General features: G+C 43.3%; 5 protein-coding genes and 1 non-coding gene across 14 annotated transcripts in view; 1 reads left to right on the forward strand and 5 right to left on the reverse strand.

Annotated features, from left to right (window-relative positions):
* Positions 1 to 6,867: 6,867 nt before the first annotated feature.
* RPS15 (ribosomal protein S15) lies at positions 6,868 to 14,019 on the reverse strand (the record flags this gene model as incomplete). The annotated part of the gene is made up of 4 exons (XM_039349452.1): positions 6,868 to 7,035; positions 8,718 to 8,952; positions 9,645 to 9,730; positions 13,774 to 14,019. Coding segments are annotated over 4 exons (681 nt in total), but the record flags the coding sequence as incomplete, so codon positions are not given.
* Positions 14,020 to 20,655: 6,636 nt separating this feature from the next.
* On the reverse strand, positions 20,656 to 91,844 carry DAZAP1 (DAZ associated protein 1). Of its 3 annotated transcripts, XM_039349498.1 has the most exons (13): positions 91,509 to 91,844; positions 56,444 to 56,484; positions 55,525 to 55,691; positions 54,539 to 54,604; positions 51,586 to 51,690; positions 45,806 to 45,854; positions 40,855 to 40,937; positions 36,477 to 36,630; positions 35,428 to 35,457; positions 32,593 to 32,733; positions 31,253 to 31,435; positions 27,001 to 27,090; positions 21,664 to 21,800 (listed from the first exon to the last, which is right to left on the reverse strand). In XM_039349498.1, the coding sequence occupies exons 1-12, from the start codon at positions 91,538 to 91,540 to the stop codon at positions 27,011 to 27,013; spliced, it is 1,131 nt and encodes a 376-aa protein (XP_039205432.1). In that variant the 5' UTR covers positions 91,541 to 91,844; the 3' UTR covers positions 21,664 to 21,800; positions 27,001 to 27,010. The 3 variants fall into 3 exon arrangements, with proteins under 3 accessions (XP_039205431.1, XP_039205433.1, XP_039205432.1); XM_039349497.1 differs by lacking the exon at positions 27,001 to 27,090 and having other exon boundaries at positions 20,656 to 21,800; positions 91,509 to 91,840; XM_039349499.1 differs by lacking the exons at positions 27,001 to 27,090; positions 40,855 to 40,937; positions 55,525 to 55,691; positions 56,444 to 56,484; positions 91,509 to 91,844 and having other exon boundaries at positions 20,656 to 21,800; positions 54,539 to 54,576.
* A 4,016-nt stretch (positions 91,845 to 95,860) lies between these two features.
* GAMT (guanidinoacetate N-methyltransferase) lies at positions 95,861 to 106,628 on the forward strand. Its single transcript, XM_039349502.1, has 6 exons — positions 95,861 to 96,029; positions 100,256 to 100,401; positions 101,663 to 101,726; positions 103,710 to 103,777; positions 105,745 to 105,855; positions 106,212 to 106,628. The coding sequence occupies exons 1-6, from the start codon at positions 95,861 to 95,863 to the stop codon at positions 106,347 to 106,349; spliced, it is 696 nt and encodes a 231-aa protein (XP_039205436.1). The 3' UTR covers positions 106,350 to 106,628.
* Positions 106,629 to 109,618: 2,990 nt separating this feature from the next.
* NDUFS7 (NADH:ubiquinone oxidoreductase core subunit S7) lies at positions 109,619 to 127,116 on the reverse strand. 2 transcript variants are annotated; one of them, XM_039349500.1, is made up of 8 exons: positions 126,995 to 127,116; positions 120,612 to 120,648; positions 119,501 to 119,569; positions 117,004 to 117,121; positions 113,510 to 113,689; positions 112,164 to 112,210; positions 111,066 to 111,154; positions 109,619 to 109,834 (listed from the first exon to the last, which is right to left on the reverse strand). In XM_039349500.1, exons 1-8 carry the CDS (start codon positions 127,083 to 127,085, stop codon positions 109,737 to 109,739), a joined length of 729 nt encoding a protein of 242 aa, XP_039205434.1. In that variant the 5' UTR covers positions 127,086 to 127,116; the 3' UTR covers positions 109,619 to 109,736. The 2 variants fall into 2 exon arrangements, with proteins under 2 accessions (XP_039205434.1, XP_039205435.1); XM_039349501.1 differs by having other exon boundaries at positions 127,052 to 127,100.
* Positions 127,117 to 128,674: 1,558 nt separating this feature from the next.
* Positions 128,675 to 128,748, reverse strand: TRNAN-GUU. The gene has a single exon. It is a non-coding gene; the product is annotated as a tRNA-Asn (tRNA).
* Positions 128,749 to 132,087: 3,339 nt separating this feature from the next.
* The window catches only part of PWWP3A (PWWP domain containing 3A, DNA repair factor), a 41,176-nt gene continuing 29,938 nt past the window's right edge, over positions 132,088 to 143,325 (reverse strand). For 5 of the 6 annotated variants that reach the window (XM_039349504.1, XM_039349505.1, XM_039349506.1 and 2 more), the window contains 4 exons: positions 143,321 to 143,325; positions 140,858 to 140,908; positions 138,963 to 139,390; positions 137,171 to 137,940 (listed from right to left, as the gene is read on the reverse strand). The exon at positions 143,321 to 143,325 is cut by the window's right edge and continues 71 nt beyond it. In XM_039349504.1, coding sequence (XP_039205438.1) covers positions 137,746 to 137,940; positions 138,963 to 139,390; positions 140,858 to 140,908; positions 143,321 to 143,325 — 679 coding nt within the window. In that variant the 3' untranslated portion in view covers positions 137,171 to 137,745. Of the gene's footprint in view, positions 133,652 to 137,170; positions 137,941 to 138,962; positions 139,391 to 140,857; positions 140,909 to 143,320 lie in introns of those variants that run through there. The other variant, XM_039349507.1, reaches the window with a different exon arrangement.

The following is a 143,325-nucleotide window of genomic DNA, read 5'->3' on the forward strand; positions in this document are numbered from 1 at the left end:
TTAAATTATGGGGTGGCGTGGAAAATGACATTGAAAATTCTGAATATCACAGTTACAGTCCACTGTGCATTTCAATATATATCAACCCTCTTGGAAAAATATTTTTAGCAACTGTTATTATAATTTGTCCTTTTAATATGAATGTGACTACCTCAATTCCAACTGTTAATCACCATTAATTAGCTGGAATTCGATCTCTCGGCTTGTCGTTCGCCGCCCACTCTTAAAGAGCTTCCAGAAGTGTTTATAAAATTCAGAAAGTCCCTAAAGCTGTAAGAGTTCTTTTCACTCTAAACCATGATTTAAGTTGTGCAAGCCAACATTGTAAGGCTCATTTATGGTTACTGTTTCACAAAAACTCAGCTGGCTAATTTGATAAGCCTAGAGTAGAGTAGAGTAGAGTAGAGTAGAGTAGAGTAGAGTAGAGTAGAATAGAACACAACAGAACACAACAGAAAAGAACGGAATGGAACAGAGTAGAGTAGAGTAGAATAGAACACAACAGAACAGAACGGAACGGAATGGAACAGAGTGGAGTGGAGTGGAGTGGAGTGGAATGGAATGGAATGGAATGGAATGGAATGGAATAGAATAGAATAGAATAGAATAGAATAGAATAGAATAGAATAGAATAGAATAGAAAATATGGAATGGAACCGAACGGAACGGAACAGAGTAGAGTAGAGTAGAGTGGAATAGAGTAGAGTGGAATAGAGTAGAGTGGAATAGAGTAGAGTGGAATAGAGTAGAGTGGAATAGAATAGAATAGAATAGAATAGAATAGAATAGAATAGAATAGAATAGAATAGAATAGAATAGAATATATGGAATGGAATGGAACGGAACAGAACAGAGTAGAGTAGAGTGGAATAGAATAGAATAGAATAGAATAGAATAGAATAGAATCTGGATGGGACCTTGGAGGTCTTCTAGTCCAGCCCCCTGCTCAAGCAGGAGAAGCTATACCATCTCAGACAGGTGAATGTTTAATCTCTTCTTTAAAATCTCCAGTGATGGAGCACCCACGATTTCTGGGGGCAAAGTCGTTCCACTGGTTGATTGTCCTCACTGTCAAGATAAGCATGTTCAGGGGTGACTAAGTCCGAAAGGCATCTAAACAACTAAAGGTAAGTCTGGCTGTGTATACAGGTAGTTCTCAATTTATGACCACAATTAGGACCAGAACTTCTGTTGCTGAGACAGAGGAGTCACACCCCATTTTATGTCCTTGATTCTATCCCTCTGTTAATGCAGCCTAGGACTGTGTTGGCTTTCTTTGGCAGCTGCAGTAATTCACTTAACAACTCTGGCAAGAAAAATAAAATGGGGCAAAAGTCATTTAGCAGATGTCTCACCTAGGAACAGAAATTTTGGGCTCAATTGTGGTCTTAAGTTGAGCAGTACCTATATACGTGCGCATGCATGCGTGCGCGCGCGCGTGTGCACACACACACATATGTACTTATGTGTGATATATAGCAACCCATCTCACATGAGTGAGTCAGAACAGCTTACAGGATTGAGACACACAAATCCATCAGACATATAAGTCTTAGACTCTTCTTACTTTTTGGCAATGTTGCCTTACTGGTGATGTGTGACTACTGTATTTTCAGAATCAATTCCCACATTGTGCTAAAGCAACAGAACTTTTTCTTTCATTATTTGGGCTGTGTTAACCAAATGCAGCACTGGGTTCATGGCTCAGCACTGGGGTGGCAAATGTTTTGGAAGGGTTTCCATTTCAAATTCAAAATTAAGCTGTTGCAATGTTACAGTCTTATAGGAGATTTAATAATAATAATAATAATAATAATAATAATAATAATAATAGTAATAGGCTCCTTGGGTGCAATCCCAAAACAACTGGAGCACCACTTGAACACCATTGGCATTGACAAATTCGCTATTAGTCAATTGCAAAAGGCGGCCTTATTAGGAACTGCTTCCATCCTGCGACGATACCTGTAATACCATCAAACATCCACATCTGCCTATCCCAGGTCCTGGGTAAGGACTCGATAGGTAGACAAAATGCCAAATCCAGTCAGAACATCTGGCTGACTGTGCGATGATCCATAATAATAATAATAAAGTTGGAAGGGACCTTGGAGGTCATCTAGTCCAACCCCCTGCTCAGGCAGGAAACCCTATACCATTTCAGACAAATGATTGTCCAGTCTCTTCTTAAAAACTTCCAGTGTTGGAGCATTTATAATGTAATGGCTTCCAACAAGTTTGAGCGAACACATCCCGGAAGATCTGATCTAATCTGATCTGATCTCCCTCCAGGAACTCTGAAAATAAAGCAGGAGGAAGTTCACAGACCACCCATCCTCAGCCTTGCATTGTGCGAACCCAGTCAATTGTGGCTTATTCGATGAACAATACCTTAGTGTGATGTCTGAATATAACTTTGTTCCTTGAGCCAAGCTTAACTCCTGTTAACTGCCTGGCTGAGGAATTCTGGGAGTTGAAGTCCACAAGTCATAAAAGGGCCAAGTTTGAAGGCCCCTATACTAGATGGATCTCCTTAGGGGTGGAGACCCATAACATATCATGGGTCGGGTAGATATCACCGGAAAAAGACGGTCCTTCAAATAATCTCGCCCCTGGCCATATAGGGTTTTAAAGGTGACAACCCAGCACCTGGAACTGGACTGGAAGCATGTGTGCAACCAATGCAGCTCCCTCACATGTGCAAATCTAGACTTGTGCAACATCATGCAGGCCACTGCATTTTGAACCAATTGAAGCTACTGGATATTTTTTGAAGGCAGCCCCATATGGCAGTGATGGCGAACCTTTTAGAGACCGAGTGGCCAAAAACTGGCCCCACCCCTGCTCCACCCCATGCCCTGCCCCCGCTCCCTCCCCCCATCCCCCATGCCACCTACCTGCAGGGCCACTCACCGCTTCCAGGGCCTGCCGCAGATCGCCCAGGCAGCTCAGCAGCACTATGGCAGCCACACCCTCTCCCCGCGCCCTGCAATGTCAACTGTGCACACTAGTGTGTGAGGGCAGAGTCTTGACTACGCTGCCTGGCTGCCATGTCCTTGGCTGCGCTGCTCCGCGTGGGCCACGCTCAGGGGCGACTCTCCCTCAGGGGGGCTGCTGGAGAGGAGAGGTCACAGGGGAAGCGAGGCTGGGGCAACGGCACGTGTGCCCACAGAGAGGGCTCCAAGTGCCGCCTCTGGCACCTGTGCCATAGGTTCGCCACCACTGCCATATGGAGTGTATTTGACTGGGGCGTGGGTGACTGTGAGCAGGGTGTAACTGATGCACAAGCCACAGTTGCGTAAAGTCTCTCCTGACCACGACTGCCACCTGCTTCTCAAGCAGCAGTCGCAAGTCCAGGAGAGCCCCCAGATTACGTCCTGGGCCCATCTGGGGACCAACCTCTGCGAATCTTAAAAGGAATGTGAGTAATCACAGTATGCAATATTTTATTGCAGCCAAAAGCCATGGAGAAAGAAGCAATCGCCACTCTGCTTAGTGGCACTGGCGATCAAGCACCAGGGCTGTGCCGAGCCAGCCTGGCCAGTCTCACTGTTTTCCGTCTGGGATTCCTGATCTTAGGAGCCGCGACGGTTTGGCGGGACGAGTCGGCTGACCTGCTGTGCAATTCCACCCGGCCGAGCTGCCTCCTGGCTTGTTGGGATGAAGCCTTTCCCATCTCCCCTCTCAACCTCTTCCTGTTGCAGACAGCCAGCCTCCTCACCCACGGCTTAGCCTGCGTGTTCCTGTTTCCCTCCCGGGACGTCCAGGGCAAGGGCCTCGGTGGGCAGAGTCAGCCCTGGAGCCATGGTCTAAAGCTCAGGTTGCATTTGGTCAACCTCTTGGCCAAGACCCTTCTGGAGGGCCTCTTCGTGATGACCTTCCACAGCCTCTACAGTCACTATCCAGAGACGTTCGATTTCCCCCCTTCTGTGTCTTGTCCTGAAGCCACATGGTGTACCATCCAGGGGGCCAGCCGAAAGGAGGCATTCGGCCTCTTGATAGCGGGGACCTCCTGGGCTTGCATCTCAGTGGCTGTCATTGCTGCGTGTCTTGCAATCCGGGAAATGCTTCAAAACACTTTCTCGTCCTGCAAAATGTCACTAATGGGAAAGCCTCTTCTTCGTTCAATGTGCTCGCCACCCTCCAAATGGGACCTTACCTGGAAGAGATCTTACAACAGGGTTCCAGTTTAAAGGGGATCTCAATATTTGGAAATCTTCATCTTCACCTCTGTGTCTGGTCTGGAGGTCATCTACAAGTAGTCCTTGACTTACAACTAGGACTGGGACCAGGATTTGTTTTTTTGTTTTTTTAGCAATGCAGTTAAGCGAGTCGTGCTCAGTGGTAGGATTCAGCCGGTTTGCACCAGTTTGGCAGAACCGGTAGCTAATTTTTTGTTGCCCAGGCCCAGAACGGACTTCCGGAAGCAGCATCCACACGGAGAACCGGTTGTTCACGTATTTGAATCCCACCATTGATCCTGCCCCATTTTGCAACTTTTTTGCCACGGTTGTTAAGTGAATCCAGCTTCCCGTTGATTTTGCTTGTCGGAAGAGCTCAAATGACCACGTGATCCCGGGATGCTGCATGCTAAATACACGCAGGCGGTCAAAGAGTCCGAAATCTGATGGTGACCATGGGAGATTCTGCAGTGGGCAGAAGTACAGTTCTTAAGTGCCTTTTGTCAGAGCCACTGTAACCTGGAACGGTTGGTAAAAAGAATGTTAAGTTGAGGACTATCTGCACAAGATGCCTTGCAAGGGAAGGTGGAGAATGTGTTGAAAGACCAGGACTTTGTGGTGCTCCGTTCCCATCAAAGTGCCTGTGGGAACGGAGCACTTATCCATGCAGGATTTTAAATGCCCTGTCCAGGTGACTTTTGCTAAATCTATAGAATTGTGGAATTCTAACAGTGTCAATCACAGCCTTTTTGCAATTGATGTTTCTTACTGTTAATATAGCAGTGTTTGTTTTCAAATTTTTACTCAATAATAATAAAGTTGGAAGGGACCTTGGAGGCCATCTAGTCCAACTCCCTGCTCAGGCAGGAAACCTTACACCGTTTCAAACAAATGGTTGTCCAGTCTCTTCTTAAAAACTTCCAGTGTTGGAGAATTCACCGCTTCTGGAGGCAGGTTGTTCCACTGGTTAATTGTTCTGTCAGGTTTCTCCTTAGTTCTAGGCTGCTTCTCTCCTTGATTTTAGTTTCCCTCCATTGCTTCTTGTCCTGCCTTCAGGCACTTTGGAAAATAGCTTGACTCCCTCTTCTTTGGGGCAACCCGATATATTGGAATACTGCTATCCTGTCCCCCCTCATCCTTCTCTTCATTAAACTAGACATACCCAATTCCAGCAGCCTTTCCTTATATGCTTTAGTCTCCAGTCCCCTGATCATCTTTGTTGCTCTTCTCTGCACTTTCTAGAGTCTCAACAACTTTTTTACATTGTGACCAAAACTGGATGCAGTATTCCAAGTGTGGCCTTACCAAGCCATTGTGAAGTGGTATTAATACTTCACCTGATCTTGACTCTATCCTTGTTAATGCAGCCTAGCACTGTGTTGGCTTTTGGGGCAGCTGCAGCACATGTAATAAAACTTATCAGCACACGTAATAAAACTTATCAAAGGCTTTGCCTTAAAATGGACAGCTGGGTTCATGCAGAGAAAATCACATCCTGGCTTAGCCTCTATGAAGATTCTCAAGTCATCCAAGTCACGATTGTCCCAAAGATCCTTTGTCAAAAGACAGACTTTTTCCTTGAAGCTGCTTTGCTTCTAACCCACAAAGCTTCATTTCTGCCCCAACTCTGCCAGAAATTTGCATTACAGGTAATCTTTGAATTGCAACCATTTGCTTAGTGACCATTCAAAATTACAAGGGCGCTGAAAAAATGGTCTCATAAATAGGTCCTCACATTTAAACTATTTCAGCATCCCTTCACATGATCAAAGTTCAGGCATCTATTTCGGTAGTTGCAGCATCCCCAGGATCACACAATCACCGTTTGTGACCTTCCCAGCCAGCTTTCAATAAGAAAAGTCAACGGGACAAACCGGATTTTAATGACTGCATGATCCACTTAACAATTGCAGTGATTTGCTTAACAATGACAAAGAAGTCATACAATGGGGTGCAACTCACATGAACACCCTATTAAGTCTAACAGTCTTACTCAGGAAAAGAAAATTTTTGGGCCACTTTTCAAGAACTCCCTGTGAATCTGTTGTTAATCCAACCAGATCCAGATGAGGGATTCGGCGTTCAGTTCATGCAAATTTTATGGTGGGTTGCAAGGTTCCAGTCATGTGACCATAATTTATGCCAGGAGTCTTCAAACCTGGCCCTTTGATGACTTGTGGACTTCAACTCCCAGAATTCCTCAGCCAGGCACACGTGCCTGGCTGAGGAATTCTGGGAGTTGAAGTCCACAAGTCATCAAAGGGCCAGGTTTGAAGACTCCTGGCTTAATGTTACAAAAAAATTGTAAAATCGGGGCATTGTCATGTGGGCGCTTCAGCCTACAACTGTTGTGACTTATGACGGAAATGCCAAGGTCTAATCACAGTCATAAATCAAGGACTATCTATAGGTCTGAACTTTGGTAGCATAAGCCCACAAGCTCAAATATATGTGTGGCCGAACAGCACTCCTTCTCATGAAACTGTTGCTGAGTAGACAAAATTTGCAGCCTCCTGTTTGCAGAAGGAAAATTAAGTCTTATTTGACTACAATTCCTTCCCCCATGGAGGAAAAAAAGTCATGTTATAGTACGGTTCTCGTCCTCTTACCTACTGCGTTGATGAACTGTAAATCCTACAAACTCAAAAAGCATGTGAGTTCCTATCCAAAGATGAGACCAGCCAGCTGTTTGGGAAATGTTTTTATTTACACATAAAAATACCCTTCCCCAAAAACGCTCTTATTTTAGAGGAATGAACCGAGATGAGTGGGTGGCCCCGATGCCAGGTCGGCCATGTTTCACAGGCTTGTATGTGATGGAAAATTCTCCCAAATAGTGGCCGATCATTTCAGGCTGAAAGAGAAGAGAGAAAAAAAAGCACATTAAGTTTCCAAGAAACATATAATGAAAAGGCGATTCTTTCAAGAAGGTGGAGAAAAGTAGTTTTATAAATTAGGCAGCAAATTTGCATAAGGGATACAAAAGGAATGCCAAAGCACTTTTTTTCTGTTAATGCATAAAAACTCACTAGCTTCAGAATAAAGTACAGGTAATCCTCGACTTACAATCATTTATTTAGTGTCCAAAGTTATAACGGCAATGAAAAAAGTGACTTATGACCAGTTTTCATAACTGTTGCAGCATCCCCATGGTCACCTGATCAAAATCCAGATGCTTGGCAAATGGTTCATATTAATAATAATAATAAAGTTGGAAGGGACCTTGGAGGTCATCAAGTCGAAACCCCTGCTCAGGCAAGAAACCCTATACCATTTCAGACAAATGGCTGTCCAGTCTCTTCTTAAAAATCTCCAGTAATGGAGCACCCACAATGTCTGGAGGCAGGTTGTTCCACTGGTTAATTGTTCTAACTATCTAATATTAATGACGGTTGCACTGTCCCGTGATCAATTTTTGAGACTTTTTGACAAGCAAAGTCAATGGGGAAGCCAGATTCACTTAATAATTGTTAAGTGGCAAAATCTGTTACTTAACAACTGTTGTTATTAATTTACTTAACAACTGTGGCAAGAAAAGTGGCCAAATGGGGCAAAACCCAACAACTGTCTCACTTAGCAATAGAAATTTTGAGATGAATTGTAAATTGAGGATTATCTTTATATAAAAGGAGAAACTCCCTCACAATATTCACAAGATTTATTGTCAAAGGTGGTTTTGCAACACAGGTGATGAATTTGGAGGGTAATTATGGCACTCAAATGTGACAAACTATGAATTTCTTATTTGCTGTTATGATCCAGTGGGTACATTTCAACAGTTGTAATAATGACAGCAAGCTTGTTAAATCTTGCTGATGTACGTCTTATTCTTGTTTATATAGAGTGTGGAGATTGTAAGACACTCAGTTGACAACTGAAGCAATCTCTGTTGAATAAAATAAATTGACTAAATCAGGCATTGTCTTTCCAGGATTTGGTGCAGCTGCCAGATAATTTCAAACAGAATTTTGTCTTAAGGTAACTTCTCCTTTTTCTTGTCAAGGTCTAAACTGGGATGTCCAAATCTGGCAACTTTTAAGAGCTGTGGACTTCAGAATTCCCCAACCAGCCATCCTGGCTGGGGATTTCTGGGAGCTGAAGTCTGCAGAACTTAAAAGTTGCCAGGTTGGCCACCCTGGTCTAATCCCAGCCACAACTGATGTCCCACTTCCGATAGGGGTTAAGGAATTGTGTTCTTTAATCAACCGTTTCTCTTATGAGCCGAGGTGGCGCAGCAGTTAAGAGTGCAGTACTGCAGGCCACTTTAGCTGACTGTGTTCAGCAGGTCAGCAGTTCAAATCTCACCAGCTCAAGGTTGACTCAGCCTTCCATCCTTCCGGGGTAGGTAAAATGAGGACCCAGATTGTTGGGGGCAATGTAAATATATATATACATTGCTTACTGGTGTACACCGCTTAGAGAGTGCTTGCACTTAAAGCGGTATATAAGTCTCATAAATAAATAAATCTGCAGAAACATGGTCATTTGGGGCATCTAAAATGGATCTCTCCCTCCCCTCCCAGCCCGATTGCTCACCTTTATCTCCACCTGGTTGAAGGTCTTCCCGTTGTACACGCCCACCATGCTACCCACCATCTCCGGAAGAATGATCATGTCGCGCAAGTGGGTCTTCACCACTTCTGGCTTTTCCATGGGAGGCGCATCCTTCTTGGCCTTGCGGAGACGTTTGAGCAGCGAGTGCTGCTTGCGGCGCAGACCACGATTCAGTCTCCGGCGCTGACGGGCGCTATATAACTGCATCAGCTGCTCACTGGAAAGGAGGAGAGAGGCCTGATCAGGTCAAAAGTGATGCCTGCAATCCAACGCGAATGAGTCAAGGGTCCCCTGTGGGATGGTGAAAAGGATTTCCAATTGGAAATTGGGTGGATCTTGGAAGGAGATCCAAATCCTAGAAGGGGAGGGATCTGCAGGAACAGAGCAAGCACAGCTGGGGGTCGTGTTAAGTATATCATCAGCTTAAGAGTCCTTACATTGCCACAAGCAATTCAAATCCCCCCTTGAATTCGCTTGACCCTTATATAGTGCCAATGCAGATTTGAACTTTAGCTGACCAGATTCTTGTGTATAGGTTTACATAGCAATACACAACTTAACATATGGTCCAGATCCTTTGCGCCTGACAGGATCAGTGTCAACGCTTCCCAGTCTTACATGGAGAGCAACCACTCATCCTAAATTGTCCGTGAGACTTAAAAAAGTAATGCCATCAATAATGCAATGAGCAACATTCTCTCCAATCAAGCCACTACAATCGACTTCCAATTCAAGATTTTCAGAGACTTCTTATCCAGATTGTGCTCCGCAGTTCTACTTCTGGAACAGTCTACCTTTTAAAGCCCCAATCCCTTCACTAAACAGGTTCAGACTGAACCTTCATTACACTGGCTGCCAAATCTGAAGTAAAGAAACAGAGGTGGTTAAATGAGAGAAAAGAGATCTTACTAGGACATGTCGAGGAGCTGATCCAGGTCAACACCTCGATAGGTGAATTTCCTGAAGGTTCGCTTCTTTTTCTGTTCCACTTCCGCCTGTTGCAGAAAGAGAAACACACAGGATAATCGCGTCTTGAGATACGGCGAAGCAGTAAGGTAAGCTAGACCTCTATGCATACCTTTGTTTTTAACGCCAACCTATTATTTATCTGGTCAAAGATGAGGCTTATGATTTAATAAATTACTTAACTTCAGTCCAGTGCGATTTATTCAAACTAGAAATGTATTCAAAGTAAGAAATTATGGCTAATCACGCTTCGTGGGATTGGAGGCTAAAGCATATAAGGAACGGTTGCTGGAATTGGGTATGTCCAGTTTAATGAAGGACAAGGGGGGACAGGATAGCAGTCTTCCAATATCTCAGGGGCTGCCCCAAAGAAGAGGGAATCAAGCTATTCTCCAAGGCGCCTGAAGGGAAGACAAGAAGCAACGGATGGAAACTAACCAAGGAGAGAAGCAACCTAGAACTAAGGAGAAACTTCCTGACAGTTAAAACAATTAACGAGTGGAATAGCCTGCCTCCAGAAGCTATGAATGCTCCAACACTGGAAGTTTTTAAGAAGAGACTGGACAGCCATTGGTCTGAAATGATATAAGGCTTCCTGCTTGAGTAGGGGGTTGGGCTAGAACACAGGTCCCCAACCTTTTGGGCACCAGGGACCGGTTCCACGGAGAGAGGTTTTTGTGTGGACTGGAGGATGCATGGTTTTCTGTGTTGCCTGCATTCTGCAGATGGGGCTTTGCTTGTTTGGGCAGCCTGGCTGCTGGCATGCTATGGCCCAGTACTGATCCAGGACTGGGGACTGGGGACCCCTGGGTTAGAATACCATCAAGATCCCTTCGAACTGTTATTCTCTTATTCTGTGAGCCAATTAATTACCTGGCCATCAGCCTTCCCTACCTGCACCTCACTACCACATGTGTACAGTCGATTTACAACCATTTGTTCAACTATTTGTTATGACAGTGCTGAAAAAAGTGATTTATGACTGGCCCTCATACCTACATCTGCCACAGCATCCCTCTGGACCAGTGGTTTTCAACCTTTTTAATGCCGCGACCCCCAACCGGTCGTAAGTCAAGGACTACTCAACCGGTCGTAAGTCGAGGACTACTCAACTGGTGCAGCACGGTTTGCAGAATGGGACTTTTGGCGGGCTCAGCAGGGCAGAGACAGCCTGGACAATTCCTATTGGTCTTTGAAAGCCAATAGAATTAGACTCTATTCAAGAGAGTCTATTCTATTGGCTTTCAAAAGCCAATAGAATAAAAGGGAGTAGCACAGCTAAGGAAAAGGGGGGAAAAAATGGCAGACTGCGTTGTTTGGCGACCCCCATGAAATGGTCGTTCGACCCCAAATGGGGTCCCGACCCACAGGTTGAGAAACATGCTCTGGACACATGAACAAAATTTGGACACTTGGTAACTAGCATGTATTTACAATGATTGTAGGCAGCGTTCTGTGTTAACATGATCATCCAGTTCCTGGGGGCTTTTAACAAACAGTCAATGGAGGAAAGTGGCTTTGCTTATGGACTGCATGATCTACTTAACGACTGTGGCAATAAAAATCAGGCACGACTCATTTGATGTCCTATCACAGGGGTCTTCAAACTTGGCCCTTTTATGACTTGTGGACTTCAACTCCCAGAATTCCTCAGCCAGGCACGCTGGTTGAGGAATTCTGGGAGTTGAAGTTCACATGTCATAAAAGGGCCAAGTTTAAAGACCCCTGCACTACTAAGTGGACCCCAAATTAAAATACTATTCCTCACCAGAGGGAGCAGTCATAACATTGTGGCCTCTGGGGCTGATGGAAGAGTTCTTTTAACAGACTTCCTGCAAGCCAGGAAGGGAAGGCCATTCTGATCCCTAGAAGCAAACTATTTTGTATAAAACTACTTGTAAACCACCTAGAGTCACCCTGCACTTAAGGCAGCATACAATTTGACAAATAAAGAATACTGTTAAGAAATGAAGAATATTGTAATATTCTAGAAAGAGTGCAAAGAAGAACAAAATGACCATGGTCTGGAGGTTACAACATATGAAGAACGGTTGAAGGAACTGGGTATGTCTAGTCCAGTTGTGGCGAACCTATGGCACGGGTGCCAGAGGTGGCACTCAGAGCCCTCTCTGTGGGCACGCGTGCCATCGCCCCAGTCCTAGGCCTTCAGCCGGGTTTTATAAAACCTTTTCACTTTAGGCCTCCGCTCGCTGCCATATGCAAAAAAAAAAAAAAAAGGTTCAATCAAACAGTCAATTTCAACTTCTTGTGAGAAAAAAAAGATCTTGCAAAGTTGGAATTGATTGATTGAACTTTTTAGTCCCACCCAGTCTGCCGTTACCACCACAGCCACGCCCACTTAATGAGCCACACCCACCCGGCACCTGATGATGCATAAGTGGGTTATGGGTTGCAGTTTGGGCACTCGGTCTCTAAAAGGTTCGCCATCACAGGTCTAGTCTCATGAAGGGAAGGGCTAGGGATAACATGATAACAGTATTCCAATATTTGAAGGGCTGTCATAGAGAGAAGGTGGGTCAACCTATTTCTCCAAAGCACTTGAGGGCAGGACAAGAAGTAATGGGTGGAAGATTATCCAAGAGAGATCCAATTTACAACTAGGGAGAAATTTCCTGTCAGTGAGAACAATTAATCAATGGAACGGCCTGCCACCAGAAGTTGCAGGTGGTTTTTAAAAAGAGATTGGACAGCCAATTTTCATGGAATGGTATAGGGCAGAGGTCTTCAAACTTGGCCTTTTTATGACTTGTGGACTTCAACTCCCAGAATTCCTCAGCCAGGCATGCCTGGCTGAGGAATTCTGGGAGTTGAAGTCCACAAGTCATAAAAGGGCCAAGTTTGAAGACCCCTGGTATAGGGGTCTCCTACTTGAGCAGGGGCTTGGACTCGAAGACCTCCAAGGTCCCTTCCGGTATTCTGTAAGGGATGTTGAAGGTGCAATTGAGAAGATTCCTGAAATTGGTGGTCCTTGAGAAGGAGCATGAAATGGGCCCACTTAATGTTGTGTGTAGGTATACCCACACATGTAAGGAGATCCTACAGGCATTCAGGTCGAGCCATGAAACCTCCCACCTTTCTCCTTCTGCCCTCCAAAAGCACACAGGCCAGGCTCTCCCATCACCCCAATGGATCCACATTCTTGCTACACTCCCAAACCTTCAACATCCCTTACAGAATACCGGAAGGGACCTTGGAGGTCTTCGAGTCCAACCCCCTGCTCAAGTAGGAGACCCCTATACCAGGCGTCTTCAAACTTGGCCCTTTTATGACTTGTGGACTTCAACTCCCAAAAACAACAACCGTGAATGCAATCCCCCTCCCCACCCATCTCCCCTCTTCGCAAATGCTTGCGCGTTTCAGAACCCGTTTTATTATTTCCAATTGGGAAGGAAACCCACAAAATGCGTGGGAATACCTTCAAAATGCAGAGGGCTACAACGTGGGACGGATACCCCAGAAGGAAGAAATTTAGGAGGCCAGGCAGGCGCGCACACGCACACACAACACACACACACACACAAACCCTTGCTACATCTGCTCCCCTTCTCTATGGGCCGTCGGCAAGAGGCGAGTTCAAGTAATAAAAATGCTATTAAAATGCCCAAGGAATCAAATCCAAACTGCGTGCATTGTGAGCAATTTATTTATTTATGGCAACCTTCACCTTTCTTTCCGGCTTTGGGAAAACTCTGATAACGCTCAGAGGCACTGCTTTTTTTTTTTTTTTTCGTTTTCCAGATCCCCCTAGACAGGGAGCCAGGTTTTGGAAGGACACGCCGTTCTGAGGCTTTTATGACAGCCCCAACCCCAAACGGCGTTTCTCGCAGGATATGCTAGTCCTGGGCCCAATGTAATGCTCGCCAGCCATTCCTTCGGCTAATCTCTCTTCATTTTCTCCCCAATGTTCCCCTCCTTCCCGTCCCTTCTCCTCCCCTTCTCTCGTCCCTTTCTCACGACTTAAAGCGACCCAAAGGCCGCCCTTCCTCTCTCTGCAGTCCGGATGGATGCAGATTGCAAAGCCCGAGCGAAACCCTCTCAAAATTATACGCACCATCTTAGCCGCAGTCTTCTCCGAGAAAAGGCCGAACTCGCGCGCGACCGGCTCTTGATATCGCGAGAACCGCCAGCTCCGGCCGCACGAGAATGACGGTTTTTCCCAATTTCCCCCCCCCCCCTCGGTCCACCGAGCTTCGAAGAGATCACTTCCGCCCACAGTTAGGAAAGGCCGTGATGCGCATGCGGGACTTCGCCGAAGAAGTTTAGGTAGGGTTACTGTTTGGCGGTATTGAGTTTTTTTTTTTTAACCACTTCGATTCTTCCGTGAGAATAATAATAATAATAATAATAATAGTAAAGTTGGAAGGGACCTTGGAGGTCATCTAGTCCAACCCCCTGCTCGGGCAGGAAACCCTACACCATTTCGGACAAATGGCTGTCCAGTCTCTTCTTAAAAACTTCCAGTGTTGGAGCATTTACTGCTTCTGGAGGCAAGCTGTTCCACTGATTAATTGTTCTAACTGTCAGGAAGTTTCTCCTTTGTTCTAGGTTGCTTCTCTCCTTGATTAGTTTCCACCCATTGCTTCTTGTCATGCCTTCAGGCGCTTTGGAAAATAGCTTAATTCCCTCTTCTTTATGGCAGCCCCTGAGATATTGGAATACTGCTATCATGTCCCCCCTTGTCCTTCTCTTCGTTAAACTAGACATACCCAATTCTAGCAACCGTTCCTTATATGTTTTAGCCTCCAGTCCCCTAATCATCTTTGTTGCTCTTCTCTGTACTCTTTATTATCTTAATATTATCTTAATGGAAAAGTAATCATAACGAATGGGATGAGGATGTTTTTTTTTTAATTGACCATTTGTATAATTTCAAGCACCGGAATGCTAATTCTAGAAAAGATTCAGAACTTTACAAAAAAAAAAAAATCTCTTGGAATGAGATTTTTAAGGCGCTATTACCGGGATTTGTAAAAACAATTTGAAAGCTGGATTCAGCTGTGGTCTTTCTGAGCTCCAAATGACAGAAACCAATTAGACTCTAATTAGAGTTTTTGCATTCATGCAAGGGTGGCAGATTTATTTATATATTTATGTATTGCAGGGGTCTTCAAACTTGGCCCTTTTATGACTTGTGGACTTCAACTCCCAGAATTCCTCAGCCAGGCACGCTGGCTGAGGAATTCTGGGAGTTGAAGTCCACAAGTCATAAAAGGGCCAAGTTTGAAGACCCCTGATGTATTTATTGTATCTTTTTATACAGCTGCCTATCAGATAGAAGATTAAAACAATCGCCTAGTATAATGCCACCCCAGAATTCATCTCTACCCCGTGATCAAAACGCCTGGGGAAAATAGCCAGATCTTCAAAGCTTTGCAAAAGCTTCACAGGTTGGAGTTTATAGGAAGACCTTCTAGCTCAGTATTTTCTCAAACTTGGCAGCCTTTAAGATGTGTGGACTTCAACTCCCAGAATTCCCCAGCCAGCATGTTGAGAAAACATTGGATGGGAACACTATAGTTTAAATTACACCATTGCCTGGTCCACTACATTCTTCTTTCTGCCTACTTCAAAAGTATGGTTTAAATCAGGGGTCTTCAAACTTGGCCCTTTTATGACTTGTGGACTTCAACTCCCAGAATTCCACAGCCAGGCATGCTGGCTGAGGAATTCTGGGAGTTGAAGTCCACAAGTCAAAAAGGCCAAGTTTGAAGACCCCTGGTTTAACTAATGTAAGAGCTCACCTTTAATAAATATAATCTATTCCCTCCCCCTAACAAATGTGTGAGGTGGGATGAGCTGAGAAGAGTGACTGGCCCAAAGTCACCCAGCCCTCTTTTGTGTCTTGTCTTTTATGGTGCAAAATCACTTCTGTTATCTTCTAATAAGATTTATGTAGATGTATATGGCTGATTACAAGCTTAAAGCATAGAAGAATCAGAGAGGCATCCTCCTTCGATATCCTCCCTATATGTGCAGCCCATGCCGATAGTTATATAGACCTATTTATTTTTAATAGCTTCCTTGGTGCACCTCTTATGCCTTTGGCTCATAAATTATCACAATGGCTCCTTGCAAATTAAGGAAGCCTTAGATACCTGTTGCTGTCTGTAAATTTCCACTTGGATCAGATCAAAATAACTTGCTCTATATCAGTGATTCCGAACCTTTTAGAGACCGAGTGCCCAAACTGCAACCCAAAACCCACTTATGCATCCTTGGGTGCCGGGTGGGTGTGGCCCAATGGGTGGGCGTGGGTGCGGTGGTAAAGGCAGACTGGGTGGGACTAAAAAGTTCAATCAATTAATTCCAACTTTGCAAGATCTTTTTTTTTCCCGCAAGAAATTGAAATTGATTGATTGAACCTTTTTTTTTTTTTTTGCACATGGCGGTGGAGGCCTAAAGCAAAAAGGTTTTATAAAAGCCAGCTGAAGGCCTAGGACTGGGGTGACGGTGAGTGTGCCCACAGAGAGGGCTCTGAGTGCCACCTCTGGCACCCGTGCCATAGGTTCGCCACCACTGCTCTGTATCATTTGCAATAATCCCTGTGGGCATTTCATCCACTAGAAACTGATCTCTCTATCTATATGCCATGAACACGGAGTTAAAAAAAAAGGCAGAAAAAGAAATACAGATCATCTGTGCGTTTTCATGCAGGTTAGATTGGACTAATTATGGCAATCTTGCAAAACATTTATGGTACCTCCAGATTCAAAGACAGAGTAACGTTGAAAATTATTTTCTAGGCAGAGAATAGAAGGGCAACTAATGAGGTTTCTTCTTGTTTTCCTGTATAAGTCTTAAAGCATAGAATAATGGTCATACAGAGAACGAACATAGAATGATATTCCTGCTGATCCTTTTCCAAAAGAGAACAGGTAGCTCTAAACAAGGTTTCTGGGGCATAATCTCCCAAAGCAATCAAGATGGAGAAATCTTGGTTCCTGCTACTCTTACAGTCTTGGTATAGGTCAGGGGTAGGCTCTTTTATGACTCGTGGACTTCAGCTCCCAGAATTCCTGAGCCAGCATGGCTCAGCTTGGAAACCTCTCCCTTTCTCCTCAGCATGGCTGGCTCAGGAATTCTGGGAGTTGAAGTCCACAAGTCATAAAAGCCATAGGTTCAGTCATGAGCTTCTATCCCAGCGGTTCTCAACCTTTGTGTGACGGCGACCCCGTCACACGGATGCGCTGCGCATGCGCGCGCCCCCCATGCGCAGCGCGCATGCGCGCCACCGCCCCGAGGGGGGAAAATGGTGGATTGCGTTGTTTGGCGACCCCCGTAAAATGGTCGTTTGACCCCAAATGGGGTCGCGACCCATAGGTTGAGAACCGCTGTTCTATCCACATTTGGTCAAGTTCATTTCTAATTTCTCTCAACTAGTACTCCATCCGTTGCTGTATTTTCTGGAGCTCCTTGGTAAACCAAGGCTTGGTGAACAGAGAAGTCACTAATAAAGGAGAATATTTGTAGCTCAAGAGTTGAAATAAGTCCTTGATGCTCTCTGAGCTTGGTTCTCTTGCAGATGTTGCATTACCCAAACTAGGTAAAATTGTCAGTGCTAGTCCAAGTCTTATGTGGACTAGAAAGTGATCTAAATATGGCAATGGATGAACGACAGTGTCCTCCATCATCGGATCAAATGCCATTCACTCAGATTAAAAGTTGGTTTTGGTCTGCTCATCTAGTTGCTGCCACTTAAAGCAACTAGCCATCCTGTTGAATTGTAAACAAGATGTTTCTTTTTCACACCAAAGGTCTGTCTAACTCTAATCCCACATCCTAGAGCAGTGGTGATGAACCTATGACACGCATGCCAGAGCAGCACTCAGAGCCCTCTCTGTTGGCACGCGCGCCACCGCCACCAGCAACAGGTCCATCAGGCCGCCACCGCTGCCCGGAGCAGGAGCCCCGCCCAGCACAAAGGAGGCGAAGTGGCCGACTAGCAAGCTCGAGTAGAGATGGTAAAGCAGAGGTCACCAACCATTGTTGATTGGTGGACTGGAAGAAAAGGGAGGGGGAATCATTTTACATGCGTGCATGCGCACATGGGGCCACAAGCCCGCATGCACTGCAAATGGGGAGGGGCTAGTGCCTGCATGATACTAGCCCTGCCCCATTCTTATGTGGTGCAACACCTTGTATCTGTACCCTGCGGTGCCACGGTGGCCATTTTTGCACCTTGTAACACGGTGGTCCATTTTTGCGCCTCCAGTTTTTGCATGCCAGAGGCGGCACTCAGAGGCGCTTCCCTGCTCCCCCGAGAGTACCACAATGCTGATGCAGCCCTGGCACTTTGCGATAAATATGTGGGTTTTGGGTTGCGGTTTGGGCACTCGGTCTCTAAAAGGTTCGCCATCACTGTCCTAGAGGTTTTCAAATATAGATTGGACAACCGTTTGACTGGGATGATATAAGGTCTGCCTTGAGCAGGGGGTTGGACTAGAAGACCTCTGAGATCTTGTTATTCTGTGGACTTCTTTGAGCTGATGGTGTCATTCAAATTTGCCCAAGGCAGGATCTGAAGAGATGACTCACCCAGCATCTTACAACAGGGTCCATTTCAGAAGTACAGTAGAGCCTGAGCATTACCACTTTTGGGCTCTTAGCTTTTAATTCCATCGTTCCAATGTATTCTTCTGGGCTGCTTGTAAAGGTTGAGAATAAAGACCTTATGCTACAGCATTTCCACTTCCTGAAACGGAAGTTGCCCTTGATGGGTAAATCAACCAGATAATTGCAGTTTATTTTCCCTAGTATTTCAAAATCTGCATGAAACCAGTCCAACTGTTGATTTAGGATATGATCTTGGTGTATTGCTGACATTAGTGTTTCTCAATCTTGACAATTTTAAAGCATGTGGACTTCAACTCCCAGAATTCCACAGCCAGCATTGCTAGCTGTGGAATTCTGGGAGTTGAAGTCCACATGCCTTAAAATTGTCAAGGTTGAGAAACACTGATATAGCTCCACCCTATGTTGAGTTACTGATGCAATGGAAGTTCTGTCAATGCATTGGATTGGGAAGAAGTAGCTGAATTCACACTTTCGGCTCCGGCTGTGACTCTGAATGGGGTGGCACGCTGCCTGGAGAAATACGAGTAGTCCTCAACTTATGACCATAACCGAATCCAAAATTTCAGTTGCTAAGCAAGAGTTGTTAAGTATGAGTTTTGCCCAATTTTATGACTTTTCTTGCCAGTTATTAAATGAATCACTGCAGTTGTTAAAGTTGGTAACACAGTTGCTAAGTGAATCTGGCTTCACCATTGACTTTGAATGTCAGAAGGTAGCAAAAGGGGATCACATGACCCCAGGACAGTGCAGCCATCATAAATATGAATCAGTTGCCAACCATCTGAATTTTGATCACGTGACCATGGGGATGCTGCAATGATTGTGCACTTTTTTCAGTGCTTGTATCTTTGAACAGTCACTAAACTAAGTGTTTTAAGTCGAGGACTATCTGAACATTGTGACTTGGAAGTTCTACTTTCACAGGTGTGGTACGTGGGCAGGTGGACTCTTCCTGGAATGAGACACCTGGGCAAAAAGAGCTGACACTTTCAGTGCTCTTCTGGGGTAGAGCGACTATCCAGAAACTGCAAACGGAACAAAATGCAACTGCTTACATGCTGGAGGGTAAATAAATAACACTAGTTGTGTGAGGACTGCACTGACTGCCAATAGGTGATAACTATACAAGGGGGCCCTTTATAGCTTAACTTCCAGGCTTAGGGGAATAGCTAGAGACAATCCTTTTGGAGTAGCTGAGGTTCAGTTGATGCTCCCCTTCCTAGTGGTTAGTAGATGGTTAAGATAAGGCTGTTTCACAGATTTTTAAATCTGTAATAACATACTTTGGATTAGGGACATTAGATAAAGTTGGTGGCTTTGTCCCTTTGGAGTAATTGATATTTTGACAATGTAAATTTGCCAGTTCTTGGAATTGGACAATATACAAATAATAACCCATTAAGTTTGCACAGACAGACACCAGCGCATCTACCTGCAGGTCCTATTGATAAATTTGGAATTTTCTCCCCTACAGCAAATCATTTTAACATTGCAACACAAGCCAATTATGTCCTGCTTATTGACATGCTATGACTGCATGAAAAGGGGAATCCGAGCACTCTCTTTGTGTTTTATCAGAAACAAGATGGAGTCAGCAATGAGGGCCATTTCACACTTATGGGAGAAGTGGCTGTATTTTGAAAAAGTTAAGAATTGGTGGATTTAAAAGTTGTTATGTGGCCTCAAGCCTGAAGAACTTTTGGGATATCGGAAATACTCTTTTCTGATCCCAAGTTTCTCTGGTTGTGTTTTGTTCTTTTGTGTGCAGCACTAAGCAGGAATCATTTTGGGTAAGTAGCTGAGAGGCAGCATGTGAGCTTCAAAGAATCATACAGCACAATCTATCAAGTGGCAGAACAGAGGAAATATGAAAATGGCTCTTGGCCACCAATACCAGGTAGTCCTCGACTTACGACCACAATTGAGCCCAAAATTTCTGTTGCTAACTGAGACATTTAAGTGAGTCTTGCCCCATTTTACAAGCTTCCTTGCCACAGTTGTAAAAAGAATCACTGCAGCTGTTAAGTTAGTAAGACAGTTGTTAAATGAATCTTGACTTTGTTTGTCAAGAGGTCACAAAAAGGGGACCACATGACCTTGGGGCACAGCAACGGTCGTAAATATGAAACCAGTTGCCAAGCCACTGAATTTTGATCACATCATCATGGGTCATAACTGTGAAAAATGGTCGTAAGCCACATTTTTCAGTGCCGTTGTAACTTTGAACGGTCACTAAATGAACTATTGTAAGTTAAGGACTACCTGGGTCAACCCCAAAAGTAACTTGCGGCTTAGAAGGTCCTACGAGAAATTCAAGCATTTTTTTTTTTTAAAAAGAAAAAAGTGGAGACAAGTTTGCATTTCTAATCCAAATGTACTTTTCTTTATTCAAACCAGGGGTAATCGCTGGTTAGTGCAAAATGCACCCCCATTTTTTTTTTTTTTTTTTTGCCTGAGGGAAATCTACATCTTCGCAAGGCTTCCATTAACCCCCTTAAAGAAATTCATATCCCCAAAGAATTTTTTTTTTTTAAGAACATGAAGCCTCAATTGAAATGCTGTGCTTCAAGAAGTGACACGGTGCCCCCTTTTCAAACAACTCTTGTTCCTGGACTGTTATGTCAGATCCAAAACCAGTAACAAAATGACAAACGGACATACTTAAATCCCTTTCCTATTTCCGCCTCCCACTTTTTTTTTCTTTTTTCTTTTTAAAATAACTCCCAGTTTCTGGACCAACCACTTTAAACAAAAGGAGGTTCAAAACTCCACCCTCTAAGCAGTGCTAATGGAAACCCTGTTTTTTTTTTTCTCTTTTAAATTAAAAAATAAGCCTGCATACATAGTAGAAAATTTCTCTTTAAAAATCTCACAATCTGTAAATGTATATATTTTTCTTCTTCTTTGAACATAAAGTTTACAATATATGGTAAAACAAAAGGCTCAGGAAAAAAAAATAATAATAAATTTTCAACAAAAATAAAGAAACCTGAAGATTTTTTTTTTTAATTAAAGCTGAAGACATTTTTTAAAACCCTGTAGTTTGAACCAGTGACACTCTTTATTTGTGCTGATGGGTTAAAGAAAAGACTTTTTTTTTTCTTAAAAAAAAATGCAGTCCAAACACCACTGACAACTTTGCTTTCAAAAGCTGCCTCCTCTTCCTCCCCCAACACCCCTCCAAAAGATGTTACATTTGTGGTTTCCCCCCCTCCCCCCCCTCTGGTAAAGTAGGTGATTGTCACAAGTTCATAAGTCTGGCCTTCCTGGGTTTCAGCTGATACCAGATATCCTGCTCTGGACAGAACTCCCTGATTTCTAGGTGGGCACGCTAGCGTCGGTAGGGGTGAAAACCTTGAACGTTATGGTTCTGTCCACGGCCAAAACCACTGCCCCCCGCGGGCGGCCCACTGGAGGGTGGTACTGAAGGGCCTCCATAGGAGGGGGGCTGTTGGCTGGGGTCGGCAAAGCCTTGTCCAAAGCCACTCAAGTCTTGTCCATATCCTGGAAGGAAGGAAGGAAGAAAATAAAAGGAGAGGGTTGATGAAAACACAAGAGATGGAATCCTGCTAACAGACAGCAATTGACGCCTAGAGTAAACCAGAATAATACAACTCTAGGCCAGTGATGGCGAACCTTTTAGAGACCGAGGGCCCAAACTTCAACCCAAAACCCACTTATGTATTGCCGGGTCCCGGGTGGGCGTGGCTACAGTGGTCATGGCAGATGGGTGGGCGTGGCCAGCTCGATGTTGCTCCTGGGGAGGGACGCCTGTGGGAGCCGGGCGTGATTGGGGGAGATCCAGGGGTCTCTGGCGGGTGGGAGGCTGGTTCTGCAGGGTGAGGGTGCCATGTCAAAGGGCAAGGCGAGGCAGGGGCCGGAGCGGCTGCTGCCTGACACCATCGGCCCCCGCACATAAAGGCCAGCAAGCACAGGGGTGCTGGGATGCATCCGCCCACGTGGGACCTCGGCAAGTTAACGGGCAGTTGCCATCTCCGGGGCATGATGCGCGTGCCCACAGAGAGGGCTCCGAGTGCCACCTCTGGCACGCATGCCATAGGTTCGCCACCACTGCTCTAGGCCAAAGGAAGGCAACACCTGGTGAGCTCCAGATCACAGTTCCCACCAACTCTTCTAACTGCCAGTCGTACTAACAGGGTTGGGCGTTGCTGGCGTTGCAGAGCGACTTCCTCTTAAGTTTTGTTTTACAGGTGCTCCTCGACTTACGATCACAATTGAAGCCAACATTTCTGTTGCTAAGTGAGACAGTTGTCAAGTGAGTTTTGCCCCCATTTGACCACCTTTCTTGCCACAACTGCTAAGTGAATCGCTGCAGCTGTTTAGTTAGTAACACGGTTGTTAAGTGAATCTGGATTTGCTTGTCAGACGGTCGCAAAAGGGAATCGCGTGAGCCCCCAGGATATTGCAAACGTCACAAATACAAGCCAGTTGCCAAGTGTCTGAACTTTGACCATGTGACCATGGAGGTCCTGCAACAGTCATAAGTGTGAACAACGGCCATAAGCCACTCTTGTCAGTGCCGTTGTAACCTCAAACAGTCACTAAAATGATTGTAAGTCGAGGACTACCTATATGCAATTTATATGGCCTCTCATTTTTCTAGATAGATTCTGGGTGACTTAGCCGCATATAACATACGTGACATTTTTAAAAACCCAGCATATATTTAAAGATCACCAAAGGAAGACACCAATCTATAATAATTCAAAATGACTAGCTCATAGCCCCAATCCTTCCACTCCTATATCCAGGAACAAATGTGAGTTTTCAAGGCTTTCTAAAAAGTCGGAAGGGTTAGGGCCAATCTAATCTTGAGATGGGTATACTCTTCCTAACAATAGCACTGTGTTAATTAATTAATAGTACTTTGCAGTTTTGGATCTGTGAATAGATCGGTTCTTTAGTATGGAAGAGTAGGGAAAATGGGATGGAAAAGGAACACTTTCCCACCAATTTTGCGCTTTCCACAGCCATGTTACTTCTCGGTCACATCTGGGTAACTGCCTAGTCGTATTCCAAGGTTCTTTGTAAGTGGAAAAAAAAAACAGCAAATCACCCCAAGATGTTAGCGCGGGTGCAGCTGGATTTACTTTGCAAATAAGACTTCTAGACAAAACTGTTCTGACCTAACCTGCCAACAGAAATAGAAATTGGGCTGCTTGTTATTTGACTGTAGGCAGATCTTTTTCCTGAAAATCCCACCCAACTTTAAAAAAAAGAAAAATTATAAAAGAGAAGACATTGAGGAGCAAGCAGGGATGCAAATTCCAATAGAGGGAGTTGCATTATACAAGTACTCCTCGACTTACAACCACAGTTGAGCCAAAATGTATGTTGCTACGTGAGAAATTTGTTAAGTGAGCTTTGCTCCATTTTATGACCCTTTTTTGCCACATTTGTCAAGCGGATCCTTGCAGTTGTTAAATTAGTAACAAGGTTGTTAAGTGAATCGGGTTTCCCCACTGACTTTGCTTGTCAGAAGGTCACAAAAGGGGATCACACAACTTCGGGATAAAAGTGAGTCACGTTCTCCAGCATCCGAATGTAAATCACATGACCACGGGGAATGCTACAACGGTCATAAGTGTGAAAAATGGTCGTAAGTCACTTTTTTCAGTACTTTTGTAACTTCAAGCAACAAACTGTTGTAAGTCGAGGATTACCTGTACCAAATCTGAACATTGGTCCATCCAGCCCCCTCCAGCCTATCCCTGCTAGCCCCGGGATTTGGCTTTTGGAATTTCAGGAACGTCTTTCTCCTCATTTCCTTTCTGATGCTGCTCAACAGGAGGTGCCGGGGGCTGATCCTGCGACCTTCTGGATGTAGGTATCATACTAACTTTATGGTCCTACTCCAGCTATTAGCATCCTGCTTCCACAATTGCTCAGGTTGCACAGATTTTGCAAAGATTGTCAATTGAACAGATTTTTTTTTCCAGTGCCTTCCTTTCCACTTTAATCCATGAATAGGAATATCAATTTTCTTGTTTGATGTAAGGGGAGGAGTGTGTTTTTGTGCACCTTTCTAAAGTTAAAGCATACAGACGGTTTATGTGGAAGCTTGCACAACTGACACAACTGGAATAACCTTTTCAGATTTTGCTTTTTTTTCTTCTTTCTTTCAAATATTTCTACCCGAAGAGCACTCCTTGCAAACTGAAATTTGTAATTTGCCTCCATGACTAAGAAAGTTCAGAGAAAAGAGGCATTTCAATATCTTGAAATAAACAAGAGCGTCACTGTAGCTCCTTCTCTAAACTATCAAATCCTCTTTGATCATCAAAGAGGTAGAAATATTAGGCTATAGGAGCCAAGATATTTTCTTGTAGTTTTATATTTGCACAATGTTCCTTCTTGAATGCAACTAGCCTTCAAACCTACCGAATATCTCTCAAAAACTTTCATCTGATCATTTCTGAATGTATTCAGAGGTGCTGCACTACAGTGCTAGCCTTTTGCATCATTTTAACAAAATGAATAATAAAAAAAACACCTTTAGATCTCTCTCCATCACTCCAAGAACTGGGCATTTTCATTAATTGATTTTATATGCAGTTCACTTCTCCAGTTACACATTACACGTAGTCCTTGACTTACAACCTTAATGCAGCCTGCTTATCATGGTCATATGTCGTGACAGTCGTAAATTGGGTCACTCAGGTGACTGATTTGATTGTACTAAGCTTGTTTCTCAGGTGGGAGAAACCTGTTTAACCAAGGCTACCAAAAATAAAAATTGGGAGGGGGGAAGAGAAAGAAGAGGATCTAAAACAGGAGTCTTCAAACTTGGCCCTTTTATTTAAGACTTGTGGACTTCGACTCCCAGAAGTCCTCAGCCAGCGTGCTTGGCTGAGGAATTCTGAGAATTGAAGTCCACAAGTCATAAAAGGGCCAAGTTGGAAGACCCCTGATCTAAAATCTACCCTCTTGTTTAAGGCATTGGCAATTTACTAATGGTAAACTAATAGATTGTGGTATCCCTGATATTTAATGTAAGGTCGAAGACGTATCCATTTCTAGAAAAATCTCATTTTTTCAGTGCATGATTGCCAATGAAAAAGGTATCTAGAATTTTTTTCTGCTAGTTATTGTGAGACTTCCCCCTCCCCCCCACACTTGTGGGTGTCTTCAAATCAGTTTTTGGTTCCTGGTGACTGCCTGAACAAATTCCTGAAGGTTTTTTTTTCCTGGCAAGGTTTTGGGGAAGTGATTTTTTCCTTGCATCTTCCTGCTAGGGCTGAAAGGATCAACCAAAGTCAACCAGCTGTCCTTGTACCTAAGGTAGGATTTAGAACTCTCTTGATTTGTAACTTGATCGCTTTACTGCACCAAACAGGCCCTGTAATGTGAGTCTTGAGTAACTGACTTTGCCAGAGGGTAAGAAAAGATTAAAGTTTAATCTTTTAAAATGAAAGTTTAATTTGTCAGAGTCTTAAGAGTACCTGATTAGGTTTTTGCAAAACGATTTCTGATGATTACAGGTAGTCCTTGACTTACAACCACAATGGAGCCCAAAGCTTCTGTTGCTAAGTGAGATATTTGTTAAGTAAATTTTGCCCCATTTCACCTTTCTTGCCACAGTTGTGAAGTGAATCACTGCAGTTCTTAAATTAGTAACACAGTTGTTAAGTGAATCTGGCTTCCCCCATTGACTTTCCTTCTCAGGTCGCAAAAGGGGATCACGTGACCCGGGGGACACTGCAACTGTCATAAATGTCACTTGACAAGCATCCAAATGCAAATCACATGACCATGGGATGCTGCAATGGTCATAAATGTGCAAAATGGTCATAAGTCACTTTTTTCAGGGCTGTTGTAACTTCTAACTATCACTAAGTGAACTGTTGTAAGTCAAAAACTACCCGTATTACTTCTCCCTCTTCTGCTATTTTTTTTTCCATCTTCAGCATGTTTTTGGCTCAATCGGGTTTGCAAATTTCGTACTAAACCCATGAGCCTAATTTACTGAGACGCATAACTCTACATCAAATGCAGGTTCTCCACTGCACTTTTATCATTAATTTCTTGCACATTAAACTGGACTTGTTTATTCTAAGAAAAAAAAAATCTGGACTGTGCCCCAAAATGAAGATGAGATTATTACAGGTCATGTAAAAGCACATAATTATTTTAAATGAACTTTTTTTTCCCCCTTGCAACCAAACTTAAATGTAGGAAGAGTGAGTGTCTATCTACGGTTGTTCCTTCCACACACACACATCCAAATTGGTAAATCTGTGATCCCAACTCATTATCATCAATAACATTTTTCTAAAAATTGAGGTGTTCTCTTCCATCCACAAACCTCGATATTTCACCCACCCCCACAAGAGAAAATCCTCTTTAGCCAATTTTCAAAAGGGTACATAACAAGAGCGGGAGGTTGTTACCACACCTAAACCCCTAGAGCAGATGTGCACACAACACTGTGTGAAACACAGTAGATTTTTTGATATCAGGTTAAGTAATCCAAACTATTTATGGTAGCAAAACAAGCTTGGGTGAGATCAGTGACTCCTTGAAAGAATTCTTCAGGGGAAAGAATGCCTTACCCTCTCCATACATGGAAAGAGATTACACCCCTGCAATGAAAAAAAAAGGTTAATCTGTCCTCCCACCCACCCACCCCTTCCCCACAAGAGATTACAAGTAAGAGGATTTGGTGTAAATAGGCTCCACCTACCTACGGTAACTCACTTCTCAGCCTGACCATAAGTGTGAAAACAAAGTATTGGCCCGAAGCCTGAAGGTTCTTGAGAATAGGTACCCAGCCCTGGTAAAAAATGGAAACCAGGGTGACTAAACCCCCAAGAGAGCCCTGCACAAAAGCTACAATTCTCTTGGAAAGGTGGCAAGGAAGACTTACCCATAATGCAAGCTTAGCATCACTCTTGCATTTGAGATTTGTGCTGAAAGGTCTAGTGCCAGAGTCTTTTTTTTAGCCATTAACTACAGACCCCCCCCCCACTACTGCAAGTATCTTAGAACAGCTGTGTATTTTAAATGATAACATGCAAAACAGGAAGAAAAAAAACCCCTTGGTTATATTGCTTAAGTATCTGTGAGACATATACATGAAAAAGAACTTTGTAAAAACAGTATTATTTAGTCTTAAATGCGTAACTTTTACTGAGCTGTTAAGTTCGGTAGTGGTCTTATCGAGTTCTGGATATATATATTTCATAGAATACTTTGCTATACTGAGATCTATAATTTTTTTTTGGGTTGGAGGAAGTATACCAGAGTTATATTAAAGAATATAATGAGACTCATAATCTCTCTATGTTTCTCCCTGTCTTTCATTCTCTCAGGTTCCTCTCTTGAAAAATTAAGTGACTTAATCGGAGGATAAGATTTTATGCAAAACTCAGGTCAAAATATTAAGAAAGTATTCCACATAAGTTATAAAAGGGGTGGCTGTGTGTTAATATGAACTTGTTAGAATATGACAAATATCAGCTCCCTTAGTCTTGACTTTTTTAAATTCTGTCCTCTTAAATTTAATTCTGGCAAGGATGACCTAAGGATTATGCAACGTAACTTGAGATATTAAGTGTGGTTATCAAAACTATTCAGTTAGCATCTGCCCCTCAACGATATTCCTTGAGTGTCACTCAATGGTTCCCAACCTTACTGGCTCCATGGACTGGTGGGGGGAGGGGGTGATTTCATGCGTGCCACCTAGATCCTGTGAATGTGCACTTAGGTCCTATGCAGGCACAAATGAAGCTTTGTGCACTCGCCCTCTGCTTGGGTAGACCGGTTACCAACAGCCTGTGGACCACTGCTGGTCCACAGACCGAGGGTTAGGGACCCCTGATGTAACTGAAAAACACTAGATAATTTCCCTAATATAAGAATCTGCCCAGTAGAATATTTAAGGAGTGTATATTTTTACTGCTTTGATCTGACATAAAAGTAGATGTCAAAATAGGAATTCCACATGCACCATCTGTTATGTGCAGACAATTTCAAATTTCAATAAGGCACTTCCAGACAATGCTCAAATGAAGAATGCTTCCTTCCTTCATCTTTTCTTTTTTTTCATTCCAAACATTCATTCATCTTTGCCTCCCTCTACTCAAAGTCAAAAGATTTTTAAGCCATCTGATAAAAGAAAAATCTCTTCAAACAGCACAATAACACTCTTTTAACTTTAATAGCTATCATTAAAATTAGAACAAAAGATGAAGATATTAATGAATATAAGCATCCAAAAGCAAATGGAAATGATGGGGAAAATGATGGTTTTAAGATTGAGAAAAAATTGAAAAACTTGGCTATCGTTATGACTAATCTGAAATTTATGTTATATCAGAATTATGTTACGAGATGGAGTAAAATTAAGAAGGACATATTAAGGTGGAAGAAATTGTCACTGGAGTGAATATTTTGCTAAGGATGATTTTTTCCCCCAAAGTATATCTATTTAAACAAAGGCAGAAAGATATTTTTAAATTTGTATGGCAAGAGGAGAAAAATGGATTAAATATGAAATACTACTTCAGGATGCAAAGGACTGGGATTGCCTGATTCGAAATTTTATTTCGCACCCTACAACTTAGTTTAGGTGAAAGAGTAGGTTTTGCTGAGAAATAAAAGAATTTTAGAATTGGAAGAGCATTACCGGAGGTTTGGATGACATGGTTTTCTATGTTATGGTAAAGTTAAAGGAGATTTTAAGACTCCTTATACTAGAAATGCCATATTGAGGAATATGGAAATAACATTCAGGAAGAATGCTTAAGGAAGAAAAAAAAAAGAAGAAAATGACAATTATTGCAGGAGTTTTCTTGATTTCCCCCAGAAACCTAAAAATGGGGAGCACCGTGTCTTTCAATTGTGTCATCAAGGCAAAGAAAGAAAAACTGGTTCATCAAGAAAATGAGCTCTGGAGGATCTGCGTGTGTAAAACTGCAAGACTATATAGCGGGGGGGGGGGGGGGGAATGGAATTACATTCAGGGCTGGATTAGTTCAACTGTAACTAGCTGACCTATGGAGATACAGTGATGAATATTTCACAGCCAGCTAATAAAAGCTTTACAGATAGTCCTCAAGTTACGACTATTTGTTCAGCGACCGTTTGAAATTATAACGGCACTAAAGGAATGGTTGTTATGACAGGACCTCTGCGTTTCAATCGTCCAAGCACTCCTGCACTTACATGATTGCAATCTAGACACCTGGCAACCAGATTGTATTTACAAACAGCTGTAGCACCCCATGATCACAGGATCACTGTTTGCGACCCTTTCTGGTCTCCCCAGAAAGTCAATGGGGACACTGGCAGAGAAGTTCACCAAGACAATGGGGTAAGTCTTCCCCACACATGCACCCTTCCTCAGCCCTTCTGCGGTTGCCCCTGGTACTTTTGCACTCCTGAACACTTGAGGGGTCTATGACAATTTGCCATGGCCAACTTGTCAAGGGACAACACGCCGAAGGACAAGAGTTACACTAATATCAAAGAAATGATGGAATTGAATCATTCAAGGAAGGATACAAAAGAAGGAACAAAATGAAATGTGAATGACAAAAATTGAAATATTTTTTAAAATCATTTTAAATAATTAAATTGAATTATGGAATTGTTCTGCGGTGAGTTGTCCCAAAGTGAGTTGGCCGAAGCAAGTTGGCCATGAAGAGTTGACTGTGGAGAGTTGTCCCATTCTGCTCCCCAAGCTTTGCTGTACCTACCTTGTAACCCACTGCCCCTCCTTCCCTCTTCCATGCACCCTCACCATACCTCACACATCCCTGTGCACCCTCACTTTATGTACCCCCTGACAACTCTTCCCAACTCAGCATCTATTTACCTGCCTACAAGCCACCTGGGACTTGCAAATTCCTGCTGGCTTCTCCACTGACTTGGTTGTGAGAAACCATCAGGAAATTGCCTCACCTGACAACTGTGGGATTCAGTTAATGATGGCAACTGGGACTGCAGGGATTGCTGTTGCTAAGTGACTGCACTTTATGACTGCATTGCTTAGCAACAGAAATTCTGGTCCCAAATGCTGTCGTAAATCGAGGACTATGTGTATCTTGCTTCTAACATAGCCTTAGCCTTTATTATAAAATAATCTCTGCTAGATGGGTGGATTTTTTTTTTCGTAAGTAGATGGAATCCCTGCAATCCCAGAAGGAAGTCGGCCTGGTTCTAAGAAGGCAAGAGAAGAATCTTTATGGAATATCTGTTAAAATATTAGGACTTGTTAGAATTAATCAACTAAAAAACAGTGCTCAGGTTACTAAACAAGAATATTAATTCAAAATATAACATCTATAGCTTCATCCAGTTTTGACTGTTGAACATTGCAAGTATCTTCCTGAAAAGATTGTGTATTCGTGTATACAAAATACAATTTTGCAGCTAAACATTTCCATAAACAATTATATACTTATGCACTGTACAACTTATTTTTTCCAAACTCAATTTCTTGCTGATGATTTTTAAAGTACCCCTTAGGCCAGCCAGGAAAGATGGAACTTGTTACTTAAGAGACAAATTCACATTGGCCTAGATTCAAAACCACTGCCGCTGGACCTGCGCAGGAGGTTGGACTAGAAGACCTCCAAGGTCCCTTCCAACTCTGTTATTCTGCCACCGTACTAGACCACTATTCCTCAAGGCAGCAACAATAGCTACAACTTTAAATCGCAAATATTATTCTCTACTAGTCCCAGAGATCATTTACCTTGACAAACGATGATGCTAAAGTTTCTAAAGCTGGCCAACTTTCAAAATTGGCATATCACAGTGACAAAAGGTATATGGAGATCCTTTGCCAACGTGACGCACATACAGCCCCCTAATTCTATTTTCCAGCAATATTACTACAAACAAAATGAAAGGTAGCAGAAAGAAAGACAAGCAGCAGCGAAAAGCTGGGGCCTGGAGGAAGAGCCCCAGCTCTTGTAACAGTCACTTACCAAACTGGGTATAGGGGAAATCTGGTTGGGCAGCTGGAGGCTTGTTCATGTCCTGAGTTGGCTGAGATGGTGGGGGAGGCGGAGGGAAAGCGAGTGGTGTTGCCCCAGGGGTGGCAGGCGGTGGAGGAACACCGGCAGGAGCAAACTGCTCAGGTGGAGGAGGTGGGGCACCATACCCAAAGCCTAAAGAGAGGAACAGAAACCAGGTACGTTTTTACCGTAAAGCTCACGTTAAAAGTTCTCCACTTTTACTGACTTGAAGTAAATGCCAGGGAAACAAAGGGAAATGCCATCTGGCAATATATATATATATATATATAGAAAGACACCAACCCTCATATTAAAATCACGGATTTTTTTTTTCTGTAATTCCTTGCATCAAGGTGGAATCAGGGCGACTGAATGGAGCTGAGAGTTTACTGGCAGGATGCCCTTCCTGACGCCTACACAGAGTTCACAGCAAATATTTTATTTTTGGGCTCAGAGATATATATATATATATCTGTTGCTACCTAGAATTGAACTCACAGCTTCCTGATTGTGAGGTGACAGCTCCACCTCTAGGCTATGACACTGCTCATCAAATTAAAATCAAGAAATAAAGCTAGGAAAAGAATGTTTGATAGAATTTGCAGTGAGTGGACATAGAATCAGTCTAAAACCAGTGATGGTGAACCTTTTAGAGACCGAGTGCCCCAAAACCGCCCCCCACTCGTCCACGTTCCACCGTGCCCACTGGGTCACCCACCATTTTCATGGCCCACCACAGATCACTTGACGCGACGCGGTGCAAGGGCGGAGTCCCCACTGCCCGGCTATCATGTCCTTGGCTGTGCTGCTTTGCGTGAGCCATGCCCCAGGGCAACTCTCCTCCGGGAGGCTGCTGGTGAGGAGGGGGCCGTGGGAGGAGGCAGGGCTGGGGCGACAGTGTGTGTGCCCACAGAGAAGACTCCGAGTGCCACCTCTAGCACACGTGCCATAGGTTCGCCACCACTGGTCTAAAACATGAAGCCTTAGGCTCAAGTCCAAGCCTGGTTCAATTCAATTCAATCAATCAATCAATCAATCAATCAATCAATCAATCAGAATAGAGCTGGAAGGGACCTTGGAGGTCTTCTAATCCAGCCCCCTGCTCAAGCAGGAGCCCCTATATTATTTCAGACAAGTGACTGCCCAGTCTCTTCTTAAAAACCTCGAGTGATGAAATACCCACAACGTCTGCATACTCTCAGCCTATCCTACCTCACAATTAGGGGTGTGCCAAATATGTGCCATGAGCTCTTTTTTAAAAGCTGGGATTAAAAATGTCACACACAAGTATAGCTGGAAGCAGTACTTACTGAAAGGTGGAGGGGTGCCATAGCTCTGTGCGAAACCCTGTGGGGGTGGGAATCCTCCTGGAGGTGTCGAAACAATGTACGAGGTAAAAGGCGGCGGTGGAGGTGGCGCTCCTCTACCTGGTGGAGGGGGACCATACCCACCTGGAGCCAGTAAGAAGTGTGTTGAGAAAATCAAAGGCATTTAACAGATGAGCCAACCCCAACAAAAAGGGTGTTCCCAATCTATTGCACTAGGCATCATATTTCTCCAAAACCTGGAGGCGCTAAAGTCAAGAGGAACTGTGGAATTAGGCATTTGAACTACTGAGACTGTGGAAAGAATCCATTTTAAATCATTTTCTGACATGAATAACTAGCTTCTGCATGAAGATTTCTTTCTTAGGAATTGGTTCTGCAGCACTTGCATTCTAGTACAAGGGTCCCCAACCCCAGGTCCGTGGATTGGTACCGGGCTGCGGCATGCCAGCAACCGGTCTGCACAAACAAGCAAAGCCTCATCTGTGGGATGCAGGCAGCACACAAAACCACACACTCTCTGGTCTGTGGAAAAACCTTTCTCCACAGAACAGGTCCCTGGTGCCCAAAAGATTGGGGACCTCTGTTCTAGTACATTTTAGTATTTAAAATGGTCTCTCTCCAACTGCCATTTCTTACATTCAAACTGAAGAAACCAGACACTCAAATGTTTGGTGTTTTTCAATACCGAAGAAGCCAGAATGATCTACTGTGGGGAGAAATCTCTTCTGGCTTTTTGGTATCCAGGAGTTCAATGGGCACCAGGTATTCTCACAAAATATTTCATGAGGACCCCAATTCTCTTCTGTAGCTTTAATCACAGTTGATTACATGCAGTTCAGCTCTTTGAAAACAGGTAACAGGTCACTCTGATACCTCAAAGGTAACTGCAGTCAAAAATTTGTAGTCTGGTAAAAGATCATTCCAATGATTTCCAGAACATTCCAAATGCCAGATCACCAAATGGTCCGCCACACTCCTTTTTAAACTATTTTTTTAAAAAGCAACCTTAGATAAAGAATGCCTCCATTTTTAAAAACTGCCACAGATACAATTCTATTTGCTTTGAAAATGGAGAAAAAAAATGTGTGAAGGTCATATCCAACTTCAGGTTGGAAACAGGGCTCGCCAGAACAAAAGGCAATTCTTAATTATTCAATTCTTAATTATTTTACCCCGCTAATCTACCATCAAGCTCATATGAACTGGTCTGTTATACTAAGATTAAAAATACAGAAATTAGTTAAGCCTAAAATCAGCAATAAACATAAATAACAATAACACAGCAGTCTATCCATTATGTGTCAAGACAAATCATACACCAAATGGCCAGTTAAGCAATATTTATTTATCTTGCCTTTATTATTATTTTTTATAAATACCTCAAGGTGGCAAACATACCTAGTGCTCTTTCTTCCTCCTGTTATCCCCACAGCAACCACCCTGTGAGGTGTGTTGGGCTGAGAGAGTGCCTGGCCCAAAGTCACCCAGCCAACTTTCATGCCTAAAGCGGGACTAGAACTCACAGTCTCTTGGCTTCTAGCCTAGAGCCTTAACCACTAGACCAAACTGGCTCTCATGGTCTTGATGCCTTGTGAAATAGCTACAGGAAGGGTGCAAGGTGTAGCTCCGAAAGCAGCTTGATCCAAAGCAGCTTGATCTAAAGCTTGGGAATTGCTACAGAGGAGGAGTATCAATATCATATCTTGGTATTATATCCCCCTGATTTAATGCAGGGACGGGGCCCTAAACTTTCCCATCCCACATGCACACCTGGGCTAGGGCAGATTCCGCTTCCTCCGGCAGGCATCTAGCGGCCACGCCATGCGGGGCTTTGCAGCCATGCAGCAATTTGTATCAGAGATGTAGTGGTAACCAAAGGGAGCAACTGGAGCAGAGGAATTCTATTGCAGTAGGGACTCGCACCTGCTAGCATCCTGGCCACTGAATTTTGTACCAATGGTAGTTTCCAGGTCATTTTCAAAGGCAGCCCCATGTAGAGCGCATTCCAGTAATCTAATTATGTGGAGATGAATTACAGCCTACACATGGAGAATCTGCAACTGGAGATTTTATTTCTAAGTACAAAATATATCAGTGCACCAACCCCGTGCATAAGGAAACCGGGGTAAGATTAGTCTCTATTATCCCGTTTCTTTCTCCATACATGGAACAACTTCTATGCAGGGCTACTGTGATGTTTAAGCTGTTTTTCACAGGGCCATACTCAATTCTATCTTCTTTTTTTGATATTTGAAGAACAGCCTCTTTGTGCACAAACAGACCGTGTGGGGAAAAAAAGGACTAGTCCAGGGGTAGGCAACCTTGGCTCTTTTATGACTCGTGGACTTCAACTCCCAGAATTCCTGAGCCAGCTATGCTGAGGGGAAAGGGAGAGGTTTCCAAGCTGGCTATGCTGGCTCAGGAATTCTGGGAGTTGAAGTCCATGAGTCATAAAAGAGCCAAAGTTGCCTACCCCTGGACTAGGCCACCTAGGAAAGGGTGATTGATTACCTGTCTCCTCCAGATCTTCCCAGTATCTGACAAATGATTAAATGTACACACATACAAACACACTCACGCAAGCTTTGATTATCTATGAGAAGTTCTAAGGTACAATGATTGTCTCCCAGCTCAAGAAACTTATGAATTCTTGTTCAAAGGGCCCAAATGCTTCAAAACAACAGATTCAAAAAGATCATTGGAGAACAAAGGCAAAAAATGCACACAGAGTTAAGATTTTGCTAAAACTCCGAACCTGAATAATTACAATTTCAATACTGACTATGCACATTTTTAAAACTCTCAGAACATACTTACCAAGTGCTTGTCCAGCTGGTACCCACATACCTGAGGCAGACGGAGGAGAAGTAGGAAAAGACATGACACACACACACACACACACACAACAAGAACAAGTTACCACAACTGTTTCATCAATTCATTAAACTTTATCATTCTGCAAAGTTTAACACTCTCTATTAGGAAAGTTACTAATATTACACACAATTACACTGAAGATGTTTGGACATCAAAGTGGTGAAAATGTTACAGGAATCCAAGATGCAGCCTTAATGGAGATGCCCAAAACTAAGAAGTCCACAATGGAGTAATGAAACTGGATTTGGATAAAAATGGGATTTAAGCTTCCCACCTCGTGCAAAATTTAAAGAGAGAGACTCTATTTTATAGGCTGATGTCCATTTTCAGAAAGTAAGATTTAATTTCCTTGGAACAAATGAAAAGGCAGAGCTTGGTAGGGTCTCACACCAGCGGCATAAGTTTTCCAATACACATAGTTCTCAACATGGGAGTTTGCCCACTACAGTTGTATGCTGTGATGGTCATAATGTGGGTCAGTCACATGACCAATCTAATTTTATAACATTTTATGCAACAGTCATTAAGCAAACCAATGATTAAGCAAAATGATTTTCAGCAAAACTCTCACAAATGTGACCTTAGAATGCTGCAAACTGTAAATGTGGCTGTGTTGTTGGGCACCTGAAGTTCAGTCATGTGACCCTGGAGTGGGCCCCACTGTACGAATTTCAGATCCGGGCCACAAGTCTCCATTTTCTGATCTGTTGTGAATTCAAATGCTTGCTAAGTGATTAGACATAAATCAAGGACTTTCTATACTCCGTAAGGAATCTGTGCTGCCCACCAGTATCACAGAAGTCTTGCATTATAGCATAATCAAGTGGTACAAGAAACCATATATATAATCCTGACAGGAACGTCAAGATTGTTATTCAGGGCCTGGCCTCAAGTAAGCCTGATCCTGATTTGAGTGAACCCACAAATGGGCCTAGGTCAAGGCAGACTGAAGTCATTAAGCATCCCCAAACCAAATGGAAAACTGGTACCTTGAGGTCCGTATCCTTGTTGCCAGGTAGGTGGGGGCTGTCCTGCCCAGCCATTGGCAGCACTTGGCATGATCCGGCTTCCCCATTGGCTGGTGCCTGTTGGCCCTGGAGTCTGGCTCTTACTATCACGAGGTTCGGCCCGCTTCACCTCCACCTAAACAAAGGGGACAAATGTTCAGACCTAGGAGGCAGAAAGACAGCTTGCCCCCCTTTACCCATCACACACACCCTTATCTTTTACACTTTAAAACTTTATCTTAGCATGTTATGACTTATTGCTAAGTACTTAAAAGTATTGCAAGCTTATATTTTAAGGCTGCTAATTTAAATCAATGTTTCTCAGGTACAATGGATAACAAGAGTAAGCCATTCTTAACTTCATACAGTGCTAGGATAAATTATGCCTATTCGTGATTTCTCTTCTGTTTACTTTCATTTTAAAGCAGCAGTACCATCTCCTCAGTGGGCTTTCACTCTCCATATGTAAATCTTGATAGTAAGATAGGCCAAAAACGGTTGTTATAAACAAGGGTGAAGAGAACATTATGGAGGAGGTACTAAGGCTTTAGCCAGGCCTTGGGGAGGGATTGTTCTGGACAATGTTGAAAAAAAGAAGTTAAATTGATAGCTAAGATCTATCGCAATTAAATTGCTGTTCAGTTTTGGTCATACCTGAGAAACACACATGGTATTCATTTTGTCTGTTGGTTTCAAATCCTTTTTATCTTAAGATTTTTTTTTATTATTATTATTATTTAAAAGTCTAATGGAAGATAGAGACTTACCTTCCCCAGGCTAACGCTTAAAGAACCTCAATTAACTCAAACAATGTCAGAAGGAATGGATGTGATAAGAGAACCTTACATTACATCTAACAAAAAAAGTAAACAAACATGCAGGTAATAAAAAATGGACAGTTGAGTCAATAAGAAGCAAAACCTTCATACTGTGTTCAGTCATGGGAAAAACATTCTTTGCAAAGAAGGGGAGGAAAGACCAAAAGGAAGGTACCCCGTGTGCGGTGGGGCCTTAAAAATGGGCTTGGCCTATGTAAAATAAAATGACTTCCTTGCTGAATGCAAAGGTCCTGAAGAATTGTCTGGGGTTAATCCAAACACACTCAACAAAGCTAATTGCAAGATTTAATGGGAGGAATTTAGCTCTGCATCAATGAGTGAACCTGAAAACAGAGCAGGCTTAAGAGTCCTGGTTCTCTCTAGCTACATTTCAAGCATTTTTACTTTCAAAGAGTTTAGGTAAATGGGCACAGGGCCTTCCTTAAAGCTAAGTGGGCCTTATTGTGGGGAGACAGTCAAGAATCCATCACATTCTCTTGTGAATTAACCTGGCCCATGAACGGCAGAATTAAAATAAAACCATGTCTAGTGTTCTAGACTGTGCTTCTTCTATGCTGAGCAGATCAATCCTGCCTTCAAATGCCCTGAATCTTCCCATGGTTTAATATTCCAAAAACAGATTGGTTACCATCTGTATAAGAAGGTGGGGCAGGGTACTGGCTTTCACGAGTTTTCAACTTAGAACAGTTCACTTAGTGACTGTTCAAAATTACAACAGCAGTGAAAAAAAGTGACTTAGGACCATTTTTCACATTTACAACTGTTGTAGCATCCCCATGGTCACGTGATCAAAATTCAGACACTTGGTAACTGACTCATATGATGGTTGTGATCAACATTTGCGACCCTCTCACAAACAGAGGGAAAACCAGATTCACTTAACAAGCATATTACTAATTTAGCAGTTGCAGTGATTCACTTAACAACTGTGGCAAGAAAGATTGTAAAATAGAGCAAAATTCACTTAACTGTCTTGCTTAGCAACAGGAGTTTTGGGCTCAATTGTGGTCGTAAGTCGACGACTACCTGTAGATGGCTTATTATTCTAAAAAAATTTCCCAGTAAGATTTTAGGACATTTGAAGTCCTGCAGTTTCCCCAATAATGTTTCAAGGCTGAGGAAAATAGGGTGGGATTTCTCAAGAAGTCAGCAATTTGCATTTCGCTAGCCAACAAAAACCTTGACATCTGAACTTTATTTTGCTTTGTTTAGCATGCACTCTTAAATCTCTGTCCCTGCGCTTTGGTCTGGTCCACTTGAGATTTTGTCTCCAGTTTGTAAGGATGCTTCTCCAGGAGGGACCACGAAGGATGCCACTTTTGAAACTGGTCCAGGAGGCCCTGGAGGTTTGCCTGAGCTGCTCTGACATTTTGAAGAGTTGTCCTACTGAAGAGGTCCCAAACCTTTTGGGCAGCAGGGACCAGTGCCATGAAGAAAGGTTTTTCCCACTGACCAGAGGCTGGTGGTGGTTTTGAATACTGTCTGCATCCCGAGGATGGAGCTTTGCTTGTTTGTGCGGCCCGCTTGCTGACATGCTGCGGACCGGTGCCGGTCCACGGACCGGGGGGGGGGTTGGGGACCCCTGCTCTACTGGCTTCACCGGACCAGTGTTAGCAACTCCTGGATTTAATTAGCACCAAACCAAAGAAGTAGTAGTTCCAGGTCTTGCTTAGGAATAAACTTCACTAATTGTTTAAATGGCATCGATTGCTCGTGCATTAGCGAGCATATCCTAGAATACGCTTCCAGGGTCCAGAAAAATTTCATGGGTTTTGACAAGAAATAATTTAAACTTGAAAAAAAAAATCATCCAATAGCTGTAAAACACAAACCAGAATGCATCAAGAGGATAGGATACCCTGCTTTTCAATAAGGAAATATTTTCCGAAAAGCTATTCCAGTTGAAGGCTTTGTCGTTTGGGTGACACAATCCAGCAAAACGGCAAGCGCTTCATATATTTATCACTGCAACCTATGTGCTGCTGCTTCATTTCTGGAGACTTTGAGCAGCTTATAATTTATGTTTGGTATAAGGGCCTTCGATGTTCCCTTTTCAGCAGACTTTTCCTACAAAGCTCAAAGCTGCACTCTTGTACTTCTTAGTTACTCTTCCTTTGGCTTGGTTCCTAAAGCGAAGCCATGCTCAAAGGCGAGTTCCTTCAATCAGAGTGAGAAGGCAGAAACCTTTTCACCCTTCAAACCTCTTAGAAGTGCTGACAACACAGTATGAAGATAACAACAATCAAAAGGTCACTTAACTGCATTGTGGTTAAAAAGTACTATTAAAAGAATATGTGGATTCATTTCAAAGCCCCACAGTAAGTGACCCATTTTTTTTTTTTAAATTTCAACCATTCCTTCACGATGCTCTGTCAGTTGGTTGCTTAAGTTTAGTCCCCCTTCCTCTTCCCCACCCCTGAATCCCTCCACCCCAAGTTTGAATGTGAAGCAAAGAACACACATCTGAAGGAATAGTAATGGGAAGCTGAGCCTTTGGCAACATAGAGATTTCACTGCCGTTTCAAACAGAAAATAAAGGTTGACTTCCATTCCCTTTTTTGTACTCTGTAGTTTTCAAGGTACAAAATATGTGTGAACAGTAATGACGGTACAACTTAGAATTTAGACAAGCAAGCGCAATGGCCTCCAACATATTAGGACTCCAAAACTAGTGCATTCTGTAACTCAATAGAATGCTCTTACCTATTAAAATAAAAGTTTACAGACACATAGCTTTTCTCACGTCAATTTATTCAAAGTGTTTACCTCAAACAGACAAAGCATGTCTGTTTTTCAGTATTTCCTTCCTATTCTGTACTTGGGAATGAAGAATATGTAACCCTAAGCCCTGCGTGATATGAGGGGTCTTTGATGCTCTCCGAGCTTGGTTGTTTTCTTGCAGACGTTTCATTGCTCAAACTAGGTAACCTGCCAGCACTGATGAGGTTACCTAGTTTGAGCAATGAAACGTCTGCAAGAAAACAACCAAGCTCAGAGAGCACCAAAGACCCCCCCCCCAATTTCAATACTGAGCTACAAATATTCTCCTTTATTGGCATTGCATGGTATGATGGGCAAGCTGGGTCAGATCAAATGAGGTAATTTCAATTCAATAAGCCATTTAGCTGCATATTTGGCTTGTTCTCTCTCACACACAGCTTGATATGAACCCTGGAAATCCCGTGTGAAGATGCAAGAGAAAAGCGAATCAGTAGATAGAACTTTTTTTCTGACCCATAAACCCTGGTTTATTGGACGCTTGAACTCAAATATTAGCTTTTATGGAAGTTGGTCTGCCATGATTCTTCTTAAACAAAACATTCCAAAAGAATCTATAGGCAGCTGAAGCACACAAAATGAAGTAGCTTATAAAATGAGTTTCTGAATGTGGTTTTACCCAAATTATTATTATTTTTTTAATCCCCTCTACTCTGCCACCCAGTTTCCATTCGCCAGCCAAATTGCTAGTTGCCTCAAGACTCAGCTTTGTCTTAAGGTAAAATAAAACTACAACTACACACTTTTTTGCCCATGATGTCGTGAAAATGCATGTTGACAGCCTGGTCCACTGATTGTTCGTCCTCGAAAGTAATAAATCCAAAACCTAGCCAACGACGAAGAGTGAATCAAGGTAGCAGGGTGTTGTGACACAAAACAGGATGATGAACAGTATTAGGGGCGGACCAAGGGTTCAAACCAGGGCTTCAGGTGGGCTTGGGCTGCGGGGAGCTCAGTGCTAGCTTGCAATTACCAGACCATCTTGGATCAGGGGAATAAAGTGGTTAGCTCAGCATTCCATGCAAAATTTACTGAGGCAGAAAACATGGCTTAGTGCCCACAAACACCCCCCCTTTTTTTTTTTGCCCTACTAACAAATGCTGAAAAAAAAAATCCAACTTAGTTCTGTGCAGAACACCTGCATCAAGTTACTAAGGCCAAGTCAATTCATAAAACCTCCATTACACGATATTCATAATTTTGTTTAAATGCCATCTGGCAAATCTGGAAAGCCACTGAGCAATAGCATAAAAGTGAAAACGAGAGGATGGTACTGGGCAAAAACATTTTGGGACAGGTTGTCTTATTGGTTCCCTCCCTCCTCCCCGAAACCTGAGATTTCCCCCTTGGTTTCATTTTGCTTTGCAGCTAGTGCTGACAGCAGCCATTTATTGCTCTAAAGCGTTCAACAGAAAAACAGATACAGTCTCTGTAACAGTTAGTGTCTCTCTAAGCTTATCCAACGTGGTTGGGTAAGCTCGCAGAGCCTTATTGTAGAGATTTATACTTAATAAGACACAAAGATACAGGCCAAGATCGGTCGCAGCAGGTCAAAATTCTGCTGCCAGCAACAAGAGCAAGACACAAATTAAGAAATAAATGGGATTTGGGGAGGTGGAGGAGGCAACTTTTAAAGCATCTCCTGCAGGCAAGTGTTTGCATTGTGGCCAAATGGGAGCTGAGCCAGTGACGTACGTGCGAGCCTTTAAAGAGCAAGGAATTGTTTTAAAAGCCAAAATAGGAGTCTGGGAGGTATTTTTTAAAAAAAAAACTGCAAAAAGGGGCTTTTCTGCATCCCAATGACACACAATATAAAAGATTTAAATATATTGATTTTAAACATAGAATAGTGTGTTGTTTTCCTGGCTTGGGGTTAGGTGAAAAGAAAAAGGCCTTGGAACCAAACTAAGAAAAAACAGGACTGCAGCAGCAGGAGAGAAAGACACAGCAACGCCTGAAGAACTGGAGCCAGACTTGATGACTGTGTTTATGGGATGGTCAAAAGTAGAGATGGCACTTGGGTGCTTTGGGCAGAGATGTCATCATAGACAAGTTTGCGAAGTGAAGGGGAACAACCTCCAGAACCAAATAGAGTAAACAGAGGCTGGATGAACAAATGGTGCACTGCACTGCACTTCATATTCAGAGCGAGGTAAAGAGAGATGCGCTCCTTGAAAATACCTTTAGAAATTGGAAAGAAGAATATTGATGAAATGATCTGAAGATGATAGGATTCTGAACCTGATTGTGAAGATTTAAATACATTAAGAGAGGTGGAGTTGGACTCTGACCAAGAGCAAAATGGATAAAAAAAAAAAAGGAACACTGAGAATATATGCCTTAATTTCTTTCCTGGAAGTTTTTATTGATTCTTCATAGCAAAGTCTAGGGCAGGGGTAGGCAACCTTGGCTCTTTTATGACTCGTGGACTTCAACTCCCAGAATTCCTGAGCCAGCCATACTGAGGGGAAATTGAGAGGTTTCCAAGCTGAGCCATGCCAGCTTAGGAATTCTGGGAGTTGAAGTCCACGAGTCATAAAAGAGCCAAGGTTGCCTACCCCTGGTCTAGGGGGAAAGAGAAAAAGGAACAAAGGCATTTTTTTTCTCACATCCTAAAAACAATCTGTTCCCAAGATTAGAGTCCAAGAAGAATATAGCATCCTTCAAATTGTTGCGAGACCCATATAGGCAAAGTCATGCCAACCAGATGTTTTGGTCGTTAAGAACCTAAATATTTGATCGCAACTTGTTATCTTGGTAACAGCATAGGGGAATTCTAACTGGAGGGCACCAGGTTGCCTGTCCATGCTATAATCAGCCAGGTACTTCAATGGAGAGATATTCTCTGCCTCTTTTCAATTTGGTCCAACTGTCCAATGATGACACTTGAGGCAAGGAAAGTCCATCTGGTTCCTCAACAGCTCAGATGAGATGGAGATGATGGGTCCAGTCAATGTATGCATGCTCTTTGAATACCCAGAACCAAATTGCACATTTCTCTGAGAGAGGAGATTAAAAAAGAGAGAGCGGAATTCTGCAAGATACAAGGTCTGTAAAGCCAACTCCAAGTTGATGTAATTCAAAGGAGATTAGGCTTTTTAGCTTGATTGACAACTGTGTTTAGGCATAATTAAATTTCTTTTAACTACGGTATATGCAATTCTCACACTGATTAAAAAAAACTTCAATATGCTGGGTAAATTATCTATATTCTCTCTAATAACACAATTAACCTGGCTATTTTTTCAGCTTGATTATTCAGATTTTGGAAACAAAATCTCATGTAAAGACATATTAAATGTCAGGTTCATAAAACTGATTTATGAGGGTGACAATGCTGTATTCCAGGACTAGAGAGCCATTCTTATTTTGAGATGACTTTATTGCTTCAAGCAACTTAGCTGTTCACCCACAGGTCTTGCAACCAGACTTAGTGCAACCCAATTGGGAAGGTTATTAGTCTTGGAGAAGAATTGTGTTTTAAGCATTACAGCTCGGACTTGAACCCACTGGCTGATTTCGCTAATGAACAAACGCATAATTAAAAGCAAGAGGGCATGTAAGATTCAGACAACTGTTGAAAAAAAAAAACAAGAAACATAGGATCTTTTTAAAATAGGCTTAAGAGTTTTACTTGGAAATAAAGAAGTTCTCCTAGCAATCTTATAGGCAGCCTTTGTGGGTTATCATAGTGCCAAATATATTCGTTTTACTGGCCTGCTGTCTGATTTTGCTGATCACACTTATTTAAAGGAGAAGAGGCATAAGACCATAATGGGAACAGTAAGTACAGGTAGAAGCAGGTACTGTAAGCTACATGCTCAAAGGAGTTTGCTTGTACCTGGAATGTAAGATTGAACTATTGAACTGTAGATGAACATTGAAGAACTAGCTGAACACTGAACAAAGTAAGCCAAGTTGCAAAGGCAGCATTTTAGTGGCCCTACCCCTCTTTGGCAATCCTCAAGAGGTTACAATATTGTGCCCACACGGAGAGCTGCTGTCAAGTGGACCAATTTCCTCCAGCTCAAAGTCTTTTGGAGGAGCAGCACATTTGGCAATGTAGGTTTGCAGCTTAGAAAAGGGAAAGAACGGACGATTAGACAGCAGGTGTTTTATAAAGGGCTTTATAGGTCAATTAAAAGTATTTCTGTGATAGTATGTGGGCAGGTCAAGACTTTCAGGGCCATCCATCAGAAATACGTTAGGTTTACATTTTATTTACTGAATATGGGGTGGACTGATGCAAAAGATAACAAGATCCTTTGCTCATGTGCCTTGCTTCCAAGATTCCTATGTCGGGGTTTTGTTTTGTTTTTGCAATGGGGGAACAAAATGACGGACTGGATAGGCAGAATTCCTATAGTTGATTTCTTCTACTAGCTTAAGTATGTAAGTACACACAGAGGTATGTACATAAAGATGCTGCTCTTTGCTGTGTCGGTGAATTTTTCTGTTGAAATAGTGCAAAGCTGTCACAAAACAAATTAGAGCAACTGCCCCTCGTAGCTCCTCCCACACCATATAGTAAAAACTTTTATTTACACTCCATTAAAGACAAAGCCCGGTCCCTCCTCCGTTTGTGGAAATGGCCTGTACCTCTGTGATAATCTATCACCTAGAGAGAAGAAATCTAAAGAGATATTAATCAAAAATCAGTTTACAGAGAGAGAGAAAAGAGAGGGAAAGAAAGAACTTAATGTTTACTGTACTTTTACTATGAAACACTTATATATGTCACTAAAGATGTGTCTAAATTAAAGATAAAACTAATACTTAACACTTAATAAATATGAAGTGAAGAATTTATATATTATATATATATATATATATGTATTTCTTTAAATAACAGAAACAAGAAGGAGAAGTGGAAAGTCCAGATGGCAAACTATTTTCCAGCATGTTTCACATGCTATTGTGTGGTTGAAATGCAACTCACACTGATGATGTTTTAAAAGTATTGCTTCTTAAAAAAAAAAAATTACTGAAAGTTGACTAGTGGGATGAACAGCTGGGGAACACAACGGCCACTTTCTGCTGGGACCAAAAACGAATTAGGTTAAGTGGCTCAGGTCTGCCAAACTAAGGAAGTTGCTTTTTCCAACATACAAGCGGCATCATAAAATTAAAAGTTGCCACATTTATTCCCATCCACAGAATGTTTCAAGCAACAAATGGCTTTTGGCTCCAAATTTCAGCTGTAGCCACTTAAAGAAAAGAAAATGTGAGAAATGTAGCAAGCATAACATCTGTTCCAGTCTGGCACCTCACAATAATTCCTGTCCTAAAACCAAAAATAGGCCCTTGGTTCTAATGGTGCCTACTTTTAAAGGTGGAAAAATCAAAGGTATCCAGTTACTCCGTCTCATGGCTTTGTGCTCAGTTATTTGAAAGGAGCCGATCAACACAGGTGCCATGCCTTTGTTAAGGAAAACACCTTTTCAGACTGGTATAAGTGAACAACATGGCAATGTGGTATCTGACTTCAAAAAACATAATACAGGATGAAATAGCATGAAAAGCCTCTGTGAAAGTCTGCTCAGTGAAATAAATTCCCGAGGCAGCTTGCAAAAGACATATATACATATATGAGCACACATGTCCATACATATATATGTGGATGTTGTGTAAGTTTGCCATCTGACACAGGAAGAGGATAAAGAAATTTCAAAGGTTAACTAGATTCTTCTTTACCTCGGGGTCGCTGTTTCTCTGCGTCATAGATCATTACCACTTCGGTAACCTGAAAAAGATAAAAAAAAGGAAAATTCTACTAATGATTTTATTAGAGGAATGTAATTTTTATCAGACGAACCTTTATCAGCAGGATGAAGTGAAATAAAAAAAATATATAACTGAACCTTTCCTGTGGGATCCTTGGTGCTCTCCGAGTTTGCTTCCTTGCAGACGTTTCATGACCAAACTAGGTGATATCATCAGCGCTGATGCAGGGCAGTGTCGCACTGATGATGTCACCTAGTTTGGTCACAAAATGTCGGCAGGAAAATAACCAAGCTCTGAGGGCACCAAGGGCCCCACGGTTCAACTTTAAGCTACAAATATTATCTTCTATCCTGAACTTTTGCTATGTGGCTAACTGTGGATAAACCTCCACAAATCAGGCTCCTTTCTTCAAATGGGGCTTTGATATGGAGGAACTTTTCAGGGCTTGCTTCCTTGTGCATTAACAAAACACAATACAGATTGCCCAGCCTGGCTACTTTGGTCAGTACCTTGGCTTCAGAGGAACTCCTGCCAATATAGGTCAAAGACACAAATACATAGTAGTATCGTGGGTATATTAAGAAGACTTTGATTGGCGAAATCCACAATCTTCCCACTGCTGCCTCCAAACATAGTATACTAGCACTGGAGCTGCCATTATAACTTCTTCCCAACAGGAAGAAAATCGAAAGGAAACAAACTTCCTCCGGCATTATGTCTTATAGACTTGAGGCCAGTCTCTTTGCATTTGAATCTTCTCACTTTAACAGTAGGAGTATGCAGCCATTACTATTATTACTGGCACTGAATAATTACGAATAATCAGTCATTTAAATACCAACAGGACAAGGCAAGGCCCGTCTTGAGAATCCGGGACATGATCTACAACTCTGAGCCCTCTGAAAGCATTCAACAGATGTGGCCATGGTTAATTGTGCTGAAGCATCAGAAAAACATCTTATTAAAAAAGGAAGAAAAGCAGGTAGCTCTGGGGAATGAGGACTGATGCCTTAATCAGACGAACAAACAAGGAACACTGGGTAAAGTATACTTTGCAATATGTCTTTGTAATTATTTTAAACAGGTAATTCAACTCCCTAAGGTGACAGAGCCTGTGAGCCTAAGTAGCTGTCACGCAATAACTATCTTTACTCACCTTTGATTTGCTCATGTATTCAAGAGGCAATTTAGAGACTGCTACAGTGTGATGGAAGGCAGGAAAAAATACAGAGCTCCTGATTAGACTTTCTTCTACCTGGAGACAGCGTGCTTCCCTCAACTTTCAACCCCATTTCCCAAGCAACCCCTCTTTCTTTCACACCCTATAAAAGAAGCTGAACAATGTGTGGAAGAGCCATCACTGTGTCCCAACTTTATACTTGAGGTTTTTCTGTGATTCTTTAAATCAGAAAAAAAGAGGTAGGGTTAATCTGTAAACACTAGAGGGATATTTTTCCCCTAATTAGAAAGAAAACAAAGAGCTTCTCATATATAGAGGCTCTTTTGTTGAGCACCAAGAAGCTACTTTACACCAGAGGAGGTTGAGCCTATGCTGCTGGAAGAACAGCAGAGCAAAAGATCATTGGAAAGAAGGGAACATATTGACCATTCAAGGGCTTTTAAGGAACATTTGTCCTAAAAGCTGCAAATTTCTCCCTAGGGAGGCCTTTTCGACCCAAAGGACAACTACATAATGAAAAGGAATATGCGGGGTGAGGTTTTAGTGTTAATTTGAAGACTGTTTAGTTGCCTAGGTTCAAATTACCAAATGGAAATCCTATTGTGAATTAATTCCCTTTTGGGGCCTATCCAATTATGCCTTGACAACTGTCCTCTCCCAAAAGGAATGTCAAGTTTCTGATCCAGCTGGTCAGTTATAAACACCTCTTGATCCCCTTTATTTGTACTTTGCCTTTTCTGTGAGTTCAAGACAAATTTACCTAAGGTCTACCCTAATTTTACATCTACTGTGTTTCCCTGAAAATAAGTCCGGGGCTTATAGTAATTTTTGCTCCAAAAGACGCATTAGGGCTTATTTTACGGTTAGGTCTTATTTTCGGGGAAATACGGTACTAAATGCATCTGTCTGGCTGACAATCTTAACTGGGGCTTCTTTTTGGGGTGGGGCTTATATGACGAGCATCCTGAAAAAATCATACCAGGGCTTATTTTCCGGTTGGGTCTTAATTTTCGGGGAAACGCGGTAGTATCAATTTACTGTACTTGGTGTGAAGCGGGTTAGGCAGAGAAAGAAAATAAATGGATTGAAGTTATTCAAGAAGTTCCACAATCAAGTGCATATCTGAATCTAGGTCTCTCCAAGCTCAGCACCCTAACCACTATACTACACTGGCTGTTTGCCTATGGAGATTCTCAGTCATTCAGGTCATGGTTGTCCCAAAGGTGCATTTTCAAAAGGCAACTGGACTTTCTTCGTTTTCCTTGAAGACGTTTCACTTCTCATCCAAGAAGCTTCTTCAGTTCTTCAGAACTGAAGAAGCTTCTTGGATGAGAAGTGAAATGTCTTCAAAGAAAACAAAGAAAGTCCAGTTGTCTTTTGAAAAAGCACTTTTGGCACACTGGCTGCTTTATTTTGCAAACTGTTGAAAGCTCTTAGACATATCACATAAAGCTTAGTGAAATAACTCAATCCATATCTGCCAGGGTTCTCTAGAACAGAGGTCCCCAACCTTTTGGGCACCAGGGACCAGTTTCATGGAGAAAGGTTTTTCCACAGACCACCATCCCACAGATGGGGCTTTGCTTGTTCGTGCGGCCAGATTGCCGGCCTGCTACCGGTCCGCGGACCGCGGGTTGTGGACCCCTGCTCTAGAAAGCGTTCAAAAGCTTAACCCCTCTTAAAAGTAGTTAAGCTTACTACAAATAAAAATAAGTATAGTTCCAGGTTGGCAAGATGTAAATGGTCCTCTTGCCATATAAACTATTTTAAAGTACAGCTACATGAGACAGCTGTATTTACCCACTGTATTCCACTAGCCCTTTTCCATATTGCACTGGCTCCCTGTTTATTTTCAAGAAAGTTATCCAATAAACCTACACTGCTAATTTCTTTCACATTATCTTTTTAAAAATGTACCAGTAATATTGTATAGCAAGAGTTTAGGAATAGTTCTGCATTTTAGGCTCCATATGTAATTCCGAAGAGGGGAAAATTTTAGTGCTTCTCTAATGTATCACTATTCACCTTCCATCCCTCAGGGTGAAGCTGCGTGTATTTTGGGGAGAGAATTAATTTGGAGATTTTATCACCTCAAATTATGAAAATAAAAGTATCTCTTAAAGAGGAAATAGAAAACATGATGATAGCCCTAGTTTCATCAAACATTTTTCTCTGTCAGTCATATAAAAATTTAGTTCTCTAAAATGCTGGAGTACTTGCTATTCTGGACTTCATTGCTGACATGCCCTAACAGTAGCTTCACATTGTGGAATAAGCCATGCTTGAACTACAGTTTAACATGATGTCATGAATAGGATGCGATTACCATGGTTCAGACATGTTAAGCAAAATATAATAAGCCACCTAATGGCTGACAATGGCATAGTGTGCAAACCAGGCCTCTCATTAAGTGAAGCTTTTTGATAAGAAGTCAAGCTATAGAAAATTTTACAGTGCATGTACTGGTAATCTTTTTATCTTTACTTGCCATCATGGTTTTGATAGGCTTTGTTGATTTAATAGAATCCTATAACGAAAGCTAATAGGCATAATTTAGCAGAAATAGTAGATAGTAGAGCCAAGGTGGCGCAGCAGTTAGAGTGCAGTACTGCAGGCCACTTTAGCTGACTGTGTTCAGCAGGTCAGCGGTTCAAATCTCACCGGCTCAAGGTTGACTCAGCCTTCCATCCTTCTGGGGTAGGTAAAATGAGGACCCAGATGGTTGGGGGCTATGTAAATATATATATACATTGCTTATTGGTGTACACCGCTTAGGGAGTGTTTGCACTTAAAGCGGTATATAAGTCTCATAAATAAATAAATAAATAAATTAGCACTGGGGGACTGGAGTGGAGACGTAAGACAGCATTTAGAGATTGTGACTCCTCTCATACTATTTTATATTAACATATAAAACCTGGTTTCCTTCAGAGTTTTGGACTGTATCCCACACCATTCCCAAATGTTATTGCCAATTATGATGGATTATGGGAACTAGGGCCCATAATATTTAAAGGTATTTAGACTAGAAAAGGCTGCTGCATAACAAGGATCTTACAAATAAAATGATAAATTGCATTTGTTTATGTAATGAAGTATGTTTACTTACCTATTATGGGAAGAGGAGAAAGAAAATTAAAGGGTAGTGGTGAGCTCAGGAGGAAAGTAATATAACCCAGTGCAAAGTGTGTGAATATTTAATGAAAACTGAACTATCTTGTCAAAGAGGCAATGAAAAAGTTGTCTGGGGTGGGAGATCTGAGTTGGTATTTTGTTAGTCCGTCCTGCTTATGCAAAAAGGCCTGAAACCCTGAGTATTAACACCCAGGATCAAGAATAGACTATCATATTACAATACAATACGATACAATTCAATAGGCAACATCGCCTTATATTCCTATTATAAATTCCTAATCTACTATCTTTCAAATAGGTTGACATTAAAACATCCGCCATCCCTAAACACTAGGGCATGGGTGTCAAACTCAATTTCATTGAGGGCTGCATCAGCATTGCGGTTGCCCTTGGGGGGCTGGGTGGGTGCAGCCTACTGGGTGGGCGTGGATGGAGTAGGTGTGGCCTACTGGGTGGGCATGGCCAGCTCTACATCGTTCGCGTCAAGGGTGACTGTGGGGGTCTGGCAGGAGTGGGACAGATCTGAGGGTCTCTGGCAGAAGGGAGTGGGACTGGGGCAAGTGCCAAGACATGGTCCATTTCTTCATTCCTCACAAAGGGTGACACCTCCCCGGCATGCACCCAGGGGGTGGGGCCAATGCTGCAGGGGCTGATTCCTCGCTGCTTCCAGACAGCCTTGTGGAGCTAAGACTGAATGCGTTTCAGCATAGATGGCCACCACAAAATTGTACATTGGCTCCCAGCCAGTCTGGGCCAAGGCAGCAGGGGCCGTTCTCTCACTGTTTCCAGGATGGCTTCACGGGCCACATGAAACCACTTCACGGGCCGCATCTGGCCCCCGGGCCTTGTGTTTGACAAGTCTGCACTAAGGTATTGGGACTCAAACTTGGCTAAAATGCCAAAATCAAATCATATGAAAACAAAACAAATGATCTGCAAAAGATCCAAGGCAACAATTGCAAATTTTATCAATTTTATTATTATGTAAACAAAAGGTTGCCAAGTCCCTTACTAAAGGCTTCAGACTGTTACTTAAGTTATGGTTTACCCACCAATTCTCCCCTCAACAAAATATTATTTCTGCAGCAAAATTACTGTTGAAATGATATGAGAGGAAAACATGTAACAAAGCTTTCCTAATGTTGCAAAATCAAAAAAAATATATATATACTGCCAAATTACATGGTGTCCAGTTAATAAAAATGCCAGAAAAAGAGATTAAAAACATAAGCTCAGAAACATTCAAACAGAATAAGTTAGAATGAAGGGCTTTTGTAACGTAACTATCATTTTTTTAAAAAAATGAACATCAACCAGCCACAGTCTTATTTAACTTATTTATCCCACCAAATGAAAAAAAAGTAATATTTTAAAGAATTAGAAGGTGAAGGACAACACCCTTCATGAAATAATGTATTCCATCACAATAACTCACCACTCCAAACTTCTTGAAGTATTCCCTGAGCTCCGTTTCACCACAGTTGTGAGGGATCCCACCAACAAAAATTTTATGAGACTTGCTATCACTCCTGGATCCTTTCTACCAACAGAAAAGGGAGAGTTGTATTGAAACAAGGATTTCTCCATAGATAGATAGATAGATAGATAGATATAGATATACTGTAGATAGGTTTAGATAGATCAGTGGTTCTCAACCTTTTTAATGCCACGACCCCCAACCGATCGTAAGTCGAGGACTACTCAACTGGTCGTAAGTCGAGGACTACTCAACTGGTGCAGCACCGTTTGCAGAATGGGACTTTTGGCGGGCTCAGCAGGGCAGAGACAGCCTGGACAATTCCTACTGGCTTTTGAAAGCCAATAGAATTAGACTCTATTCAAGAGAGTCTATTCTATTGGCTTTCAAAAGCCAATAGAATAAAAGGGAGTAGCACAGCTAAGGAAAAGGGGGAAAAATGGCGGACTGCGTTGTTTGGCGACCCCTGTGAAATGGTCGTTCGACCCCCAAATGGGGTACCAACCCACAGGTTGAGAACCACTGAGATAGATATAGATAGATATAGATATATATGTTTTCGTAGATTTTCACGGGTATAGGTATGCAGGTCTTGGTGTATTCGGGTCTTTTCCCGTGTAAGATTGAGAGCATCCTGGCGACGTTTTGACGAGGTTCCAGTTGTCATCTTCAGGCTGGGGTCTTCGGCTTCGTGCTTGCACCTGCACAAGCACAAAGCCAAAGACCCCAGCCTGAAGATGACGAATGGGACCTTGTCGAAATGTTGCCAGGATGCTCTCAACATATGAAAATTGGCAAGAATATTTCATCTCATGCTGGTAAAGCTGACGGCTCTAAAAAATTTTAAAGTAAACAGATTGATCGATTGACTGCATAAACAAACTGAAGTGTAAAAGTGTTAAGTGTTACTTGCTTACCCCTCAAGGTTTCTGAACTGAAAATAACAACATGTAATACATGCAACAAACAAAAGCAGGGAAGGAAAGAACTCCGCTATACTCGCTTATGCACAGGAAAGCAGAGTCACAGAAAAGACTAGGAAAAGGCTGATGAAAAGAAAGGGCAAAGCAGGGATTCGTAGGGCAAGAGGACTTCAGTGCTGTAAAAACAACGGCAACACAACTGGGAGAAGAAAAGAAGATTAAAAGCAATGAGCTGAAGGAGAACAAAGGAGAATTAAGGGAGGCAAGAAGTATGATTCAGAATTGCTTTGAACTTTGAGGTGGGTGGCAAATAAATTAAATAAATAAGTAAAAATGATTTAAGTGAGAACATTTAGATCGGTGGTTCTCAACCTTTTTAATGCCGCGACCCCCAACCGGTTGTAAGTCGAGGACAACTCAACCGGTCGTAAGTCGAGGACTACTTAACTGGTGCAGCACCTTTTGCAGAATGGGACTTTTGGCGGGCTCAGCAGGGCAGAGACAGCCTGGACAATTCCTATTGGCTTTTGAAAGCCAATAGAATTAGACTCTATTCAAGAGAGTCTATTCTATTGGCTTTCAAAATCCAATAGAATAAAAGGGAGTAGCACAGCTAAGGAAAAGGGGGAAAAAATGGTGGACTGCGTTGTTTGGCAACCCCTGTGAAATGGTTGTTCGACCCCAAATGGGGTCCCGACCCACAGGTTGAGAACCACTGATTTAGATAAACACCTACGGTTGACTTACCCTGCCTTACTTAACTGAGTTACACAACTCTTCATGATATGGACCCAGCCTAGCTGAAAAGTGAATTCTCCTGCAGAATCTCTTGCTTTTCTGAGAATATCTTCTACTTTATAAAACAAATTTTTGCAACTTCTATTATGGATTGGTAGATCAAAGGGAAGCCCAACAGGTTATATAAAACCTAAAAGCAGTCGGCAGGAAGTTAAGAAATTTTTATTCTAGAATTTATTTATTATTTGGGTCAATGCCTTTCCTGGTCTGTAATATTCATTCATTTTTGCTGAAATCAACTACTGTTAACAGTTGTAAAAAAATAGTAACTGCTGATCCAACTGTAGTTTCCTGTGTGTTTTCTACTTTTGTTTCGAGCAAGTTTAGAGTAATTTCTAAATGGGAGATTTCACGCCTACCTGATATTAAATCTCACACAGTGGAATGATAGCATGTATCCACCAAACACAGTTGAAAGTTCACATGTCATTTTTTTTATAATCTGCTGGAAGCACTGGGCTTACTCCTGAAAACTCTCATTTATTTTTGGTTGGCACATCTGCATTTGATACGCCTGCTTACAACAAAGCTTTGTGGTCATGGAGACAAAAAAAGAGCGTTGTCTTACCTGAACGCTTTTTCTCATCAGGATGGTGTAGAATCCACTGATTGGGTAATTTAATCCCTCCTGCTCAGACTAAGAAACAAAAAAACTTTGCCACGCCTCCTTCTGGGTGTGACTTTCCCCAGTTTTTTTGAGGCGAAGCATCCAGACGCAAGGCTCCAAACAAAAACAAGAAAAAAAAATGCATGCCTAGACTAACACTAACAGGGTGGGTGTGGATTCTACACCATCCTGATGAGAAAAAGCGTTCAGGTAAGACAAGGCTCTTTTCTCCATCAGAATGGATGGAGAATCCACTGATTGGGACATACTAAAGCCGCTCATGTCCCCACAGAGAGGGAAGTCTAGGCTTGTGTCCCCTGAGAACCAACCACTCGCTGTAGGACTCTCCTTCCGAAAGCAGCCTCTCCAAAACGCGTCTAGCTGAGCTCGAGACTAAGAAAAAACTGGGGAAAGTCACACCCAGAAGGAGGCGTGGCAAAGTTTTTTTGTTTCTTAGTCTGAGCAGGAGGGATTAAATTATCCAATCAGTGGATTCTACATCCATTCTGATGGAGAACACCACATTTCAATGAAGACACCAAGAAGAGGAATAATATGAAGCGACGTGAAGACACTTCCTTACCCATCCTTCCTTTGGTCGTGTTCTCTCAGGCTGCATTCCTCGAGGTGTACAGGGTTTGGGATCAATCTGTCAAGTGAAGAGGGCTTACTGGTACCAGCATTTGAGAAAATAAGCTAGCATATGATAATAATTCCTGCCACCTCATTTTCAAGATGGTGGAATAAAATTACATATTAAGACGCTCATATGATGGAATAATGGAAAGAACATGGCTCAACAGAGGTAGAGGCATGTACAACCCAGCAAAGCTATATTCTCCTAGAGAAAACTAGAGAACTATGACACAAAAAAAGAACCTGAATTAAAGGAAGGCTTTACTAAAAAAAATAATTTGTTAAAATGTCACCTCGGAAAGGTCACATGCCAGAGAAAATTAGGAAAAACTGGAGATGACCAAGTAGAGAAGAAATTATAAACCAAAAGAAAAACTTTCTCTTTTTACAAGTTATTGTGCCTTAAATGGTATATGTCAATGCAGTACACAATCACTGTTAAAGTTTAGTAACATTGGTGGATCCAAACTCTACAATCATATTTACTTTGATGATGGCTAACTCAGGAATTTAGAATGTTGCAGTAACTCCCCAAATAAGGGGGAAAAGGACAATAATTGTGGTAATAAAGAAGTGACTTCTTATATACACATTAAATCAATTTATATGAACGCCCAACTGGTGAAAGCAACTCTGGACACCAATAGCATATTAAGACAATAAAAATAATGTTAGCAAAGAATAAAAACCTACAATGGTCGCTAAAGATAAACTCAAATAAAACTATCAACAAAAAGCTCTCCATCTAATGTCCAGGACCTGGGAGCAAATTATATTCAAATAATAGGGGCAGCATGTAAAATAAAGCTGAGTCTCCAGTACTGTCAGGATTCAGCAAAGACATTATCACTTCAAAGGCATGATTTAATCATATTCATTTTAACAGTCAATTGACACTCAGTTGTATTCCTGCACGTGAGTGGAAAAACTTACATTTCGGCCATCTAACGTATGGGGTCTGCTGGCCAGGACAGTTCCCACACAGTTGGGATCTTTGAACTTGACAAATCCAAATCCGCGTGACTGATTTGTAGTCTTATCTTTCATTATTACACAGTCAACAACTTCCCCATACTGGGAAAAATAGCTACGAAGAGTTTCTGTTAAAGGAAAACATACTTTGTTGAGATTAGTTTGTCAAAAATAGAATAGGGGCCAATATGGAAATAAATGCATTCCAGGAATAGTTTGCAATTTTATAGGAGGATATTCTCAGGTACAAGTGAAGACATACTTCTGGGGATGCAAAATACAGTATGTGACCCTCCAGTGCTTCTTTCGTAGTTCCAGAGCCCTCCAAGTGTTGGAACAAATATTCGGCTCTTTCTTCTCCCACTCCCCATTTTGTAAGCTAAAAACGCTTTTGCAAATTTCAACCTTCCTGTCCTGCATCATTCAGAGTATGGTGTTCGACACACTGCAATAAGCCCAGAATGACTCGAGTCAACCACAGTTATAAGCCCTTTCTTTAGGACAAGGAGAGCAATGTATAAAATAGTATTACCTTGAAATGGGTTTCCAACCATTCGGGGCTGAGAGATAGCGGAGCTCTGTTCAGAACAAACTAACAAGGTCAACTGAAGGGGGATGTGATGGTGATGGTGGTGGTTAATGGGCCAATATACACAAACACAATTTTAATGATCTAGGCCAGGGAGAATTCTGAAGATTCCTATTTGAGCCTTAGGATGACCAGACTACCTATCGCTTCTTTCTTTCTCTTACAGGAGAACAGAGTATGCAGAACCATTAGGGAATGGCTTCTTGGGGTTGTGCCATTCAAAAAGAAACCACAAAAAACTTAAAACATGTCCTTCTTGGGATGTTCAATCTAGGAGGCAGATTAATTTACCTTGCGTGGTGCTCCAATCTAGGCCTCCTACAAATAGTTTCCTGAAATTCAAAGAATAAGTTAGTTAATTATTTCCCATTCCAAACATAAAAGATTCTCAACAGCAAAGCACTTTCAGTACTCATTATCCCCAAAGGCTGCCTGAGTAGTTTGTAACAATCAGCAGGATGATAACTGTTGCTCTTAGATTAAATGGCTTTTCTGTTGTGATGCTTGCCCTCTGGAATAAATAATATCTCCCCAGAGATTCATTCGGCTTTCACCTTAATGATGTTTCAAAAGTCTTTGAGAACCTGAGTGTTTTCCCAGGCAGTCACCAAATCTTTATAGGTTTTTTGGGGGGGTTGTTTGTTTTGCTGTTTATTTTTTATTGTTCTTGCTTTTAAAATGTAAATCACCCAGAGCCATTTGAAGTTAGGCAGCCCCTAAATTACAAACAAACAAGCAAGCAAAATTTCTAAAGAAAAAGAAAAAAAAGGCAGTAGGGAAACAAAACAATTTGGGCGCCTGTTCTAAAAGTTACTACGGTTTGATTAAAGAAAAGCAGTATTCATTTATATACTTGACAGATCCTGAAGTCATTGGCAAGAGAAACTTTCTTCTCTACTTTTATTTATATCATGAAGCATTTTTTAAAAATATGGCAAGCCAGTAAACAAGCATGGAATTACTGTAGCCAACATCTGCTGTAAGATTTCATTGAGAAAATATAACATACATGAAATAATGCATTTTGAGTTAACAGACATTAAAAATAATTCACTTTGAGTTAAGACAGTTTTATTCCCATTTTACAGTTTCCCTCCCCCCCCCAAAGAAAGGTAGTAATATTTCATTTCAATCAAAAAGCTCTCAGCAAGGCTGAAGTTTGATCTCTTACTAATACTGTCAATGAATGTTTTGGAAAACCATTTCGGCAAATTAAATTGTTTTCCTGTGTTTCATAAAGCATCTTGAGCCTTGGGATTTGAACCATATCCAGAAAATTGTCCAGTAACATGTCATTTACCAGCAAACTACTTGCATGTTTATCTTTGGATTTCTTAAATACTGAGGGAAGATTCCACAATTTTTGTGGTATATTTTCAAAAGCTCAACCTGCTGCTCTCTCTCCATGTTTCTTTTGTAATTTCTTCTACCCTCATGGGGTGGAATGAGGAGAACTGTAGTTCTGGAGGGGCCCAGATGGTGGGAGTCAGTTCTTTACATATTCTATTGCATTACAACCTCTGTTGCACAGTAACACAATAGTGTAACTTGAACACTGCTGACATATGATCACGGTAACACAAAAGCTGTGACTCAGTATGGTTGCTATATCAATGGAACAATTACAACCAATTAAAACAGCAGCTGTTCACTAGATCAACAACACGCCATAGGGGGCAATTATCCTCTTATGTGATTTCCTTCTCTGCCACCCTGTTAGAAATGCATTCTTCATCTTCCTACCTAGCGTTTTCGTAAATGTACAAAATTTTATTTACTATGCTGTGAAGCAACGCATCTTCAGTAAGAACATTACACTTTGCTTCAAATCTGAAAGTTCTGCCAAACTATTTCAAATGAGCCCTGGCTTAAGTTGAAGTAAAAACCAAAACTTGTTGGTTGTTCAGAACACGTAAAATCTAGAGCAGTGGTTCTCAACCTGTGGGTCGGGACCCCATTTGGGGTCGAACGACCATTTCACGGAGGTCGCCAAACAATGCAGCCCGCCATTTCCCCCCCCCCCCTTTTCCTTAGCTGTGCTACTCCCTTTTATTCTATTGGCTTTTGAAAGCCAATAGAATAGACTCTCTTGAATAGAGTCTAATTCTATTGGCTTTCAAAAGCCAATAGGAATTGTCCAGGCTGTCTCTGCCCTGCTGAGCCCGCCAAAAGACCCATTCTGCAAACGGTGCTGCACCAGTTGAGTAGTGCTCGACTTACGACCGGTTGAGTAGTCCTCGACTTACGACCGGTTGGGGGGGGGGTCATGGCATTAAAAAGGTTGAGAACCACTGATCTAGAGAGCTCCCAGAGTGATTTTAAGGTTCAAGCACGGCAAAATTGATATACATTGTCCTCTCCTCCTGCCTCCAGTTTGTCCACCCACCCCATCCTCCCAGAATCTTCCCTCTTCTGATAACCCAGCACAGCATCTTGGCCCACAATTTTGCCTCAGGTCCCCATTCCGCCCCCCCCTCCCCGCTGATCCCTTACCTGCCCCTGCTGCCTGTTCCCTTCCCTCTCTTTTAGTAACTCCTCCTTATGGAAGGAGAAATTACTTGCATGGATAGTCCTCAACTTCTGACCACAACTGAGCCCAACATTTCTGTTGTTAAGCGAGAGAGTGGTTAAATTCGTCTTGCCCCATTTTATGACCTTTCTCGCCTCAGTTGTTAAGTGAATTACTGCAGTTGTTAAGTTAATATCATGGTTGTTAGGTGAATCTGGCTTCTCCGTTGACCTTGCCTATCAGGAGGTCACAAAAGGTGACCAAAGAATCCCGGGACACTGTAACCATTACAAATATGAGCCAGTTGCCAAGCATCTGTCTTTTGATCACGTGGCCAGGGGAATACTGCAACGGTTGTGTGAAAATCGGTGCTGTTGTAACTGCAAACAGTCACTAAACAAACTGTTGTAAGTTGAGGATTTACCTGTACTGATTTTAAATTAGACTCCAAGAAAACTCTGGAAACTAAAGGGATGCAACATGTCATATTTAATCAAATGGGATCCAACTTATTCACTCTCTGAAAATATTGACAGGTTTCCAGAGGAATCAGGCGAGCTTCTTACTTAACTAATTTTGCCTGATAGCAGCTGATTAAAGCTTCTAAATCAGTGGTTCTCAACCTTTCTAATGCCGTGACCCCATAATACAGTTCCCCATGTTGTGGTGACCCCCAAATGGGTGTGGCCACCAATAAGAGGGAGTAGGACAGCTAGGGAAAAGGGGAAAAATGGCGGACAGCGTGGTTTGGCGACCCCCATGAAATGGTCGTTCGACCCCAAATGGGGTCCCGACCCACAGGTTGAGAACCACTGTGCTAAAAGGAAGACACGAGCCCTACTGACCAGGTTCACAAAACCTTTACAATGGGAATGGCTATGGAGATTCCCAAGTCATCCAGGTCATGGTTGTCCCAGAGGTGCTTTTTCTTTTCTTTTTTTTTATTTAGACCAACAAAACAAAACAAAACACCACAAACATACACAAGTAATATATCCTTTTTTGTTAACAACAGTTTGTAACAGTACTCTTCTATTCTTTACATTTCCCCCCTCTTTCTTCTTTGAAATATTTGTCCTTATCGCCCCATTGTTTCTTATTTACATTTTCCTTCTTTCATATTCTACTACTTACTAGGAATCCAACATTATTCATTGTAGTAACACTCATATTGTTTATAAGACTCGACTGGAATTCCATCTAAGCATGGTGATCATACAAATAGTCTCATATTATTTAGCCCATATACTGTTTTTACTCTAATACTATTTCCAACATTAAAATTCACCCCTTTTCATCCAAGTATATAATGTTTCTAAATTTTACTTTTTCTAGTAATTTTCTATAATCCTATTTTATGTAAACTTCCTAAAGATACATCACATCTAGATCCAATTTCCTTAAATTGTTAAATGTCTAAACTTTTTCTTGATATATTTAATCCATTAATATTTATAGAAAAAAGCTTAATTACGTCTCCCATTTTTAACTTGATCTATTTTTTTGTTTTTATTTTGTTTTATACTTCTTGTCTCTATAAGTCTTCCTTTTGCTTCTGTCCCAGAGGTGCTTTTTCACAAGGCAACTGAACTTTCTTTGTTTTTCCCTGAAGACATTTTGCTTCTCATCCAAGAAGCTTTTTCAGTTCTGAACTGAAACTGAAGAAGCTTCTTGGATGAGAAGCAGGCTTCTTCCAGGATAAACAAAGAAAGTCCAGTTGCCTTTTGAAAAAGCACCTCTGGGATTTACAATGGGAAGTTCAGGACAGCAAGCCCAATCCTGTTCACTGCAGAAATCCAAAGTATCAAATGGCAGGCAGATGGATTCTAGCCTCTGCTTCAACATGTCCTGTAAAGTAAGCTCACCAACACAATTAATAATCTTGGGGTTGGTTCCACTCTCAGAACATAACACACTGAATGTTAGAAAAAAATATCTTTCCACCTATTTTCTTGTAATTTATGACTATTACAGGTAGTCTTTGAGTTACAAAAGTTCACTCAGCAATCGGACAAAGCTACAACAGCACTGAAAAAACTTATGGCTTATGTCTCTTTTTCAAACCTACAGCTGTTGCAGCGTCCCCAGGGTCATGTGATCAAAATTCAGACACTTGGCAACCGGCATGTATTGATGACGGTTGCTGTCTCATGGGGGGGGGGGGGACGTGATCAGCCTTTGTGACCTTCTGACAAGCAAAGTCAATGGGGAAGCCAGATTCACTTAACAACCATATTGCTAACTCAACAACTGCAGTGATTCACTTTACAACTCTGGCAAGAAATGGGGCAAAACTCACTTAACAATTGTTTCACTTAGCAATTGAAATTTTGGGCTCAATTATGGTTGTAGGTCAAGGACTACCTGTAATGTAAGCACACAGATAAACCATATTTACACAGAATTCAAAAGAGGCAATAAAAAACCTAGAAAGAAAATAAAATGACCAGAACACATCCCCTCCAGCAACTACCTACCACTCAGATAAGACCAACACCGGACAAAAATCAGGCAGTATGAAGGAGACCACACCTCCAACAAAACTGATACAACAAGCAACTACCCTATTTCCTCGAAAGTAAGACCCTTCTTATAGTTTTTTTGCCTCCAAAACAGGCACCAGGTCTTATTTTCAGGGGATGTCTTACTCACCTTCCTCTGATAGCAAAGTGGAAGCCAGGGGGCGACGTGTGCATCGATCCTGAGCTCATTTCTCAGCTGCAGAGGCTTTTCTGGAAGGCCTCTGACAGCGAAATGGAGGCTGGGGGCGAGAGGCAGCAAGTGGCGGAAGAAGTGGAGCCAGCAAGGCAGGTGTCAAGGGCATAGGAGGCCTGGCTGCAACTATCCTAAGGTAAGGTAGATAAAGTAGATCACAACCTACTACTTGACAAGATAGAAAAATGTGGGGTAGACAGAACCACCACCAGATGGATCCGTAGCTGGCTGACCGGCCGTACTCAGCGAGTGGTCCTCAATGGAACTGCATCTATATGGAGGGAAGTGTGTAGTGGGGTGCCCCAGGGCTCTGTTCTGGGCCCATTACTCTTCAACATCTTCATCAACGATTTGGATGAAGGGATAGATGGGGAACTCATCAAATTTGCAGATGACACCAAGCTGGCAGGAATAGCCAACACTCCAGAAGACAGGCTTAAGATACAGAAGGATCTGACAGACTTGAACACTGGGCACTAACTAACAAAATGAAATTCAATGGTGAAAAAAGCAAGGTTCTACATTTAGGCAAGAAAAACCAAATGCACAAGTACAGCATAGGTGGCACCATGCTCAATAGTAGTAACTGTGAGAGGGACCTCGGAGTCCTAGTAGACAATCACCTAAATATGAGCCAGCAGTGTGCTGCAGCTGCAAAAAGGCCAACACAGTGCTAGGCTGCATTAACAGAGGGATAGAATCAAGATCACGTGAAGTATTAATACCACTCTTCAATGCCTTGGTAAGGCCACACTTGGAATACTGCATCCAGTTTTGGTCACCACGATGTTAAAAAGATGTTGAGACTCTAGAAAGAGTACAGAGAAGAGCAACAAAGATGATTAGGGGACTGGAGGCTAAAACATATAAGGAACGGTTGCTAGAATTGGATATGTCTAGTTTAACGAAGAGAAGGAAAAGGGGGGACATGATAGCAGTATTCCAATATCTCAGGGGCTGCCATAAAGAAGAGGGAATTAAGCTATTTTCCAAAGCACCTGAAGGCAGGACAAGAAGCAACGGGTGGAAACTAATCAAGGAGAGAAGCAACCTAGAACTACGGAGAAACTTCCTGACAGTGAGAACAATTAATCAGTGGAACAGCCTGCCTCCAGAAGCAGTAAATGCTCCAACACTGGAAGTTTTTAAGAAGAGACTGGACAGCCACTTGTCCGAAATGGTGTAGGGTTTCCTGCCCGAGCAGGGGGTTGGACTAGATGACCTCCAAGGTCCCTTCCAACTTTACTACTATTACTAATGTAAGTGGGTGCAGGGTGTGTGGGGCAGCTCCACCCCAAGCTTAATTTTTACCCATGTGTCTCGCCCCACATTGTGTAATCAGGTGCAATGGAGTGAGCGGGGTCTTAAATAGGCCTTATTTTGGGAGTAGGGCTTATATTGGGTGCACGCATAAAAATCAAGCCAGGGCTTATTTTCAGGGAAACATGGTATATATAAGCAGGTAGCAAACCCCACACTCAATCCCACTGATGTTATCTATTTGAATAATGAAGAGACCACAAGCAAACAACCACGCTTAAAGAGCACTAAGAACTTCTCCAGCATGATGAGTGTAGAATCCACCGGATGGGTAATTTCAGCCTTCCTGCTCAGGTTAGAACTTTGGCCACGCCTCCCTCTGGGTGTGTCTTCCCAGTTTTGACTTAGTCTCAGGCTCAGTAGGGCGCAGATTTTTTGGCTCCTTAGCTAGGCTAGGTTAATTGCTTTCTAACTGAATCTAACTGAATCTAATTGACTTTAATCTTATTTGGCAGAATTTAAATTGTGTTGTTTTTCTTTTGGGACTCAATTGACAAAATTGAACGTTGAAATTTGACTTAGGCCTTCTGTGCAGAAGGCTGCAGGCCGTTTTCAGGTGAGGGCTTTAAGCTCCGAATCAGCAGATCAGCGGGGGAGTGGGCCAGCCGACTAGCTGGCTTTCGGCGATCGGAGTCTTCAGAGACTCAGGCAATTCAGAGGCTTCCCTTTCGGCTTCGACAATACGAGGCTTCTCTCAGCTTCAGAATTTGCATCACAGCGGAGGTGGCGCACCTAACAGCAAGTGCCTTTCAGGGGGAAAGTGCTTTGATTATATTGACTGTGGCTTTAAAGTTGTTTCTGGCAGGGGGTTTCGATTCCCTCCTACTCCCCTCTTTGGCGTGATCGTTCTTCTTGGGAGGCACTAAACGGGCACGGTCGCCATTTTAACCACGTGCTTTGGGGGCGGCCGCCATATTGAATGGTTTATCAACAGCGGCCGCCATTTTGAGAGTGTCTTTAGGCGGTCGCCATTTTGAGTGTGTCATTGAGCACGGAAGCCATTTTGAGGGACCTCGTGTTCCTCACTAACGTACTGAGGCCTGCTTTTATCACCACTGGTCTGCCTTGTTAGTCCTTTCACCGGGGGCAAGTTTCAGTGTGTCATCAGGAAAATCACAGGGCTGATTCCTGATCTGTATTGCGTGTTATTATTCTAACTACTCATTGTGTTCTATCACATATCCTCGTTTCTGAGGTGAGTTGAGCAAAGGGGAATTTATTTTAACTCCACCTGTTACTATTAGTGTGTGGCATTTGTCACAGGCCTAGACAGGAAGTTCTAGGGAGCTGTCTGGCTGTCCTTTGCCATTGCTGTTGTGCAGAGCGAGGATCGTTTTCCACCTCTGTCAACTAGATCTGTGTGTTTGGGTTCCCCCCACTTCTGGATATCTCCTACCCGGATTATCTAGACTGCAATGGCAGACAGTTCCTCGCCCCAGGCATCACAGGGCTCTGGTATTCCCCCCGCACAAACAAAGCACAGATCTACTGATTTGGACGCGGGGGGGAAGAAAAAGGACAAGACAAAACACATTTCTACCAAAGTCAGCCGAGCGAGAGGCCTCGAGGAGACATCTGGCGCTGGAAAGGGAATTCTCCAAAGCCCAAAGGCTCATGTCCAGTGAAGCTGAAGTGGTTCCCCCCATTCCACTGGACACTTCTCCATTTTAGCCTCCATTTGCACCTTCTCATGATGTCCCAAGGGCTTGGTCTCCTCAGGGGGAAACTGAGCAGGTTGGTCCCCCTCGCTCCTCTTCATCATCTACTCATCAAGGCCCTGAGGCTGGTGATAGTTCTATGGAACAAAGGGATATGTGGTCAGATCAGTTTCAGACCTTCATGCACAATGCGTTTATGCAATTCATGTCTTCTAGGGGACAACGACCCTTTCAACCGCCACCACCTCCTTCTATACCTCCTTCTCAAGCGGGACGTACCACAGTCCCTGGTTCGGGCGTTTCTGAGACTTCTTCCCAGCTAGGGGAAGAGGGATCTGTTGACCTGGAGATAGCTGACACGCCCATGTCAGAGGATGAGGAGGCAGCGCCCAAACAGGCGCCAACTTCAGGGCTTTTTTACCCTTCTCTTTTCAGGTCTCTACTGATAAAGGCCGTTACCACCATCAACCTCACTTCGGTACAGGAGGAGAAACCTTCTACCTCCACCAGTCAGGAGTCTAACCCTTTGTTCGCTGAACAGGTTGTGGAGGACAAGCAGATTCCTTGTCCACAGGTTTTCCGTACTACAGTGGAGAAACAGTGGTCATCCCTGGCCACTCTGCCTTCTCCTAATAGTACAGAGAAGAAACTGTTCAATGTTTCTTCTTCATTTGCTTCCCTCTTGGAGGTGCCTTCTGTAGATACTCCCTTGACTTCTTTGTTTTCCACATCTGCTATTCCAGGGGATATGGCTGAGGCCCTGAAAGCGGAGGACAAGAAGTTTGAACTTTCTCTCCGCCGAGCGCACCAGGCTTCGGCATGGGCGATCAAGGCCACGACTTCATCCTCTTTCTTCGCCAGGGCATCAATCATGTGGCTTCGCGAACTGCAGGCAATTGTTCCACCGGATCAGGTTCGGACACATCAGACACTAGGGAAGCTAGTGGCTGCTTCAGAGTACGTGGCAGACACTTTTCTTTGTTTGACCAGATGAGATCCATTGTAGCCACGGTTGCCTCTTGTAGGTTACTATGGCTGAAACAGTGGAGAACGGATTTGAAGTCAAAGTAGCGTCTGTCCATGTCCAAATATAGCAGTACACAGTTGTTCGGGCCAATCCTCAAACTGCACATTATTGAGGGCAAGGATAAACGCAAGATTCTGGCTCACCCCTCCAAAAGGTCGGATAGGCGGCCCCAGCAGGAGTTCCGTAGGCAGGCCTTCCGTCCCAGTGGTTCCTGGGAGTGGAGGCAGCCCTTTCAGGCAGGGCAGTCCTGGGATTGGTCAAGAGGCTCACGATCCTTTCCCCCCAGGCAGGATCGTCCACCGGACCACCAGAGCATGGGAGCCAAGGGCCAATTCCAATCCAAATGCCCCTTCCGGGGATCGGGTGGCTGCCTGTACAGGCGGTCCAAGTGACGCCAAGGAGGACTCTCCCATCGGGGGTCACTTGGCGCTGTTCAGCGACATTTGGGAGGTCACCACCGATTCTTGGGTCAGGGAAACCGTCAAGTACGGTCTCATCCTAGAGTTCTACTCTCTTCCCCCAGACCGTTTCACACAGTGTCCGGTGTCATGAAACACAACCAAAGCAAAATTGGTAGCCACGGCCATCTCCCATCTGACAGAAATCAAAGCCATAGAACCAGTACCACGGGATCAAGAAGGAAAGGGGTTTTACTCCATTCTGTTTGTGGTCCCCAAAGCCTCAGGAGGATGGAGGGCGATACTGGACTTAAAGGGTCTGAACTACTTCTTGACCTACAGGAGGTTAAGATGCAGACCCTAAAGTCCATTCTTGCCAGTATCAGAAAAGGGGATTTCCTCTCCTCCATAGATCTGACAGAGGCGTACTTACACATCCCAATACTTCCAGAACACCGCAGGTTCCTCTGGTTTTGTTATGCACACCGGCATTGCCAATACAGAGTCCTTCCCTTTGGTCTATCTTCAGCTCCAAGGGTTTTCACAAAAATTTTGGCAGTCTTGGTGGCTCACCTCAGGATGATGCTGGTGCGCGTGCAATGCTATCTAGACAACATTCTAGTTCAGTCCAGTTCCTTCCAGTCAGCCCAGTCAGACCTAAAAGTCAGGATACATACCCTTCAGGTTCACGGGTTCTCAGTGAACTTCAAAAAGAGCCACACGATCCCCACAAAGCACCTCCTACATCTTGGGGCAATCATAGATTCAGACCTTTGCAAGGTCTATTTTTCACAGGAACGTCGGGTCAGCATCCGAAAGCTGGTACATCAGGTTCAGAGGGACAAAGCAGTGCCCCTGGTACAGCTGTCTCAACTCTTGGGAAAGATGGTTTCTTGCATTGGGGATCGTTCCGTGGGCCAGGCTTCACTCAAGAAGCCTTCAATGGTTCCTCCTTCCCTTTCAGAAACAGAACCTCAGTTCCTCCAACAGAAGGGTCTCGATGATTCAAGCCTCAAGATGCCCCTCGACTAATAGGATTTATGATGCCATGTGGAGGAACTTCTGCACGTGGTGCACTAAGCAAAATCTCAGGCCGCTCTCGGTCACAATTCCCAATATTTTGGACTATCTGCTGGAAGGTATGAACAAGGGTTTATCACCTAGTACCATCCGCAGGCAGGTCGCGGCTCTGGCAACGGTCCTTACTTGTGACAACTTGGTTCCTTTGTCGCAACATCTGGCAGTTAGTGCTTTCCTAAAGGGGGTGGTTAACGCTAGACCGCCTGCGGTACATCGCTACCCGTCTTGGGACCTACCTAGGGTGTTACAGGCTCTGACCTCTCTTCCATTTGAACCTCTCAGTTCTTGTTCTCTTCTCTTCATTTTCTGTCTTTGAAAGTGGCATTCCTAGTAGCCATAACATCGGCTAGAAGGATTTCAGAAATGGCCGCACTTTCAGTTAGGAGTGATTTGTGCACTTTTTTCGAGGATAAGGTGGTCCTCAGATTGGACCCTTCCTTCATTCCAAAGGTCAATACCTTGTTTCACAGGTCCCAAGACTTAGTTCTTCCAGATTTCTGTCCGAATCCATCACATAGTCTAGAACAGTGATGGGCAACTTTTTCGGCGTGGTGTGTCAAAATTCGGCAAAAAATCGAGCATAACTCGCGTGGTGTCACTTCGACAAAAAAACACAATTTTGCGCAATTTATAGTTTAAACTACAAAAATGTATAATTACAATATATAATTGTATTTAATAAACCAAAAACAAATTATTTAACATACCTGCTTATTAACTTCTTTGTTCATCAATCTGTCGATTTCGTATGTTGCCCTTGATATTATTGAACTTGTTTGGGGTGCCGTGAACTGAGATAAGTGAGGGGGAGGGCGAATTCTTTAACTAACCTGCATATTAGTGACTTTTTTGTTGGTGAATTTCATTGGCTAAATCTTCAATTGAAGGTTGGTATTTTGCACACTTCAGGCCCAAGCAAGCGCTACTAACCTCATCTGTCAATCTGTTTCTTTTGTTGGTTTTGATATTATTTAATGCTGAGAATAAGGTCTCACAAAAGTACGTAGAAGGAAAAATTGTAAGTAAAGCTGTTGCTATATTTTTCAGGGTGCTAAAAGTGTCTGGTAGTCTGTTCCAGGCACTCCAAATTTCCTGTTCGTAGTGGCACTCATCTTGATTCTCCAAGCGGCCCCTTTCCAGATTCTCAAGCTTTGACCTCAAGTCGACAAACACCTGAGCCCAGATGCTGTCTTGAAATTCTGCACGCTGCATCTCCAAATCATCTATTTGCGTCCATTGGAAACCATTTAATTCCAAACTATTGTAGACTACTACATCAGGATACTTAATTATTCTCATGGTCTGTTCTAGGCTTCTAAATTGACTAAATCTATCAGTAAACTGGTCAATTAACGAGTCTAAAACATGCTGGCACTTCATATGCAAGAGTTCCACTTCATTTCGTACAGCTGCACTGGCCTTCTCAAAATGCTTTTGTACTCGAGGAAAATACTTATACGTTTTAGTTTCTACATCGCTTGAAAATTTTTACTTTACTTTCAAAAGCTTTTATGTATCCAAACATAACATCAATACTTTTGCCAAAACCTTGTAACTTTAAGTTCAGTTCATTAACATGAACAGAGAGATCTGTAAAAAACATCAGGGTGTTGAACCACTTATCATCATTGAGCTGAGGAAAGTTTCCCAGATCCTTATCTTCAAGAAATACCTTAATTTCTTCAAAGCACTCCACAAAGCGCTCAAGAACCTTGCCTCGGCTCAGCCATCTTACATTATTGTACATCAGCAGTCCACTGTAGGTGGAATCAACCTCCAGTAAAAGTGCTGAAAATTCTCGCTTGTGAAGGTGGCGAGCAGCTATTAAATTAACTATTTTTGTAACAACTGACATTAAGTCATTTAAGTCAGTGAATCCTGCCTTGGCACATAAAGCCTCCTGATGGATAATACAATGAAAAGGCACAATCGGATGTCCAATAGCTTCTGTAAACAATTTCACAAATCCAACTTTTTTCCCCACCCTGTTTGGGGCACCATCTGTCATTACTGACACAACTTTAGAGATATCAATGCTTAGGTCGCAGAATGTTTGCATAACAACCTTACATATTTCGCTTCCTGATGTACTTGTTGGAACTGATATTAACTTTATCAACTCTTCTCTCATTGTGTGACTATCAGAATATCGACCAATAATGGCCAACTGAGCATGTGACATGACATCAGTAGTTTCATCAAGACAGATGGAAAAATATTTACAATACCTTATGTCTCTCTTTAATTGATGTACGTTTGTGTTCAGTCTCATTATTCGGTCTTTTATGATATTTCTACTGAGTGGTAACTCAGATATTCTCTTAATACTTGCATCTTTATTCTGCATATCGTGAAATAGAAGTGGCGCACATCTTAGGAGAGTTTCTTTAATAAATTCTCCCTCATTAAGTGCTTTTGCATGCTGAGCTAGGGAGTGAGCAATGCTCAAACTTGCAGATGTTAAATTTGTACAGCCTTTTATAAATTTAAGGATGGAGTTAGATTGGCTCTTATAAAGGTGTAGCTTCCTGGAAATGTATTCCTTCCTTTCATCCTCACTTTTTTCCAAGAGCTGGGAATGATTAGTTTCAAAATGTCTATTTATATTCCACGTTCTGCTTACTACCGTTTCAGTACATAGAACGCAAAATGATCTGCCATTTTTTTCTATAATACCATACATTTCGCTCCATGTCTCTTGAAAGGGTCGGCCACTGCTACTACCACTCCCTTTACTTAACCTTTGTTTTTTATTTTTTGGGTGCTCCATCAGTGGGCCAGTGACAGCAGATAGAATTATAGATAGCTTGTTAGCCAATTAGGGGTTAACTAGCCTAACACAGCCTCCCCCTCACTTATCTCAGTTATTGTGGGCAATTACAAGTCCCTGGCACCCCAATAGTTGCTGCTAATGGCGCTCACAGGTCCCCCTTACTGTGTGGCACTCACTAATTGCGGCCTGACTGGAGAAAGGCACGCACTGTTCCTGCGCTCCTCTCCTGGGGGTCCTCCCTAACGTACTCTCAGCCATGCTGATGAAGTGTGTGCGCACGGCACGCACGCCTTACCAGCAGGCCCTGCGCTGATAAAGGGGCTGTGCCTGTGCTTGCCTGTCAGTTGGTGGCGGCGCAGGCTGAAGTTTGCGGCGGGGACACAGTGAATGAGTGAGTGTGCGTGGGGGAGATCACACGTCCCGCCCCCCGTTCCTCCAGCACAGAGCGTATTTCTTTCATCCTTCCTGGATCCAAGGCCGTAGTGGTACGGTTGCTCTAGGGGGGCGGTAGTCATAATGGGAGAGTTTTAGTGGGTTCGAGTCCCACATAACCTGGTGACCCGCCAGGTATCCGTGGGGATTTCTCTTCCGTGGCGAAAACAAAAAAAAAATTTCTTTCATCCTCGGCGTGCAGGAGCCGAGGATGAATTGCATAAAATCGCATGAAATCCTGTGCGTGTCACCCCAAATGGCTACGCGTGTCAGCACTGACACGCGTGTCATAGGTTCGCCATCACTGGTCTAGAACAACAGTGGCATGAATTTGATATGCGCAGGGCTCTGCGTCATTACGTCAAGCTAACCTCGGCATTTCGCAAGTCGGAGGCCTTGTTCGTGTCCTTTCAAACCTCCGCCATGGGTCAGAAGCTTTCATCTTCGACCATTGGTAGGTGGATAAGGGCATGCATTGCTCAGGCCTATCTTTCTCAGTTACTTCCAGTTCCTGCACACATCACGGCTCACTCAATGCGCAGCGCAGCTACGTCAGCGGCTTGGTCCACACAAGCTTCGGTGAGGAGATTTGTAGGGCAGTGACGTGGTCCTCTCCTTCCTCATTTGTCAGGTATTATAGGATAGACCGGTTTGCAGCGGCGGACGCTGCGTTTGGCAGACGGGTCCTACAACAGGTTGTTTCTTCTCAGGGGACACAAGCCTAGACTTTCCTCCCCGTAGGGACATGAGTGGCTTTGGTATGTCCCATTCCGTGGATTCTACACTCATCATGCTGGTGAAGGGGCGTTGTCTTACCTGAACGCCTTTTCTCAGCATGATGATGTAGAATCCACACCCTCCCGTTAGGGTAGTCTAGGCAAGTGTCACAATGATTGGAGCCATTGCGCCGGACTTCGTCAGGAATGCTTCGCCTCGTCAAAACTGGGAAGACACACCCAGAGGGAGGCATGGCCAATGTTCTGACCTAGTCTCTTCTGAGCAGGAAGGCTAAAATTACCCATCCAGTGGATTCTACATCATCATGTTGAGAAAAGGCATTCAGGTAAAACAACGCCCCTTCACAGTTCATCTCTGAGTTACATATATTCTCTTCTATTGGAACTTCAGTCTAGTTTTATAAGGAACCATAAATCATTCTTCTCTCGTTCTATTTTTTAGCACTGGATCACCTCATAGACAAGTATCAATATTTAACTAATCTATTAATTTGTGATGGAATGTTTTGTCGAATCCTTTCACAACAGCTGAAACATTATAATAAATCCCTAGTTTGTAGTATGATGCAACACGGTTTCCTAAAGTTCTTGATCCCATTCTGAGATATATGAGTAAATGAAACTCGGCTTTTGTTTTCCCAAAAAAGCCTCTCCATGTAGTCCAGGGGTGTCAAACTCAATTTCATTGAGGGCCGCATCAGCATTGTGGTTGCCCTCAGGGGGCTGGGTGGGTGTGGCCAGAGTGAGTGTGGCCTACTGGGTGGGCATGGACGAAGTGGGTGTGGCCAGCTCTACATCGTTCACGTCAAGGGTGCCTGTGGGGGCCTGGGCAGGAGTGAGACAGATCTGAGGGTCTCTGGCAGAAGGGGGTGGGACCAGGGCAAGTGCCAAGGCATGGTCCACTGGAGGAACCTCACTGTTCCTCTCAGGCCATGTGAGGGGGGTGGGCTGGATGGTGGCGTGGGCTGCCCGGAGCCCTGGGCAGCAGAGGTCAAATGCCCAGCCTGGCCCTCGAGCAACTGCGGGACCAAGTTATTTCCAGACGGCCTTGTGGAGCTAAGACTGAATGCATTTCAGCATAGATGGCCACCACAAAATTGTACATTGGCTTCCGGCTGGCCTGGGCCAGGGCCAAGGCAGCGGGGGCCGTTCCTTCACTGTTTCCAGGATGGCTTCGTGGGCCACATGAAACCACTTTGCGGGCCACATCCAGCCCACAGGCCTTGTGTCTGACATGTCTGATGTAGTCCCATTAATATAATGGCACAACTGGCTACACCCTTTTAAAAAAATATTTTTATCCCTTTATTATTTTTATAAATAACTCAAGGTGGTGAACCTATCTAATATCCTTCCTTTTATTTTCCACAAAACAACCACCCTGTCAGATGAACTCGGCTGAGAGTGAGTGACTGGCCTTATGTCACCTAGCTGGCTTTCATGCCTAAGGCAGGACTAAAACTCATAGTCCTCATTTCTAGACTGATGCCTCAATTACCAGAACAAATTGGCTCTCATTTTATAATTCAACCAAGTTAAGAGAGTTTACTGACTATATAATTTAGGATTTGCCAGCTAGGCTTTGGACATCAGAGATACATTTTTTTTTCTTGAATGGACAAAGAGGCAATCTATCTCCCTAAATGAAATTGCCTTTCAATTATCTTCTGCACCAAAGGATAGAGCATTAAAAATAAAATCCAAGCAGGAGCCCTATACCAATGTTTCTGTAATGACCTCTGAAAATACGCTGAAATCCAAGAGTTTAAAGATGCATTAAGAAACTAATTTAGCTAGGCTGACTGTATTGATTTTAATCAGAAAGCTGGGTGTTGCCTTCCCTTCTGGTTCTTACACTTACCTTTTCCCAATAAACTCCTTTATATAACTGGAGATTTAGCTTCAATATGTAATAAGCCATTCTTAATTGAAACCTTCCCTCTGTGCAAGTCAGCAGGGTTACACAGCCTTCTTTTATGCGTCAGAACTGGCAATTGGTTTCTTAAATTCTGAATTTCTCAGTACTGGGGATAAAGATCTTAGACACGTATTTTTACTTAGGACTCAAGGGACAAATCCTTGATAGGTGAAGTAAAACCTTTCTATCTGCACAGATTAGGGAGTGGCAGGAGATACAGTTCAATTTGTGGTTGCTTATTATAAGCATTTTATGCTATCAGCTTATAGGTAGCTATCACATACAAACCCCTTCATGCCTAGGAACTGGCTGAGAAGCTGCCTTTCTCTGTTTCTGCCCATCCCATAAGATCCAACAAACCCCAGGGGGGTTGAAAAACCACAATCTTGCTATTCTTCAACTGAGTCTTAAAGACCTGACTTTTCCCACAGGTTTTGGGTTAGATTAGCATCTATGTCCACCTGATCTGAATTATATTTAATATGTTTGTAGTATGAATGTACTCCCTAGCTATGATTACCTTAAAAAAACTGGTTTAACCTTTCAGGTTTTGTTATATTAATGTATATATGGCTCAGAACTGCAGTGAACTGTGTAGCTGTGTCCATTTAAAATATAAATAAGCAACGCTTTTACTGAGGAAGCTTCAGAAGAAGGAATGTGCCAGTGAAGTTTTAATATAAACTGCTCTCACTTTATATCAATCAATTATCCACTTCATAAAGGGAACTGAGCCAGAAGAGAAGCTAAGTAGTTCTGCTTCTCTTGTCATTTGTTTTCATAGAGTACTGCCACAGATCACAGATTATATTGATCTAAACCAGGGGTGTCAAAGTAAATTTCATTGAGGGCCGCGTCAGCATTGTGGTTGCCCTCAGGGGGCCAGGTGGATGTGGCCAGGGTGAGTGTGGCCTACTGGGTGGGCATGGATGGAATGGGTGTGGCCTACTGGGTGGGCGTGGCCAGATCTACATCGTTCGTGTCAAGAGTGCCTGTGGGGGTCTGGGCAGGAGTGGGACAGATCTGAGGGTCTCTGGCAGAAGGGGGTGGGACCAGGGCAAGTGCCAAGGCATGGTCCACTGGAGGAGCCTCACTGTTCCTCTCAGGCCATGTGGGGGGGGGTCTGGATAGTGGTGAGGGCTGCCCAGAGCCCTGGGCAGCAGAGGTCAAATGCCCTGCCTAGCCCTCGAACACCTGCGGCACCAAGCCATTTCCAGACGGCCTTGTGGAGCTAAGACTGAATGCATTTCAGCATAGATGGCCGCCACAAAATTGTACATTGGCTCCCGACTGGCCTGGGCCAGGGCCAAGGCAGCGGGGGCCGTTCCCTCACTGTTTCCAGGATGACTTCGCGGGCCACATCCATCCCGCGGGCCTTGCGTTTGACATGTCTGATCTAAACTATGGTTTGCATACATAGTGGCTGGGTAAAACCATCCTAAGCAAAACAACAGCAACAACAACGATGGCTTTGATATAGTAGCCTTATGGTAACAAAGAAAGAAGTAGTAGATAAGTTTATTTTAAAATTACCATTCCCTCTGAAAGATAAGTTGGATTCTTAAATGCAGTATCTGCCCATCAGTGTTACTATGTGTTCTCTCAACACGGGAACCGCAACTAACAGTAACACGGGAGGGGGGGGAGAGATAACAGCATCCCAGTTATCGATCTGCACAAAACAGCATTTTTCGTTTTAGCTGGGCAGCTTTATTTATGAGACTTCATTCACAATAATTGTACAAGAAATCACTCTCATGGATATTACTTACCCATGGATGGGCAAGCTAAGTCCTAGAGATTTGATCCAGCTTTATCCACTTGTTTCTAAATGGAGCCCTGGTCCAAGCAACTGAATTTGGGGACAGAGGGGCAGGAATACTACCCGACCCACTAGAAAATGTTTCCAAGATTCGAATTGGGATCGGTAAGATGCGTTGTCAGTGCTACCCTTCTCCATTACCATTTCTGACCAAACTGGCTGTGGTCTCCAGTGTGATACAGAAATTCAGTTCAGTAGCCCTTGGGGATCACAACGTTTACATAAGGTTGCACAAATAAGGCCAAATGGAGATTCCATAGAGTCTATGAATGCCACAATCAGGTCAATGTATAGGTAATTGCACACACTCGATCTAATTTTTGAGTAAGAACAACAGGTGAACCACTTGGGCAATGAAGAAGCCAGCTTCTGGAGACTTGGGGCTTTGTCGCCTCATTGTCTACCTGGAAGAAATATATTAAGGATGGTCAATCCCAGACACTTATAGAATCTGTTGATTTCTTGAAACTTCTGGATGATTTTACAGAAGTCATAGTAGAGATATTGTTAGTATCCTTGTTAGCCTATACCAGTGATGGTGAACCTTTTAAAGACTGAGTACCCAAACTGCAATCCAAAACCCACTTATTTATTGCCGGGTGCCTGGTGGGCGTGACCCACTAGGTGGGCGTGGCTGTGGTGGTCATGGCAGACTGGGTGGGTGTGGCCAAGGTGGGTGTGGCCACCTCAATGTTGCTCATGGGGAGGGACACCTGTGGGGGCTGGGCAGGATTGGAGGAGATCCAGGGGGTCTCTGGCAGATGGGGCGGTGGGCACAAGGCTCATCCTGCGGGGTGAGGCGAGGCAAGGGCCAGGGCCGCTGCTGCCTGACACCACTGGCCCCCGCACACAGAGGCCAGCGAGCGCATGGGGGCTGACAGTGTCCGTCAGCAGCCACAGCCTGCCACCAGCAGTTCAGAGAAGCCACCTCTGAGCTGGACGGCCGCCCGACAACTAAGGAAGCGATGCAGTGGGTCGTGCCTGGGAAAAGGAGAGCATACAAGGCCAGGAGGGACGGGACGGGGGGAGGGAAACCAGCCGTGCTGGGATGCATCTGGCCATGTGGGACCTCATAGAGTTAGTGGGCGGCTGGTTGAAGAGGGACGGTCGCCATCTCCGGGGCATGGCATGTGTGCCGACAGAGAGGGTTCTGAGTGCCGCCTCTGGCATGCATGCCATAGGTTCGCCCTCACTGGCCTATACAGAATAGAAGGCTAGGCTAGTTACCAGGAGATTGTGAGTTCTCTCTCTCTCTCTCTCTCTCTCTCTCTCTCTCTCTCTCTCTCTCTCTCACTCTCCCCCCCCCTCAACCCATCTCACAGGGTTGTTGTGGAAAAAGAGGAAGGTATATTAGGTATGTTTGCTGTTTCATAATAAAGATGGGATATAAATACATAAATGAGTACAAATAGCATAAGGGCTTGAATATGACCATTCAATGTACACAGTAACAATATACTGTGGTACAAGTGCCACAAGAATATGTGGCAGAGAAGATCAATGCTTTTCAACCTTGGCAACTACCTGAAGTGTGGACTTTTGCAGCCAGTATGGTCATTCTTGAGAATTCTGGGAGTTGGAAGTCCATACATCTGAAAGTTTCTAAGGTTGTAAAAGAGTATACTAGAAGATCTCCAAGATTCTTTCCATGCTAGGATTTGTTGAACTCTCAGAAATGATGGCAAGCTTATTGTCATCCCCTCCAAAAATCTCAATGCCAGTACTACAAAGACAGATTTGGGAGGCATTTTGAGAATGAAATCCCTTATCTTCATGCTAACCTGACTTCAGTTCTTTCAGTCTGCTATAAAATGTCCTGTGCACTATCTAGCCTAAGTCTGCGGGGTCACTTTTAGTTCAAGAAGTCCAAAGACAAGGACATTTGTAACTCTCTGGCCCATCATCTGAACTCACTTGTACTTGCCAAAAGGAATGACTGGGTAAATCAAGAAAATAGATACAGGGGTACATGATGGAATGGTACCATTGATCTTAAAGAAGGCAATGTTCTATCTGCTCCTGAAGGCTTCCCCAGTTGCAGGGAATTTTGCCAACTGTTCCTCTATTAACAATGCCCCTTAAACTAAGTTTTTAAGAGAGTGATGTCTATGCAGCTGCAGATGTACTTAGATATGCTGAACTTTTCAGTCTAGGCTCTAGTTTCAGACTGCCCTGATCGTCACAATAGATGACCCCCTTAAGAAAGTGCAATTCTTTTGAAACTACTTTATCTTTCTTCAACCTTTGACACTGCCAATGAGGGATCCTTCTGGCCATTTATGTAAATTAGAGGCACTCTACGTAATAAGGTTCTGATCTTACTTGCAGGGATGGTATCAGAAAGTAGTACAGGTAGTCCTCAACTTATGACCACAATTAAGCCCAAAATTTCTGTTGCTGAAACGTTTGTTAAGTTAATTTTGTCCCATTTTACGACTTTTCTTTCCACAGTTGTTAAGTGAATCACTGCAATTGTTAAGTTAGTAACACGGTTGGTAAGTGAGTCTGGCTTCTCCATTGACTTTGCTTGTTAAAAGGTCGCAAAAAAATGATCACATGATCCAGGGATAATGCAAACGTAATAAATATGAATTAGTTGCCAAGCGTCTGAATCGTGATCATTTGACTATGAGGATGCTGCAGTGGTTCTAAGTGTGAAAAATAATCAGAAGTCATGTTTTTTCAGTGCCGTTGTAACTTTGAACAGTCACTAAATGAAGTGTTGTAAGTTGAGGACCACCTGTATCAAGTGACTGTGCTACCGTGTAGACCGGTAGCTGCAACAGAAGGCAGTAAAAGGCATTATTTTACCTTCAGTATTATTGAAATATACATGAAGATACTGGGAATAGTGGGTAGGCATTTTGGAGCTGGATGTCATTCATATGCTAAAGGCATTGAGTTCTTTTTTCCCCACAATATCTGAATCTGCTTCTCCATAAAACTGGAAACCTCACAATCTTTCATGATATAATACAACCCACTCTGCAAGACCACCCAACATACACAGCCCCCAAATCTTAATGTGACAGCAGACTGTCTGTTCTTATGGTAAAGATGCATCTTTTCAACCTTAATGTATTAACCCTGGTTTGGGATTTGAACCCTCAGGCCTGAAATCCTGAGCAAATAGAAAATGCACTCCTTTAATGCTAAACATTTGTCCCATTGCACATGGTACTTGTCAGACTTAAGACTTTTTATTCACAACTATTGGCCCAATACAGAAAAGTCAGAATAGTTATAGTTTAAATATACAAGGCCTGGGGAATATCAGGTTCAAACCCACATTCATCTATGAAGCTGAGGTGTTTCTAGGACATCAACTTGGCCTAGTCCCATGGTGGCAAACCTATGGCACGCGTGCCACAGGTGGCACGCAGAACCCTCTCTGTGGGCACATGTACCATCACCCCAGTCCTAGGCCTTCACCTGGGTTTTATAAAACCTTTTCGCTTTAGGCCTCCACCACCATGTGCAAAAAAAAAAAAAAAATCAATTTCAATTTCTCGTGGGAAAAAAAAAATCTCGCAAAGTTGGAATTGATTGATTGAACCTTTTAGTCCCACAGTCTGCCATTACCATTGCAGCCACACCCACCTGGCACCCGACAATACGTAAGTGAGTTTTAGGTTCCAGTTTGAGCACTCGGTCTCTAAAAGGTTCGCCATCACTGGCCTAGTCTAAGATAAAAGATTGTTGGTGTACATAACAGGAGACCTGGGGGGGAGGGAGAACAACAACAATTCGCTATATTCCTTGGAGGAAAAGCAGGAGAAGCTTGTGATAAGTAACTATTGGGAAGAGCATACATAAACCATGTAATCAATGTGGTTTTCCTCTCTTCATTATGATTCTTTTGGGAGTTGGGTAAAGAAATAAGAAAAGTGCCATATATTTAGATCTGTAAGAATAAGCAGAGGTAGTGGTAGTGCATGCATGCATGTCAACTAAGAGCAAGGATTGCTAGTATGACTGGAATGGTAAAAAGCCTTCACAGGAAGTTTTTTAAAAAGTACTGAGCAGTTTTACTACTATTGCCATTATAAATTACTTATACTCTCCTAACAAAAATGTGTGCGACTCTTTTATTGACTTCCTTCAGAATTTCTATTTTACTTAATAAAGTAAGTCATTGTTATTTATATTTGGCCTCAAATGCTGACAGTGTATTATCTAATAAGGTGGGGACTATTTCTTTCTCTCTTTTTGTAGGAAATTCCTATAAAGAACGAACTGCAGGCCTAGTGACATCAAACTGCCATGGGCTTTCCAGCAGGGAGGGAAATACATTATGGATTTATTTTCTACGTACATTATGTTAAAGGAAAAAGTTGCACATCTGTTCCTTGCTTTCTTTGCACAACAGCAATAAATCAGTTTCTCAATGGCCTGCCACTTAAATTAAGCAACCCAATTTTACACAGGGGGCAGGCTGAAGTCATCGTAGTGTTACGATTGTTATCTCTATTCTAAAGGGTGGAGCACAACCAAATGTCCTTTTGTACCATACCCGTGTTCAGTATTTTAGCTTCAAAGAAAGAGAAAATAGTGTTTTAGGACTGGATCAACTGGTAAAAGGTGAATAGGATTCGATAATGTGATTTTTACTCTGAATGCATCCTTTTTTTCCCTGCCCTGCCCACATGTGACCAACATCTTCCAAACTTGTATTTTTTGATCACCACCCCTGAAAAAGTTAAAGAATACACTATCATGTTTCAAAACTAACAGGATACAAGAGCTTTGGGTTTGTACTGTATATAGTGAACTCAAGCGGGTTTGTATATAGTGAACTCAAGTGTAATAAAGAGTTTTCAGTTCCTCTTTCTCCCTTGCAGCTTCCCCAGATCTGATCCAGAAAATCATCCTCTTAGGATCATTTGATCACCTTTTGCAACCTTCTGACAAGCAAAGTCAATGGCAAAGCCAAATTCACTTAACAACTGTGTTACTAACTTAACGACTGCAGTGATTCACTTAACAACTGTCTCAAGAAAGGTTATAAAATGGGGCAAAACTCACTTAACAAATGTGTCATTTAGCAACAGAAATTTTGGACTCAATTGTAATCGTAAGTCAAGGACTACCTGTACCAGGAATGAACAACATGTCATATTCCAAAGTTAAATTCAATTCCCATCAGTGTCAGTAAGCATAACTAATGTGGGAGGCTGACGGAAGATTCAGCCAAATACGTCTGAGGATCACACAACAGGCTATCCCTGTTCTTAAGCAAACATTTATAAAGTTTTGGCAAGCGATAATGTAGTGGTTGGAGATGAATGTATCAATAAAGAGTAACAGAGAACTAAATCAATTTGACTAATTCACAAGATGAAATGGGAAACCATACAGGACATTTTAAAGCTGCCCAACTGAAAAAGATGAGTATTTTATTAGTACTAGGTATTTTCGTATGCTTGCCGTGAATTTTGTTTTCAGCCACCAGACAAAAGAAATACAACTGCTCTAATTATTAATGCCTTTGTCTCAACCCATCCCGATGCACCGGATCTATAGAACAAATGAGCCATATCCTGGCAATGGCTGCCATTAGATAACTGGATAAAAAAAAGGTAAGAGAGTCCCCAGGGATTTTACTCTGCTAGTCGTTGGCAATTATATGGGGCGGTGCTCATCTCCGTTTCAAGGCCATTGAGGCAGTGCTTTCTGAAGACATTTCTGTGGCCACATGGCCAGCATGACATTACAGAGCACTGTTACCTTCCCACCAAAGTGGCAGGTACCTATTTGTCTACTCACATTTGCATCCTTTCGAATTGCTGGGTTGGCGGGAGTTGAGGAGAGAATTGGAGCTCGCCCTGTCGCGTGACACAGCTAGGACGCAAGCATAAATAACTACAGAAGTAATAGGAGCAAGAATGACATTGTCATAAATGGATATCATCAGAAAAGAAAAAGGACAAAGGGACAGCTTTTATGTCATTATATCAAGTTAAAATAAGATAGCTCTCTGTTGAAAGAAAGCTATTTGAACCGGAAGTGCCAGGAAATTGAGTTCAATGGACAGTCTGACTTGGGGTAAAGTGAATCCTATATAGTTGGAATAAAGTGATAAAAGTGACAGATAAACTAACGAAAGCACAGATGTCAGGACAAAAGGCAGCACAATACATTACAGTCAATACTGTCCAGCAACTAATGAAAATAAGAGATGGGAGCTTTTGTACATGGCACCTTGAGTTGTACAAAATAAAGGTGAGATATAAATACACAAGCTACTTCTCCATAATGATAAAACTCAAGATCTGCAAAATAATTATCTTAAAAAGAAAGAAATATTTATAAAGATAGAAAGTATCTGGATGGCTTGTTTAAAAAAAAGCATGAATCTAGGAGACAAATGCTTCTTTTTCAACCTCTGAAATGCAATAAATCCGATGACACAGATCATTATATCAAGAGAATATGAGATGTCTTTCCTGATAGCGTCTAGGTGTTTCTAAACTAACTAATTCTGTCATGGGCAAAACTGAAATGTGATTTAAAAAAAAACCTATTTCCTTTTCTATACTCTCAAATTTCAGAGCACAGATTTTAGTGCAAGAATATGAATAATAGCCGTAGTAATTTGGATCTCTTCATCAATGCAATCTTCCATCAATAAAGCAAATCTTTATTGCTTGCAATCTTCCATCAATAAAGCAAAGAAAAGGAACTTAGTACTGTATTATCATTCCCAAGAACACAAAACTAACACATAAATCATCACAAATTTGACTCCAGGTAGACCTTAATGTTCCATTAAAGAGAACACAATCTCCATTAAAGAGAGCTCCAAATAGAGAACACAATTTCTGCAACAAACTGAGAGGCAGTCACAATTACTTACTAATTTCAAATATCTAAGTTCATGTCAAGAAGTCTGTTGATGCAGTATAGTTATACTTCCAACATTTCTGGCTAATGGACATGCTGGCTAGGGCTTTTGAGTTGCCTACTAATCCTTGCTAATAAGAATGACAGAAATTAAATATTTTCATTTTATATAAAACTGAACTATGAGATTATAAACTGCGCAAGGTTATCCAAATGGCAAACTAACTGATGAGTGGAAATTACAAAGTGAAAAGAATTCTAAAATTGAACTGAATTTTCTTTCCTGATTTTCCGCAAGCATCTTTTCTATTGTTTTATTTTTATTTTGATAGCTTATTTATTCTTCCTGCTTTAAAGGGACTAAAAGCAACCCTCCCCCCTTGATTACAGAAAAGAAATGCACATTGTAAAAAGGAGGCACCAGAAATACAGTATAGTCTTAAGCCACCTTGCATATTTACTAGAAACTGATTTTATGTAATTTTATATTATCTTGGACTAAAAGCTACATAAAATAAATGACGTTGAGGTACTGAAATGTCACACATTCATATTGGTACACTAGCTATTGTGTATTTGACTGCTTACGTGCCACCATTTCTGACACATCAAATAGCAGGCTGAATGCAGGTTTTCCTTTCTCAGTGGCCACTGCAGTCTCTCAGCTCTACTTGAAATTATTTATGGACACCTTGATGAATATTCAAAAAAAAAAAAAAGGCAAGGTTTTCTGAGGTCAAACAGGGAAGCTGTATATAAACTCAGTGCTTCTATTTATACATGACTCAATAGATTACCACAAGCTAAGAGAGTTTTGGTATTTGACTTTGTGATGGATGAATTCTGGTATACTGAATAAATGTAGATTAACCAATGCCAAAGAGCCTGAAGAAAGTGGATAAAAAAATAAAAAATCTGGATGGGCAAAGAAAAAACTTCCAAAGTATTCAAAGGACACAACTGACTTGATAATTATATCAAGACATTATACAGATAGGATTGCTGAATTTTCCTGAGCTTTTTTTGGGGGGGGGTGTTCCTTTGCTTATTATATATGCCAAGTTGTTCCATTTAATAACTCACACAATGATTGCATATTCTGCCAAAAATGAACAACTTTTTTTCAAGATTTTTCAGGTTAAGATAAATAGGTAGACAGACAGACAGACAGACAGACAGACAGACAGACAGACAGACAGATAGATAGATAGATAGATAACCTTTATTGTCATTTTTTTACTGTGGGCAGAACGGCATAATCAAAAATGAAATTTAGTTGCCCGTTCTCAAAGTGAAAACACATACATGACACACCTAAAACATACTATATAGAACATATGTATAGACCCACAACCCTACATATACATAACAAAGAAATATTAAATACTGTCAGATCCCTCTGACATGGGCTGTTCAATATATCTTTATAGCTCCTGCTCATTTGTACTAAAAAAAACTTTGTAGTTTTTAATCTGTATCTGACTGGTGGTCTTACAGCTATAATAAAATTTTATGTTGATGGTGTTTTTGTCTTATTTGTTTTAAGTAATATATTTTTAACAAAACTAGCTTAAAGCTACCAAACTGAAACCACAAAAAGAAGCCAAGCAGATGTGATCAATTACAAACTCCATAACATTATCATTAAGCTTTAATAAATTTGAATAAATAATTTAAATACAGGTAGTCCATGCATTAAGAACAATGGACTTAACATAGTTTCAAACAAGCTGCCCGTTATAGCACTGTACTTAAAATGGAGGACAGTTGACCAGCAACATGATCTGACTAAAAATGGCAGATAGTGTCCTCCAATAAACCACTAACACCATGCAATGCTTTCATGAGCATCACGAAGTAGTGTGTGTTTTTAATACACTGTTTCAATGATTCGTGAAAGCATTGCAGTTTCAGCATTTGTTGACTTGAGGAAGGAGAGTGTCCACCATTTTGAGTTTGATTATGGGTACCTAGCCAGAACATTTCGCTACCTTCAGGATAGTGAGAGGTGAATTGCTCCATGTGAACTGAGTTCTAGTGGGTTCTCCTGAATTGGGTTTTCCCTGCTGGAAGTTGGTTTCCTCCATATTATTCAGCTGAAACAAATCTTACAATCCTAATCTATAATTCCTAAAACAATCTATCTGTAGGATCCAAAGTAAACCTCACCTGATATTTTTCATACTTGTTGCTTCTCATGTAAGGGATTTACGTTAAATGAATTTAAATGCTTTAAATAATTGTCAATGCTTTAAAAGGCTTTTCAGTGTAGAAAGGGCAGCCCAATCTAAGAACTCTTTATGCATTTATAATAATAATAATAATAATAATAATAATAATAATAATAATAATAATAATAACAACAACAACAACAACAACAACAACAACAATAAAGTTGGAAGGAACCTTGGAGGTCATCAAGTCCAACCCCCTGCTCTGGCAGGTAACCCTATACCATTTTGGACAAATAGCTGTCCAGTTTCTTCTTAAAAACTTCCAGTGTTGGAGCATTCACTGCTTCTGGAGGCAGGTTGTTCCACTGATTAATTGTTCTAACTGTCTGGAAGTTTCTCCTTAGTTCTAGGCTGCTTCTCTCTTTGGTTAGTTTCCATCCATTGCTTCTTGTCCTGCCTTCAGGCGCTTTGGAAAATAGCTTGACTCCCTCTTCTTTGTGGCAGCCCCTGAGATATTGGAAGACTGCTATCCTGTCCCCCCTTGTCCTTCTCTTCATTAAACTAGACATACCCAATTCCAGCAACTGTTCCTTATATGTTTTAGCCTCCAGTCCCCTAATCATCTTTGTTGCTCTTCTCTGTACTCTTTCATTGTGCTGGAAAAACATCTTTTTTACATCGTGGTGACCAAAACTAGATGCAGGCAGTGTGAGATGAATTATGGAAACTGAATTCCAGTGATTAAACACGTTACTGAATTTTAGCTGAACTTTACCAGAAGGACTTATAGGCCTTCAGCCTTGCTTAAAATACAGACAGGTTATTTCTTCTGAAATTACAGGTAGTCCTTGATTTACAATCACAACTGGGACCAAAACATTCATTGCTAAGTGATGTGGTTGTTGTGAGTTGTGCATGATTTTTATGATCTTTTTCGCTGTGATCATTCAGTAAATACAGCTTTCCCCATTAACTTTGCTCGACAGAACTCCCTCTGAAGATCACAAATGGCGATGTTTTTCCAGCACATTGAAACCTTTGGAAACACATGTCAGTTCCAAGCATCCAAATATTGATGTGACAGCAGAGATGCTGTAACGGCCATAAACCATTTTTTTCAGCACTGTCATAACTTTGCTCATTAAACAAATGGTTGTAAGTCAAGGACTATCTGTATTCAAATAGAGAGCTCTATACTTGATCCATGTTCTCTCTTTCTAGGGTCTGCAATTCGAGTTTGATACCGACAGCTAGATTATAGCCAGAAATAGCCCAGAAAAAAGTAATGACTACATTTTGGTTTGAAGAAAAGTCTATATTTAAAACGCATAGAGATAAGTTTGAACTAGCAGAGTGACCATATAATTTTTTTAAAAAAAAGAAACATCCATAGGATCATGGTAAAAGAAAGTTGCCTGCCATTTTGAGTCAAGTCACGTTCCAGTTTTTTCTCTATTTACCATGCTTCTAAAGCAAAACTGCAACAAAGAAAAGGAAAATGATCATTACTGAAAATAAAGAGGAAATGACGAAGCGTCCTAAAAAAGGTGAAATGCCATCCGATTTCAAAAAGCATTAGGCTACAGCCAGTCAATAATCAGAACAATTTTAACAGATAAAAAACAATGGAGCATGTCAGTACCTGCCCTGGTGAAAGCTACAATTATTACTAAGCCATGCAGTGGTTTAATCAGTGAAACAGAAAAGCTATCGATAATGTGGCCAGAGAACCAAAATCAGCATCAAATGCCCATTAGCCTTACTTTACTGCAAGAAAAGGCTCAAAGCCCTTTCAATGGCTTAAAAGTTGCAGGACAGCAAATAAAGGTGATTTTTGATGAAGAGTATTTTGGGAGAAGGTTCAATCATTTCAAAATGAGGGCAAATTTACATAATATTAAAGTGCAAGGAGAAACAGTAAATACTGATGTAAGCAATACACATGATTTTCCTAACATGTTTAAGATTATTATTGAGGAAGTTATTTGCTAGACCAAATATTTAACATAGATGAGAGTGGCTTTTTTGGACGGGGGGGGGGGGAGACACCTGAAAGGATCTACATCAGTGATGGCGAACCTTTTAGAGACCGAAAGCCCAAACTGCAACCCAAAACCCACTTATGTATCATCGGATGCCGGGTGGGCGTGGCCCATTGAGTGGGCGTGGCTGCAGTGGTAATGGCAGACTGGGTGGGACTAAAAAGTTCAATCAATCAATTCCAACTTTGCAAGATCTTTTTCTTTCCCGCAAGAAGTTGAAATTGATTGATTGATTGAATTAACCTTTTTTTTTTTTTTTTTTGCACACTGCAGCAGAGGCCTAAAGCAAAAAGGTTTTATAAAACTCAGCTGAAGGCCTAGGACTGGGGCGATGGCGTGCGTGCCCACAGAGAGAACTCTGCGTGCCACCATGGCACGTGTACCATAGGTCCGCCACCATGGACCTACATTATAAAGGAGGAAAAAAGTGCACCAGGGTGCATGGCATCAAAGGATAGGCTATTGTTAATGCTTGGGGTGACACATCGAGGAATTTCAAGTTCAAGCCTTTGCTTGTTTATGACTGCCTAAATCCAAGAACACTTTATCATATCATTAAAAAGCATCTTTTCTTATTATTATTTGGAAGGCAAATGCAAAGTCCTGGGCTATAACTGCCATTTTTCAAGAACGGTTCTTAAACCATTTGGTCCCTGCTGTTGAATGCTATTGCTTGGCGCAGCAAATTCCTTTTAAGTTTCTCCTTGTGCCTGACAATGCATTGGTGATGGACATCCAGACACTTTAGATAACCTTCACCCCAATGTAAAGGATGGTATTTTTATCCTTTAACAGCACACTGCTACTTCAACCAATGGAGTAGGGAGTCAGGCTACTATTTATGGCAGACCTTCTCACAAACAGTCAAGGCTACTCAACATGATGTGATGAGCTTAAGGGAGTTCTGGAGGAATTACAACATCTGTGATGCAATCAAAAATACTGCTGAGTCTTGGGATGAAATGAAGCAGTCAGATATGAAAGGAGCGTGGAACAAAATTGTGCCCTCAATTTGTTCATGCTTCTCAGGAGTTTACAGCTCACTACACTGCAGAAGCCAGGCAAGCTGTGGTTGACATTGGTAATCAGCTGCAGTTAGATATCAGTGCAAAAGATGTCATACAGTTACTCGACTCCCCTGCTGAAGAACTGACCAATGAAGATCTTATGGACTTAAAGCAGCAGCTGATAGCATTTGAGGAAGAAGGCTGGGGCATACAAATCCAGAATTGGAAAAAGGTTTTGACAAAAGGCTTAGCTGAAGACTTTGTCTCATTGAAGCAGGGATGGCAAACTTAAAGGAGCAAGTTCCTAATATAGAGAGATTCACAAAGTTTAACAAACAATTACGTAGGGCTAGAACTGCTACAAGGCCATTTATGATGAGACACCCCCCCCCAAAGAAAAGCTGTGTCCAACTACCCTTGATGCCTACTTCAAGAAACTGACACCACTAGTTAACCTGCCCCTCCAGGAATAGATTCAGATTTTGACTTTCTAGCATCAGGCTCAACACCTTCAACAATAGCCATCTACTGTTAAGCTTTAATCATGATTTCTTTGTCTAAACTATTTTTAAAGGTGTTTCTTTTATTATTATTACGGTTGGTCACATAGTCAGCCAGAGTTTAGACTGGATTACACTATATTATTATTACAGTATTATTATATACTATATACCAGTGATGGCGAACCTTTTAGAGACCAAGTGCCCAAAAACTGCCCTGCCCCCCGCCTGCAGGGCCACCCACTGCCTCCAGGACCTGCCGATCGCCCAGACAGTCCAGCAGCGCTATGTGACCACGCCCTCCACCTGCAACCCGCAGCATCATCTGCATGTGATGGGGCTTGAGGGCGGAGTCTGTGCTGCTCCACACGGGCCACACCTGGGGGCGACTCTCCTCTGGGGGGCTGCTGGTGAGGAGAGGGCTGCGGAAGGAGGCGGGTCTGGGGCAACAGCGCATGTGCCCACAGAGAGGGCTCTGAGTGCTCCCTCTGGCACGCATGCCATAGGTTCGCCACCACTGCTATTTACTATATATACTATTATATAGTATAATAACTAGATTTACCCAACGCTAAGTTCATCATGGCTTTGGACAATTAGTGAACCTAGCAAAGCTGTCCAAAACCACTGTGGACATTGTAGCCTTCTTATAAAACCCAACGGTTCTGACTCAAAGACACAGAGGAAATCCTTTGAATCATAGGCAACTGACAAATCTAGGTCATTTGATACTATCTTTTCCCTATAATCTTCTTTCTCCTATGTACAAAACTTAAATACACTTCAAATCAGACACTTTCAAAAAGATAAGTTATTCTTGTAATATGAGATTCAATTTTTAAAACAGAAAGGCAAAATAATTTTCCAAAAGGAATATATCTATATCAATGCACTTGAACTTTAAAATGTAAATCTAAGCACTTAAGAGAGACAAACAGTAATAGTCAAAATGACAAATGTCACTTGCTCTCATCAGTTGAGAGCCAAAAGCTAAGCTACAAAAAAAAACTAAGCCCTGACTGTTTGATTTAATAAAGGAGCTTTAGTTCATGTGGGACCACTTCCAAAGTACCTCTTCCCAACACTGGGCCATTTCTTCTTCCAAGTTTCGTTGTTTGCTCTGGAAGCTGTTCTCTGCCATCTTTGTTTGCAACTGCTTTCCTTTACATTCTTCACACAGAAACATGACTATGCATGCACACAACACACGTGAAAGCAGCAGAAAGCAGCTTTCCAAAACAACTGTGATAAACTAGGGATAAATGTGGCTGCTTTAATGAGCCATACAGAGGTATTTTGTATATGATCTCTTTTAAAAGAGTTGTATAGTTCTTTTTTAAAAAGAAGTATATGATTCCAAGTACAAAGCCTCATAACTACTTGCAGCATCTCTATTTCCTGCCCTGGGATAACGTGCTTAATTTTGTGTTTATTTAGTTTGATACAATATCTATAGTGTTTGAATGCTCAAAATTAAATATATTTTGATAATATAACTGTTATGATCAAGCCATGTCATTAAGTTATGGTAATATCAGAATGAATGCTAATTTAAAGTATTCCCTTAGCTCTCTTCCTATACACTGCAGACATCCTGCACAATATTTGGAGAAGGGTGACTAAGGAGAATACACAAAGAGACACAACTGATGAGCTATACTTAGGATTATAAAATAAAAATATAAAATTTGTTGCAAGATTTTTATGAAACAGAAATCATGGCTCCTTACCTTTTGTAAATTCAGACATTCTCAGAGTAGAAACTATTATGTGGATATCTGTCCAAGATCAAAAATCATGGACGTCCAGAAAAGCAAGCAGAAAAATCAAAAAAAGATCCAAAAGAAAAGTTTATATTAATTTCCAAGCTTCTTATACAGATTTCCAAAGCCACTCATGCTTTTAGCAGTCAAGAGAAATACACTCTGACTTCATTAGAAGTACTGAGTCACCAATGTTCTGTCCTATACAGGTTGTTAACAGGATACATAATAGTGTATCAGCAGCAAAAGTCTCAATATTATGAAGGACGTGTTTAAAAAGAGGTGAAAGTCATTGCTTATTTGGCCAATATCTCCCTTAAAAATGCAAAGAAACCAGAGAATTAGATGAATTCTGCATTTCTATAGAATGCAAGGAAGACAAAAGAACAGTTGCAGATTCTCTCCTGTGAGGCATCACCTTATGACCTTGAGACTCAGCCATGGCAGGCCGAAACAAAGCAACTTTCTAGTCTTAACACTGAGTCGCCAAGTTAGAAACCTAGCATCCAGAAGCAGATTGGGTTTCTAACAGAAAACTGCATTATGTACATGGTCACAAACAGACTACATAACTAAACACGTAATTAGTCTATGCTGATTACACAATAGTAAATAGAGAGCACTGAAAAATGTTTCAAACAACCTTTTAGTACTACACAAAGACATAAACATATACAAAGATCCTGGGTGGTTTAATTTAACTTTTCATATGTGGCAGAAGAGATGGATCCTAGAATCAGACTCAAACAAGTCAAAGCATATGATCTCATGTCACCACACAACTCAGATACCACCGTTCCTCTGGCATCCTTTGTCTCTTCATGTCAAATGTGGAAAAGAAAATTTATTTCAGTAGGACCACAAAACTCTTCCAAACTCTTCCAACTAATGAGAGCTTAAACTAAAATGCAAACATCAACTCCATTATTTCTTTCAATGACCCAATATTAATTGTTTCTGCCCCGAAGATAGTGATTTTCCTCAAAAACAGCCGTTTTTCAAAATCTGTCACATTTAGTCAAGGATGTTGCTTCATGACCTTAAGAAACAAACACCCCCACTATTCTTGCTGCCAAACACCCCATATGGCTTCCTCATATTGCCAGTTTTATCTTACTATCACTAAATGCTTTGTTGTATAGCCATCCCTGATATAATTGTCTTAATCTTTCATGAATCCCACACATTTCCTTTTAGATGACCTGAATCTCCAACCCCCTAATCTTACAGGATAATAGCTCTATTATGAACAAGATCATTTCTCAAAGTTTATGGTGATTCTCAATCAACCAGGTCATGGTTTTCCCAAAAGGGAACTGGACCTTATAAGTTTCAAGAAAGTCCAGCTGCCTTTTGGAAAAAGCACCTTTGGGAAAATCATTTCTCCCCACTCTCACTTTATACAGCATGTATAATTTTACAGAGCATTTCTATTATACCCTCCCTTTTTACATCTGCCCCTGCTTATCTTGAAAAAGTGAAAGAAAGAAGCAGGTCCTAATATGCCAGGTCCCCACACAATTCTTCCATCTTCTTCTCAAGCCCTTTGGGCCTCAATTATCAGAAAGGAGACTAGAGGTAGTCCTCAATTTACAACAGTTCATTTAGTGACCATTCAAAGTTACAATGGCACTGAAAAAGTGATTTATGACCATTTTTCACACTTACAGCCATTGCAGCATCCCTATAGTCATGTGATCAAAATTCAGATGTTTGGCAACTGGCATGTATTTATGATGATTGCAGTGCCCCAGGGTCATGTGATCACGTTTTGCGATCCTCTTACAAGCAAAGTCAATGGGGAAGCCAGATTCACTTAACAACCGTATTACTAACACCTGCAGTGATTCACTTTACAACTGTGGCAAGAAGGTAAAATGGGGCAACACTTACTTAACAAGTGTTTCACTTAGCAACAGAAATGTTGGGCTCAATTGTGGACGTAAGTCGAGGACTATCTGCAAAAGGACTTTTTAAAAATGCAGTAGCCATCTTTCTCAACTTCTTTCTCTCTCCACAGCATGCGGTCCTCTGGTACACAGGGAGAGGCTGAAGAGGTCAGGGTTACCCCAGGAAAGAGAAAAAGAGCCAAGGCACTTGGCGATCCGATCGGATCCCATCCCATCCCATCCCATCCCATCTCTCTCTCTCTCTCTCTTTGAACAGAGGTAGGTATTTTATACCAGGCTCTCCCAACTAATCGGGAGGCTGCAGAATTCCCAGCAAGGCCTCACCAATTCACCTGGCTGGGCGGTGCGGAGGCGTTTGAAAAGAGCGAAGGGTGGCTTTTCTTGGGGACACCCTCTAGCGATGCCCCCAAAAGAGTGGGCGGTTAGCTTCTCTGAGGTGATCGGTCTTCGTGTCTTCCGCTTTCCCGGCTTTCCTCTTTTGAGTCAAAAGACACCGAGCAGGGAGGGCCTTCCTCCCACTCCTCGGGTGCTCCATGCCCCGAGAAAGGGAGTCTCTCCCCCCCCCGCCCCTTCGACGGAGACACTCTGTGGGGGGCTCCACATGAGACGGGGAAACCTTCGCTAACCACGTGACCCTACCCCCCCCCCGCGGTCGCCTGTCGCTTTCCCTCACGTGCCATCTCTCCCTCTCCCCCCCCCGCAGAGCTCGTTCGCCTTCAGGGCCTCACCCGATCTCGTCGGCGCCCCCGACGCTATTCATGGCGGCGACGGGGGCAGAATGGCCTGGGGGTAGGCCCGGCTAGCTGCCCCTCCGCTCTTCTTCCTTCTCCTCCTCCGGCGGCGCTGCGGTGAGAGGCGGTGGCGGGTCCTAACGCCGCTTTTCTCCCGTCCGCTTCTTCTCCTGGGGTTCACCGCCTGCCACAGGCGCCCTCGGAGCTCCAGGCGCCGCCGCCGCCGCCGTCCTCGCTGCCGCCTTCGGCTTTACCTCACACTAGAGGGGCCCGGCGACAGTCAGCCAGCTAGCCGCCGCCGTCGCGCGCCTGCGCAAGCGCACGCGCGCGCGCCGCCTTGCGTCCTCTTTCCCCCCTCCCCCCGCCCAATCTCCCTCCCAGTCTCTTGCCGCCACCAACCGCCGCTACAAGTAGAAGCCGGGTAATACGCCTGCGCAGTAGGGCCGCGAGACCCTTCCCCCCCCCTTTCCTTTCTCCCTCCCAGCAGCCGCTAAGAATATCATTGGCTGCTACGGGGTTTCCGGTAGTGCAAGCGCGCGGGAGGATAGGAGGAGGCGGGGAAGGAGGGAAGCAAACGCACAGATCGTCTGGAGGACTATATGCTTTGTTAGGAGCGGGTAGAGTGGTGCACGCGGTCTAACTTCCGTTTTAAAGAACAAGGAGCATGATGGGGAATGTAGTTACTGTACTTTTATTTCTGGTTTTATTTTTGTTCTTTAAGGAAGTGGACCGCTTGAGTGCGTTCATCTCCGGAAGTTTGTCTTGGGCCATTTGGGAAGCGTAGTCCGTTGAAGAAGGAAATTATGGTTTTGATTCCGCGTCTCTGTATTTGGTTTAAGACAGGGGTTCCCAAACGGAGGTGCGAGGCAATATTCCAGGGGGTGCGAAAATTTGGGTTTTCGAAATTATAGTGTATATGCTTAACTCATTGTCGTTACTTCGAACTTTTGTAAGGGGTGCGAGAATATATCACAAAGGTGTTGAAACTTGGCTCTTTTATGACTTGTGGACTTCCAGAACTCCTCATCCAGGCACGCTGGCTGAGGAATTCTGGGAGTTGAAGTCCACAAGTCATAAATGGGCCAAGTTTCAAGACCCCTGATATATCAGAAGCATTCTATGGGGTGCAGGGTATAGAAAAAGTTGGGAGTCACTGGTTTAAGAGGATGAAGGAGAAGGAGGAATGGAATGGAAGTGCCTGTACGTGGGTTGGAATCTGTACAACTGAGAAGAAATGATTTAACATAGACATAGAATATAGAATTCTTTATTGCTGGACTAGAAGACCTACAAGGTCCCTTCCAGCTCTATTCTGATAGATTGATTGATGGATGGATGGATTGACTGGCGAAGTGTGATTGAACACACAAATGTATTTATTAGAGAAAAAAGTAATATTGATCAATGAGTATGTTGTCCTAGCTGTGAAACCCGTCAACCTGAAAAAACATAATAGCAAAGTATTGTTTACATACAAAGTTACAGAAAGAACAACAAAATATTGTCATGCTAATAACACAGCAGCAGTTTTCAAGCTAACGTGCTAATTCTTTACAACAATCTTAACGGTGGCTTATGAATAGTGTTGATGGTGGGAATTGTACTTCCCACCTCAAGAGATTCATGTAGAACAGACATGTCAAACACAAAGCCCGGGAGCCAGATGCAGCCTGCAAAGTAGTTTCATGCGGCCTGCGAAGCCATCCTGGAAACAGTGAGGGAACGGCCCCCGCTGCCTTGGCCCTGGCCCAGGCCAGCCGGGAGCCAATGTAGAATTTTGTGGTGGCCATCTTGGCACTTGCCCTGGTGGACCATGCCTTGGCACTTGCCCTGGTCCCACCCCCTTCTGCCAGAGACCCTCAGATCTGTCCCATTCCTGCCAATGCCCCCACATGCACCCTTGACGCAAATGATGTAGAACTGACCACACCCACCCAGTAGACCACACCCACTCCATCCACACCCACCCAGTAGGCTGCACCCACTCTGGCCACACCCACCTGGCCCCCCAAGGGCAACCACAATGCTGATGCGGCCCTCAGTGAAATTGAGTTTGACACCCCTGATGTAGAATAATGAAATTAAATTCAGCTAACATTTTTTAGGTATGAGATGAGTGGCATTATACAGGTCCTCGGTGGAAGGCAGGCTGGTTGCAATTGTTTTTTCTGCCGTTCTAACTATCTGTTGAAATCTGTGTCTGTCTGGTGTGGTTGCAGTTCCAAATCAGATAGTTACAGAACTGTATCAGCAGCTCCTTGGGCAGTCTGAGCTTTCTGAGTTGGCGCAGGAAAAACCTTCTTTGTTGTGCTTTTTTGACGATGTTTTTGATGCTAGGTGTCCATTTTAAATCAGTCTTGACTCCTAAAGCACCTGGATGAATCCTTGCAGATTTCTTGGCAGGATTTTCAGAAATGGTTTTTCCTTGTCATCTTCTTTCAGGGGCAAAGAGAAAGGGACTGGCGCAAAGTCACCCAGCCAGCTTTCATGCCTAAGGCAGAGCAAGAAGTTTCCTGTTTCTAGTCTAGAGCCTTAACCACTACATTAAGTTGTCTTTATGGGTGTGTGTGTGTACGTGCCTTCAAGTCAGTCTTCACACATGGCAACTGCCTGCAATGTTCTTGCCAACGTTTTTTGGAAGTAGTTTGCCATTTCCTCCTTTTTCCCAGAGCTGAGCAAAAGGGACTGACCCCAAATGCCCCAGCTGGCTTCATGCTTAAGACAGAACTAGAATTCACGGTCTCCCAGTTTCTAACCTGGTGCCCTTAACAACATTACTTTAAGTAATTTAGGATGGTGAACATACATAATGCTCTTTCCTACAGGTAGTCCTTGAGCTATGGCCATAATCGAGCACAAAAATCTCTGTTGTAAAGCAAGACAGTTGCTAAGTGAGTCTTGCCCCATAGTATGACCTTTCCTGCCAGCGTCATTAAGTGAATCACTGCAGTTGTTAAGTTGGTAACATGGTTCTTAAGTGAATCTGGCTTCCCCGTTGACTTTGCTTGTCAGAAAGTCACAAAAACATGATCACCTGATCCCAGAAAACTGCAATAAGTCATAAATATACAATAAGTCGGTTGCCAAGTGTCTGAATTTTGATCACATGATCACATGGGGGATGCTGCAACGGTCGCAGGTATGAAAAACGGTCATCAATCACTTGTTTCACTGTCTTTGAATGGTCACTAAAGGAATGGTTGTAAGTTAAGGACTATCTACCCCTAGAACAAAAACTGAGGCTTTTTTTTTCTTAAAATCTGGACAACCATACAGAATAGAATTAGATTAGATTAGATTAGATTAGATTAGATTAGATTAGATTAGACTAGACTAGACTAGACTAGACTAGACTAGAATAGAATAGAATAGAATAGAATAGAATAGAATAGAATAGAGAATAACAAGAGTTGGAAAGGACCTTGGAAGTCATCTAATCCAACCCCCTGCTCAGGCAGGAAACCCTATACCATTTCAGACAAATGGCTGTCTAGTCTCTCCTTAAAAACTCCCAATGTTGGAGCATTCACCGCTTCTGGAGGCAGCTTGTTCCACTGATTAATTGTTCTCATTGTCAGGAAGTTTCTCCTTAGTTCTAGGTTGCTTCTCTCTTTGATTATTTTCCATCCATTGCTTCTTGTCCTGCCTTCAGGCGCTTTGGAGAATAGCTTGACTCCCTCTTCTTTGGGGCAGCCCCTGAGATATTGGAAGACTGCTATCCTGTCCCCCCTCGTCCTTCTCTTCATTAAACTAGACATACCCAATTCCAGCAGCCTTTCCTTATATGTTTTAGCCTCCAGTCCCCTAATCATCTTTGTTTCTCTTCTCTGTACTCTTTCTAGAGTCTCAACATCTTTTTTACATTATGGCGACCAAAACTGGATGCAGTATTCCAAGTGTGGCCTTCCCAAGGCGTTGTAGAGTGGTATTAACACTTCACGTGATCTTGCAGCCAATTTCATTTGTCTGAAGTGGTATAATAGGGTCTCCTGCTTGAACAGGGGGTTGGACTAGAAGACCTCCAAGGTCCCTTCCATCTCTTGTTATTCTGTTCTTCTGATTTATCCTGGCCAATAGCAATAGCCATTCAAGCCTGACGGTCTGCAATTGTTCCGTTTCTCCAGAAGATGTCCCCTTTCTCCTGCCCCACTTCCAAGTGGGAATTGCAAACTCCCCCCTTCCCCCCCTTAACTCCCCTTTGCTCTCTCAGCTCCCTCCTCCCCTGCTCCACCCCTTGAACTATTTCAAGCTAAACAGAAGCTCAGCAGCTCCTGTTCCAGGTTCCTGGAACTCCTGTCAGCCTCTTCTACCCTTCTCTCCGCTTCCAGCTCTAGCTTAGACCTTCCGGCATGGCTTGTCCCATCTTCCTGGAAGGGGAAAACTGTAAGCCTTCTTGGAAGGAAGCCGCTGCCGGCTACAATCCAGCAGACACTCACTTGGAAATCATGGGGAAGCCGGTAATGGAGCGCTGGGAATCCCCCTACATGCATGCTTTAGCCAGCGTGGCTGCTTCACAAGGTAAGCTCAACCCCGGAAGGTGTTCTGCAGCCTCCATACAGGTAGGCCTCGACTTACGACCAAAACGGAGAGCAAAATTTCCTTTGCTAAGCGAAACATTTGCAAAGGGAGTTTTGATCATTTTATGATCTTCCTTGCCGCTGTTGTTAGGTAGCCACAGAAGGAATTAGATATCAGAACCTTTGCATGGCTAATAAAATTCTAATATTGTAGTCAAAAATGTAACACGGAATTTTGAAAAGCGCGGTAACCTTTTTTCCACCATTGACAAAAATGTCCACTGTTGGGCCGAGGTCTATATATATCAACTAATCACTCAAGTGAGATGGCTGGTGTGAAAATCTGATAGATAAACAAATAAACTTTTGCTGAAAATGTCACAGGCAGCCAGCACTTCATTTTTTTTTACACACTCCACTTTGACACACATTGTCACCCTTGCTCAGTTTGTCTGTCTGTGTGTTTGCTGAAAGCAGATTTATTACAGATGGTCCTCAACTTAGGGCCACAATGGAGCCCAAAATTTCTGTGGCTAAGTGAAACATTTGTGGAGTGAGTTTTGCCCCATTTTACGACCTTTCGTGCCACGGTTATTAAGTGAATCACTGCAGTTGTTAAGTTGCCAACAGGGTTGTTAAAATGACCGGCTTTGCCGGTCAGGTCGCAAAACGCGATCACATGACCCTGGGGCCCTGCAACCGTCATAAATACGAGTCAATTGCCAAGCATCTGAATTTTGATCACATTGGCCATGGGGATGCTGCAGCAGTCATAAGTGTGAAAAACGGCCATAAGTCACATTTTTCCAGTGCCATTGTAACTTGTAATCACTAAATGAACTGTGGTAAGTTGAGGACTTATCTAGATCACCTCTGTTTTGTCTTAGCTCCTGACGCTTAATTTCCTGGACTTGCTACATCCTATTCCTTTTCTGCACTTTGCATAACATTCCTTAACCCGATAGGGAATAGGATGATTGGTAGGGACATAGATATATTCTTGGGGTCTTTTGCTCTTAGAATAGAAAAGAGCTAGAGGTCTTCTAGTCCAGCCCCCTGCTCAAGCAGGAGAACCTATACCAGGAGTAGGCAACCTTGGCTGTTTTATGACTGGTGGACTTCAACTCCCAGAATTCCTGAGCCAGCCATGCTGAGGGGACAGGGAGAGGTTTCCAAGCTGAGCCATGCTGGCTCAGGAATTCTGGGAGTTGAAGTCCACCAGTCATAAAAGAGCCAAGGTTGCCTACCCCTGACCTATACCATCTCAGACAAGTGACTGACTAGCCCAGGGATAGGCAACCTCTGCTCTTTTGTGACTCGTGGACTTCAACTCCCAGAATTCCTGAGCCAGCATGGCTCAGCTTGGAAACCTTTCCCTGTCCCCTCAGGAATTCTGGGAGTTGAAATCCACGAGTCATAAAAGAGCCAAGGTGGCCTACCTCTGGTCTAGCCTCTTCTTAAAAACACCCAGTGATGGAGCGCCCACGATTTCTGGGGGTAAACTGTTTCACTGGTTAATTGCCCTCACTGTCAGGAAGTTTCTCCTTAATTCCAGGTTGCTTCTCTCTTTGATCAGTTTCCAACCATTGCTTCTTGTCCTGCCCTCTGGTGCTTTGGAGAATAATTTGACCCCCTCTTCTTTGGGGCAGCCCCTCAGATACTAGAATACTGCTATCATGTCACCCCTATTTGGTCAAACATTCCCCTCCACCACCCCCATAAACAACCTCCACCCATGGATACTGACACCCATCAGAGTCAAGTTCCTGGCCTGAGCAGCGTTCAGTTGCCTGCACGGCAACCGAGATAAGAATAGCTTTGTGGTGAAAGGTCTCTCCGGAAAGGCTGGGGAGTGGGTGGGTGTTTCAGGGGTCTCGCCCTTTGCTGACAGCTGCAGGCTGAGGCTCAAGATAAGGGCTGCTGCCTTGCCGAGGCAAAGGTCTCTTCCAGCCTCTCAAGACACCATGGTGACCTGGGTTAAGCATGCACAGCAGCCTGAGAAGGGGGAGAAGAGGGAGTGAAGCTATTCTCCAAGGTGCCTGAAGGCAGGACAAGAAGCAACGGATGAAAACTAATCAAGGAGAGAAGCAACCTAGAACTAAGGAGAAATTTCCTGACAGTGAGAACAATTAATCAGTGGAACAACCTGCCTCCAGAAGTTGTGGGTGCTCCAACACTGGAAGTTTTTAAGAAGAGATTGGACAACCATTTGTCTGAAATGGTGTAGGCTTTTCTGCCTAAACGGGGTTGGACTAGATGACCTCCAAGGTCCCTTCTATCATCATCATCATCATCATCATTATTATTATTATTATTATTATTATTATTATTATTGAGACAGTTTCACAGGAATTCCAGAAAATTCTCTCTGTCTCTGTCTCTCTCTCTCTCTCTCTCTCTGTGTGTGTGTGTGTGTGTGTGTAGTACAGGTAGTCCTCAAATTACAGCAGCTCATTTAGGGACCGTTCAAAGTTATATCACTGGAAAAAGTGACTTACGACCAGTTTTCACACGGGGCAGGGGGTGGGGCCAGTTTTTGGGCACTCGGTCTCTAAAAGGTTCACCATCACTGCCCTATACCATTTCAGACAAATGGCTGTCCAGTCTCTTCTTAAAAACTTCCAGTGTTGGAGCATTCACCGCTTCTGGAGGCAGGTTGTTCCACTGGTTAATTGTTCTAACTGTCAGGAAGTTTCTCCTTAGTTCTTGGTTGCTTCTCTCCTTGATTGGTTTCCATCCGTTGCTTCTTGTCCTGCCTTCAGGTGCTTTGGAGGCATGGCCACCGGTTCATATTTATGACGGTTACAGTGTCCCAGGGTCATGTGAGACAACAGCACAACACCCAAGCTCTGCTGTGATGTTCCCAATGCTTTTCTTACCAGAATTTCATGTTGTTTATCTGTGCAGTAACAAAGACCAACAAGCATTTGATTCTCATCCCGAACATCATCCTTGGAGGCCAGATTTTTAGCAATACAGACTTACAACTTTTCATTTAATGACGGTTCGAAGTCACAACAGCACTGAAAAAAGGGACTGATGACCACTTTTCACACAACCCTCGCAGCATCCTCAGGGTCACGTGATCAAAATTCAGATGCTTGGCAACTGACTCATATTTATGACGGTTGCCGGGTCCCGGGGTGGGGGGGGTCATGCGATCCCCTTTTGTGGCCTTCTGGTGAGCCAAGTCAGTGGGGAAGTCAGATTCACTTAACAAATATGGTATAAGCGGCTGCAGTGATTCACATAACAACTGTGGCAAGAAAGGTCATAAAATGTGGCGAAACCCACTTAACAACTTTCTTGCTTAGCAACAGAAATGTTGGGCTCAGTTGTGGTCATAAGTCGAGGACCACCCGTACTGGGTGTCAGGCTCAACTCCTGGTGACTTGGTGGATACATCTGTGTAGTTCTCTTGGTGCAAAAGTGGTTTGCACATCCAGCCACTTACTGGATGGACTTCCCACTCCGTGTGCAAGCCATGTTTAGCCCTGTTTTTGTTTTTAAATAACCCAGCATGGCTAGCGAGGTGCTGCTAACTAAGCTTTGTAAAGTCTCCCCCAAGCTGAACTAAAAGTCAGATAAGTCACTTCATGGTCCTGTTCATGTCCACCTATGTCAGGGGTGGGGAACGATAGCCCTTTTATGACTTGAGGATTTCAACTCCCAGAATTCCTGAGCCAGCCATGGCTGGCTCAGGAATTCTGGGAGTTGAAGTTGACAAGTCATATAAGGACCATAGTTCCCCACCTCTGACCTAGGTGTTCTGGGCAAAACAAGCCAATCATTTGTCTCTTTCTGCCAAACTAGGCTTCAGTTCTCTGGTTCCTCTTCAAGAATTAACCTGATCTGACTTTTCTTAAGTTTTTGGTTTTTTTAGGATAGGAAACAGATTCCTCAAGAAAGATAAAAATTCTGCTTTATGAACAGGGGCTCTAGTAATCAAATTCTGAAATTGACTGAATTTTCTTGTTTTCTTCCTTTTATTCCAAAGAGAGTCAAGGCGGGACCATCTTGAGTTTCTTTCTAACCTTTTCTTGAGAGAAATCACGTTTTTGTAATTTTCTGGGACATGGTTTCTCCAAGATCATCTCTGTGGCTTGGCTAACCAGACCTAAGCTGCTCGGGGCCTCTTTAGATAGCGAGATGGGCAGCATATAAATTCAATCAGTCATTCAACCAACCAATCAATCAATCAATCAATCAATCATATCTTCCTTTTAGGAGGCCGGGTGCTGGAGGTCGGCTTTGGCCTGGCCATTGCTGCCAGCAAAATTGAAGAGTTTGACATCAAGGAGCACTGGATCATCGAATGCAACGAAGGAGTCTTCCAGAGGCTGCAGGAGTGGGCGAAAACACAGCCTCACAAGGTTGGGGCAAAGGGGCCTGGCGAGAGAGAGGGCACGAATGCCCAGCAGGAAAGGAAGCACAGCCCACCTGCTATGACGTCATCATGCAAATCATGTAGATGACATCATGCAGGTCATTTTCGGGGTTCTATCCGAATGCATGATGGGAAAGGGGAGCAGTGAATGGGGAAGGGAAGTGATGTAACCAAGTCCATAAGATGGTCCTAAACTGGGCAGTGTGAACCCAGACGGAGGGGATAAGGGTACGTGAGAAAGTCCTTGGGAGACAGGAGGGAGAGCAGCAGACTGGACAATGGTGTATAGCAGGTCTCCCTGGCCCACAGAATGAGGGAGGGCATGGGAAGCATTTTAGAAGGGATTCTCCTTAGTTTTCCAGAGAGTAAAAGAAAAGGAGGGGAGAGCCAGTTTGGTGTACTTAAAGTGTCAGCCTAGAAACCAGGAGGCGGTGAGTTCTAGTCCTGCCTTAGGCATGAAAGACAGCTGGATAACTTTGGGCCAATCAGCAGGAGAGTGTGAATTCTAATCCCGCCTTAGGCATGAAAGGCAGCTGGATAACTTTGGGCCAATCAGCAGGAGAGTGTGAATTCTAATCCCGCCTTAGGCATGAAAGGCAGCTGGATAACTTTGGACCAATCAGCAGTAGACTGTAAGTTCTAGTCCCGCCTTAGGCATGAAAAACAGTTGGGTGACTTTGGGTCAATCTTTCTCTCTTTCTCTCAGCTCAACCCACCTCACAGGGTTGTTGTTGTGAGGAAATTGGAGGAGGAAGGAATACCAGGTATGCTGTTCGCTGCCTCGAGTTGCTTAGAAAGTAATAGACAGGATAAAAACCTAATGAATAAAAATACTTTCAGTCTTGCCAAATTCTTTTAATGCAACCTTAAAATAAATAAAAAGTTAGAACTCCTGGTGGCGTTTCTTGTCTGGACTACCTCACAGGTCTAACAGTGGGCAACTTCGAGCCCTGCTCCAAAATAGGGAAAATATGAGGGGAATCTCCTCCCAACTTTTAAACAGATTTCTACTCTCTTTGGAAGGAGTTGTGCTTCTGCCAGGGAGGACCCGGGTCTGAGTCTGGATAGTTGAGGGCCATGATCTAAGAAGGCTATATTTTCTGTTTTCTTTTTTTTTTCCCAAACATTTTTTTTCTTTTTACAAAGACACTGTTGCCTTTACAATATGAGCATGTTTTTCCGGCATCACGGCTTACCTCTTCATTGATTGCACTCCGTCTCCTCCTTGATTCCCCCTCCCTCCCCAGGTTGTCCCATTGAAAGGATTGTGGGAAGACGTCGCACCAACCTTGCCGGATGAACATTTTAACGGTAAGCAACAGGGTTGTCTCCATTTCTCTGGGGTGATTGTGTCCCAACTTTAGCCATTTTACGACCTGTGGACTTCAACTCCCAGGATCCCTGGGGTTACAGAAGGGGTGGGCAAACATGGCAATTTTACGACCTGTGGACTTCAACTCCCAGAATTCCTGAGCCAGCCATGCTCAGGAATTCTGGGAGTTGAAATCCACAGGTTGTAAAGTTGCCATAGTCACGCACGCCTAGATTACAAGTGCTTTTGAGCTCTTGATATAGCAGATAAAGAATAGAATAGAATAGAATAGAATAGAATAGAATAGAATAGAATAGAATAGAATAGAATAGAATAGAATAGAATAGAATAGAAGAATGGAATGGAGTAGAGCAGAATAAGGAATATAACAGAACAGAACAGAACAACAGAATTAGAAGAATGGAATGGAATGGAGTAGAGTAGAGTAGAATAAGGAATAGAATAGAATAGAATAGAACAGAATAAGGAACAGAATATAATAGAATATAGAATATAGAATATAGAATATAGAATATAGAATAGAATAGAATAGAATAGTATTAGAAGAATGGAATGGAGTAGAATAAGGAATATAATAGAACAGCACAGAACAACAGAATTAGAAGAATGGAATGGAATGGAATGGAGTAGAGTAGAATAAGGAATAGATTAGAATATAATAGAACAGAACAGAACAACAGAATTAGAAGAATGGAATGGAATGGAGCAGAGTAGAATAAGGAATAGAATAGAATAGAATAGAATAGAATAGAATAGAATAGAATAGAATAGAATAGAATAGAATAGAATAGAACAGAATAAGGAACAGAACAGAATATAATAGAATATAGAATATAGGAATAGAATAGAATAGAATAGAATAGAATAGAATAGAATAGAATAGAATAGAATAGAATAGAATAGAATAGAATTAGAAGAATGGAATGGAATAGAGCGGAGTAGAATAAGGAATAGAATAGAACAGAACAGAACAACAGAATTAGAAGAATGGAATGGAATGGAGTAGAGTAGAATAAGGAATAGAATAGAATAGAATAGAATAGAATAGAATAGAATAGAATAGAATAAGGAACAGAACAGAATATAATAGAATATAGAATATAGGAATAGAATATAATAGAATAGAAAAGAATAGAATAGAATAGAATAGAATAGAGAGGAACAGAACAGAATAGAATAGAATAGAATAGAATAGAATAGAATAGAATAGAATAGAATAGAATAGAATAGAATAGAATAGAATAGAATTAGAAGAATGGAGTAGAGTAGAATAAGGAATAGATTAGAATATATTATATAGAACAGAACAGAACAACAGATTAGAAGAATGGAATGGAGTAGAGTAGAATAAGGAATAGACTAGAACAGAACAGAACAATAGAATTAGAAGAATGGAATGGAATGGAGTAGAGTAGAGTAGAATAAGGAATAGAATAGAGTAGAATAGAATAGAATAGAATAGAATAGAATAGAATAGAATAGAATAGAATAGAATAGAACAGAACAAAATAAGGAACAGAACAGAACAAAATAAGGAACAGAACAGAATATAATAGAATATAGAATAGAATAGAATAGAATAGAATAGAATAGAATAGAATAGAATAGAATAGCATAACAGAGTTGGAAGGGACCTTGTAGGTCATCTAGTCCAACCCCCTGCCCAAGCAGGAGTCCCTACACCATTTCTGACAGATGGCAGTCCAGTCTCTTGAAAGCCTCCAGTGATGAAGCACCAACAACATCTAAGGCAGTCTGTGACAGCACATTGACTGGACTGACGGCAAGGAAGAGTCCTCCCATGTTCCTGATGGTTGGCCACTGTGGCTGGGGCTCATGGGTGGGAGGAAAATCTCCAGAAGTTCATTTAAGGAGCATCCCATTCCCAGACAGTGAAAAATGACCATTATACCACAACGCATTTCTTTCTTGAGAGCCAAAGATCTGTTTCTCACATGCAGGAATTCTCTACGATACGTACCCCTTGTCAGAAGATACCTGGCACACCCATCAGTTTGACTTCATCAAGGTGATATTTGGCACCCCTGACGGTTTACCCCTGTTCATCTGACTGAGAACTCTGGGGATTGTCGTCGCAACATGCCTGGGGCGATGTCTGACTGGGGAAAGCTACTTTAAGGGTTGAAAGCTCCATTAAAGGTAGAAAAAAAAGCAATTTAGCAAGTTGGGCCAGCTAGAGTGGACACGCTCTGGATCCCATCTATTAAGCAGTGTCATTTTCCAGGATACCTGGGGTTACCTAGCTTGGTAATGAAACATTTGCAAGAAAACCACTAAGCTTAGCGAGCACCAAAGACCCAAAGGCGAGCTCACCTTGATCCAGTTTTTATCTGTTTTTTTAGCTCGGGAGGTTTCCCCCACTCCTAGATAAGGAAATAGCAACAGGGCTGTTTCAGGTTTATGATAGTGGTTGTGTACTAAGGAGCAAATGGTCAAACCTGTTTGCCTCTCCTAAATAGAAGACGTGGCCTGTCCTTTGTCTAAAGCAGTGTTTCTCAACCTTGACAATTTTAAGGCATGTGGATTTCAACTCCCAGAATTCAAGCAGTTTGTTTTAGTTTGGCAAGATTTCTGTGCGTAGATAGGAACCATAAAGGGAGTTGCTAAAAAGAATCTCAACATGTCTTTCTTGGTTTGGGGAGCTGCCTGACCCTTGGAAAGTGGGGTTCTGCTCCCAAAGCAGATTGGCCTTTCAATCATATTCTCAGGATTGCCATTTGACTTTGCTGACCCCATCTTTTTTTTACCCAAAGGTCAAAAAAGTCAAGAGGGCAACTACAATCATGTCATCATGACACAGGTAAAAAAAAAGATAAGGCACCAATGGCATAGCCGCTGTTGCCATTGTGACTTTTTGGATCACACCTTTTTTTCTAGCCAAGCGTTCAAAGGCATCAAAAAAGTCAAAATGGTGCCCAAACTCTGCAATTACAATGTACATTAAAAAGTAGTGTTGGTCACACGTTTGTGATTGCCATCTTGACTTTTCTCAGTGCAGACAAAAAAGAACAGCTTTTATCCAACAGTTGCGGCCTCCATCCTGGCTTCTCCCATGCAGGCACCCCTGGTCACATCTGGAGATACAGAACAGTTTGAAGGAGAAGTTGGCATATGGGTGCCCCCAGAGGGCAAAATACAGAAACCAGAGATATGTAGGGAGGTGTGAACTTCAGTCAATGGCAAACTGACTGCCCTGAATGAGGCTGAAAAAAATTACATCATGGCAAGCAGGAGAGAATCAGCTGGGTCTCCTATGAAGCTGATGGACTACAGTGCCCATGATGCTTTCCCTTTGGCCAAGCTAACTGGGATCTATGGGAGGGCAGAGTGCCAAGCATCATGCCTCTGGATCAGTTGATCATACCCAGCCTTCCTCAATCTTTTGGAAGACCAGTGGGAGAACCCTTGAAATAATTTACAAATTTTAGGAAACCCTCAAATAAAAACCAGCAATGTGCTGCAGCTGCCAAGAAAGCCAACACAGTGCTGGGCTGCAGAATTCAAACTGCTTGAATTCCATTGACTCTTATCTAGTTCCAGTTTATGCTGGGGAACCGTTAGGGAGGCGGCATCTTCACCCTCTTTCTCCCACATAAACTATCTGAACTGTCTCTCGCTCCTCCGGAATGCAGTCCCTCCCTCTGGGAATCCAGATTACATTCCACCACACCAAGCAGCAGATTCTGGGGCATTCCCTACCTATAGGAGAAGGACAGGCAGAGCCTGGGGGGTGGAATCAAGAGGGGAATCAGCCTGGAGTCATTACATTCTCACAAATAGTCTAAGTCCAACCCCTCTTGAATTCCGTTGACTCTTATCTAGCGCCCATTTAGTGCTGGCCGTTAGTTGACCAGATTCTTGCGTACAGGCATGAACAATAAATCTACTTAACTGGAGTTTAATGTGTGGTCCTTATTCTTCACGCCTAACATTGCCCCCCCCCCCAAAATGCCACTCCTCCTTTTCTCCCTGTAGGCTCACGCCCATCGCCTCCTGAAGCCAGGCGGGGTCTTCACCTACTGCAACTTGACTTCCTGGGGGGACCTGTTGAAGAGCAAGTATTCGGACATTGAAAGGATGTTTCAGGTGAGAGCAGGGAAAGGCTGCGGTGCAGGAGACTTCACTGAATGGAGAATCTATCCCTAGTCCAGCACCTTCACCACCACAATGCACAATTACCCTGTGTTGCCATGTGGCTTGCAAGAAAACCTGCCGAATGTATGGTGGCTTGCTTGAAGGAGAAATGAGACACTCTGTCCACTTCTGGGGCCCTCTCCCTTCTCTTTTGGACTGCACTTATGAGAATGCCACTGGCTTGAGAAAAAGTAGACTCTCCTTGCCTTCACAGGTCCTGCAGACCCAGCCAGTTATGGTTTATTTAAACTGTGACTTAGCGTGTTGCATGAACACAGGGTAAATCTCCCTTTGGTATTTTTCCTTAGGAAACACAAATTACCCACTTGGTCGAGGCTGGCTTTGAGCCGAAGAACATCCACACTACCGTTATGGACCTGATTCCTCCAGCTGATTGTAGATACTACGCCTTCCCTAAGATGATCGTGCCTGGCATCCTCAAATAGATCTCCCAGGGAGGAAGATCTCTCAGGATCAAACAAGGGATCGGTGTGTTGGCAAGAGACACCACCAGTCACATGAAATGTTGTTCTCTCGTGGCAGACGGGGGAGGTGAAAACTAACGTGTGAAAGAACCACTTTAGATAGAGTTTTCCCTTGCTAAGAATTTATTTTAACCAGCATTTTCAAAACTTTGTGTCAGAGCATGCAGTCTTATTGCACTGAGGTAACCCAGGAGTAAATACAGTAAACAGTGGTTTGTAATTAAATGGTGGTTTATATTACAGTATATCTACAAATAGATGTATCTACAAATATACACTGGAAATAAAATACATACACTTGGTGAAACAGCAAATTCCAATACACAGCAATTACAGCAATCAAACTGACGAGAAAGACTCCAGGAAAAAACCTTCCCTTTTATACTCAGACTCTTAAAGGGATATACACATCTGCTAAGTCATTCCTATTATTGCATCATCCACATTACATTACACCAGCTGGTTAGCCTTTAAATTATTACTGTGACACTTTGTGTCTTTCTCTCTTGGCCCTGTCCCTCCAAATAGATCTGCAATCAACATCTGAACATCTGAGCTTTCATACGTGCCTCATCTAGAGATGAGATGGGGTGAGCCTAACATCTGTACGTGTATCATAGAATCAAACTTTTCCTTAAAAACCAGAAAGATTTTAGTCCTTGTGATTCTGAATATAATGGAAACTGGCTGGTAATGAGACAAACCATGTGGATAATAGGCAATCCTTGATTTGCAGGATCCAATCTGGGTCAGTCAGTGGGACCCAACATTTTATCTTCCAAGCATGCGGACTCGTACTGGAGTCTATCTTCAGGGAACTTCTCTCTAGCAGAGAGTGTGTGAATAGAATAGAAATAGAATAGAATAGAATAGAATAGAATAGGAATTAGAAGAATGGAATGGAGTAGAGTAGAATAAGGGATAGAATAGAATAGAATAGAATAGAATAGAATAGAATAGAATAGAATAGAATAGAATAGACCTTGGAAGTCTTCTAGTAGTCCAACCCCTGCTCAGGCAGGAAACCCTATACCATTTCAGACAAATGGTTGTTTAATCTCTTCTTAAAAACTTTGACTGTTGGAGCATTTACAACTTCTGGAGACAAGTTGTTCTACTGATTAATTTGTTCTCACTGTCAGGAAATTTCTCCTTAGTTCCAGGTTGCTTCTCTCCTTGATTAATTTCCATCTGTTGCTTCTTGTCCTGCCTTCAGGCGCTTTGGAGAATAGCTTGACTCCCTCTTCTTTGGGGAAACTCCTGAGATATTGGAAGACTGCTATCATGTCCCCCCTCGTCCTTCTCTTCATTAAACTAGACTTTTCATTAAACTAGACTTCATTACACTAGACTTCATTAGAGTAGACTTTGGGCTATTCTGTGTGTGGTATTTATATGGTGCCTCTTGGATGTGGCTTTTTAGATGTTGATTGGGGTGTTGATGTTTAACAGCACACACTCTGCTAGAGAGACGTTCCCACAGGATGGGCTCCAGCACTAGTCCAAAAGCTTGGAAGACGAAACCTCTGGTCTTGATGACCGACCCAGATTGGATCCTGAAACATTATCCCGGGAAAGGTCTATTCGCCAGTCCTTGATTTATGACCCTAATGGAGCCCTCCATATCATTTGGGAAAAAGCAGGTGCTGTCTTTAATTGTGAGTTCTCAGAAAAAGAAATCACATTAAAGGTAGTCCTTGGCTTACAACGGTAATAATGAAGCTTGCCCATTGTGCTTGTACGTCACGACGGTCGCAAAGTGGGTTCAGCCATGCAGCTTTTATGATCTTTATTTTTTGCAGCAGTCCGTTGCTTGCTGTGGGGCGCTTTTGTCGAAAAAGGGAAGCAAAACGGCAGCAAATGGCCATAAAATGTGTCTACTAGCTGAGTGGCCGAAAGGAAGTCACGTGACCGTGGGATGGGAGAACCCTTGGAACCAGATTGTACCTGTCTTTGGGGGAGGCTCATTGTAACTTTGAATGGTTGCTGAGCGACCAGTCGTTAAGTCGAGGAGCACCTGTGCAATAACACAAAACTTGGCTTCTTGCTTTGAATTACTATTATAGAGAAAAGTAGCTGAACCAGGCTGATCTTTTCAACAAAGGCTAGGCTTTCTTAAGTTTGTAAAAGGGAGACCATTAGGAAATCCCAGAAGGTAGAGTAGACCGGGAAGTAAATAAAAATCCATCTCCGAAGAAGGCAATAGGTAACCCCTGCTGCTGTATGTTGTTAACTAAAATGTAGTCGAGTATGTCTGTGTGTCCCCAGGACTCAACCTTGACTTGAGGAAGACTGTCTTACATGTGAACCCAGCCTGGTGGGTTAGTAATCATTTCATTAATTAATTAATTAATTAATTCACCAGCCAGACAGTCAGTCAGTCAGTCCGTCCATCATTTCTATTCCACCTTTATTATTATTACAAATAACTCCAGGCAGCGAATATATCAAATTTATCTGCTTCTCCTAGTTCCTTAACAACAACCCTGTGAGGTGGGTTGGGCTGAGAGAGTGACTGGTCCAAAGTTTCTCAGGTGGCTTTCATGGCTAAGGCAGGACTAGAACTCAAGATCTCTTGGTGATTGGCCCAAAGTCACCCAACTGGCTTTCATGGCTACCGCCCCTGGCTTTCTAGCCTGGTGCCTTAACCACTACCAAACTGGCTTTTTAATCATGTTTTATTCTTTTGGATTATATCTACTGCAAGCTAGTCCCTTGTTAAATTGCTCCAAAAAAATCATGATTTGGCATGACAAATGAACTAGTCCAGGGGTAGGCAACCTTGGCTCTTTTATGACTGGTGGACTTCAACTCCCAGAATTCCTGAGCCAGCCATGCTGAGGGGAAAGGGAGAGGTTTCCAAACTGAGCCATGCTGGCTCAGGAATTCTGGGAGTTGAAGTCCAAGAGTCATAAAAGAGCCAAGATTGCCTACCCCTGAACTGGTCAAATTAAGATTCAGTTGGCATTTAGCTTTCCAACTGTCTTAGGTTTAGCACTTGGGGGAAAAAAAACAACCTCCTAACAACTGAGCCCAGAAAGTCACAAGTGCTACTTGTGCATCATCGGTTCTGGACTTCCTGCTCTCCTGTTTTTCCCCCTCCTCTTCTGTTTTTTAAAGCGTATCCTTCTCTTCCTCCTCCTCCTTCCCACCCACTTCCACATTGTACTCAATTTTTCCCAAGAAAAAAAATGGAAACGGGAGACCACTCAAAGCACCAAACCCATTTCTCCAGATATAATAATTATAAGTTTATTGACAAGGTTTATACATAGTAGTTTTCAATGTGTGCGCTACAGCTACAGTTAGGGCAGCCATTTTTATTCTGGCAGCTTGCAAAGAAGCCCATCACTTCCTATACCAGATCTGGAGAGCTTTGGCTCGTTTAATCTTCCTCTGGAGCTGCAGGATCCCGTACAGGAGGGCCTCAGCAGTAGGAGGGCAGCCTGGAAGAGGCAAAACTTTTAGAGCAGTGATGGCGAACCTTTTAGAGACCGAGTACCCAAACTGCAACCCAAAACCCACTTATGTATCGCCGGGTGCCGGGTGGGTGTGGCTCACTCGGCGGGCGCAGCTACAGTGGGTGTGGCAGACTGAGTGGGCGTGGCCACTGGATGGGTGCAGCTGCAGTAGTCATGGCAGACTGGGTGGGCATGGCCGGGGTGGGCGTGGCCACCTCGATGTTGGCCACGCTTATGGGGAGGGACACCTGTGGGAGCCGGTCAGGGTTGGGGGAGATCCAGGGAGTCTCTGGCGGGTGGGATGGTGGGCTTCCCAATGGCGGCTCCAGGCTGGCTGGCCTTAGGCCAGTGATGGCAAACTTTTAGAAACCACATGTGCTGAGGTGATGACACGTGCCCACAGAGAGGGCTCCATGTGCCACCTCTGGTACGCGTGCCATAAGTTCACCACCATTGCTTTAGAGCAGTGGTTCTCAGCCTGTGGGTCGGGACCCCATTTGGGGTCGAACGACCATTTCACAGGGGTCGCCAAACAAGGCTGTCCGCCATTTTTCCCCCTTTTCTTTGGCCACACCCCTGGCACCCGGTGATGTATAAGTGGTTCGGGGTCACCACAACATGGGGAACTGTATTATGGGGTCGCGGCATTAGAAAGGTTGAGAACCACTGCTTTAGAGGATCTCTTGGGCTCAATTGTGGCTGCAAGTTGAGGGCTGCCGTATTATTGCTTCCATCATGCTTTCTGGAATGCCTTGCCAAGTAGTGAAGTGAGGTCTGGATTCAGTGGTAGAATTCTACCAGTTCCGCAGAAGCGGTAACTAAATTTTTCTGAGTTCGGAGAACTGGCTGAATGCACACTTTCCAAAAGTCTGTTCTTGGCCTCAGAGGCTGGGAGGCCACCCAGGCCTAGAATCGCCCACCGGAAGTACATGGATGCCACTTCTGGAAGTCCGTTCTTGGCCTTGGAGGCTGGGAGGCCGCCGTCCAGGCCTAGAACAGCCCGCCGGAAGTGCATGGATGCCACTTCCGGAAGTCCGTTCTAGGCCTTGGAGGCCCAGGTCTGCATCCAATAAGAGAACTGGTTGTTCAGGTATTTGAATCTCACCACTGTCTGGATTGTAAGTGTTTTATCTGGACACACAAATGACTTTCCCTTCTGGGGATTCAGTTTGGGGAAGACAAGCTAGGAAAAGAGCTCTTGATGCCTTTCCTTTACCTGGCACATAGATGTCCACGGGCACGATCCGGTCACAGCCCCGCACCACGGAATACGAATAATGATAGTAACCTCCACCATTGGCACAGCTGAAGAAAACAAGAGGAACAGTGTTGGGATCATTAGAAAAGCAACCCTTTGCAATAGCGGAGGCCTGTTTCCTTCTGGACGACAGACCACGATAAGATAAGGGTGGAGGCTCGTTTTCCGAGCATGTGGGTTGGTGTCCGAATGTTTTGTGACCAGGGTAGGTAACATCTTCAGCCGCATTTAGCGGATGTTTGTGTCAGTGCTCTTCTGACCCATCTCAAGACCCTCACTTGACACACCTACACCGGACGTCCTTATAAACAGAAGAACATCGGAAGCCCTTCTAAACAGAAGAACAGTGACATTGATGCCCCCTAAACTCCGCTGAAGATGTTACCTAGCCTGCTAATGAAATGTTCAGAAATTGACCCACAAGTTCGGAGAATGAACCTTCACCCTCATCCTACACCTGAGCTACAGATATTCACCACTATTGCAAAGGGTGAGGTTTGCAAGATGACCCATGCTGGCTCAGGTATTCTGGGAGTTGAAATCCACGAGTCATAAAAGAGCCACAGTTGCCTACCCCTGGTCTAGTTTTAGCTCCAAGTAACTCCTGATTTAAATTAATGTACATAAACACACGGATTTGGGATAAGTCAGCCTTCTAAGATATGGGATAAATTCTAAGAAAATTGATGTTATCTAGATTCTAGACACTCAAGTTTCCTTTTCATTCAACCCCCCCAAATCTCTCTGCAGTAGCACATACCCCACCCCCACCCGCCCTTTTTGGCCTCTAACTCTAGCGCCCCCCCTCCCCCAGCCCCAAAACAGCCTCCTTTGCAATGGCTGGGAAGACTTGTAATCTTGTTATTCCCAAATGGCCTGAAATTCTGCACTGTAAGGGCAGAAGGCTAAGTCAGACACTTATGGAGAAGGATGACTTGGGTGGTTGTGTTGCATAAATGCAACTGCGGTACTGAGAACAAAAAAAAATAAAAATGAGAAAATGAAAAAGGCATGGAGCCGGTGCCGAGGATAATAAAACACTGAGTGAGAACTTACCTCCCCATGGACACCACATAACGTGGCTCGGGCATCTGATCATAAACCTGCGAAGAAAGAAATGTGAAGATTTGCATTTGATTTGACAAGCAAAGCATGCCTACCTTAGACCATGGAGTGCTAGGACCCTAATAAGGTTGAAAAGCTACACATTTCTCCAATAACAAGTCTTGTGCCTGGCTTAGAATGCAGCAGGGGCCAACATTATGAGTTGCTATCCGATTTTCCCTCTCAAAGGAGCATGGGGTGATTTATTCCAGACTTTTTTTTTTCTCTGCAGCCCCAAGACAAATCTGTCCCATTCTGAAGTCATTTTTTTTTTTTTGCTGATTTTCCCCTCTATAGGAAGTTTGATTCCACTGTACTACTACTACTACTACTACTACTACTACTACTACTAGTAGTAGTAGTAGTAGTAGTAGTAGTAGTAATGTTGGAAGGGACCTTGGAGGTCATCTAGTCCAACCCCCTGCTGAGGCAGGAAACCCTATAACATTTCGGACAAATGGCTGTCCAGTCGCTTCTTAAAAACTTCCAGTGTTGGAGCATTCACCGCTTCTGGAGGCAGGTTGTTCCACTGGTTAATTGTTCTAACTGTCAGGAAGTTTCTCCTTAGTTCCAGGTTGCTTCTCTCCTTGGTCCGTTTCCATCCGTTGCTTCTTGTCCTGCCTTCAGGGGCCTTGGAAAATAGCTTGACTCCCTCTTCTTTGGGGCAGCCCCTGAGATATTGGAACACTACCATCATGTCCCCACCCGTCCTTCTCTTCATTAAACTAGACCACGGGTAGGCAACCTTGGCTCTTTTATGACTCGTGGACTTCAACTCCCAGAATTCCTGAGCCAGCATGGCTCAGCTTGGAAACCTCTCCGTCCCCTCAGCATGGCTGGCTCAGGAATTCTGGGAGTTGAAGTCTACGAGTCATAAAAGAACCAAGATTGCCTACCCCTGAACTAGACATACCCAATTCCAGCAGCCGTTCCTTATATGCTTTAGCCTCCAGTCCCCTAATCATCTTTGTTGCTCTTCTCTGTACTCTGTATTCTTTCTAGAGTCTCAACATCTTTGTGTTCAGCAATGGGGCAGCAAAAGGGCTCAGGGCTTTTTCCGTCTGTCGGCTTGCTTTTCTGCCATTCTGCCTAATTCCGTTTGGATATTCCACGGGGTTGGGAAAAATAAAAATGCAACGGAGGATCGGAAGCAGAGATTCAGAGAGATGAAACCTGATCCAGCTACTTGTACTTGCTGCTTCCTATTAGTTCTACAAACCGTTTTTATCTTTGGTGTGAGCACACTAAAGGCCACTTGGTTCCTTCCCTGAAGAGCTGAGTAAAGACCATAGTTGTACCTTCCGGAGGGCTGGGGCCATCTTGTTGGTCAAAGTGCCGGCCACGATCATGACGTCGGCTTGCCGGGGACTGGCCCGGAAAACCACCCCAAAGCGGTCCATGTCATAGCGGGGAGAGGCCATATGCATCATCTCGACGGCACAACACGCCAAGCCGAAGGTCATTGGCCACAAGGAGCTCTGAAGGAAGGAAAGAGGAAGGAGGTGAATGTACAGCACAGTTGTCACCCTGCGTCCCTCTTATGCCAAACAGCCCTGACCACGATTGCAGGCTAACGTTGCTTTGCCCTCGTTGTTGTACCCTATCGTGGGTCCAGGTTACCTGAGGGACTGTCTCACGCCACTGGGATTGGCCCGTACCACTCGTACAGGCAGAGGAGGCATGCTGTGGGTCCTGCCTTCTGGAACATCTTGTCCCACCCCCCCCCACCCCGATGTGAGGTTGGTCCCCACCCACCCATTCTTTCATAAAGGCCTAAAGACCTTCGCTTGGGACCCCAGTGGGGGAACAGCACAATGGAGGTGGCTGATTGAGTAATAACAGATTCCCACCTCTGCCCCATTGCGCCCTCACTTTCCCCATGTGTCCTTGATTTTAGTCTCTGGTTTTCATTTATTTAGGTTTTAATATATACTTTTTATGTCTGTAAGCCACCCAGAGTTACCTTATGTAAGATGGGCGGCCAATACATTTTATAAATCAATCAATCAATCAAAGGTATTACTGCAATTCCAAATATGGGAGCTTTGCACTTCGTTATCCTGAGCTATAACCAAAGGATGATCTTTGGTGCCTCTAATTCTACAACACGACAATGTGGCCCAGCCATTGCTCTTCCACTCTGCCTGCGTTATCACTTAGCCCCCCCCGCTCGAGATTTGTTCTAAATAATTCAGTTATCTTCTTCACGCCCATGAGGACTAGGAACTTGTGATGTGAGCCGAACGGTCCAAGATTAAAATGTGGCATCGCTGAAGCATCTTTATGCATGGGCAGAGTGCTGGATGCTGCAGAATGTTGACAGACATTCTAACTGCAGCAGAAAGAGGATGGCCAGGGACAGCACGTTGAGCGATAATCCAAATTTTGCAGGGAAGAGCAGAATTCCTCTTTGGCGTGGAGAGTAGTTCTCAATCTTGGCAACTTGAAGATAGGTGGACTTCAGCTCCCAGAATTCCCCAGCCAACCATGCTTGTCAGGGTTGAGAAGCATTGGACTAGGAATGAAGGGCCACAAGGGTGAGGAAATACAGGCAAGTCCTCGGTTTATAACCATAATCAGACTGGAATGTCTGTTGCTAACTATGACGGCTATTCAGCGAGTTGTGCCCACTTTTATGCCTTTTTTTTGCCTTGGAGGTGAAGCAAATCACGGCAGTTGTTAAATGAATCATGCGGTCAGTAAGCGAATGCGGCTTCAAACATTGACTCTGCTGGTCTGGGAAGGTCACAAATGGAGATTACATGACCCCAGGACACTGCTGTTACAACATACTATAATAATAATAATAATAATAATAATAATAATAATAATAATAATAATAATATCCTGCGACGATACCTGTAATACCATCAAACAACCACATCTGCCTATCCCAGGTCCTGGGTAAGGACTTGATAAGTAGACAAAATGCCAAATCCAGTCTGAACATCTGGCTGACTGTGCGATGATCCATAATAATAATAGTAATAATAAAGTTGAAAAGGACCTTGGAGGTCATCTAGTCCAACCCCCTGCTCAGGCAGGAAACCCTATACCATTTCAGACAAATGGCTGTCCAGTCTGGTTGCCAAGCGCCCAAATTTTGATCACATGACTGCAGAAGATACTGGTAATAAGTTACAGGTAGTCCTCGACGTACGACAGTTGAGCCTAAAATTTCTGTTGTTAAGTGAGCTTTGCCCCCATTTTATGACCTTTCTTGCCACAGTTGCTAAGGGAATCACTGCAGTGGAATCTGGCATCCCCACTGCTTGTCAGAAGGTTGTAAAAGGGAGCCCATCACCCCAGGACACTGCAACCGTCATAAATACGAACCAGCTGCTAAGCATCTGAGTTTTAATCACACGATCATGGAGATGCTGCAACAGTCATTACGTGTGAAAAAGGGTCATCAGTCCCTTTTTTCCAGTGCCGCTGTAACTTCAAACGGTCACTAAACGAACTATTGTAAGTCGAGGACTACCTGTAGAGAGGGGAAGGGACTAACGTTGATTTATAGTCATTCCTCCTCTAATTCAGCACCCCCACCCAACCTTTCGGTCACCAGGGACCAGTTCCATGGAGAGAGGTTTTACCGTGGACCGGAGGGATGTGTGGTTTTACTGTGGACCGGAGGGGTGTGTGGCTGCCTGCATCCTGTTATGATTCCTCGCCAGCCAATAGACCTGGCAGCTGAGTCTGAGAAATCAGAGGAGGGGCCTGGAGTGACATCAGAGTCGGAGGAAGGATCTGAGGAGCTCCAAGACTTACAGTCAGACGAGGAGCCTGGCCCCTCTACTTGCGCTCAGGCTGAGACACAGCTGTACTGGGAGCCTGAGTTGGACAGCGATGAAGAACAGTTGGGACAAATCACAGATGCATGAAAGCGCAGGCAAGAGAAGTGAGTAGGACAGAGGCATGCAATGGGGCAGCTCCAAAGGCAAAGGAGAAGACATTAGGAAACCACACCTTGGCTGAATTGTAAAAGGGAAGGTATGGGAGGTGCTGGTTGCCAAAGGCAACCGTTCATGTTGAAGATTGAGTTTCTGTGAACTGTGTTTGTTTGCCTTGGACATTGACTCAGGTCTGTGAATAATAAAAGGGGATTGTTTTTTTCCTGCGATTCCAGCCTGCTTGTTGGAAGAGGGGTTCTCCTTGTGAGCTTAACAAGGACTCACGTAGGCTGGGACAGAATATGTTCCAGGGATGGGGCTTTGCTTGTTTGTGCGGACCGGTTGCTGGCATGCCGTGGACCGGTGCTGGTCTACGGCTCAGGGGTTGGGGACCCCTTCTCTAATTCATTGAAAAGCAGGATGCAGGGCTGTCATTTAGAAAACAGGGATAACTGGTATCTAATAAATTTCAAACAAAGAGATGCTTTTGGTGGGAACCAGTGGGGGGGGGGGATTCAGCCAGTTTGCACTGATTCAGTAGAACCGGTAGCTAAATTTTGTTGAGTTCGGAGAACCAGCTGAACGCACACTGCTTCCGGAAGTCTGTTCTAGACCTCGGAGGCCTGGAGGAGTTCTCCCAGGCCTAGAACAGTCCACCGGAAGGGCTTGATGTTACTTCGGGAAGTCCGGTCTAGGCCTCGGAGGCCTGGAGTAGGCTTCCCAGGCCTAGAACGCCCCACAGGAAGTGCGTGGATGTCACTTCCGGAAGTCCGTTCTAGGCCTCGGAGGCCCAGGCCTTCATTCAAGCAGAGAACTGGTTGTTCAGGTATTTGAATCCCACCATGGTGGGGACCTTCTTCAAACAAGGAAAAATTCATCCGGGAGGCGCTCCTACTTACTCGACGGATCCAGTTGACCAAATCATCTAGCTTGGTGACCACATATTCTCCTCGACTGCTGGGAAGCGGTGGCTTCTTCTGAACAATGGCACTGCTCTTCTCCTGAACCTGGACAGAACTACAAAAAAAAAGAGAAATATATGGCTCTGAAACAAAGCAGACACCTTCCCTGAGAACCCTCCACTCCTGGAATTGATAAAAGCAACTTTGAGTTCCGTGCCCAGGGACCCCAAAAGCTCAACATCCTGCCTCTGACGTTGTCTGAATGGAAGCATCAATAGTGGGACGATCAGGTTTCATGCTTACCAGCAGAAGATAATATTTTATAGGTCAGGGTTGAGCTGTGAGGTCCTTGGTGCTCTCTGAGCTTGGTTGTTTTCCTGTAGACATTTCATGACCCTACTAGGTAACATCATCAGTGCTAGAAGGGAGTGGATTTTTTTTTTTCTCTCACTCTCTATAGCAGGGCTTTTCAACCTTTTCACTCATTGTACCACTTTTAGGATATGGCAACATCCGAGTACCACCAGCAAGGTGTCAAAAACTTGATCAAAAAAAAAAAGGAAAAAAGTAATAAAGTACAGGTAGTCCTCGACTTACAACAGTTTGCTTAGTGACTGTTCGAAGTTACAATGGCATTGAAAAAAGTTGCCCCAAGCCACAGCCGAGCAAGACACCTGCCTGCCCACCCGGCAGCGCTCTTCCTCCTGTTTGAGGTTTTCATTGTTGTGAGCATTTCTGTTGAGGATTGGCAGCGGTGGTGGGGTGTGGGGTGTTTGGTTTTTATTCCCCCCATCTGCAGGGTGGTTGCAGCAGGTTTTGGTCACTTTACATGACCCTGGGACACTGTGGCCGTCATAAATGTGAATCAGTTGCCAAGCATCTGAATGTAAATCACAAGACCCTGGAGATGCTGCAACATTCCAGCTGATCAGCGCTTCTTCAGGGCACAGCACAAGCACCAGGATCAGCACCAAGCTCCAGCTGGAGCCTGGCGCTGATCCTGGCGCTGATCCTGGCGCTTCCACTGAGCCCTGACAGCTGCGAAGAAGCACCGATTAGCTGGAAAGCGGCACTGATCCTGGCGCTTCCGCTGAGCCCTGACAGCCGTGCAGCTCCAGCCATCTCTCGCTCAGGCTTGTGCGGTGCTGCCATCGGTTCAGCTCATTCCCCTCCCCCGCTACCACTTTTCTAGGATGGTCATGTACCACCTGCCAGGTGCCAATGTACCACAGGTGGTACCCGTACCACTGGTTGAAAAGCCTTGCTATATAGCACTGAAGATGCTGATTGGCTGTTGAATTCTGGGAGTTGAAGTCTACACATCTTAAGAGCTTCCAAGATTGGTAAACATCTGCTCTATGGGAGAAACAAGGAGACCACCCTCCCCTTCAATCATGTGTAAACATGCATGCAAATTTGTCTTGCTTCTCACCCACTTTGAGGTGAGGTGAGAAGGTGTAACTCTGGACGAATAAATAAACAGACAGGGAATTAGCAACTAGAATTGTTTAGGTGTCATGATGCCGACAGATGAAACTCTTCAAAGAACTTTGAGGCATTGTTTACCTTAAAGAATCTTTATTCAAGAAGCATAGCATCGGCACGTACATAGTCCAAGCCAAAATCTGAATCCTCCCCCCCCCAGCACATAGTATCAAAACACAATTCCCTCCTCTAATTTACAGTCATAAATCACATTCTCCAGTTAGTTTGAAATGCAAGCTCTCCCTCCAGTTCCCCAGCCGCCAATTCTTATCATCTCTTATTTCAAAAACCTTGGTTCTCACACTAGTTTCAATATTGTTATACAATACTCTTATGTCTAAGAGTAAAACATAAGAATGACATTAGGCTTATAAAAAGCTCAGTATTTGATATGTGCTATATTTATTCTTCTTCTAAAAACATGGTATATTGATTTAAATGCTAGTACAGATAGACCTTATTTAGAGACTGCCTCATTTAGCAACCCTTCACAACCGTGATGACAATGAGAAGGTAATGTCACAGCCAATCCTCGCCATTTATGACCTTCAAAGGGCTGTACAGTCAAAGAAAGCTGGAGTAAGATCATAAGCACAGTTGTGGTTTCACTTAGCAACTGTTTCACTTAATGAGAATGTTGCCAGTCCCAACTGTGGTCACTAAACAAGGACCACCTGTAGTATATTTAAGTTGCTTGAAATTCAACCCCAATTATACCCCAGTCTGAATGATTTTTTCCCACCTCAACAGAGATTAAGTAAAAATTAAATAAGCTTGTGCATAAATTTCTGTGTACTGTAATGTTGTCTAAATATCCCTGCTGAGTGAATGCCACCTTCAAGGACACCATTCTCCAGCCTGTTGATAATGCCCCCCCCCCAAACATCCCCTGCATAGAAGAATTGACCCTTTCTATAAGCAAAGTCTTCTGAATGGATCAGCCTAAGAATTGCAGTAAATAAATCAATGAAAGAGTTAATTATCAGGTAATTCCAGGAGCAGAGAATACCTTTCAGCACTCTCGGCTGAAGATGTCTGATGCAGCAAGCGGGCAGAACTGGTGGAACCCACAATGGGCCTGTTGAAAGAATAGCCAACAGTTAGAGCAGGGGTCTTCAAACTTGGCCCTTTTGTGACTTGTGGACTTCAACTGCCAGAATTCCTCAGCCAGCGTGCCTGGATGAGGAATTCTGGGAGTTGAAGTCCACAAGTCATAAAAGGGCCAAGTTTGAAGACCCCTGAGCTAGAGAGTCTTAAAAGATGGATTGCACAACAGCCCTACAGGGTAGGGAGCCTATGTTGAAAACATACAGTATGGAATGGCAAAAATTATGGGAAAGAAATTATAAACTGACAATGTCAACTTCTTATAAAGAAAATTTATATAAAATGTTTTATAGATGGCACCTGCCACCAGCAAGATTAGCAAAAATGTTTAAAAAAATGTCAGATACATGTTGGAAATGTAAACGTAAGTCAGGCACGTATTATCATGTTTGGTGGACATGTGATAAAATAAAGAATTATTGGAAAAAGATACATATTTGGTTAGAAAAGATGCTGGGAGAATATGTAGATTTTAAACCTGAACTTTTTTATTAGGTATCATGCCAGAAAAGACTAACAAACAAAGCCTATATTTGATTTTACACGTCACAACAGTGGCAAGAATATTTGCGCAATAGTGGAAAAATGAAGGAATACCATCAGATGAAGAAATAATTAAAAAAGTACTAGAATGTGCAGAGATGGACAGATTGACTATGAGACTGAAAGAAAAAGAAGAAACAGAATATTATCAAACTTGGGACATTTTACTGATGGTTAGAGGAAAGAATAAAGGATTACGAATGAAATATGTATTAGCGTACTTATAACTCAGACAGCACGTTGCTTGAAAAATTATTATTGTTATGTATGGAAAAAATTTAAAAAATCTATAATGAAAACATACAGTATGTAGACAGCGGTAGGGATGACCATGGATCCACCAGTAATTACTGGATCCACCAGTAATTTAAGGCAATTTGAAAACACACTTAAAATATTTCTACGGGACTCCAGTGTCCTGTGTACGTCAATTCAGCTTTGGGAAAAAGTTCTTTGCAGAGCAGACTTACCTCAAAAGGAACAAGCCACGCGGGACCACGCAAGAAACTGAAAAGAAAGAAAAGGTTGACGTGAAAATATGGGCCAAAATATTATGGGAGAAAGAAGCGTCAGGAATTAACACATGGTTAGCAACATGGCTTTATCCAGAGAAAGGATGCCCGAAGGGCCAAGGATATGAGCTCCTCCCACTACTGACTCAGCCAATGGCATTTTTATTCCCTCCTCCTCCTCAACCTGAGTGACAAGAAAGGCTTTGGGAGAACTCCAGAGGAGGCCGTGGAGCCACTTCCAACCTTTGCCTTGACTCAAGTATGCAATTCAATCACCATGAAGCAATTAGCAAATCAAAAGCAGGGTTGGTTGGGGAATTCTGGGAATTGAAGTCTACATCTCTTAAAGCTGCTGAGGTTGAGAAACATTGCACTAGAACAGGGGTCTTCAGACTTGGCCCTTTCATGACTTGTGGACTTCAACTCCCAGAATTCCTCAGCCAGGCACGCTGGCTGAGGACTTCTGGGAGTTGAAGTCCACAAGTCATGAAAGGGCCAAGTTTGAAGACCCCTGCACTGGAAGGTGCATACAAATTGTGACTCGTTGCTGCCACCCAGAGTTCACCAAGATTTTGCAGGCCAGAGCAGGGAGGTTTTTAAGAAGAGACTGGACAGCCATTTGTCTAAAATGGTACAGGGTTTCCTGCCTGAGCAGGGGGTTGGGCTAGAAGACCTCCAGGGCCCCCCTTCCAATTCTGTTATTCTACAATTCTATTAATTGAGGACCATTCCAGGAGGGATAGATTTGTTTTTGGAAACTTAGGAACCCATCCTTAATGCAGCAATTTTGGTAACTTCTCAAAGCATTCAGCATCCAAACAGCAGTCATGATGCTGGCTTTCAAACTAGCTAACCAGGTTTTAATGTCTTGTGTTGCAAGAATCCAGCAAGATGTTTGTGGTATGGTGACATGAGCACCATTTGCAACCTCTGCAGACTGCTTCTGACAAGCAAAATCAAGGAGGGAAGCTGAATCCACTTAGCAAACACAGTTCACTTAGTGAGCGTAAAACAAAAGGTTGTAAGATTGGGCGCAATTTCATTTAACCACCACTTAGCAACAGAAATTCTGGTCCCAATTATGGCCACGAGTCAAGGACTGCCTGTATAAGAAGGATCCCTCCTGCAGCTTTCTTAGGACTGGTTTTATACAATAGAGCAGTGGTTCTCAACCTTTTTAATGCCATGACCCCCAACCGGTCGTAAGTCGAGGACTACTCAACCGGTCGTAAGTCGAGGACTACTCAACTGGTGAAGCACCGTTTGCAGAATGGGACTTTTTGCGGGCTCAGCAGGGCAGAGACAGCCTGGACAATTCCTATTGGCTTTTGAAAGCCAATAGAATTAGACTCTATTCAAGAGAGTCTGTTCTATTGGCTTTCAAAAGCCAATAGAATAAAAGGGAGTAGCACAGCTAAGGAAAAGGGGGGGGGGGGAAATGGCAGACTGCATTGTTTGGCAACCCCCGTGAAATGGTCGTTCAACCCCAAATGGGGTCCTGACCCACAGGTTGAGAACCACTGGAATAGAGGGCAATTCAGAGTGGAAAAGCCATCTCTGATTTTTTTTAAACAACAACAACAACACACAGGACCCTTCATAAAATATTGGCCAAATCTTTAAGAGCGCAACGTTTTTGCTGAAAAAGAGCTCTACTTTCAAAAGAGAAATTCCCTCTCTTGAAAGATGCTGGCCCAACCATCAACAGGAGACACTTCTTAAATTTAGCCCCCCTTTCTCTTTGCTAGATGAGGAGCTTTTCTTGCAATTTTCCCTAGCTACGGGGTGTGCTCTTCCCCCCCTTCTCTTTTAAAACTTCAGTGTGTTAATAAGGATTTTAATACTGTTTGTGGATTTTTTTTGTGGGTGGAAACTTCGAGTGTCTTCTAGTCCAGAGCTTTTCAACCAGTGGTACGGGTACCACCTGTGGTACATTGGCACCTGGCAGGTGGTACGCAACCATCCTAGAAAAGTGGTAGTGGGGGAGGGGAATGAGCTGAACCAGTGGCAGCACCACACAAGCCTGAGCGAGAGATGGCTGGAACTGCAGGGCTCAGCGGAAGTGCCAGGATGAGTGCCAGGCTCCAGCTGGAGCTCAGCGCTGATCCTGGTGCTTCTACTGAGCCCAGAAGAACCGCCGATCAGCTGGAATCTTGCAGCATCTCCAGGGTCTTGTGATTTACATTCAGAAGCTTGGCAACCGATTCATATTTATGACGGTCACAGTGTCCCAGGGTCATGTGAAGTGACCAGAACCTGCTGCAACCACCCAGCAGACAGAGGGGGGGAATAAAAACCAAACACCGCCACCCCACCCCTGCTGCCAATCCTCAACAGAAATGCTCACAACAATGAAAACCTCGGACAGGAGGAAGAGCGCCGCCAGGTGGGCAGGCAGGCGTCTTGCTGGGTTGTGGCTTGGGGGGCACTTTTTTCAGTGCCATTGTAACTTCAAACAGTCATTAAGCAAACTGTTGTAAGTTGAGGACTACCTGTACTTTATCACTTTTTTCCTTTTTTGGGGGGGGGTCATCTTGACACCTTGCTAGGCGACTGGTGGTACTCGGATGTTGCCATATCCTAAAAGTGGTACAATGGGTTAAAAGGTTGAAAAGCCCTGTTCTAGTCCAGAGGTCCCCAAGCTTTTTGGCGCCAGAGACTGGTTACGTGGAGAGAGGTTTTTCCACGGACCGGCGGGCGCGTGGTTTTGTGTGCTGCCTGCATCTTGTGGATGGGGCTTTGCTTGTTTGTGTGTTTGCTGGCATGCCACAGCCTAGTACCGGTCCACAAACCAGGGGTTGAGGACCCCTATTCTAGTAGAAGGGAGAGAGGCAACAAAACAAGAATACTGGACACACTAATTTTCTTATGTTCATGGGGGAATTAGTTTACCAATAAAGGCCCATCAATCGCAAAAAGGAGGCTGGTATAAGAGTTGTGGTTTGTTGCCAAACTGGTTCTGTGCTTGTGTATCTGGCCTTGTTCTCCCTGTCCAAGAAAGCAGCCATCTGCACTTTCCTAATTCAGAGCTTAGATTAGTACAGTGGTTCTCAATCTTTTTAATGCTGCAACCCCCAACCGGTTGTAAGTCGAGGACTACTCAACCGGTCGTAAGTCGAGGACTACTCAACTGGTGCAGCACCATTTGCAGAATGGGACTTTTGGCGGGCTCAGCAGGGCAGAGACAGCCTGGACAATTCCTATTGGCTTTTGAAAGCCAATAGAATTAGACTCTATTCAAGAGAGTCTATTCTATTGGCTTTCAAAAGCCAATAGAATAAAAGGGAGTAGCACAGCTAAGGAAAAGGGGGAAAAAATGGTGGACTGCATTGTTTGGCGACCCCCGTGAAATGGTTGTTCGACCCCAAATGGGGTCCGACCCACAGGTTGAGAACCACTGGATTAGTAGATAGTCCCTCCCTTCTGATAGGGTCTTTCCAACCATTCAAGATTTGTGGAGACAAATGTTTTTGAATGTTCCTCTTACACTGAACCAGGAAGCCTTTTTTTCCCCCCTCCAATGCAGGTGTCTTCGAACTTGGCTCTTTTATGACTTGTGGACTTTAACTCCCAGAATTCCTCAGCCAGGCTGGGGAATTTTGGGAGTTGAAGTCCACATGTCTTCAAGCTGCCAAGGTTGGAGACCCCTGCAGTAGAGGACAGGGGGCCTGGTGTGCTGTGGCCCATGGGGTCACAAAGAGTCGGACATGACTTAGCAATTGAACAACAACAACAACAGCTTTTAATTGTCATTGTGGGCAAAAGTGGGAACCAGGAGTATGAGGCGCAGTGCCTTGAGTCCTGGATAAAAGAGGGGATATCAACTGAAGCCAACATGAATAAAACAGAAAGGAAGCTGGAAATGTGTTTTTCTTTTTCAGTGGTATTGTGTTGGACTGATCAAAAAAGCCCAGTCCAACACAGTAACACTGGGGGGGGGGGAAACAAGAAATCCCAGAAGAAACCAGCATGGCTGCACAAAGATCTCTCTAATAAAGTGAAAGACAAAAAGGATAAGTACAAAAAATGCAAAGACACATAACTAAGGCAGAATATCAGCAGATAACCCAAATCTGCAAAGATGAAATCAGGAAAGCAAAGACTCAGAATGAACAAAGACTTGCAACAAAAGGCAAAGATAATAAAAAAAAAGTTTCTTTCAACATATAAATAACACAAAAAAAGTCAAGAAAACAGTCGGTCCACTAAAGAGAGAAGATGGCGAGGAAATAACAGGCAGTAGAGAGAAAGCAGAGCTGCTTAACTCCTTCTTTGCATCAGTCTTCACACAAAAAGAAACTATAGCCCAACCTACCAAAAACATAACAGTAAAAGACAGAAATAAAAATTAAAATAAGAAAGAAAATGGCAAGAGAACTGGTGTTTGATATTGATGAATATAAATCATCAGGACCTGATGGGTTACATCCCACTGTTCTGAAGGAGCTGGTAGATGTTATCTCAGAACCATTGTACCATATTTTTAAAAAAATCTGGGAGCACTGGGGAACTACCAGAGAATTGGAAAAGAGCTGATGTGGTTCTCATCTTCAAAAAAGAAAAAAAAAAACAGACCCAGGAAACTACAGACCAATCAGCCTAACATCAATATCTGGGAAGATACTGGAAAAAATAATCAAAAAACAGTTCTGTGAACATCTAGAAACAAATAAAGTTATAACTAGTAGCTAGCACAACCTTGTTAAAAACAGATCATGCCAAATCAACCTTATTTCATTTGTTGACAGAGTGCCTAAATTAGTAGATCAACGAAATGCTGTGGACATAGTATTCTTAGACTTCAACAAGACTTTTGACAAAGTAGACCACAACATAGGCCTTGCTAAACTAGAAAAATGTGGGATAGACAACATCACCACCAGATGGATTTGCAACTGGCTGACAAACTGTACTCAACAACTAGTCCTTAATGGTACTACATCTACATGGAAGGAATGAAGCAGTGGGATACCATAAAGTTCCATCCTAGGCCCAGTACTCTTCAATATCTTCATAAATGACTTAGATGAGGGAAAAGAATGCATCACATTTGCAGATGACACTAAGCTGGCAGGAATAGCCAACACTCCAGAAGACAAGCTCAGGATCCAAAAAGATCTTGACAGACTTGAACAATGGGCCCTATACAACATCAAATTTAATGTGGAGAAAAGCAAGGTTTTACACTTAGGCAGGAAAAACCAAAGGTACAAGTACAGATTAGGTGAAACATACCTCAAATACAGTAACTGTGAGAGGGACCTTGGAGTCATAGTAGACGATCACTTAAACAAGAGCCAGCAGTTGTGAGGCAAAAAAGCTAATACAATCCTTGGTTGTATAAACACAGGCATAGAATTAAAATCACATGAAGTATTAGTACCACTTTATAAAGCCTTAGTAAGGCCACACCTGGAATACTGCATCCAGTTTTGGTCACATTACAAAAAAGATGTTGAGATTTTGGAAAAAGCAAAGAAGAGCAACTAAGATTATTAAGTGCTGGAGACAAAAGCATATGAAGAACAATTGCAGGAATTAGGTATGTCTAGTCTAGAGAAAAGAACTAGGGGTGACATGATAACAGCATTCCAGTATTTGAGGGGCTGCTGCAAAGAAGACAGAGTCAACTTATTTGCCAGAAGGCAAGGCAAGAAACAACGGATGGAAATTAATCAAGGAGAGAAGCAACCTGGAACTAAGGAGCAACTTCCTAACAATCAGGACAATTAACCAGTGGAATAGCTTGCCTCCAAAAATTGTGGGTGCTTCATCACTGGAGGTTTTTAAGAAAGAACTGAACAGTCACCTATCTGAAAGGGTATAGGGTCTCCTGCTTGAATAGGGGGTTGGACTAGAAGACCTCCAAGGTCCCTTCCAGCTCTATTCTGATTGATTGAACTAAATCCCATTAACCTGCTGGGCTTTATTCTCCAGCCAAAGAGAAGAATTGAGGATTATTCTAGGAGGGAAGTTTAGATGTGGGGAGCTCCTAAATTTTGGGGAGTGGTTTTCAGGGGCGGGGGCTAACAAGGGATGTTTCTTAATGTTGGCCACTTGAAGACGTGTGGACTTCAACTCCCAGGTTGAAGCCCGCATGCTTGCAAGTGGCCAAATTAAAAAGCATTGGTTTAGACTTTAGAGGATCCCTGCTCTGAACAGGGTTGGACTAGAGGACCTTTAAGTGCCCGCCAAAATGGGTGGATGGAACGCCCACCCCCCCAAAGCTTCTCCACTATCCACGCTGAACATCCCCTCTCCTGGCGGCGGCTGTCCTTGAAGCTTCGCCCCCCCCCCCAGCCCACAGGCAGCCTCCGCCCCCCCCCACAGCTCGCACTCACCGGGCAGCGCAGCCATCGCCGCGTCTCCCTCCCCTCCCCCGCAGCCCTTCAAGCCACCTTTGCTAACTGCGGACGAGAACGGGTAGTGCATCCTCCCTGCCGCTCCGGGTTGGAACCGGAGCCGCCTTGCTTCGCGTTCCTGCAAGAGCAGAGCGCTGCTCCGCTGCCCCCTGGCGGTTGCAAAGAGAAGATTCTCCGTCTGCCTCTAATCTATGCTCTTGTCCCAAAGGCGCTTTTTCACGAGGCAAGTGGACTTTCTTGTTTTACTTTGAAGACGTTTCGCTTCTCATCCAAGAAGCTTCTTCGGCTCTGACTGGATGGCGGGGAATGGAAGGATCTGTACTCCTTGCAGACAGCTGGTCATTTGCATTCTTTTAGAGAATAAATGACCAGCAATTTTCTTTAAAAAAAAAATTAGAAATGCAAATGTCCAGCCGTCTGCAAGGAATACAAATCCTTCCATTCCCCGCCATCCAGTCAGAGTTGAAGAAGCTTCTTGGATGAGAAGCGAAACGTCCTCAAAGTAAAACAAGAAAGTCCAGTTGCCTCTTGAAAAGGCACCTTTGGGACAACCATGACCTGGATGACTGGAGAATTTTTATAGACGTCTAATGCTCTTTTTTCCTTTTAGTCTACCTCTTTTAATGTTTTTTCCACCTCCTGTTCATTCATCTCCCCCTTTCCTTGATCCTCGCTTCCTTTTTCCTCTTTTTTCCTTTCTAATTCTTTCTTTTCCTCGTTTTCTCCTTCCTTTCTGTCTTTGGCTTTCCCATTTGCCCTCTTTCACCGCCTTTTTTCTCTCTCTAGGGCAGCGGTAGGCAACCTTGGCTCTTTTATGACTCGTGGACTTCAACTCCCAGAATTCCTGAGCCAGCCATGCTGAGGGGAAAGGGAGAGGTTTCCAAGCTGGCTATGCTGGCTCAGGAATTCTGGGAGTTGAAGTCCACGAGTCATAAAAGAACCAAGGTTGCCTGCCCCTGCTCTAGGGCATTCATTTAATTTTCTCCTCTTTCCTTTTCTTTTCTCCTCCTCGCTCTCATCCATTTCCCCCCCACCACTTCTTTCCACGAAACTCGCAACTTTCAACCCACCTATTGCAGGAAAGCCGTTATCTAATCTGGCCTAAAAATTAAGCTTTGGGGAACCCTCTTTCACCCTTTCCCGCCCCGTGCTCACTTTGCAAATTATTTTCTCCTTCCTCTTTTTCTCAACTTCAAGCGCTTTAAGAACTGTGGACTTCAACTCCTAGAATTCCTAACATGCTGGCTGGGGGAATTCTGAGGCTTGAAGTCCACAACTCTTAAACTGCTTGAGGTTGAGAAACATTGCTCTGGAGGACCTTCTCTCTCCCCCCCCCCCACCATTTTAAGAGATAAGCAATTGAATTTAGGCTCTTTTTCTGCTCCAGTTCCCAATGGAGCAGGCGAGGAGTAGCCGGCGGGATTGCATTCAGAATGGATTTTTCTCTAAATCCTTGCTCCTCTTGTGACGCCATTGTGGCCATCTTGGCTGCGGGCAGAACCTGGTTGTTCTCCCAGCATCCCTGCTTAAATTCGTTCATTTTTTTTTTCTCTTTCATTCTTGCCCGGGAAAGTGGTTGCGGTCCCTGGAAAGGAAAAATCTGCAAGTCTGCGCCGCATTTTAAAAATGAACAGAGGAAAAATAAAAAGGAACTGCTTGCGTCCCTGGGTGGGCTCGAACCACCAACCTTTCGGTTAACAGCCGAACGCGCTAACCGATTGCGCCACAGAGACCAAGCTTCCCTAAGTTCTTCTGCCACGACTCTTAAGGAGGAAGATGCAATATTGGATGCTGAACAAGAATGAAAAAGCAGAGGAATAGAAGAATAGAGTGTGCCTTTTTAGGACATTTTCTGGGCAGCTTACAATTAGAGTAAAAACTCATAAAAACAACCAGAATTAAAAACAAGAGAATTAACATTAAAATAGTTGCTGAGAACTTTGTCATTTATTTGCTAAATATATCTCTGGCATATCTTTAAAGAAACTTGCAAGGGGATCTCCACAACAATCCTGTGAGGTAGGTTAGGGTGAGTCTCTGGGATTACTACCGTTATTACTACTACTACTACTATTACTACTACTACTAATAATAATAATAATAATAATGTGCAGTGATCAGGCTTTGTGCTGTCCCCCAAATGGAAATGCGGCCTCTGGTTCCAATCATTTCTTTGGGTCCGAGTTGGACTCCAGCTGGGCCGGTGCTACAGAGTAGACCAGGGATCTTCAAACTTGGCCCTTTCATCTTGTGGACTTCAACTCCCAGAATTCCTCAGCCAGCATTCCTGGCTGAGGAATTCTGGGAGTTGAAGTCCACAAGTCATGAAAGGGCCAGGTTTGAAGACCCCTGGAGTAGACTAAAACAGCCTTTCCAAATCTCAGCAACTTTAACATGTGTGAACTTCAATTCCCAGAAGCCTCCAGCCAGCAACTTTAAGAATGGATGTCATCCTAGCAGGCTGGCTGGAGAATTCTGGAAGTTGAAGTCGATGTATCTTAAAAGTTATAGAGGTTGAGAAACAGCAGGTCTTGTGATGTTATCTTGGGAGGACTTGGAGCTTGTTAGTCTTGAGGAAGTGGAGAGATTCTTGGAACTGTCGGTGCAAACACGCACAAAACACACACACATTTTGGCCTGCAAGGAGTTGAGTGTAAAGCTGAATCTATTAAGTATTATGTGTATCCTTTAAAACAGTGGTTCTCAACCTGTGGGTCGGGACCCCGTTTGGGGTCGAACGACTATTTCACGAGAGTCGCCAAACAACGCAGTCCGCCATTTTCCCCCCTTTTCCTTAGCTGTGCTACTCCCTTTTATTCTATTGGCTTTTGAAAGCCAATAGAATAGACTCTCTTGGCCCTGCTGAGCCCGCCAAAAGCCCCAGTCTGCAAACGGTGCTGCAAGTTGTCTGCAGCGAAGCGAGCTGTCTGGAAGTTTCCACCCCTACCTGCTGAGCAACTACTAAAAATGTAAGTAAAAGAGGGCCAGGGGTGGGAGGTGGGAGGCCAGCAGGCGCAGGGGGGGTTGCTGGCGCGCGTGGGGCCCGGCGGATGCCTTACCTCCCTTGGGCTGGACCAGCTGGTGGCCCAGCCGGTGGTCGGCCTGCGCCATCTCTGCCGCTTGCCAGCTACGCCTCGGCCAGCGCAGGAGGCGGCACCACACATGTGCGGCGCTCCCGGGCAGGGAAAGTCCTCGACCTACGACCGGTTGGGTAGTCCTCGACTTACAACCGGTTGGGGTCACGGCATTAAAAAGGTTGAGAACCACTGCTTTAAAAAGTGGTTTTACCAACTCCAAATAAGAGTGGTCCATTCCCTCCTCAGGAAGCCTTCACTGAATCCAAATGAATTGCACAATTGTTGTCCTTTTTAGGGAAAGTTGAAAAGGGGTTTGCAGCTTTAAAGATCCTGGGGAAAATGGAGTAGTCCTTGACTTACAACCACAATTGAGCCCAAATTTCTGTTGCTAAGAGAGACAGTCAAGTGAATTTTGCCTCATTTTATAGCCTTTCTTGTCCGTTGTTAAGTGAATCTGGTTTCCCCATTGACTTTGCTAGTCAGAAGGTTGCAAAAGGGGATCCCATGACCCCGGGACATTGCAACCGTCATAAATATGAGCCAGTTGCCAAGCATCCGAATTTTGATCCCGTGACCATGGGGAGGGTGCAAGGTTGTAAGTGTGGAAAATGGTCAAAAGTCACGTTTTTCAGTGTGGTCGTAACTTCAGTCACTAAACAAACTGTTGTAGGTTGAAGAGCTCCTGTATCTACCAGGTCATAGTATGAAAAACAAATTTATTAAGTTACCTTTGGCAGGTTTGGGAATACATCCATCCTGGTCCTTCTAGGCCTCTTGGTGGTCTTTGATACCATCTGCCACGGCCTCCTGCTAGACCAGGTCAGTGGGAGGAATGGGACTGTAGTGGTTTCCCCCCCCCCTTGCCCAGTGTTAGTTTCAGTTGGTTTTGGGGTCAGAGTGGTCTAACCTTTTGGGGGGGGAGCTTTGAGTCACTGTTGAACTCTGTTTGGGCTTCCCCCAAGGGTTAGGGCAGGGATAGGCAACCTTGGCTCTTTTATGACTCGTGGACTTCAACTCCCAGAATTCCTGAACCAGCATGGCTCAGCATGGAAACCTCTCCCTTTCCCCTCAGCATGGCTGGCTCAGGAATTCTGGGAGTTGAAGTCCACGAGTCATCAAAGAGCCAAGGTTGCCTATCCCTGGGTTAGGGTTAAGGCTATTAGGACAGATGCTTCCTCTGCAGCTCTTCCTCCTCTTTCCAAGGTCGTTCCCACAGACCCTTACAACAGAAGTCGACTCCCTCGACCAATTCCCAGGTAATTATTAAGAAAAAAATTTTCTGGTTCAGGTAGTCCTCAACTTATGACCACAGTTGGGACCAGAATTTTTGGGGGGGCTAAGCAAGGCGGTCGTTACAATGAGTCATACCTGATCTTTTTTACTTTTCTCCCGTGGTTAAGTGCAGCTGCAGTTGTTAATTGAACCGTGTGGTCAATTAAGCAAATCTGGCTTCCTCCAGTGATTTTGCCTATCAGAAGCCGGCTGGGAAGGTCGCAAATGACGATCTGATGACCTCAGGATGCTGCCACAACCGTTATACATACATGTCTGTGGCCAAGCGCCTGAATTTTGAACATGGGACCGTGGGAATGCTGCAGCTGTCCTAAGTCAGTAATCTCCCCCCTTTGTGGCCTGGTGACCCGGATGAGCAGGGTGGGGTGGAGGGGAATTGGGCCGCACATGTGGCGGGCCAGCATGCACATGTTCACAACTTGACTTGTAGAAGCAGCGGGCTGGTGCGCACCAGCCCACCTCTTGCGCAAGCTGAGCTGTGCCCACGCATGTGCGCACTCCAGCCAGCCAATTCCAAATAGGCCACGGCCCGGTAGTGGGTCGTGGACCGGGGGCTGGGGACCTCTGTCCTAAGTGCAAGGACCAACTGTTAAGTCCCTTCCCCCCCCAGCTTGGTTGTAATTTTAAACAGTCATTAAATGAATTATAAGTCGAGGACTATCGATACTTCTGAGGCCTGAGAAGACACGACAAGACAACACAAAGCATTGAAAGCTATTTTTATTTATTTATTTTTTTCCAAAATTATAAAACATTAAAGTTGCTGAGTGGGATGTCTCAAGGAATGTCTGTACAGTCAATAAAAATGGAGACTATTGAATGTCATCTGCATTTATCTCCTCCTCCCCCCACCCCACAAATTGATCCAGAATTACAAAATACTGTACGGTAGGATAAGTGTAGTATTGCATAATGTCTTGGCTGATGATGTAAGCAGATTTATAAAAATGAAAAGCAATTTATTTTAGACAACAGTATTGTTTAAACCAGGGTTGGGGAAATATGGCCCTTTTATGACTCGTGGACTTTAACTCCCAGAATTCCTGAGCCAGCCATGCTGAGGAGAAAGGGAGAGGTTTCCATGCTGAGCTATGTTGGCTCAGGAATTCTGGGAGTTGAAGTCCACGAGTCATAAAAGGGGCATAGTTCCCCACATCTGGTAAACAATATTGTATTTTTAAAATGCGCAATTCAGAATTAGGAATTATGCTAAACATATAAAATCAGAAAAGGCCACTCCAACCATTACTCAATACTCCAAGCTTGAAATGAGGTTTTCTGAGGTCAGAAAATTATCAGAACAAGTGTTCCCTGGCTGAAACAGCTATTCTGAGCTCAAAATGAGGTTTTAATAACTTAAAACTGAGCATTTTAGGCTCAAAAACATTTAAATTGAAAACATTGAGTTGTTTTCTCCATGCTTCAAAAATGAATCAGAAGGTCTTCAGAGGTGGTTGAATGCGACAGCTTCCTGCTGCTCATTAAAGCAACACATTCTTCCCCCACCCCACCCCCAGGCAAGCCTGAAACACATGGCATCTTTAAGAGTTGCATTACAGTGTGGCTGATTTAATGAGCCAACTCATAACCTATCTTTTTCAGGCTTGTGTAGAAGGCTTAAAAAAGGATGCAGCTGCTTTAATGAGTAGTAAAGAGTGGCTGCCCTCGCCCACATTGCAAAACACTTCTGAATAAGTCTGGAAGTGTGCCTGGTCCTACAACTTAGCATCAGCACAGACTGAATGAATCTCAACCCCCCCCCCCCAAATTACTGAAGAACAGAAGAGAGAAGAGTTTGCAATACATACATGCATGTTGCTTCTGGCTAAATACGTATGGAAGCCATTTCAAACATTGTCCAGAGTTAACAATAGGCTCAAATCACAATCAAATCTATAAGGAGCTGATACTTATTAATATAATTTTAAAGTGTATTTTAAATTGGAGGGAGCTTCTTCTTATGTAGCTGAGATTTGTTTCGACAGACCAAACAAAATTCATTTTCTTCTAAATAAATGGAGACGGAGGAAACAGCAGGCATACCTATTCCTCCTATTTCATAGATATCTCTTTCATATACATCTATATAAAAAAAATAAATTTAATAATTTGTACAAAACCATGGAATTTAATTTCCCTTACAAGACCCGGTACATAAATGGATGGAAAAAGAGCTTCAGAGTTTATTTTCTACAGATGGCTTCTTGCTTTCTTGGCACAATTTTGCTTCTCCTCTTGAATTTCTTTTTCAAATTCTTCTCTTTCCCTGAAGGATTTAAAAAAAAGTTGCAAGCAAACAAAACAAACCTCTAGCAATGGGGAGGCTGAAACCCTGAGATTTTGTTTCTTTTTTTTTTTAAAGAATAGAACAAAGACCAACTGTGTTTCCTTCAGCCATAAATGCTGAACTTCACATTTTATTTGTTACAGCAAGGGGGAAAAAGTATTTGATCCCCTGCTGATTTTGTACATTTGCCCACTGACAAAGAAATGATCAGTCTATAATTTTAATGGTAGATTTATCTTAACAGTGAGAGACAGAATAACAACAACAAAAATCCAGAAAAACGCATTTCAAAAAAGTTATAAATTGATTTGCATTTTAATGAGTGAAATAAGTACGTGAGCCCTTTGCAAAACATGACTTAGTAGTTGGTGGCAAAACCCTTGTTGGCAATCACAGAGGTCAGACGTTTCTTGAGGATGGCCACCAGGTTTGCACATATCTCAGGAGGGATTTTGTCCCACTTCTCTTTGCAGATCCTCTCCAAGTCATTAAGGTTTCGAGGCTGACGTTGGGCAGCTCTAACTTTCAGCTCCCTCCACAGATTTTCTATGGGATTAAGGTCTGGAGACTGGCTAGGCCACTCCAGGACATTAATGTGCTTCTTCTTGAGCCACTCCTTTGTTGCCTTGGCCGTGTGTTTTGGGTCATTGCCATGCTGGAATATCCATCCACAACCCATTTTCAATGCCCTGGCTGAGGGAAGGAGGTTCTCACGCAAGATTTGACGATACATGACCCCGTCCATCACCCCTTTGATGCGGAGAAGTTGTCCTGTCCCCTTAGCAGAAAAAACACGCCCAAAGCATAATATTTCCACCTCCATGTTTGATGGTGGGGATGGTGTTCTTGGGGTCACAGGCAGCATTCCTCCTCCTCCTCCTCACACGGCGAGTTGATGCCAAAGAGCTAGATTTTGGTCTCCTCTGACCACAACACTTTCACCCAGTTCTCCTCTGAATCATTCAGATGTTTATTGGCAAACTTCAGACGGGCCTGTACATGGGCTTTCTTGAACAGGGGGACCTTGCGGGCACTGCAGGATTTCAGTCCTTCACGGCGTAGTGTGTTACCAATTGTTTTCTTGGTGACTTTGGTCCCAGCTGCCTTGAAATCATTGACAAGAGTTCTGGGCTGATTCCTCACTGTTCTCATGATCATTGCAACTCCACGAGGTGAGATCTTACATGGAGCCCCAGACCGAGGGAGACTGACAGTTATTTTGTGTTTCTTCCATTTGTGAATAATCGCACCAACTGCTGTCACCTTCTCACCCAGCTGTTTGGTGATAGTCTTGTAGCCCATTCCAGCCTTGTGTAGGTCTACAATCTTGTCCCTGACATCCTTGGACAGTTCTTTGGTCTTGACCATGGTGGAAAATTTGGAATCTGATTGATTGGTTGATTGATTGCTTCTGTGAATACAAGTAACAAACTGAGATCGGGAGCACTCCTTTTAAGAGAGTGCTCTTAATCTCAGCTCATTACCTGTATAAAAGACACCTGGGAGCCAGATATCTTGCTGATTGATAGGCGATCAAATACTTATTTCACTCATTAAAATGCAAATCAATTTATAACTTTTCTGAAATGCGTTTTTCTGGATTTTGTTACTGTTATTCTGTCTCTCACTGTTGAAGTAAACCTACCATTAAATTTTTAGACTGATCATTTCTTTGTCAGTGGGCAAACGTACAAAATCAGCAGGGGATCAAATACTTCCCCCCCCCTCACTGTACATTGTCAACAAGGTTATACAAGAAGTCCTCAACTTATGACCACAATTGGGGCCAGAATATCTGTCGCTGATCAGAGTGGTCGTTAAATGAGTCACGCCCAATTTTGCAACCTTTTTGCCACTGTTAAGCAAACCGCTGCAGTTGTTAAGCAAATCATGTGGTGGTTATGTGAATCATGTGGTCATTAAATGAATCCGGCTTCCCCCCATTGACTGCTTGTCAGAAGCTGTCTGGGAGGTGGAAAATGGCAATCACATGACCTCAGAACGTTGCAGCCATCGTAAATACATGCCAGTGGCCAAGGGCTTGAATTTGGATCAAGTTACCGTAGAGATGATGCGATGGTCCTAAGTGGAGGAACCGGTTGTAAGCCGATTTTTTTTCAGTGGCATTGTAACTTCAAACAGTGACTAACCAAATAGTTGCAAGCAAATAAAACCTGTAGTTCCAAGTAATGTTTCTGAAATGGCCAAATATTTTTTTTTATGGAGCAGGACTAGAATGCCATAAACAAAGGGTAGCTGTCTTAGGGCAGTTTATTAAATCGGTGCAATGAATCTGGCTCCCCCATTGACTTTGCTTGTCAGAAGGTCGCAAAAGGTGATCCCACGATCCCAAGATATTGCAACCGTCTTCAATATGAGTCAGTTGCCAGGCGTCTGAATTTTGATCACCTGACCATGGGGATGCCACAGTGGTCGTGAAGTATGAAAAACGGCCATAGGTCAATTTTTCCAATGCTGTTGTAACTTTTAAAAGCCATTAAATGAAACAGATTAATTAAACAGATGAACGGTTGTAAGTCGAGGACTCCCTGTAGTGTACTGGCTTGAAGGCACTCCTTTTGGGTGGGAGCCTATGCTCTCCAAGATGTGGCTTCTCTAATTACTGCTGGCCCTTCGCTAGATCTGGGGTCCTCAACCTTGACAACTTTAAGACTTGTGGACTTCAACTCCCAGAATTCCTCAGCTTTGAGGACCCCTGCGCTAGATGGTTGGACCAATTTTGCTTTTGAAATCTTAGCAGGAAGACTGGCATTTTTTGTGAGTCTGAGATTTGTGCATGAATAATAATAATAATAATAATAATAATAATAATAATAATAATAATAATAATAATAATTGGAAGAGACCTTGGAGGTCTTCTAGTCCAATCCCCTGCTCAGACAGGAAACCCTATACCATTTCAGACAAATGGCTGTCCATTCTCTTCTTAAAAACTTCCAGTTTTGGAGCATTCACAACTTCTAGAGGCAAGCTATTCCATGATTAATTGTTCTAACTGTCTCCTTAGTTCTAGGTTGCTTCTCTCCTTGATTAGTTTTCCTCCGTTGCTTCTTGTCCTGCCTTCAGGCACTTTGAAGAATGGCTTGATTCCTTCTTCTTTGGGGAAGCCCCTGAGATATTGGAACACTGCTATAATGTTCCCCCTCATCCTTCTCTTCATTAAACTAGACATACCCAATTGCAGCAACCGTTCTTCATATATTTTAGCCTCCAGCCCCCTGATCATCTTTGTTGCTCTTCTCTGCACTCTTTCTAGAGTCTCAACATCTTTTCTACATTGTGGTGACCAAAACTGGATGCAGTGTTCCAAGTGTGGCCTTCCCAAGGCATTATAAAGTGGTATTGACACTTCATGTGATCTTGATTCTGTCCCTCTGTTAATGCAGCCTAGCACTGTGTTGGCCTTTTTGGCAGCTGCAGCACAGGGCTGGCTCATATTTAAGTGGTTGTCCACTAGGACTCCAAGATCCCTCTCACAGTTACTACTGTTGAGCCAGGTACCTCCTAAACTATACCTGTGCATTTGGTTTTTCTTGTCTAAATGTAGAACCTTACTTTTTTCACCACTGAATTTCATTTTGTTAGATAGCGCCATTGCACTTCATATATGTCCAGAATCTACTAATGTGGGTGAGATGTATAAAAATATATATCTAGGAGAGGCAGTTTGGTGTAGTGCTTAAGGAAGCAGTCTAGAAACTCAGAAGCAAAGAGTTCTAATACTGCCTTAGGTACAAAGACAGCTGGGGGGCTTTGGGCCAATGTCAGACCTAAGAGCAAGCAATGGCAAATCACTGGCAAACCTGAGATTCAGGGAAGGAAGGAAGGAAGGAAGGAAGGAAGGAAGGAAGGAAGGAAGGAAGGAAGGAAGGAAGGAAGGAAGGAAGGAAGGAAGGAAGGAAGGAAGGAAGGAAGGAAGGAAGGAAGATTCACAAACACACAGACATAATTCCAGAATTCCTGGCAACCATCTTCGTACTGTTTGGAAATTCTGGGAATGGTAATCCCAACATGCCTAGAAGTACCAGGTGTGGGATAACTGGAAAACAATGTCACCACTGCATAATGTGACAGGCACACAAGAGACTATGTGAGGTAAGCAGACCTATCGTATGAGGTAGGCAGACGTATATATGGGATGGAGGTCTGAGCAGATACCTTTTGCTCACTGGAGGTCCGTTGATGTATTTTTCTTCTGCTGTCTTGTAGTCAATCTGATCCACAGCAGAAATTGCATAAATGATGGCCTAGAGACAAAAAGAAAAGGGCACAGTTTAGAGCAGTGTTTCTCAACCATGGCCTTTTTAAGATGTGTGGACTTCAATTCCCAGAATTCCACACCTCTTAAAGTGGCCAAGGCTGAGAAACATTGGTTTAGAGCAGTGGTTCTCAACCTGTGGGTCGGGACCCCATTTGGGGTTGAACGACCATTTCACGGGGGTCGCCAAACAACACAGTCCACCATTTTTTTCCCCTTTTCCTTAGCTGTGCTACTCCCTTTTATTCTATTGGCTTTTGAAAGCCAATAGAATAGACTCTCTTGAATAGAGTCTAATTCTATTGGCTTTCAAAAGCCAATAGGAATTGTCCAGGCTGTCTCTGCCCCGCTGAGCCCGCCAAAAGTCCATTCTGCAAACGTTGCTGCAAGTTGTCTGCAGCGAAGGCGAGCTGTCTGGAAGCTTCCACCCCTCCCTGCTGAGCAACTACTAAAAATGTAAGTAAAAGAGGGCCAGGGGTGGGAGGTGGGAGGCTGGCGGGCGCAGGGAGGGTTGCTGGCGCGCGTGGGGCCTGGCGGGTGCCTTATCTCCCTTGGGCTGGGCCAGCTGGTGGCCCAGCCAGTGGTCGGCCTATGCCGTCTCTGCCGCTTGCCAGCTACGCCTCGGCCGGCGCAGGGGGCGACACCACGCTCCCGGGCAGGGAAAGTCCTTGACTTACGACCAGTTGGGTAGTCCTCGACTTACGACCGGTTGGGGGTCACAGCATTAAAAAGGTTGAGAACCACTGGTTTAGAGGCCATTTTGTCAACATGTTCTGAGGAGGAAGGGGGGAGGAGGAGAGAGGGCTGCAACTTAGTGGCAGAAGAAAACACTCTCAATTCCTATTTTGGTGTCTGTCTCCAAGGATGGCTATGAAGAATTTCTACCTGAATCCTTGGGAGAGCTGAAATCTGCTAATCTAGTCACATACAACCAGAGGGGTTGAGTTGCACATGGAGGAATGACTCAGGACAAAGTCTCCGCTTATCTTCCACATCCTCCACTTCACTTACTTCTGGAAAAAGTACTTCAAGGACAAATTTGGCACTGTCTCTAGTTTTAACCGGCAGCTTCTTGGCTCCCACTTCACGATACACTTTCTTTAAGTAGTTGAGCACAAGGTCTTGCTGATAATCATCTTCCAGGTAGGTCTCCAGGATCAAGTACCGGGGTGTCTTAAGGGATTTCCTCAACCAGCGCGACTGTTTCTGGCTCTTTAGGATGGAGCGAAGGTGCTCGTCGGCTCCTTTGGCTTTCACGATGAACTCCACGATCCGCTTGTTGGCTCTGTCTCGGGCGGCTCGCGTCCGGTCAGGAAGAACCTTCTTCGTTTGCTTCGGGGGGGTGATCTCGGCGAGAAGCTCCCCACTGTCCAGCACCTCCATTTGAGGGAAGCTCATCTGGGATAAAGTATGGAAGGATTCTTTTCGGACCGGAGAGCCTGGGAAAAGAGAAGCCAGGGACTTTGATCAGAGCTGGATCAACAACTAAAAATAGGAGTCTCCCAACTTGGCAGCTTTAAGACTGGTGGACTTCAGCTCCCAGAATTCATGGCTGGCCGGGGAGTTCTGGGGGTTGAAGTCCACAAGTCTTAAACTTGCCAAGTTTGGAGATCCCGGTCTAAAAAGTTGCTAATCCCTATTTCTCTTCCTGTCACACAATCACAGGTGATCCTTGTCTTATAACCTGTCACTTAACGATTGTTCAAAGTTACACCATGAAGTTACCCTTTCCCCAAATTACATATGACATTTCAAGTTATGATAGCTGCACACATACATACATCCTGCAGAATAATAATAATAATAATAATAATTATTATTATTATTATTTCAAAGAGACAAGCACCTGCAACATAACACCCCAGACTTAACAATTGTTGATAAGAAAGACAAAAAAGTCTGGATGGTGGACGTGGCAGTGCCTGGAGATAGCAGAATAGAAGAGAAAGAACTGGAGAAGATAACAAAATACAAAGACCTACAAATAGAAATAGAAAGACTGTGGCAAAAGCAAGCAAGGGTAGTACCAATAGTGATAGGCTCCTTGGGTGCAATCCCAAAACAACTGGACCACCACTTGAACACCACTGGCATTGACAAATTCGCTATTAGTCAATTGCAAAAGGCGGCCTTACTAGGAACTGCTTCCATCCTGCGACGATACCTGTAATACCATCAAACATCCACATCTGCCTATCCCAGGTCCTTGGCAAGGACTCGATAGGTAGACAAAGCCAAATCCAGTCTGAACATCTGGCTGACTGTGCGATGATTAATAATAATAATAATAACAACAAGAATAATAATAATGTTGGAAGGGACCTTGGCGGTCATTTAATCCAACCCCTGCTCAGGCAGGAAACCCTGTACCATGTCAGACAAATGGCTGTAATTTTGGTAACTGGCCCATCTTTATGGCTATTCGCAGGGTCCTAAGGTCAAGTAACGAGGATTTCTGATGCCCTTCTGCCAGTTTTTGGTAAAAGCACACCCTCTGGGGAAAATTGATTCCATCAATGATTGTGGCATCCATTTGGAGACCGTAATGTTTGCCACCATAAAAAGTGTAAAAAAAATTGGATTCAGTCACATGATACCTCAACTTACGACCACAACAACTTACGATCATAAATCCAGGATCAATGATGATCGTAAGTTGAGGACTACCTGTAACATAGCATACAGGTAACATTCTCAGGAGGGTGAGCATCAGAAGTTTAAAGGCTGTCCATACATGGAAGTGGAGAAGGGCTGAGCGCCATTAGTAACATCAGAGCAGTTTTACAAGAGAAGGAATTCTAAGCTGGCCCTGTTGTCATTAAGCTGCTTTAATTTTGTTATATAATGCAGACCACCCTCTTCCAAAGAAGGGAGCTTCTTAAGATACAAAAATGAAGCTTACTCACTCATATCATCAGCACAGTATTCCAGGAAGGATCCCACAAAAGAATGGCAACCTAAGAAGACAGGATGGTGATGTTATCCATTCAGTCATGTCTGATTCTTGGCGATTCTGTGGGTCAGCTCTCTCCATAGTTTCAGATCTTGCACGATTTCTCTGAGTTTTTCTATGCTCTGGCTGATGTCAGCTTTGATGCTGTCCAAGCAGTGTTCTTTGATGGCCTGGTTGCCTTTTACTGCTAACTCTTCCAAACATAATTGCTTTCTCTCATTAACTCCCCCATATGACATGGCCAAAATAAGTGAAACAGTTTTGTGATTCCCCCATCCCCAGTGACAAAGAGGACAAGAAAAATGCTCAAATTGGGGATGGATGACTGTGTGCAAAGGCCTTGCAAGGGGCCCCTGACATTCTAAAACTGACGATCAAACTATAATTTTATTTACTATCATCCGAAGAGAAAATGATTGACTACAGGGCTGGACAATATGTCAAGGTATTGATTTAACAGCTAACCAGCTTATGTAATGTAAGATGTAATGTAATGGTGGCAATGACTCAGCAGGGTCTGTGTCTCTTTAAGAGCATTTGTATAAAGGGAAGGCTCTGCTGATGTGCTCTCTCTCTTCCGTTTCCTGCTGTAATTGTGGTTTGTTGGATCCTGCTGTATTACCTCGTGTATGTATATTGTTCCTGGTGCATGATATTGTAGATAGGGTAAGATAAACCACCACTTAATACAAACCACTGTTTACTGTGTTTACTCTTGGGTTATCTCAGAGCAATAAGACTGTGCACACTCTGACACAATATCACTTAAATTCAATTTAAATGCAAATCAAGTAAGACTTATTATGTTATTATTAGATTTATATCCCATCTTAATTTTATCAACTCAAAATATCTGAACATTTGCTCAGTGTTGACACAGGTACTCCTTGACTTACAGTTATTTGCTCAGTGACAGTTTGAAGTTACAACAGTGCTGAAAAATGTGACTTACGACCAGTCCTCGCACTTACAACCACTGCAGGATCCCTACAGTCATGTGATCGAACTGTGGGTGTTTGACAAATGTCCCCCACTGACATTTGCTTCTGACAAGCAATGTCAGTGGGGGAAGCCAGATTCGTTGAACGATTGTGTGATTCACTTAACAACCGGGGCAAAAAAAAAAATTTCATAAAATCAGGTGTGACTCACTTCACCACCATGCTTAGCAACGAAAATTCTGGCTATAAGTTGAAGACTACCTGTACTTGATCCCCTTCAAAACAACTCCCTGAAAAAGTGATCTGGAAACTTGGGTCAGCGTCCTCTGTAAAGGTTCCCAGATTACCCGAGAACCAATTGTTTTTGTTAAGCTGAAATTCAGGCCACGAATAGCAAAATTGCCCACATCTGCTGCAACGTGGTCCTGAAGGTAGGAAAATGCAGACCGATTCCTCTGGCTTTCAGGACAGGCAGAGAAGTCATCCCACAGTTTCTGACCTGGATGTTCCCTAACTTCATTCATCGTTTTTTTCCCACCTCTTGTAACATGGACCGTAGGGTACAGAGAGTCCTTGACTTATGACCAGTTGCTTAGTGACCGTTCAAAATTCAAAAGATGGAACTGATTATTTATGGTCCAGATTCAAAATTCTGATGGCATCCTCCCACTGCAGCCATGCAATCACGCTTTGGGCATTGGGCAACCAGGCCAGTTTTATGGCTGTTTGCAGCATCCACGTGAGTGGATTTTACGATAAATTTACCCCCAACTGGTGTTTAATTCCACTTTTCAGCAAAACCATGCCTATAGCGACCCATTGGTTTGCTTAATGACCGCTACAAAAACGCCTGTGAAATTGTGTTGGCCATGGGACTGACCCGCTTTATGACCTCAGTGGACAGCCTCTATTACAGTCATAACTCAAGGACAATCTGCAGGTCTGCAAAGAAGAGTTAAAGGAGACGATGGGATGGTAACAGAGGAAGCTTATGACTACAATTGAGCCCCAAAATTTCCATTGCTAAGCAAGGCAGCTGTTAAGTGCCCCATTTTACAGCCTTTTTTTGCCACAGTTATTAAGCAAATCACTGCAAAGGTTAGGTGAATCGGGCGGTCATTAAGTGAATCTGGCTTCCCCCATTGACTGGGGTTGTTGAAAGCCAGCTGGTCACAAACAGTGATCACACGACTCTGGGACAGTGCAAGTGTCATAAACACATGTCAAGTTGCCAAGCACCTGAATTTTGATCGCTTGACCATGGGGATGCTGCAACGGTTGTAAGGCATTGTAACTTCGGTCACTAAACAAACGGCTGTACGTCGAGGGCTACTTGTAAAGCTAGTCGGAACACTGCAGCCAGATCTCCAGCTAAAAAATGCAGGAAATAAGTTGACCAAGCCGCGAAAAGACCACCCACTCATTAAATCTAGGATGGGAATTGTGAGAGAGCTCCTTGGGCCTTTCCATCTTACCTACT

The sequence above is a fragment of the Crotalus tigris genome, unplaced genomic scaffold, assembly GCF_016545835.1.
Source record: "Crotalus tigris isolate CLP2741 ecotype Arizona unplaced genomic scaffold, ASM1654583v1 scf7180000018278.843604, whole genome shotgun sequence".
Classification (NCBI taxonomy): Eukaryota; Metazoa; Chordata; class Lepidosauria; order Squamata; family Viperidae; genus Crotalus; species Crotalus tigris.

Bases quoted from the DNA above. Each gene is read 5' to 3' on its own strand.
- DAZAP1 (XM_039349497.1), bottom strand. From the start codon at position 91,540: ATGAATAGCGTCGGGGGCGCCGACGAGATCGG. The intron at 54,605-55,524 runs GTAAGTTTTTCC...TTCACTTGACAG, and splicing joins ATACGTTAGATGGCCGAAAT to ATTGATCCCAAACCCTGTAC. The intron at 32,734-35,427 runs GTAAGTATGTTC...TACTGGCTCCAG, and splicing joins ACCAGCTGGACAAGCACTTG to GTGGGTATGGTCCCCCTCCA.
- GAMT (XM_039349502.1), top strand. From the start codon at position 95,861: ATGGCTTGTCCCATCTTCCTGGAAGGGGAAAACTGTAAGCCTTCTTGG. The intron at 100,402-101,662 runs GTTGGGGCAAAG...CTCCCTCCCCAG, and splicing joins CGAAAACACAGCCTCACAAG to GTTGTCCCATTGAAAGGATT. The intron at 103,778-105,744 runs GTGATATTTGGC...TTCTCCCTGTAG, and splicing joins ATCAGTTTGACTTCATCAAG to GCTCACGCCCATCGCCTCCT.
- NDUFS7 (XM_039349500.1), bottom strand. From the start codon at position 127,085: ATGCACTACCCGTTCTCGTCCGCAGTTAGCAAAGGTGGCTTGAAGGGC. The intron at 120,649-126,994 runs GTGAGTGCGAGC...CTTTCTTTTCAG, and splicing joins GGCGATGGCTGCGCTGCCCG to TTTCTTGCGTGGTCCCGCGT. The intron at 112,211-113,509 runs GTACAACTATGG...CTTTCTTCGCAG, and splicing joins TGGCCCCAGCCCTCCGGAAG to GTTTATGATCAGATGCCCGA.